The sequence below is a fragment of the Schistocerca serialis genome, chromosome 1 (genome assembly GCF_023864345.2).
Source record: "Schistocerca serialis cubense isolate TAMUIC-IGC-003099 chromosome 1, iqSchSeri2.2, whole genome shotgun sequence".
Taxonomy (NCBI): Eukaryota; Metazoa; Arthropoda; class Insecta; order Orthoptera; family Acrididae; genus Schistocerca; species Schistocerca serialis.
In genome coordinates this window covers 319,057,776-319,201,954 of record NC_064638.1, presented here as the reverse complement: position 1 = coordinate 319,201,954, position 144,179 = coordinate 319,057,776, and the positions used below count along the sequence as shown (strand labels likewise).

General features: G+C 42.4%; 1 long non-coding RNA gene and 1 other non-coding gene across 2 annotated transcripts; both read right to left on the bottom strand.

The window, feature by feature from the left end:
• Positions 1–49,361: 49,361 nt before the first annotated feature.
• Positions 49,362–141,185, bottom strand: LOC126457333 (uncharacterized). Its single transcript, XR_007585457.1, has 3 exons — positions 141,057–141,185; positions 79,548–79,658; positions 49,362–49,651 (listed from the first exon to the last, which is right to left on the bottom strand). It is a non-coding gene; the product is annotated as an uncharacterized LOC126457333 (long non-coding RNA).
• Trnas-cga (transfer RNA serine (anticodon CGA)) lies at positions 114,445–114,526 on the bottom strand. The gene has a single exon. It is a non-coding gene; the product is annotated as a tRNA-Ser (tRNA).
• Positions 141,186–144,179: the final 2,994 nt, after the last annotated feature.

Below are 144,179 nucleotides of genomic sequence, written 5' to 3'. Positions count from 1 at the left end.
GATTGAAATACTGTCTCTGTTTAGGTCGAAGGGAAAAACAACCTTCTATAAGCCTCTGAACAAGTCCTAACGTCTATTATTTTTTCTTCGTGGTCCAGGCACGAAATTTACATTGGCGGCAATATAATCGTTCTGCAGTCATCCACAAATTTCGGTTCTCTAAATTTTCTCAGTTACCTCACGAAAACAACGTCTTCCTTCCAGGGTTTCCCATTTGAGTTCATGAAGCATCTCCATAATACTTACGTGCTAATAGAACCTACCGCTAACAAATGTAGCAACAGATCTGTGAACTGCTTCGATGTCTCCCTTTAATCCGACTTAGTGGGGAACCCATATACTCGAGCAGTACTGAAGAATGGATCGCACTAGTGTTCTATATGCTGCCTCATGTACAGATAAGGTACGCTTTCTTAAAATTCTCCTAATAGACTGAAGTCGAACATTCGCCTCCCTCACTACTGTCCTTATGTGCTCATCCATCATGATAATGCAACCTGTCATCAAGCAGTATCTGTGAGGCAATGTTTTATGAATAATAACGTTCATGAAATGGACTGGACCGGGCGGAATCCCGACCTCAACCCAATGGAATATCTTTGGGGTGACTTAGAACGTCGACATCTCTCCAGTCTCCAGCGTTTAATATAAATACCTTCTGGGATTTCGGTTCCTGAGGAAGAACGGTCAGCCATTCTTACACAGACATCACATTGAAAGTGTCCTCAGCAGATTTCAAACAGTCATAAAGGGAAAGAATGGCCAAAGCCCACATTAATGCCCAGTAGTGGGTTTCAGGTTACTTTTGGCCAGTTAATGTATGACGTGGCACTAATTTACGTTCGTATGTAAATACGTGCGATTGAAGTATACTCGTTCGCAAGGGAAGGTCGAAAGAGGTACCTGTCCCCATCTGGAATCTGAGGTGAAAACATTTTATTTATCAGACAGTTCCCACATGCCTCTGGATATGCCTGTCTCTGATTGTGCTAACCTGTAAATCCAACACACGGAAAATAATGTCCCTTTCCAGAATGTTATTTTCACTCTGCAGCGGAGTCTGAGCTGATATGAAACTTCCTGGTAGATTAAAACTGTGTGCCGGACCGAGATCCGAACTCGGGATCCTTGCAAAAGTCCCGAGTTCGGGTCTCGGTCAGGGACACAGTGTTAATCGACCAGGAAGTTTCATATCAATGTCGCTTTATCGATCACTAGATGGCTTGGATTTGTTTAATTGTGAGGCTGTTCACGGGAAATTTAGATTTTTCGGTGATGTCCTACAGTCAAAGCTGATATGGAATCTGACAGAACACTGGAAAAGTAGAGACCCCAACCACTTTTCTGTCCCTTCCTCGTACAGCCCTTATCGAGCTGCAGAGGACTGCCCGCCCAACACACTCACCTCTTGGATTCCGGCGCTTCTTCCCACCACTAAAAATGTACTGTTAGAAAAAAAAGCGACACGCCATGAAGGAGTCATGCAGATTGGTCGCAAATTGATATTTGTCAGAAAATGTAAAACTGTAAACTCTGACGGTCGATAGCGCAGTTTCACGGTGAAGCAGCTGCCGGCCGGTGTGGCCGTGCGGTTAAAGGCGCTTCAGTCTGGAACCGCGTGACCGCTACGATCGCAGGTTCGAATACTGCCTCGGGCATGGATGTGTGTGATGTCCTTAGGTTAGTTAGGTTTAATTAGTTCTAAGTTCTAGGTGACTGATGACCTCAGAAGTTGAGTCGCATAGTGCTCAGAGCCATTTGAACCCACGGTGAAGCTGGCAAGGATAGAAAACAATAGGTCTTTGTGAATTTCGTACCGTGTAGTCAGTTGGGCAGCAACTATGCCTAGCAGAGAGGCGTGTGAACAGTATATGTAGATTCATCGATTGAGAGAGGACGTGGAGTTGTGCCCAGAGTATCCGGTTGGAGTATTCGGCATGTCGCTTGACATTTGAGCAGGAGCGATGACACTATTAGACGATGTTGACAGGAATGGGTGAACCATGGCCGAAAGCAGCATCAAGAAGGAAGCGGTCGACCTAGAGAGACGACAGAACTTCAGGACCGAGCAGTCGACATAGAGGCCCCGGATTCATCATTATAGCCGATTCGACGTACCACTGGTACTTCAATGATCATAAAGACCATTAATAGGCGGCTCACAGTAAGGAGGGCGAGTTCATGGCGCCCCTTGTGCTGACTACCAATGAATTCTGTACACCAAAAAATGCGTTTGCAGTGGTGTCGGGCGCCTTAGGCCCTGAATCTCTCTGACATGGATAGAGCTGTGTTCAGTGATAAGCCCTACTTCGAACTGAGCCCGGATGACCACTGAGACGTGTCTGGAAACGCCTCGGGCAACAGTGGGATGCCAACCTGGCTGTTGCCCGCCATGCGGCCCGACAAGCAGGAGTGATAGTCTGGGGTGCCATTTCTTATAGTTGTACCCTTTTGGTTGTCATCCGCGGTACTTCCATAGCATAGCGGTACGTCGACGATATTCTATGCCCCGTTTTGTTGTCCTTCATGGCAAGCCACTCTGGGCTTACACTTCAGTAAGATAATCCCCGCCCACACACTGCTTGTCCTCGGTATGACAAACCGTACCTTGGCCAGCAAGGTCGCCGGATCTTTCTCCAGCTGACAAAGTTCGGAGTATTATGAGCAGGGCCCTCCAACCGTCTCTGGATTTTGACGATCAGTTGGACAGAACTTGGCATGGTATCCATCAGGAGAACACCCAACAACGTTATTGATCAATGCCAAGCCGAGTAACTGCTTGCATAAGGCCAGAGAGGGACCAACGCGTTATTGACTTCCTCAATTTTTGAAGCTCTTTCTCTTGAATAAATCATCCAACGGATCTGAAGTTGTAATAAATTATTTGTTTGTACATGTACTTTACATCTACTGATTACCGTCCTGCCGGCCGGAGTGGCCGAGCGGTTAAAGGCGCTACAGTCTGGAACCGCACGACCGCTACGGTCGCAGGTTCGACTCCTGCCTCGGGCATGGATGTGTGTGATGTCCTTAGGTTAGTTAGGTTTAAGTAGTTCTAAGTTCTAGGGGACTTATGACCACAGCAGTTGAGTCCCATAGTACTCAGAGCCATTTGAACCATTTTGATTACCGTCCCATTCGGATACTTCTTTCGTGGTGCGTGTTTTTCTTTTATCTTACAGTGCACACAGCTGCAGTGCATCTGCCCGACATCTGCCACTGATTCTCATAAGAAGAGACTCGGAGGAGTGTACATCTGCACAAGAAGAAGTTGAGACTGCTATCACTCAGCTGAGGAATGTAATAGCTCCTGGTCCCGATTGTAGTCACAATAAAATGGAAGTGCCGTGTCGCTAGGGCCTCCCGCCAGGTAGACCGTTCTCCTGGTGCAAGTCTTTCGAGGTGACGCCACTTAGGCGACTTGCGTGCCGATGGGGATGAATTGATGACGATAAGGACAACAAAGCACCCAATCTCTGAGCGAAGGAAATGTCCGACCCGGGCCGTTAGGTATGACATTCCGTCCGGCTGACCACTCAGCTACCAGAGGCGGACGTACTCACAATGAAACAATGAAAGAATCAAAACCAAAATTATTGTGCCGTTCTTTGCACTTCCCTGTAGTCTGAATGTCTATGTAAGCTGCACTAACTCAAAAGAGCATGGATAGAGACCCGGTGTTTCCTAAGAGCTACAGAACAAACTGTCCTCTGGGCACCTTTGGTAAAGTACAGGAGCGCTTACCGTGCAGCAAACTACGGTCCTACAGATAGGTACACGACCTTCACCAGAGACAATTAGGCTTCAGGAAGGTCAGACCCATAGAACGACGTAATTAGCTGCCGACAACTGTAGTAGCAATTGTGTCGTAGGTATCACTGTTGACATGGCGGGAGCATTTGACGATATGTGTTAGCCTGCAATGTTTACCCGTCTGTGATAAATACGGATCACAAAATACTGCTTGTGGTGGCAGGGTAATCGAGAGACAAGGTGGAAAGACAAGAGTGTGATGTGCCTGCTCAGACGCAAAAGTGGTTCTCAAACAATAAAGTAGAAAGCACAGCAAATAAGATCGCCTAACTCAAAAGCCTAACTCAAAAGGTTGTATACATGGAAGAACCCTGGAGATACTAAAAGATATCAGATAGATTATGTAATGGTAAGACAGAGATTTAGGAACCAGGTTTTAAATTGTAAGACATTTCCAGGGGCAGATGTGGACTCTGACCACAATCTATTGGTTATGACCTGTAGATTAAAACTGAAGAAACTGCAAAAAGGTGGGAATTTAAGGAGATGGGACCTGGATAAACTAAAAAAACCAGAGGTTGTACAGAGATTCAGGGAGAGCATAAGGGAACAATTGACAGGGATGGGGGAAATAAATACAGTAGAAGAAGAATGGGTAGCTTTGAGGGATGAAGTAGTGAAGGCAGCAGAGGATCAAGTAGGTAAGAAGACGAGGGCTAGTAGAAATCCTTGGGTAACAGAAGAAATATTGAATTTACTTGATGAAAGGAGAAAATATAAAAATGCAGTAAGTGAAACAGGCAAAAAGGAATACAAACGTCTCAAAAATGAGATCGACAGGAAGTGCAAAATGGCTAAGCAGGGATGGCTAGAGGACAAATGTAAGGATGTAGAGGCCTATCTCACTAGGGGTAAGATAGATACCGCCTATATAAAAATTAAAGAGACCTTTGGAGATAAGAGAACGACTTGTATGAATATCAAGAGCTCTGATGGAAACCCAGTTCTAAGCAAAGAAGGGAAAGCAGAAAGGTGGAAGGAGTATATAGAGGGTCTATACAAGGGCGATGTACTTGAGGACAATATTATGGAAATGGAAGAGGATGTAGATGAAGATGAAATGGGAGATATGATACTGCGTGAAGAGTTTGACAGAGCACTGAAAGACCTGAGTCGAAACAAGGCCCCCGGAGTAGACAATATTCCATTGGAACTACTGACGGCCGTGGGAGAGCCAGTCCTGACAAAACTCTACCATCTGGTGAGCAAGATGTATGAAACAGGCGAAATACCCTCAGAGTTCAAGAAGAATATAATAATTCCAATCCCAAAGAAAGCAGGTGTTGACAGATGTGAAAATTACCGAACTATCAGCTTAATAAGTCACAGCTGCAAAATACTAACACGAATTCTTTACAGACGAATGGAAAAACTAGTAGAAGCCAACCTCGGGGAAGATCAGTTTGGATTCCGTAGAAACACTGGAACACGTGAGGCAATACTGACCTTACGACTTATCTTAGAAGAAAGATTAAGGAAAGGCAAACCTACGTTTCTAGCATTTGTAGACTTAGAGAAAGCTTTTGACAATGTTGACTGGAATACTCTCTTTCAAATTCTAAAGGTGGCAGGGGTAAAATACAGGGAGCGAAAGGCTATTTACAATTTGTACAGAAGCCAGATGGCAGTTATAAGAGTCGAGGGACATGAAAGGGAAGCAGTGGTTGGGAAGGGAGTAAGACAGGGTTGTAGCCTCTCCCCGATGTTGTTCAATCTGTATATTGAGCAAGCAGTACAGGAAACAAAAGAAAAATTCGGAGTAGGTATTAAAATTCATGGAGAAGAAATAAAAACTTTGAGGTTCGCCGATGACATTGTAATTCTGTCAGAGACAGCAAAGGACTTGGAAGAGCAGTTGAATGGAATGGACAGTGTCTTGAAAGGAGGATATAAGATGAACATCAACAAAAGCAAAACAAGGATAATGGAATGTAGTCTAATTAAGTCGGGTGATGCTGAGGGAATTAGATTAGGAAATGAGACACTTAAAGTAGTAAAGGAGTCTTGCTATTTGGGGAGCAAAATAACTGATGATGGTCGAAGTAGAGTCGATATAAAATGTAGGCTGGCAATGGCAAGGAAAGCGTTTCTGAAGAAGAGAAATTTGTTAACATCCAGTATTAATTTAAGTGTCAGGAAGTCATTTCTGAAAGTATTCGTATGGAGTGTAGCCATGTATGGAAGTGAAACATGGACGATAAATAGTTTGGACAAGAAGAGAATAGAAGCTTTCGAAATGTGGTGCTACAGAAGAATGCTGAAGATTAGATGGGTAGATCACATAACTAATGAGGAAGTATTGAATAGGATTGGGGTGAAGAGAAGTTTGTGGCACAACTTGACCAGAAGAAGGGATCGGTTGGTAGGACATGTTCTGAGGCATCAGGGGATCACCAATTTAGTATTGGTGGGCAGCGTGGAGGGTAAAAATCGTAGAGGGAGACCAAGAGATGAATACACTAAGCAGATTCAGAAGGATGTAGGTTGCAGTAGGTACTGGGAGATGAAAAAGCTTGCACAGGATAGACTAGCATGGAGAGCTGCATCAAACCAGTCTCAGGACTGAAGACCACAACAACAACAACAACTCAAAAGCACTCTCCCCTGTTTGAGAATGCCTAGTTTGAGAATTGGGAATGTTCTGGTGCGACGCAGTGAATATGTATGTATTTAGCCAAACATCTGGATGAGAACTGTACTCTGCACATATCTCTCAGATATGTCAGAAAACTGTTAAAACTATTGACAAATTAGCAGGACTGGGCACCATCGACTTTAAAATCCCAATGTAAATGATTAGACCCGATCATTATGTAATCCTCACGTCTATCGTAAGTTTTGCAACCAGCGTCTGAGCACACAAACTCCGATACAATCATATAACTCAATTCCAAGGCGTACACAGAGGAATTTATTGTTATGGCTCTCTGGAGCCTTTTGGGCAACATCGGCGGGGGTGCTATCTAGGAGTATACCCAACAGATATTACTCTCAGATACAGAGATTCTCTCCGCTACCTTCGCAAGGAGAATCTCCCAAAAGGGAAGGAATTTACGGGTCCGAAAATAACAATCAAACTATAGCTAAAATTATGGAAAGCGCACTAGTGGGAAGCAGACTGAGACATCACAACAACTTGCAGAGTATGTGGTATATTTCCAACCATTAAGTACAGGATGTTTATGAGTCATGTAAATTAATCTAGAGGCACGATTTACCGCCTGACATACCACGGACCATACCCTGAATATTTATACAGGAAAAAGAAACATCCGACAAATATTTGTGGGGGTGGCGACACTGGTATAACACACCACGTCCTACTAGAATACTCAGCCTATGAAGATCTGCGGCCTCAAATAACAGGCATGGATGCACTAAGTGATATTGTTAGAGAAAAAGACAAATGGCACCTGGCGAACGAAGTAGCAAATAAGGTATCTGGGAGGGTATTAAAAAATAAAGTCACTGTAAGTGAGAACCCAGTAATTGTAATCTATATTGTTGAAGTGAATACTGTGAGTGCAGTGAACATCTCCAATGTTCACCGACACCGGAATCAATTCATACTCAGAGTACGATCAGAAGCAGTGGATATGTGACCAACAACGTGGTAGCTAAGGTAGAATCGGCGGAATGCACGGGAACTTATAGGTGATTACGTGGGCCTCCCAACAAGAACAGGTGCGGTGTATAAGTCTCTCTGGTTGACTCCACTGTGAATGCGGGCGACGGCGCTAGCTCACCTGTGGCCCCAGCTCAGGGCTGCCATGGTGGGTTCGGTATTGCTTGCGGTTGGTAAGGGTTTCCTGGAAATCCGGTTCCACAGCTGTTCCCAGCAACTGGGGACTCACTAGCATAGATGTCAGTAATGGTAGCATGCGCCAAGGATGTAGAATTCCGCAACAGAGGCTTCCAGAAGAATGTATATTCCTTAAAGTTGATGATTCCTAGTTGTTAGGCCAGTAAGCCATTAGCTACGATGGTAGTGTAGACGATTAACAAATGCAATACCAAACTTTAAGGGTTCTGGGTGCTTTTTCTTTTCATTTAATATTTTTTTAAATTTTCTATTTCCTTTATAATTAATTCGACTAATTACTGGAAGAGCTTAAATTACAGAACAAATCTTGAAGCGAACGTTAATTACAGTTGTGTACAACTTTTCGTAGCTGTATGAAAAAATGATCTACATTAGATGTAAGGTGGTGGGTGTCGAAATTGTAATCAATAATAAATAAACAAATAAAGAACCATTTTCCGTAGTCAAGTAGGGTCCTTCATAGCTTACGGGGACCACATTGAGTTTTACAATCGCAGAGCCATAGCAGCAGACTCTAAAGGTCATTTCACACCGGCGTAGCGTACCTCGAGCTACGTCTTCGGTAAACGGGTATTTCAGACTGACGTAGCTGGCGTCGCATCCAGCCGTGACACCGTATCTCCAGCTACGCCTGCGCACGTAGCGTCGCTGCGTATCTCGGCTCGCGCGTGCGCACTACACTGCACCACAAACCACGTGCTGTGTGTTGAACAGCTCTACTACTGTGTGTTTGTGTATTTACTGTGCAATATGCCTGCATTAGCGCGGAAGTATCTAGTGCTCTGGAACTAGTCAAATTGGAACACAGAGATGCTAATTTGCGTGACTCAGCGTGGGAAGAAGTTTTACAGGTTTTAAGGAAGCCAAGGAAGTATGAAAATATCTTTTCATACAGTATTTTACGTGAAGTTAAGACGGCAGTACTGAGTCCGTATTACGACTGTACAACTTTCTTTTCTTTGTTATTAAAAATTATTTGGGGTTTTCGTATTCTCCTCAATTTTTATGACTAAAAAAGCTAGTCTCCAAATAATCAGATAGACCTGGCTAATTTGACCGCTGCATGTTCTTCAATACTAAAATAAACAATAAATCTCTAGATATCGATATACTTCTTAATCTACATCTGTTTAATTTCATGAAATTACTGTAACTTAAACTGAAATTGACTAATTAACTAAAATTGTACTCAATACCTAATTCATAAATTTGAAGGAATTTTTATAATAAACTCTACGCCAATGTCCTGGGTAAATGACTGAAAGCAAAATGCCGAATACAGTTCAGTTAATCTCGCGTTTTTCTTTTTATTTTTTTTACCTGAACACGTGTAAACACTTTTTTGGCTAAATTAGGGGGTGTATGGAAGTTGGCTTTAAACTTAGAAGGTGCTATAATGTCCAAGTTGATCGGCCACTAGGTTGGGTGGTGGAACTTGGTAGATCAATGTCAGGATTCTGGAACAGCAGCACTAAAGGCGAGGGTTGCAGTAGAGCGGCGAGTGGGAGCCTGTTAGAAGCCCGATGATACATCGAAGAAACAGCTCGCAAAACCATTCGTGTCGTGTCGTTGCCCACAGAACGTAAACAGCTCACACCCAGTCAAAGAAGGCTCTGTAGCCAGCACACATTGCGCGGCCGTAGCTGGTGGCAGCCGAGGAAGAGTTGGCGTCAGAGCCGCAGACACTGCGAGGCCGCAGACCCAGAGAATGGGGACGCTGCGTCTACTGCACCGACTATAGGGCACTACAGGGGAGTACGGCCAAGTCGTGTATGGCCACACTGGTGACCCCATACAACAGAGGCAACTCACAACAGCAGAGTCTGCCCAGAGCAGAAAGTTTGCCCGTAGGCGATGGCGGACGAGAGGCTGCACTTCCACGGATGGGAAACAGACATACGAGGTGGAAGGCGGCAGCAGTGGAAGTAGTGTCTACAGGTGACCCACCGGATGGATAGTGCTAAGTCCATAGCATCAGACTGGGTGCCAGCAGTAGTGCCATGGTTAGCAGCGACAGAGTCCAAAAAGGGTGAATGGTTGAGCAATGTTAACTGATAGGTTCGTAGACCAACACACACTGCTGGACAGTTGCTAAAGAACACCTGACGTTTGTTAAGAAATAACTGCCAATTGCTACCGAACAACCGACGATTGCTATCGAAAATCCGACCAATGAAAGTAAAATAGAATGTAGCGAAGCCTGTGCATTCGACAGTTCATGCAGTGTAATGTTTGACGAAGCTTGTTGTGGAACCGATTAGTGCGACATTCCGCGTGGGACGGCGACTTGTTTGCAAGACAGCATTTGAGTGCATACAGTCATGGATCCAAGGCTCGAAGCCAGTCAGTGTGTCATTACAGTGGCCACAATAATGGGTGTATCCGGAAGTGGTATTTCGCGATTAAAAGGTGAAAATGCTATGCGAAAGCAGGGCAGTGATCGTAGACAGACTACCACTGCACAAGAAGATCGATATGTAACCCTAGTAATAAAAAGACACACATCTCACTCCTAGGCAGATCGCTGCAGACCTTGCAACCACTACCAGTACACGTGTCTGCCAGAAACATTTCGCAATGGTTAAATCGGCCTGGTTTGTACGCTCGGAAGCCTGTTAAATGTACCCCACTTCAACCACGCCATCGTCGAGAAAGATTTCGTTGGTGCAGGGGACCTGTTGGTTGGAGTCAGCAACAGTGATGTTCTCCGACGAATCCCAATTCACTGTAGCGAGTGATTCTGACCACCAGTTACTATGGAGAAAGAGGGAATCACTTTACACACCACAGATTATTCACGAATGTCATCGCTATGACGTAGGCGTTATGGTGTGGGCAGGCATTATGTACAATGGGCACACACAGCCGCACATCTTTACCGTATAGCAAATGGTTAAAATGGCTCTGAGCACTATGGGACTCAACTGCTGAGGTCATAAGTCCCCTAGAACTTAGAACTACTTAAACCTAACTAACCTAAGGACAACACACACATCCATGCCCGAGGCAGGATTCGAACCTGCGACCGTAGCGGTCGCGCGGTTCCAGACTGTAGCGCCAGAACCGCTCGGCCACCAGCGGCCAGCATACCGTATAGCAGTATCTACATCTACATACACTGTAAATCTACATAGACACCCCGCAAACCACCGTACGGTGCGTGGCGGACGATACCCTGTTCCTCTAGTAGTCATTTCTTTTCCTGTTCCGCTCGCAAACAAAGCAAGGGAAAAGCAACTGTCAATACGCCTCCGTATGAGCCCTAATTTCTCGGTCTTATCTCTGTGGTCCTTAAGCGCAGTGTATGTTAGTGGCAGTACTGCCGGCCGCTGTAGCCGAGCGGTTCTGGCGCTTCAGTCCGGAACCACGCTGCTGCTACGGTCGCAGGTTCGAATCCTGCTCGGGTATGGATTGTGTGATGTCCTTAGGTTAGTTAGGTTTAAGTAGTTCTAAGTTCTAGGGGACTAATGACCTCAGATGTTAAGTCCCATAGTGCTTAGAGCCATTTGAAGTGGCAGTACTCGTTTCACAGTTAGCTTCAAACACCGGTTCTCTAAATTTTCTCAATAGTGTTTCTCGAAAAGAACGTCCCGCTTCCCTGCAGGCATTCTCGCTTGAGTTATCGAAACATCTCCGTAATACCTACGTGTTGTTCGAACCTACCGGTAACTCAAATGGTTCAAATGGCTCTAAGCACTGTGGGACTTAACAACTGAGGTCATCAGTCCCCTAGTCTTAGAACTACTTAAACCTAACTAATCTAAGGACTTCACACACATCCATGCCCGAGGCAGGATTCGAACCTGCGACCGTAGCAGCCGCGTGGTTCCGGACTGAAGCGCCTAGAACCGTTCGGCCACCGCGGCCGACTCTACCGGTAGCAAATCTAGCAATCCGCCTCTGGATTGCTTCGATGTCTTCCTTCAATCCGACCTGGTACGGATCCCAAAAACTCATACACTACTCAAGAGCAGGTCACACCAGCTTCCTATACGGATTCTCCTTTACAAGTGAAACACTCTCTCCTAAAATTCTCCTAGTAAACCGAAGTCGGCCATTCGCCATCCCTACCACAGTTCTCACATCCTCATTCCGTCTCATGTCGCTTTGCAACGTTACGCCCAGATATTTAAACGACTTGACTGTGTCAAGTAGGACACTAATAATACTGTATCCGAACATTACAGGTTTGATCTTCCTACTCATCCGCATTAACTTATATTTTTTCACGTTTAGGACTAGCTGCCATTCATCACATCAACTGGAAATTTTGTCTAAGTCGTCTAGTACACTTGAGAGGCACCCACATGCCTTGCTCGTACTGTGGCATCAAGTAGTCAGGCCTGCAAGATGAGTGGTCTGCCAAGCGAGTGGATTTATTCTTATTTATCGCAAAACATCAATGACTGATTATGAGCTCTAGTACTCACAATTAAGCTACAAATTATTCTCATGCTTGAACATTACGCAACGGAAACGGAAAACGCAAACTGACTATTAGTAATTTACACAACTCTGACCGTTCACTACGCACTGGCAATGCCACATTTTCTTTCTTACCCAACGGCTTTGATCAACACGTGGCCATCGCACTGAATATGAATGGCGCACACATTATAAATTCTGGATATCATGACAACATACTGTTCGAAGGAAAAGGCCACCAATCTTTTTCTTTTCACTATCTTTTTTATACCGATAAATTCTATAACCTAAACACACCATTACATTTTCTACAACAATTACCCATGAGAAACTCCGCCCAGTGGGCATGGTTTTACATTGGTGATTCTCTATATTATGGTCTCGTAATTATCTGATGGTGGATCTTTTGCTATATCTCACACCCATCATCACGAAAATTTCCTCCAGACCGAGCGGTACAAAAGGAACATGCATAACCCACTACCTCTGAACCTATCTTGCTACTCTCCCATGCAAACCACACATACTTAAATTACATGAAATACATCACACTGGCAACATGGAATACGACACAAGGAATAATCACAACGTTATAATCACACCACTTTCAGCTTTCCCACTTCAATTAGTATTCATCCCAGTTCCACACGACACTGCCCCACTTCGTAGCTTTTCTTTCCTACTATGAACTCTGAAGGATATATGCACGTCTTCCTGAGCAATGCAAGCCAAGTGGCGTTGCTGGATAGACGGCTGACTCACCTTGCTTCACTCTCAGAGTATTATAGTTTGAATCAAGCATCACACGGAAACATAACACGCAAAGTAATATTAAGAACATATTCGTCACACACGCGAGTCTTCAACTGATACCATGGACGAGTACTTCTCTTTATGTTTTGTCTCATCCACAGATTGAGACTCACACAGTACTCACCACGTGGAAGTACTCATCTCTAATTTCAAGTCCTGCACACGCCATATCTTAAATATTTCCAACTTATACACTCCTGGAAATTGAAATAAGAACACCGTGAATTCATTGTCCCAGGAAGGGGAAACTTTATTGACACATTCCTGGGGTCAGATACATCACATGATCACACTGACAGAACCACAGGCACATGGACACAGGCAACAGAGCATGCACAATGTCGGCACTAGTACAGTGTATATCCACCTTTCGCAGCAATGCAGGCTGCTATTCTCCCATGGAGACGATCGTAGAGATGCTGGATGTAGTCCTGTGGAACGGCTTGCCATGCCATTTCCACCTGGCGCCTCAGTTGGACCAGCGTTCGTGCTGGACGTGCAGACCGCGTGAGACGACGTTTCATCCAGTCCCAAACATGCTCAATGGGGGACAGATCCGGAGATCTTGCTGGCCAGGGTAGTTGACTTACACCTTCTAGAGCACGTTGGGTGGCACGGGATACATGCGGACGTGCATTGTCCTGTTGGAACAGCAAGTTCCCTTGCCGGTCTAGGAATGGTAGAACGATGGATTCGATGACGGTTTTGTTGTACCGTGCACTATTCAGTGTCCCCTCGACGATCACCAGTGGTGTACGGCCAGTGGAGGAGATCGCTCCCCACACCATGATGCCGGGTGTTGGCCCTGTGTGCCTCGGTCGTATGCAGTCCTGATTGTGGCGCTCACCTGCACGGCGCCAAACACGCATACGACCATCATTGGCACCAAGGCAGAAGCGACTCTCATCGCTGAAGACGACACGTCTCCATTCGTCCCTCCATTCACACCTGTCGCGACACCACTGGAGGCGGGCTGCACGATGTTGGGGCGTGAGCGGAAGACGGCCTAACGGTGTGCGGGACCGTAGCCCAGCTTCATGGAGACGGTTGCGAATGGTCCTCGCCGATACCCCAGGAGCAACAGTGTCCCTAATTTGCTGGGAAGTGGCGGTGCGGTCCCCTACGGCACTGCGTAGGATCCTACGGTCTTGGCGTGCATCCGTGCGTCGCTACGGTCCGGTCCCAGGTCGACGGGCACGAGCACCTTCCGCCGACCACTGGCGACAACATCGATGTACTGTGGAGACCTCACGCCCCACGTGTTGAGCAATTCGGCGGTACGTCCACCCGGCCTCCCGCATGCCCACTATACGCCCTCGCTCAAAGTCCGTCAGCTGCACATACGGTTCACGTCCACGCTGTCGCGGCATGCTACCAGTGTTAAAGACTGCGATGGAGCTCCGTATGCCACGGCAAACTGGCTGACACTGACGGCGGCGGTGCACAAATGCTGCGCAGCTAGCGCCATTCGACGGCCAACACCGCGGTTCCTGGTGTGTCCGCTGTGCCGTGCGTGTGATCATTGCTTGTACAGCCCTCTCGCAGTGTCCGGAGCAAGTATGGTGGGTCTGACACACCGGTGTCAATGTGTTCTTTTTTCCATTTCCAGGAGTGTAGTACACACGTCAGTAATTCTGCTTAACTTATGCACTCGGAAGTATTTCAACTTATTGCTACACGTGGTTTCATTGTGACCGTTGGTCGCTTCCGAAGATTACTACAATCCCATTAATATTACCTGCCTGACACTTAATTCTCCCCACAAAAGTTCCTGAAATGGAGAAATTATTATTCCAAACTACTCTTAAGTATTCCACATGCATACCATTCTCTCCACTCTTTTGTCTTTATGGAGCATGCCTAAGACAGGTCTTACCAACACAAGATCCACCGCCAGAGTGCTGAAACATGGCCGTTCTTCAGGTCATCTCGCACCTCTGCCGAAATGGGGGAGCACCTTGCTACCGTATTGGTCAGCCACATTTCAGGTGCTCAAAGCTCAAGTAAATTTCATCTCTTTGGTTCCACCAAAGGTGACCAAAGGACCGTCTCAAAGATGATCATATATAGCACATTCACTATCTGTGGTTAGCAGACGATCATACATTCATTCATTTTGCAGATCTCACCAAATTGGATGTAGGGATTTATTTTGTGGGAGTGCACATGTGATCAATTAAATAAATAAATTGTCATTCTTTCCTACATTGGTATCCGGCTTAGGTGTATTAAGTGAAATTGAGTTATTATTACCAAAAATATGTTGTTATGACAAGAATAACGAAGAATGTTGAACCTATTTTCAATGTCGGGCGGTACTGTACCCTTTCACCCTAAGTCAACTTCGACACTTTACCGTACACATCATCAACAAACAACCGGAGATTGCTGCCCACCCTGTCCGTCAAATCATTTATGTGTTGTATACGGAGAACAACCGCGGTCCTGTCACACTTCCCCGGGGCTCTCCTGACGATACCCTCGTCTCTGATGAACACTCGCCGTCAAGGACAACATACTGGGTTCAATTATTTAAGAAGTCTTCGAACCACTCACATATCTGTGAACTTATTCCATATGCTCGTATCTGCAATGGGGCACCGTGTCAAACGCTTTCCGAAAATCTACAAGTTTGGGATCTGCCTGTTGTCCTTCACCCATATTTCGCAGTATATCACGTGAGAAAAGGGAAAGCTGAGTTCCACACGAGCGATGATTTCTAAGACCGCACTGATTCGTGGACACAAGCTTCTCTCAATAAAGTTTATTATACTCGAACTAAGAATATGCTCAAGTAGTCTGCAGCAAACAGAAGTTAGGTACATTGGTCTACAATCTTGTGGGTCCTTTCTTTTACCTTCCTTATGTACTGGAGTCACCTGCGGCTTTTTCCAGTCGCTTGGCACTTTGTGCTGGGCGAGAGATACAAGATAAATGCAAGCTAGGTAAGAAGCCAATGCCGTAAAGTACTCTTTGTAAAATTGAACTGGGATTCCATCCGGACCTGATGATTTATTTGCTTTTAAATCTTTCAATTGTTTCTCTACGCCAGGGATGCTTATTACTACGTCGTCCACAAGGAAGTCTTTACGATGGTCAAATGATGGCATGTTTGTACGACTCTCCTGTGTGAAAGATTTCTTGAACACGAAGTTTAAGACTTCGGCTTTTGTTTTGCTATCTTCAACTTCCACACCATTCTGGTCAATTAAGGACTGAACAGAAGCCTTAGACCCGCTTAGCGGTTTTACGTAAGACCAGGATTTTCTCGGATTCTCTGCCAGATCTTATGCTAAGGTGTGACGGTGGCAGTAGTTGTATGCTTCGTCCACAGATCTTTTCACAGACGCACGAATCTCTACTAACCTCCCCTCGTCCTCATTTGTGCGTTCCCTTTTGAACCGAGAGTGCAAAGCATCTGATTCCTCAACATCCTCCGAATTACGTTATTGAATCACGGTGCGTCTTTTCCGTCCTTTATCCACTTACTAGGCACATAACTCTCCAAACCACGATTTAAAGTCTGCTTAAACTTTGCCCACAGTTCCTCTACATCCATCGGTCTGTAATTAAGTGATGCCACTTCACTGTCTAATTGAGATACTAATAACCACTTATCTACTCTATCCGGCAGAAACACTGTCCTAACCTTCTTGACTGATTTATTGACTTACGTAATCATAGCTGCTGTAAAGACATCATGATCGCTAATCCTGGTTTCTATACTGACACTGCCGATGAGGTCCGGCCTATTTGTAGCTACACCATCTAAGATATTTCCACTGTATTTGGGCTGCCGAGCTAGCCGTTCAAGATAGTTCTCAGAAAACGTGTTCAAAAGTATTTCGCGTGACTGCCTGTCTGTACCCCCCACAATGAATCAGTAGACATCCCTGTTTGTACTCGGTAGGTTGAAGTCGCGTCCTACTAGCATTGCATGATCTGGGTATTTACGTGCTGTTGACCGTAGACATTTTTTGCAGGGAGATTATTCTGGATCATGTCTGTCGGTTTCTTTAGGGCTAGGTTTGGTCCCAACTTTACGTTTACGGACCACTTCCGCCCACACAGGACCGCTACGGTGACGCACATACTGGAAACTTGAAGGTATTGAATGTGTGGAATGGCCTGCATACACTCCGTATCTAAGCCCTCTACAGCATGCTTGCAATGTTCTTGGCAGATGAGTTTCTCAATGAACAGTCCCTCTCCGAACAGTACAAGAACTGGCAGCAGCCTTAAGATAGAAGTGAGACAACATCCCCCAAGTAGTCTTCAAGAGCCTGGTAGCCAGCATAAATAACAGGTGCAAAATGTACTTTAGTGGCCGAGAACGGAATATTCCTGACTGAGTCCCAATCGACGTTTAAGTTGGGGATCTGTACAATGCACACTTGAACGTTTCTCATGTCTGCTACCCCGTTTTCCCATGTGGTAAAATCTGTACCATTTTTGGTGATAAGTATACCACTCCACCACTATTATGTATTTACTATGTATCATGTCATCCATCAATGCCTGTGATTATTCTTGTCAAGCAGTGTCTGTCCCTCATCTAGACTGGTGGCCGGCAGACTACGATACACTTGATTAAAAATGAGGTTATTCATACTGACCTGGTGTGTACTTGTTTTGCTACTGCATGGGTTCTGGTCACGTAAGCCACAAAGTCAAAGCTTGGATGTGAAGTAACTGGACCATCGATGCTGCAATGGCTCTGCCTTTCTGCTGCGTCACTGATATTCCAACTCCGGCTGTACCTTGCATTGTAGAGCAGTTATTGTTGTATCAGGAAGCAGCTCATGATACAATAACGATCATCTCTGGTCTGAACCTCTTATGCGGCCCTTACTTTTGCTGAAAGTGACATCTTAAGTTTTTCCCAGCCATGCAAAGTACGTTATTTTGTTGCGCAACAGTGCATCTTGGTGTTGCGGTCTTCGGTCCGAAGAGAAGTTTGTTACTGCTTCCCACGACAGTCTATCCTTTTTATCTCTGCCTAACTACCGCAACCTATATCCAACACAGCTTGCTTATTGTATTTCAAACCCTTGTGTCTGTCTCCAATTTTTACCCCTCACGCTTCCTTCGACTAACAAACTGACAAGTCCTTCATGCCTCAGGATGTGTCCATCAATCCATCCCTTCTTTGAATCAAATTGTGCCATAAATTTTCTTTTGCCCAATTCGTTCAGTACCTCCCCATATATTATTAGTCCATCTACCCATCTAATCTTTAGCATTTTTCTGTAACACCATATTTCAAAAGCTTCTATTCTCTTCTTATGTGAACTTGTTCTTCTTGCTATTGCCGGTTTGCATTTTATATCCTCTATGTTTTGGCCACTAGCAGTTATTTGACTGCCAATTCAGGAAAAATCATCTTTACTTTCTCAATTCCTAATCTAATCTAATCAACGTCGCCTAATTTAAATCGATTACTCTCCGCTTCAATCTTTTTCTTTTGTTAATATTCGTCTTATCTTTTCAAAACACTAGCCATTCCGTTCATCTGTTCTTCCAAATCCTTGGCGCCTCTGACACTATTACAATGTTATAAGCTTTTTTTTCCTTCTCTATTGCCCGACGTACAGATTGAGTAACATCAGGGATATGAAATAACCTGGTCTCAATCCCTTTTCAACTACGGCTTCCCATTCATATTACTCGATTCTTACAAATGCAGTCTGGTTTCTCCACAAGCTGAAATTAAGTTTTCGTTTCCTGTATTTTGTTCCTAGTACCTTCAGAATTTCAAAGAGAGTAGTCCATTCAGCATTGTGATAATCTTTCTCTAAATATACAAGCGCTGTTAAGGTAGGTTTACTTTTCTTCAACCTATCTTCTAGGATAAATCGAGGGGGTCAGCATTGGATCGCGTGTTCGTACCTTTCTCCAGAACCCAGAGTTTGGATGCTACCAGTTTTTTCCAATCTTCTTTAAATAATTTGTGTCAATATTTTGCCACCACGACTTACTGAACTGATAGCTGGGTAGTATTCACACCTGTCCGCACCTGCATTCTTCGTTAATGGTGTTAGTACATTATTCTTTAAGTGTGAGGGTGGTTTGCCTGACTTATAAACCTCGCACACTGTCTGGGGTGGGATAAACGAGTTTTCTTTTCAATCACAATACTATGAAAATTTGAACAGTTATTTTAGTTTCCTGTATACCTGATTGAAAACTCGTTACTTAAATCGCATTTTAACACCTCAAATTTTCTCTGTGTTAACCTTAATAGTATCTAAATTATAATATGCATATAGAATAAACAATTTTTTCGTGTGTGCTAGCTCAAAAATATATTCAGCTTGAGAATGAGATTTTCACTCTGTAGCGGAGTGTACGGTGATATGAAACTTGCTAGCAGATTAAAACTGTGTGACAGACCGAAACTCGAACTCGGGACGTTCGCCTTTCACGACAAGTGCTCTACCAACTTTCTTTTAACTATCTTCATTTTGTTCGGTATTGTTCGTTGCGCTTGGTCTGGGCGGTCGTCACATGACATCCGTTCAAGCTGATCGATGATTCCTTAACTCAGCTTTTTTATTACAGAGGGCGGCAACCAGCCCTCTGACCGAACACGCTGAGCTACCCAAGCACGACTCACGACCTCTCGGCACAGCTTCAATTCTGCCAGTGCCTAGTCTACTAACTTCCAAACTTCCAGAAGCTCTTCAGCGAACACTGAAGAACTAGCACTCCTGGAAGAACACGCTCTGTTGCAGAGTGAAAATCTCATTCTGGAAACATCCCCCAGGCTGTGGCTAAGCCATATCTCCGCAATATTGTTTCTTCCAGGAGGTCCAGGAGGTTCGCAGAAGAGCTTCTGTGAATTTTGGAAGCTAGGAGACTAGGTACTGGCAGAACTGAAGCTGCGAGAAGGGTAGCTCAGATGGTGCCGGCACGGTAGCTCAGCGTGTTCGGTCAGAGAGGCGCTGGCCCTCTGTAATAATAATAAAAAAAAATGAGTCAAGGAATCAACCACCAACTTGAACGGATGTCCTATGACGTCCGCCCAGACCAGAGGCAACGAACATTACCTAACGTTCCGTAAAAGGCAAAGGTTCCGAGTTCGAGTCTCGGTCTGGCACACAGTTTTAATCTGCCAGGAAGTTTTATATTCAGCTTTTTTAGAAGTAGTTGAAAATTTCTCATGGAGTCCATAAACTGTGAGAGTCGCAAGTTAAGCATTCTTATATAATAGGAGTATTTTGCTCTTCAAATCGTCACAGGTTTAAGCTATTTTTAGCGCCACTGTTGCTGGGTACGAGTTCTGTAAGAATCACAGTAACTTGTTTTGTGTGTGTGTGTGTGTGTGTGTGTGTGTGTGTGTGTGTGTGTAGGTGGGTGGGTGGTTGGGTGGGTGGGTGGGTGGGTGGATGGGTGAGTTGGTTGGTCTGTGAGTGTGTGTGTTGGATAGTGAAGCAGATGATACAGATGATAGAGAGAGAGAGAAAGGAGGAGATAATGGAGAAAGGAAGGTGACGCGGAACTTTTTCTCTGCTCGCTGTAGTCCACAGTGCCGGCTGCAGCGTTAATAACTCGACTACACACATCGTTTAGCAGCACCAGCTGTTCCGTTAGGTCGTTGCCCGCAGGCGACTTTGGGATCCCCCTGAAGGGACCGGAGGCGCGGCGCTCGCACCTCGTGGCGGCGGCGGTGGCGGCTGCGCGGCGTTAGCACTGCCCGACAACAGGTTCTGAGCCGAGGCCACCAGCTGAGAGGGGGGACAGCGCCTCGCTTATCGCCCTGCCTGCTACCCTCCCAGCCCAAGTGGCCAACGACCTGAGGCGCTGGACGGCCTGTGCTGCATTATGCATCCCACTAACATTCTGACGGCGGCTACGGCCTCCGTTGCTAGGCTCACACTCGCGAAAACCTGACTATTGCTTCAGTGATCGGGAGCCAAGACGTTATCCGTGGTATGCTGACATGGAGCTTTAAAACTACGCTTTTTCTATCTTTCACAAAACCAGATAGGTTATGGTGACATAAACTCAAGCAGATAAATTCAACAGAAAATTATAACTTTATACGACACCTGAGGCTGCATTTTGTATGTGCAGTGAAAAGTGGAAAATACTGTCACGATTCCTACTTTTTCGACCTTCCCAGTCACAATGAACAGTCTGTCTTTCATGACTTACACATAAAAACCTATTAAACAATGCAGGCTTCAGTTCAATACATATAATTACCATTTTTATAATATTAATTTAAAGATGCAGGATCTAACGATCTAACGTCTTTTCTGCAGTATCTTCTTTTCGTATTCAGGACATAAATGGAATAATTTATCTCTTGTTTTTAGTACAAAAGCCCCTGAAAATGCTGAAACATACTGTTCAACTAAAAAAATATTTAGGTAAGTAATTGAAATACTTACTTCCCAATTTGGCAATAACTCACTAACTAGCCCTGCACCACCAGTCACACTATGTTTGTATAGAGACGATCGACTTATTATGTAGACACTAATTTTCGGTATTGTGACACTGAAAAAAGCCTGTGTTTATTTTAACCGTGCCTCCACTATCAGATACCCAAATCCGCAGCTTATAGGGATGTACTTACCTCAATGGATCCGTTTAAATCAGAATTACAGGTCCCAGGCTTTCTCTATAATGTGAGTGGATATGTAGGTTTAATTAACAAATAAAAACTTTACAAAATATTTTTTCACTATCAGCATCCACCACAGATAAAAACATGTAAATGACATACTCCAATATGGCTGCCATCAGTGATGCCAACAATTGCCAACTTTCAGGTGAAGCGGCTTCTTTTATAGCGCCCTTCCTATTGCGACAGCGTAATTACAAAATATGTGATGTGGTGAAGTCCGCAGAACGAGGTAGTGGCAAAGCTGGTGCCTCGCGATGGAACCAGAAATATGTATAGTCATTGCGAGGGGCAATGCTGACTGAGAGATGTCGGCATAGTCACTTCCTCAAGAGCTCCATACGCCAACCGCTGCAGCACGATTGCTCACGTCTCAGCAGAGCGCCGCTTATCCATAATCTGTAATTATCGCCAAAAGACGACAACGTCATCTCGCTACACAACGAGCAGACAGAGAGTTGTATTAGACAGAAAGTTTATAGTCAGTTGCTCTCTGACCGGAGAGACTATTATCTTGTGCTGTATCAAGTGATGCGTTAGTGTTCAGTGACAGTAACAAGTATGCATGACATTCCTGTGGACACGGATTGTTTCAAAGTTAAGAATTTCATCTTCTTCAAGTTACAATAGTCCTCTAATATTTTGAGTGTGTTGTAATATCAAATCGGCGTCCCCCACAAGTAAATCGAAAATTCCAGCACTGTGCCGACGAGTGTTATTTCGTCTGGCGCAACATCTTGCATGGGGGCTTAATTAAAAGAATTAATGAATAAATGCAATAATTTTAGTAGCTCGCGAAGAATGCAGTGTAATAAATGTCAATGGTATTTCATGTCGTCAGTTTCCTTTCTATTATAATGAATTTATACAGCTTCCATAAAATCTCCAGTTCATGTGACTTCAATGAAGTTCCTTGTAACCATGTAGTTCGTAGAATTATAGCAGTTCATTTTCTTGTCTTAAAATGTAAAGCACTGAAGGTAAGCCAAACATGCAATCGCGAGTAAATATACCAGTAGAGAACAGAATGTCAAAAAGTGGATGAAGCACAATCCCTACAACGAGGCTGTGCCAAGCGAACAATCTATAATTAATACAATAGTGTAACCTAAACTCTATGCTCGTACACAGTATATAAGTATTTCTATACACTAAATTAAAGAGTAGTTATGACAACAAAATAGAAATGTGTATGGATTGCAGAAAAGCAGCAAATATATGTTCTTGTTATGTCTTCAGCCCTGAGACTGGTTTGATGCAGCTCTCCATGCTAGTCTATCCTGTGCAAGCTTCTTCATCTCCCAGTACCTACTGCAATCTACATCCTTCTGAATCTGCTTAGTGTATTCATCTCTTGGTCTCCCTCTACGATTTTTACCCTCCACGCTGCCCTCCAATGCTAAATTGGTGATCCCTTGATGCCTCAGAACATGTCCTACCAACCGATCCCTTCTTCTGGTCAAGTTGTGCCACAAACTTCTCTTCTCCCCAATCCTATTCAATACTTCCTCATTAGTTATGTGGTCTACCCATCTAATCTTCAGCATTCTTCTGTAGCACCACATTTCGAAAGCTTCTATTCTCTTTTTCTCCAAACTATTTATCGTCCATGTTTCACTTCCATACATGGCTACACTCCATACAAATACTTTCAGAAACGACTTCCTGACACTTAAACCTATACTCGATGTTAACAAATTTCTCTTCTTCAGAAACGCTTTCCTTGCCATTGCCAGTCTACATTTTATATCCTCTCTACTTCGACCATCCTCAGTTATTTTGCTCCCCAAATAGCAAAACTCCATTACTACTTTAAGTGTCTCATTTCCTAATCCAATTCCCTCAGCATCACCCTACTTAATTAGACTACATTCCATTATCCTCGTTTGCTTTTGTTGATGTTCATCTTATACCCTCCTTTCAAGACACTGTCCATTCCGTTCAACTGCTCTTCCAAGTCCTTTGCTGTCTCTGACAGAATTAGAATGTCATCGGCGAACCTCAAAGTTTTTATTTCTTCTCCATGGATTTTAATACCTACTCCGAATTTTTCTTTTGTTTCCTTTACTGTTTGCTCAATATACAAATTGAACAACGTCGGGGACAGGCTACAACCCTGTCTCACTCCCTTCCCAACCACTGCTTCCCTTTCATGTCCCTCGACTCTTATTTCTGTACAAATTGTAAATAATCTTTCGCTCCCTGTATTTTACCCCTGCCACCTTCAGAATTTGAAAGAGAGTATTCCAGTCAACATTGTCAAAAGCTTTCTCTAAGTCTACAAATGCTAGAAACGTAGGTTTGCCTTTCCATAATCTATTTTCTAAGATACGTCGTAGGGTCAGTATTGCCTCACGTGTTCCAACATTTCTGCGGAATCCAAACTGATCCTCGGCTTCTACCAGTTTTTCCATTCGTCTGTAAAGAATTCGCGTTAGTATTTTGCAGCTGTGACTTATTAAACTGATAGTTCGGTAATTTTCACATCTGTCAACACCTGCTTTCTTTGGGATGGGAGCCGGCCGAAGTGGCCGTGCGGTTAAAGGCGCTGCAGTCTGGAACCGCAAGACCGCTACGGTCGCAGGTTCGAATCCTGCCTCGGGCATGGATGTGTGTGATATCCTTAGGTTAGTTAGGTTTAACTAGTTCTAAGTTCTAGGGGACTAATGACCTCAGCAGTTGAGTCCCATAGTGCTCAGAGCCATTTGAACCATTTTGGGATGGGAATTATTATATTCTTCTTGAAGTCTGAGGTTATTTCCCCTGTCTCATACATCTTGCTTACCAGATGGTAGAGTTTTGTCAGGACTGGCCCTCCCAAGGCCGTCAGTAGTTCCAATGGAATGTTGTCTTCTCCCGGGGCCTTGTTTCGACTCAGGTCTTTCAGTGCTCTGTCAAACTCTTCACGCAGTATCATATCTCCCATTTCATCTTCATCTACGTCCTCTTCCATTTCCATTATATTGTCCTCAAGTACATCGCCCTTGTATAGACCCTCTATATACTCCTTCCACCTTTCTGCTTTCCCTTCTTTGCTTAGAACTGGGTTTCCATCTGAGCTCTTGATACTCATACAAGTGGCTCTCTTTTCTCCAAAGGTCTCTTTAATTTTCCTGTAGGCAATGTCTATCTTACCCCTAGTGAGATAAGCCTCTACATCCTTACATTTGTCCTCTAGCCATCCCTCCTTAGCCATTTTGCACTTCCTGTCGATCTCATTTTTGAGACGTTTGTATTCCTTTTTGCCTGCTTCATTTACTGCATTTTTAAGCAAATATATATCTTACATAATAAATAGGTCATTAGCATCATATCAGCATAAGCAAATAAATGTTCATATGTTATCTTAATAAGTAAACATGAAGGCGCAAGCAGATAAATCACAAAGTATAACTTACATACATAGCCATATCAGCACAACTAATCAGGTGACAAATATAAAAATGGTTCAAATGGCCCTGAGCACTATGCGACTCAACTTCTGAGGTCATCAGTCGCCTAGAACTTAGAACTAATTAAACCTAACTAACCTAAGGACATCACACACATCCATGCCCGAGGCAGGATTCGAACCTGCGGCCGTAGCGGTCTCTCGGCTCCAGACTGTAGCGCCCAGAACCCCACGGCCACTCTGGCCGGCGACAAATATAGTTTAAATAAATAGGCACATCAGTAAAAAAACATAGCAACCAAGCGATGCGTAATATACACAAGTAACAACCCTGTTCATTAATAAAACATTGTCAAAATCAGCAAATGTACTCAAGCATGTCGCTTCACAACTGAATTCATAGAGCATAAAATTTAACACAAAGTATAAATCATGTAATCGCCAGCAGCAAATTACGTATAAAGTACGACCTAAGTAGAAATATGTTACCTGAAAAATAAACTCAATTAATAATTTCCTTTTTGGTTTATTACTTTCTTCCTCAAATTTCTCGATAGCAAGTCTTCTTAACGTCGGACACGCAGAGAATTTACCTGAAGTTCTTAAATATTTTATACAACTGTATCCTGGAAAAACTGAACGTTAATAACATAAGTTATCAAGTCACTATAGCTTTATACTGAATTTAATCGGAGAAATTAGAGTGTGTGTTTGTCTACGGCTGTCAGTGCATTCGCACTGAGCGCTCGATCAGCTGTAGGCGCGTGACGTAGGAAGTAATTGTTTGCGGTCAACGGCTGCCTTGTGCGGCGCGCGGACTGACTGTCGCTTTGTGTATGTGCTGCCGCTAGAACACGGCGAGGTATCCCTGCATTCTCTGCGTGTTTACGTGTAACTGTTAATTTCTCAAAAGTATGTTATTCCACAAAAATTTTAACGTTCGATATATGATGTAGTCCCTTAGAGCGCCGTGATTTAAGAGTTTCTACTTCAACAGCGTTATCATGAACTCTATATGGACCATTATAAAGCAGAAAAAATTTGCGACACAGGCCTTTTCCTTTGTGAGACAAACGATGACACTTAATTAACACCTTCTGATCAACTGACAAAGTTTTTAAACGACCAGGACGTTTAGCTGATTTCTCTCTTCTAGCAGCCACAGATGCAATATTTTGTAGAGCCAGGTTGACAACTTCAGAATGCCGCTGTTTCCGTGTAGGTGGAAAAGGAACGATTTCAGAAATACGATTCGTCGGTGCTTTATATTTTAATATCGATATAGGCGCTAGAGAAGTTGAATCATTAGGGAGTTCATTCAGAATGTTTTGAAAAATATGAAGATACTGATCCCACGTTCTGTGATTATGATGACAATAAAGACGACACAATTTATTGATTTCCTTCATCCATCTCTCTGACGCGTTAGATTGAGGGTGAAAAAGTGAAATGAAAATTGGTTTAATCTTACGACGCCGTAGAGTACGAAGCCAAATTTTAGACCGAAACTGTGATCCATTATCTGATATAACTGTATCAACATGACCCACTTCTTTTAGAAAATGTTTGATGTAAGCCTTAGATACTGAACGAGCTGTTGCTTTGCGTAAAGGTGTAGAACACATATTTTGATGTCAGTTCCACTACTACCATAATGTACGCAAAACCATTAGTAGAACGAACCACTGGACCGAACAAATCGACTGCAGCCATCTCCTTTAATCTCGCTGGAATGATAGGAAACAACGGTGCTCTGTGAGAAATAGTTGGCGGCTTAGCCTTTTGACATAATTTGCATTTAGCAAGAACAAATCGAATACGTTTTTCCATATTACTGAAGTAGCAATTTACTCGTAATTTATTAAAGCATTTTCTGGGACCAAAGTGTGCATGGCTGAAATGTGTATACCAAATCAATTTATTAACCCACTCATCAGGAATGCAAACTAACCAAACAGAGTTGTCAACCGATTTTCGTTTAAAAAGAATATCATTGCGAACTAAATAATACTGTCTAATCGCTACGCTTTCCTTTCTCCTCCACTTCTCCTTAATCTCCTTCCAGATTGGATCCTTGTTTTGCTTCTTAGCGATGTCCTGGAGCGAAGACGAAATAAAATTCTCGAACGCAACACCTTGAATATACATCAAACAATAATTGTCTTCTTTGCAGTCTTCCTCTGTCATAAGGCTGGTATCTATTGTCCTGTCTGTTTCGTCCGTCATTTTCAAAATTACCGCTATAACGTCCGTTCCGATCATTATCCCTTTTCTCTGAAATTCTATTGTGATTACCGTTACTGAAAAAATTACAAGTAGTTCCATCGTCGTTGTCATACTCAAGTTCTTGTAGCAAAGTTTTAAAAGTTTCATTGTCGTCTTTACATCTTCCGAATAGAGCAATGTATCTTATCGATTGTGGCAGCTTAGTTAAACAAATACGAATTAATTCAGTCCGGCTATAAGGATTGGAAAGGAATTGATTCTTTCGAATCATGTCCTCAAAGTATTCTACCGGCGTGCGGAGCTCAGACTGTTTAAATTTACGCTGCATAATAAGACTATGTTTGACTCTGTCTTGCGTGTTTTCGGACCAATATGCCGATGGAAATGCATGATAAAAAATCATTTAAATTATTACAATCTGTGCGTGCATGCGCGTCGCCGGTTCGTTTTCTAAATATCCACACATAAATTCCAATTTGTGACTTAGCGGCCAATTTGGCGGAAGTGCGTACATAAATTGATCTAACCATGAGCATGGATGCATGTCATTATTAGAATTGCGAAAGATCTTAAATTTCCGAACAGTTAAAAAGTGTTTAAACTCAAAGTTCTCGCCTCGTGGCGACAAAGACCTACCGCGTCTGTCCCAGTCCGAATGTCGATTATTGTCAAGTTCGCGCGCCTGGCGCTCTCTTGTTGCATCTCGTAAATGAAATAAATTGCTTTCTTCAAAACCCCCCGCTATTGGTGATTCTAAATTTCTTCTGCTGTCTTTTCCTACGATTTCGCTTTCAATTTGTTTAACTTGCTTTCGTAAAGCCTCAAATTCCCTTTTAACGCGTTCATTAAATTTTCCCGGATTTTCAACATGTTTATTTATATTCTGGTACTCTTCTGTTTCTGCAAATGGCAATGGAGCTGTATCATCTGAATCTCTGTCCCCATTTAAACTAAGACTTGTCAATTTATCTGAAATCTCCTCAACTCTTTCCGATAAGTCACCTATATGTTCTTTCTGTTTATTCACGTCTTCCGTAAGTGTACGACTCGGGTTTCAGTATTGACACATTTAGTAGTTAACTGTTCATATTGTTGCGTTAGGGTATTTATTCTGTCATTTGGTACGGATTCCTCGATTCTTTCAAATATTTCTTCCTTATCGTGTGCACGTTGTAAATTTAACTCTAAAAATTTTTGTGCTATCACGCGATCTCTTTCTTCCTATTCTCTATCCTGTTCCTTTTGTCTAATTTCTATTGAAGTTAATCTATTATTGTGAGCATTCAAAATCGGTTGTACGTCTTCTCTAATCTCTTTCTTTAATTCATTTTTCATGTTTTCAAAACATATCCCTATTCGTGAGTCTAACCGTGTTTCCATCGTCCCATTTGTGATCCCAAATTTAATATTGCACTCATCAACTGCTCCATATTAACTGGTCCGAAATTCTTTTCGCCCCTAACATTTCCCGTGAAACTAACTTCCTTCGTCATAGCCGTAAAACTATCTGTGTTCAATTACATTCCAGAATCTTCTATCGTTAATCTCGTATTCTGAAAATTTTTCAATCGGGAAAAATTTTGAACTGGTTCCGGACTATTTTCCCGGCTTATTAAATTGTTTTCTTACTTCATTTTTCATCACACTGTTCTCCTGTTTTGGCGAGTTCGCCATGTTAACAATTTCTTTATTCTGACTATCCATCATTCTTGCCTTTTTCATCGATCGCGTAATCATTTACAAAACACAAAACTCGTCACTATACGAAAATTACACACAATATAACACAAACACGATTAACGAACAATTAAAACCTTCACAATTGCACAAAATTGTCAAACCCGTATATGACACATCAAAAATTAAATTCTACAAAAATACCATCAGAAGAATGACAAGACAACTACATATGTTCACTTACAAAATCTACACTTGCACTACAATCACTAAACTACAAATTATTACAACAATACTACTGTCTACTATTTTTGCTATCAAAAGAATTCCAAGGGACGATCCGAAGCAGCGGTCGCCACGTGTATGGGGGCTTATTTAAAAGGGAAAGACTATAAATGCAATAATTTTAGTAGCTGTGTGACCGGTTACGAAGTCTCGTAACCAGTTGACCCTGACCAGTATTAGCACGCAATCTGACTGCATAAAATAAAAAAATAAAGAATGACAAGGAATTTCCATTAACACAATTGATTAATTAAGTCCCCTGCAACTACAAAAGCTACGAAACAACAAAGCACAAGTGTAACTGTTCTGTGTGTGCTAGTGTGACTCAACGTACATGTATCTGGCGCGATTCTTTCTCAATACGACAAAATATTTTAAACACCATTTACAATGAACTAATTGAAAAACCAGAAATATTATAATTGCACGTAGAAACCAGAATTACAAGTCTAATAAATGAACACGAGCCAGATGCTTTGTTGACTGAACCTGTGAGCAAGAGGCATTGTCATTAAAGAAAACTGTAATACCTTTTTACCTCATTATATATTGACGAAAATTTTCCAGTACACCAGCATCATAAATCAAAAGCCCATCTCCTCAAATACACTCTGACAATTGCAACTTCTTCCATCAATACATTACACCAACCGAACAGCATCTACTCTCTCGCCCAACAGAACAACAACTGCCCTCGACATCCTCTGAACTACTACTGCACCAGTGGAGGCGGCGGAATAATGATCTTTGACGCAGTCTCTGGCGCTGTGACTCAATGTAGCCACCTTTCAATCTGTCAATGGAAATTACCTTCTCTACAATTTATAATTACACAGAACGCCAATTTTATAAAAGATTCAGACCTTTAAACCAAACTCGAAGTCCCTCACAGACTGCTCGTTCTGGCCGTATTCAGATCATGTTTATAACGCACTGATGTGACAAACTCAAAGGATTCCTCCTAATATCGTGTCAGACCTGCTTTTGTCCTGCGTAGTGTAGCAACTCGACGTGACACGGAGTCAATAAATCGCTGGAAGTCCTCTGCAGAAATACGGAGCCATGCTGTCCTCTATAACCGAGCATAACTGCGAAGGTGTTGCTGTTGCAGGATTTTATGCATGAACTGGCCTCTTGATTGAGTATCATAAACGTTGGATGGAATTCATGTCGGGCGATCTGGGTGGCCAAATCAATCGCTCGTATTGTCCAGAATGTTCTTCAACCAATCACGAACAGTTTTGTCCCGGTGACACGATGCAGTATCATTCATAAAATCCCATCGTTGTTTGGCTGCATACAGTCTCCCAGTTGCCGAACGTAGCCATTATCAGTCAACGGTCGGTTCAACTGGACCAGAGGACCCAGTCCATTCCATGCAAACACAGCCCACATCATTGTGGAGCCACCTCCAGCTTGCATAGTTCCATGTTGACAACTTGTGTCCATGGTTTCGTGGGGTCCGCGACACACTGGAATCCTATTGTCAACTCTTACCAACTGAAACTGGTACTCATCTGACGAGGCCACAGTTTTCCAGTCGTGAAGGATTCAAACCGATTTCGTCGCGAGTCCAGGAGAGGCGCTGCAGGTAATACCGTGCCGTTAGCAAAGGCAAGCGCGTCGTGTTTCTACTGCCATGTACCACTAACGTCTTATTTCGCCGCACTGTCCTAACGGGCAAATTCTACGTACGTTCCACATTGATTTCTGCGGTTATTTCACGCATTGTTGCTTGTCTTTTAGCGCTGACAACTCTAGTCAAACGCCGCTGCTCTGTCGTTTAGTGAAGGCGGTCGGCCACTCCGTTGCCCGAGGAGAGAGGTAATGCCTGAGATTTGGTATTCTCGGCGCACTCTTAACACTGTGGATCTGAATTACCTAACGATTTCAGAAATGGAATGTCCCAAGTGTCTAGCTCCAGTTACCATTCTGAGTTCAAAATATATTAATTCCCGTCTTGCGGCCATAATAAAGCTAGAAACCTTTTCACATGAATCACCTAAGTAGAAATGACAGCTCTGCAAATGCACTGTCCTTACACACCGCCATCTGCAAATCGCTGTTCCATGACTTTGATCACCTCACTGTTTAATTTGTACACTGTCTCTCAAACGGTTTAGTATACAGCAGCATGTCATCAACAAAGCGTAAGGTTATTGAAGCGCGAAAAGCTATTCAACGGAAATTACGACTGTTAAAATTAAGGCAGTTGCAACGAGATCAGTCTCTATCGGAATCATTTAAACCGATACCTGAATGTCTGAAAAGGCTATCACACACCATAGATGGAGGCAGAAAAGGAGGAAGGAAAACACGAGAGTTTGTGTCCTATCACCGATTTCATTAACTATCACAGTGGTGCTGACTCTAACAGAACATTCACGATCATCAGGGAAAAGCCATTTATGTTAGGTAATCACCCAATATGTTTAACTGAGAAAGCAATATAATTTGGGAACGAGAAATTTGAAAAACACATGGTTTATTAGAGCTAATGTTCTTAAAAACTCTGAATGTCAATAAGGAAATTCCGAAAGAGATAAAGAAGGATGGTGAAATATTACCTATTACTAATGCGCGTAGGAAAGACAATACCTCAAAAGGACGACTGGAAGCCTCAACAAGTGACAAATGCAAGAACATAATTAAGTCCACGTTAGCGGCTACACACAGTGCAGTTACAGGCGCGGAAGTTCCGTACAGAGCACTGAACAAATTACCTCTGGATATACGTATTACAATGACCCGAATAAATACAATGAAGCTCCAAAGAAATTGGTATAAGCATGCGTATTCAAATACGGAGATATATAAACTGGCAGAAAACGGCACTGCGGTCGGCAACGCCTATACAGGGTGTTACAAAAAGGTACGCCAAACTTTCAGGAAACATTCCTTACACACAAAGATAGAAAATATGTTGTGTGGACATGTGTCCGGAAACACTTACTTTCCATGTTAGAGCTCATTTTATTAGTTCTCTTCAAATCACATTAATCATGGAATGGAAACAAACAGCAACAGAACGTACCAGCGTCACTTCAAACACTTTGTTACGGGAAATGTTCAAAATGTCCTCCGTTAGCGAGGATAGATGCATCCACCCTCCGTCGCATGGAATCCCTGATGCGCTGATGCAGCCCTGGAGAATGGCGTATTGTATCACAGCCGTCCACAATACGAGCACGAAGAGTCTCTACATTTGGTACCGGGGTTGCGTAGACAAGAGCTTTCAAATGCCCCCATAAATGAAAGTCAAGAGAGTTGAGGTCAGGAGAGCGTGGAGGCCATGGAATTGGTCCGCCTCTACCAATCCATCGGTCACCGAATCTGTTGTTGAGAAGCATACGAACACTTCGACTGAAATGTGCAGGAGCTCTAGCGTGCATGAACCACATGTTGTGTCGTACTTGTAAAGGCACATGTTCTAGCAGCACAGGTAGAGTATCCCGCATGAAATCGTGATAACGTGCTCCATTGAGCGTAAGTGAAGGAACATGGGGTCCAATCAAGACATCACCAACAATGCCTGCCCAAACGTTCACAGAAAATCTGTGTTGATGACGTGATTGCACAATTGCGTGCCGATTCTCGTCAGCCCACACATGTTGATTGTGAAAATTTACAATTGATCACGTTGGAATGAAGCCTCATCCGTAAAGAGAACATTTGCACTGAAATGAGGATTGATACATTGTTGGATGAACCATTCGCAGAAGTGTACCCGTGGAGGCCAATCAGCTTCTGATAGTGCCTGCACACGCTGTACATGGTACGGAAACAACTGGTTCTCCAGTAGCACTCTCCATACAGTGACGTTGCCAACGTTACCTTGTACAGCAGCAATTTCCCTGACGCTCACATTAGGGTTATCGCCAACTGCACGAAGAATTGCCTCGTCCATTGCAGGTGTCCTCGTCGTTCTAGGTCTTCCCCAGTCGCGAGCCATAGGCTGAAATGTTCCGTGCTCCCTAAAACGCCGATTAATTGCTTCGAACGTCTTCCTGTCGGGACACCTTCGTTCTGGAAATCTGTCTCGATACAAACGTACCGCGCCACGGCTATTGCCCCGTGCTAATCCGTACATCAAATGGGCATCTGCCAACTCCGCATTTGTAAACATTGCACTGACTGCAAAACCACGTTCGTGATGAACACTAACCTGTTGATGCTACGTACAGATGTGCTTGATGCTAGTACTGTAGAGCAATGAGTCGCATGTCAACACATGCACCGAAGTCAACATTACCTTCCTTCATTTGGGCCAACTGGCGGTGAATAGAGGAAGTACAGTACATACTGACGAAACTAAAATGAGCTCTAACATGGAAATTAAGCGTTTCCGGACACAAACCCACATAACATCTTTTCTTTATTTGTGTGTGAGGAATGTTTCCTGAAAGTTTGGCCGTACCTTTTTGTAACACCCTGTATAAGACAACAAATGTCTGGCGCAGTTGTTGGAGCGGTTACTGCTGCTACAATGGCAGGTTGTCGAGATTTAAGTAACTCTGAACCTAGTGTTATAGTCGGTGCACGAGCGATGGGACACAGTATCTCCGAGGTAGCAATGAAGTGGGGACTTTCCCGTACGACCATTTCACGAGCGTACCGTGAAAATCAGAAATCCCGTAAAACATCAAATCTCCATCATCGCTGCGACCGGAAAAAGATCACGCAAAAATGGGACCAACGGCGACTGGAGAGAATATTTCGACATGACAGGAACGCAACCCTTCTACAGATTGCTGCAGATTTCAATGTTGGGCCATCAGCAAGTGTCAGCGTGCGAACCATTCAACAAAACATCATCGACACGGGCTTTCGGAGCCGAAGGCCCACTTGTGTACCTTTGATGACTGCACGACACAACGCTTTACGCATCGCCTGAGCTCGTCGACACCGACATTTGACAGTTGATGACTGAGAACATGTTGCCTGGTCGGACGAGCCTCGTCTCAAATTGTTTCGAGCGGATGAACGTGTACAGGTATGGAGACAAGCTCATGAATCCATGGACTCTGCATGTCAGCAGGGGACTGTTCAAGTTGGTGGAGGTTCTGTAATAGTGTGGGGCGTGTGCAGTTGGAGAGATATGGGACCCCTGATGCGTCTAGATACGAGTCTGACAGGTGACACGTACGTAAGCCTCCTGCCTGATCACCTTCATGTCCATTGTGCATTCCGACGGACTTGGGCAATTTCAGGACAATGCGACACCCCACACGTCCAGAACTGTTGCAGAGTGGCTCCGCGAACACTCCTCTGAGTTTAAGCATTTCCGATGGCCATCAGACTCACCAGACATGAATATGATTGAGCATATCTGGGATGCCTTGCAACTTGCTGCTCAGAAGAGATCTCCATCCGCTCGCACGCTTACGGGTTTATGGGCAGCCCGGCAGAATTCGTGGTGTCAATTCCTTCCATTACTACTTCAGACGTAGTCGAGTCCATAATGTCAAATCGTGTTGCGGCAGTTCAGCGTGCTCGTGGGGGCCCTCCGCGGTATCAGGCAGGTGTACCACTTTCTTTGGCTCTTGAGTGTAATATAGTGGTTACGACTACACACAGCATCATCTGCCGCAAGGAATACAGTTAACTTGAACGAAATCATATCAGTCATCGCACAACTTCGAGAAAGAGGTGCGTGCCATCAAATAACTAAATATGGATATTTGTAGTTCATGAGCTCCATAGGCCGGCACACAAAACATTTCGCGCGCAGGCATGTGATAATATGAGGATTGGATGGTTTATGGAAGGCTGCTTTCATAGATATACGAGAATATTTACAATCGAATAAAGATTTCAAGTACATTTAAATGGTCAGTGTGGAGCAGTCTTCCACTCTTTCTATTCTGTGTTCTTTTGCTTAGATAGATCTTCCACTGTCCTATCTACGTAGTTAAGTCATAGAACGGCACTGAAACTACCACGTACTATTCCAGAGGCTTACTCTAGTTCTCCCCCCATGAACCATGGACCTTGCCGTTGGTGGGGAGGCTTGCGTGCCTCAGCGATACAGATAGCCGTACCGTAGGTGCAACCACAACGGAAGGGTATCTGTTGAGAGGCCAGACAAACGTGTGGTTCCTGAAGAGGGGCAGCAGCCTTTTCAGTAGTTGCAAGGGCAACAGTCTGGATGATTGACTGATCTGGCCTTGTAACAATAACCAAAACGGCCTTGCTGTGCTGGTACTGCGAACGGCTGAAAGCAAGGGGAAACTACAGCCGTAATTTTTCCCGAGGGCATGCAGCTTTACTGTATGATTACATGATGATGGCGTCCTCTTGGGTAAAATATTCCGGAGGTAAAATGGTCCCCCATTCGGATCTCCGGGCGGGGACTACTCAAGAGGATGTCGTTATCAGGAGAAAGAAAACTGGCGTTCTACGGATCGGAGCGTGGAATGTCAGATCCCTTAATCGGGCAGGTAGGTTAGAAAATTTAAAAAGGGAAATCGATAGGTTGAAGTTAGATATAGTGGGAATTAGTGAAGTTCGGTGGCAGGAGGAACAAGACTTCTGGTCAGGTGACTACAGGGTTATAAACACAAAATCAAATAGGGGTAATGCAGGAGTAGGTTTAGTAATGAATAGGAAAATAGGAATGCGGGTAAGCTACTACAAACAGCATAGTGAACGCATTATTGTGGCCAAGATAGATACGAAGCCCACACCTACTACAGTAGTACAAGTTTATATGCCAACTAGCTCTGCAGATGATGAAGAAATTGAAGAAATGTATGATGAAATAAAAGAAATTATTCAGGTAGTGAAGGGAGACGAAAATTTAATAGTCATGGGTGACTGGAATTCGAGTGTAGGAAAATGGAGAGAAGGAAACATAGTAGGTGAATATGGATTGGGGGACAGAAATGAAAGAGGAAGCCGCCTGGTAGAATTTTGCACAGAGCACAACATAATCATAACTAACACTTGGTTTAAGAATCATGAAAGAAGGTTGTATACATGGAAGAACCCTGGAGACACTAAAAGGTATCAGATAGATTATATAATGGTAAGACAGAGATTTAGGAACCAGGTTTTAAATTGTAAGACATTTCCAGGGGCAGATGTGGACTCTGACCACAATCTATTGGTTATGACCTGTAGATTAAAACTGAAGAAACTGCAAAAAGGTGGGAATTTAAGGAGATGGGACCTGGATAAACTAAAAGAACCAGAGGTTGTACAGAGATTCAGGGATAGCATAAGGGAGCAATTGACAGGAATGGGGGAAATAAATACAGTAGAAGAAGAATGGGTAGCTTTGAGGGATGAAGTAGTGAAGGCAGCAGAGGATCAAGTAGGTAAAAAGACGAGGGCTAGTAGAAATCCTTGGGTAACAGAAGAAATATTGAATTTAATTGATGAAAGGAGAAAATATAAAAATGCAGTAAGTGAAACAGGCAAAAAGGAATACAAATGTCTCAAAAATGAGATCGACAGGAAGTGCAAAATGGCTAAGCAGGGATGGCTAGAGGACAAATGTAAGGATGTAGAGGTTATCTCACTAGGGTTAAGATAGATACTGCCTACAGGAAAATTAAAGAGACCTTTGGAGATAAGGGAACGATTTGTATGAATATCAAGAGCTCAGATGGAAACCCAGTTCTAAGCAAAGAAGGGAAAGCAGAAAGGTGGAAGGAGTATATAGAGGGTCTATACAAGGGCGATGTACTTGAGGACAATATAATGGAAATGGAAGAGGATGTAGATGAAGATGAAATGGGAGATACGATACTGCGTGAAGAGTTTGACAGAGCACTGAAAGACCTGAGTCGAAACAAGGCCCCCGGAGTAGACAATATTCCATTGGAACTACTGACGGCCGTGGGAGAGCCAGTCCTGACAAAACTCTACCATCTGGTGAGCAAGATGTATGAAACAGGCGAAATACCCTCAGACTTCAAGAAGAATATAATAATTCCAATCCCAAAGAAAGCAGGTGTTGACAGATGTGAAAATTACCGAACTATCAGCTTAATAAGTCACAGCTGCAAAATACTAACACGAATTCTTTACAGACGAATGGAAAAACTAGTAGAAGCCAACCTCGGGGGAGATCAGTTTGGATTCCGTAGAAACACTGGAACACGTGAGGCAATACTGACCTTACGACTTATCTTAGAAGAAAGATTAAGGAAAGGCAAACCTACGTTTCTAGCATTTGTAGACTTAGAGAAAGCTTTTGACAATGTTGACTGGAATACTCTCTTTCAAATTCTAAAGGTGGCAGGGGTAAAATACAGGGAGCGAAAGGCTATTTACAATTTGTACAGAAACCAGATGGCAGTTATAAGAGTCGAGGGACATGAAAGGGAAGCAGTGGTTGGGAAGGGAGTAAGACAGGGTTGTAGCCTCTCCCCGATGTTGTTCAATCTGTATATTGAGCAAGCAGTAAAGGAAACAAAAGAAAAATTCGGGGTAGGTATTAAAATTCATGGAGAAGAAATAAAAACTTTGAGGTTCGCCGATGACATTGTAATTCTGTCAGAGACAGCAAAGGACTTGGAAGAGCAGTTGAATGGAATGGACAGTGTCTTGAAAGGAGGATATAAGATGAACATCAACAAAAGCAAAACAAGGATAATGGAATGTAGTCTAATTAAGTCGGGTGATGCTGAGGGAATTAGATTAGGAAATGAGGCACTTAAAGTAGTAAAGGAGTTTTACTATTTGGGGAGCAAAATAACTGATGATGGTCGAAGTAGAGAGGATATAAAATGTAGGCTGGCAATGGCAAGGAAAGCGTTTCTGAAGAAGAGAAATTTGTTAACATCCAGTATTGATTTAAGTGTCAGGAAGTCATTTCTGAAAGTATTCGTATGTAGTGTAGCCATGTATGGAAGTGAAACATGGACGATAAATAGTTTGGACAAGAAGAGAATAGAAGCTTTTGAAATGTGGTGCTACAGAAGAATGCTGAAGATTAGATGGGTAGATCACATAACTAATGAGGAAGTATTGAATAGGATTGGGGAGAAGTGAAGTTTGTGGCACAACTTGACCAGAAGAAGGGATCGGTTGGTAGGACATGTTCTGAGGCATCAAGGGATCACCAATTTAGTATTGGAGGGCAGCGTGGAGGGTAAAAATCGTACAGGGAGACCAAGAGATGAATACACTAAGCAGATTCAGAAGGATGTAGGTTGCAGTAGGTACTGGGAGATGAAGAAGTTTGCACAGGATAGAGTAGCATGGAGAGCTGCATCAAACCAGTCTCAGGACTGAAGACCACAACAACAACAACAACAACAACAACAACTCTAGTTCTCTCGTAGGTAAAAGAAATGGCTACGATAATAAAAATGGATCCCATCGCAGCCACGGTATCAGAAGTAGCACATCTTAAATGATCTGTATTCCTTGTGTTTGAAAATAATAAATGTCAGTATGTCAAGTAAACAGTCGATGTGTATGTAGTACATGTGCTTGAGGATAAAATGTAGTTGTAGGATTTAAATGATTCGTATTATGTGTATTTGAAAATAAACGATGTCAAGTAAATAGTCGAAGTGTTTGAGGATAAAATGTAGTTGTAGGATTTAAATGATTTGTATTATGTGTGTTTGAAAATAAACGATGTCAAGTAAATAGTCGAAGTGTATGCCTAACATGTGGCTTTAGCTGCGCATATTATTGGGGAGAGAGAGCTAATGAATTGTTTAACAGATGATGAGCGAAAACAATATAAAAAATTGGAGTTATCTCTGATCAGGGAGCACTCGTGAATAACCAATTTGAGAAAATGCTATAATTACTAATATATTACAGCTCTAAATGTAAAACTGATAAGCTATTAAGTAGCTGTGTCTTATCATATAAAAACTGGAAAACGTTCAGTCACTGGAAACTGCACTTTTGCATGGTTTTTGTTGTGGACAAAATGTGACTGGTTTGATAATAAAGAAAGGTAAACTCTATAATCTAGTATCAAGTAGTTCCTGGTGGACAGTCATTAACAATAAGTGTTTATGGGAAGGTGAAGACTACTTGGAGAAGCAGCGCGTGTTTGCTGAGTCCGGAGGACAATGAAATTCTTAAGTTTTCAGCCTAACTAAAATATTAATTAATTTTCTTACAGATTTATATCGAAAACGTTTTTTATAATATTTTAAGTCGCGATGCAGTGCGATTTCAGTGTTGGTTTCGGAGTGTATTGCGTAGTTGCTTTGTTTTCACTCCAATAAAGGAAAGTGGAAGCACGTTAAGTCATGAGGCGTAATTCTGATAAAAATCATCGCTCTTTAGTGTGAATGTGCGTATAAGTGTGTCTTCGCTTGATTGTAAGGTTATCTCTCGCTGAAATTCTGCAAATTTCTCGCCGTGTCCAATCCACGTGGAGTGTGCTTAGTAGTAACAGTACCGCGCTCTCATAAAATTGTTGAACGAGCCATCAGGTCAATACTATGGCGTTATTAACGCAGTTGTGCAGTTTTTTTGTAAGTAATGTGTTTGGATTTGTTTTCTTCATTAAAATCGTTGTGGAATTACATATTTTCTGTAAATGTACCGCGCCCGGGTTCCCGGGTCGATTCCCGGCGGGGTCAGAGATTTTCTCTGCCTCGTGATGACTGGGTGTTGTGTGATGTCCTTAGGTTAGTTAGGTTTAAGTAGTTCTAAGTTCTAGGGGACCGTAGATGTTAAGTCCCATAGTGCTCAGAGCCATTTGATCCAATTTTTTTTGTAAATGTACTTGTGCACGTGTAATATGAGCTGTAATAACAAAACTAGCCATCAGCTACTCTTTTGCATAATATTTCGCGTATTCAAACTCAATTAATCGCTATCGCGAGCAGTTTTACTATTTCACTATTTCTAGAAAGATTTTTATAGAGCATTTTGGTAATATTGAGGTTATAACGAACCACGTGACGTTTGTCTAAACTTCCAGTACCAGTCTGTAGTTATCCATTGGGAACACGACCACGCTAGTAGCGAAATTTCTTTGCCTAAATTATAGAATGGTTATGGTTCATTTCCTTTTTGTGAACCCTTGAACTATCTTTGTGTGCTTGTTTGAATGTGGTATCCCATCCTGTTTCCTATTCTTTCTGTTTCCTATTCTTTGAAAATCATGTTTGATGCTAACTGAACCACCTCTGAGTAACTACTTACTTACTTTACTTTACGCGATCAGGCCCAATGGACCGCGCGCTGCTTTGAGAGATTGCCTCCACTTCAGCCTGTCTTAGGGTCTTTTCTGCCAACCTTCCAGCACCCCCAGTCTCTAAAGGTCTTTGGATACGCAGTGACTCCCTTGAGTTCTAGATCTTCCTACGGGCCTTCTGCCGCATGTCTTGGTGTTGAGTACAGTTTTTGGCCATCGGTTGTCCTGCATTCGAGCAACATGCCCTGTCCACTGGAGTTGTCGTGTCTTCATTATAGCCACGATGTTCAGCTGTTTGTAAACATCATACAACTCTGTATTGTGACGAATCCTCCGTTTTTCACTCTCATTATTGTAAACTGATGCAAAAATCTGCCGAAGGACTTTCCTTTCAAATACCATTAGACTGTTCAGATCTTGCTTTGTTGTTCTCCAGGTGGCACATCCATATAGTACTAATGACTGTAGTAGTGTTTGTAGATGTTTATTCTGAAATGTCTTGACAAACTTCTGGTTTTGAGGAGAGCATTAAGGCCTTGGTAACAGCGAGTACCTGCCTGTAGTCTTGCCTGTATTTCCATTTTACTGGATGGTTCATCTCTGAATACAGCACCCGGATATTTGAACTCCCTGACATGACGATAAGAACCTTCAGTTGTCTGTAAGGGTGGAAGTGGTTCTTGAGTTTCATTATGCCTACGGTGTATAACCATGTATTCCGTCTTGTCACGATTGATTTGAAGTCCAATTTTCCTCGCTGTTGTTTCCAGAATGTCAGCCATTTCCCCTAATTCTTCTTGCGACCCAGATAGTAGCATTATCTCATCGGCATATCCGAGGTACTTGATGTTCACATCCCCGGTCTGGACTCCTGTGAGTTCATTAGATGACATCTCTTGAATTACCTTCTCTAACGCGAGATTGAAAAGAACAGCTGATAGTCAATCGCCCTGCTGTAGTCCAGTTACTATTTTGAATGTTTCAGTCATCTTATTTCCAATTTTTATCTTGGCTGTAGTATCCATCAGGCAGGTCCTCGTGAGGCTTACTAGTATCTTGGCAAAACCGACCGAACTCTTCCAGACACCTCAGCATACTTTCCCGAAGATGATCTTATAACAAATATTGAGAAGAGTGATACCACGGTAGTTTTCACATGCCATTCTTCTTGTGATGGGACAGATTAGTGCATTCCTCCAGTCTTCTGGAATGTCTTCTAAAATATTGACTGCTAATGGCAACAGTGGGTGGAAATGGAGGTACCCAATGGAGAGCACATCATGAGGCTACAGAGAGCAGTTGAACTGCTTAATCGGCGAGTAACTCACAACAGTGCTGCAGTGTCAGTTGTGTTGATACTAAGCAGAGCAATGGCAACGGTAAACAAAGCAAGCATTGCATTTTAGTGCAACAACAGTTGCCAAAGTTGACGTTTCGTCCGAAAGAAATTCAAGGAATTTCGCAGAGTGAGAGAGAAGTAACACACAAAATATTCACGTTTCTGAAAGATGAGTCAGTGGAATATACGGTGTCGTATATGCTCTACAGTGCGGACGATGTACATGAGGAGTACAATGAAGATGATACATGATTAACAAGTGAAAGTGATACTGAAACAGGTAACAAGCCATGTAGTTCATCATCCTTGTGGGACGGGGAGCCACATATATCATCTCCAGTGAAACTTAGTAAAGAACAATCGTTGTCCAAGGAACAGATACTAAACATAACTACGTACCTTGAATATCATCCCTCTAGCATAGTAAAAAAGTTATGAACCGATTTCGAATAAGTCTGCACCAGTATGATCGTGTAGTGCATAAAAAAACTACGAATAATCAAAGGATGAGAAGACGCACTTGTTAAAAAAACTGGCTAAAGCTTCACTTCTAATGTTCAAATGTGTGTGAAATCTTATAGGACTTAACTGCTAAGGTCATCGGTCCCTAAGCTTACACACTACTTAACCTAAATTATCCTAAGGACAAACACACACACCCATGCCCGAGGGAGGACTCGAAACTCCGCCGGGACCAGCCGCACAGTCCATGAGTGCAGCGCCCTAGACCGCTCGTCTAATCCCGCGCGGCGCTTCACTACTCAAATGGAAGAACAAACACTGGCACTTACTGTACGCAGGGCCATATAAGACAGTAAACACGTCACATGAAGGACATTATGTCATCGCAAATCCAGATACAATGAAGGTAAAAGGACTTTACCCTAATGCTGACACAAAGCGATTTGTAGTTTAAAAATCAACATTTCACTGTGATCCATGTACACAGTGATTAGTAGTTACTCTCTTGTTGTTAGTTCGTAATTTTTACGTTTATTATGTACATAGTAGGTGTAAGCTCAAGTGCAAATGAACACTCTTCAAGTGTGCAAAACTTTGTGTACTAGAAACATTCATCAGAATCTTTAAAGAACCTTTATTAAATGAATAATTTTGCCTTTGATAAAACCACATTCGCTTCATGAACTGAATATGTAACTTTTATTTGTATGTAACTATGTCACCCTTTTATTTTTTGTGTATATGTATGATGATTTGAATGTGTTTTGTAAGAAACCCAGCTGGCCGGAGTGGCCATGCGGTTCTAGGCGCTACAGTCTGGAACTGCGCGACCGCTACGGTCGCAGGTTCGAATCCTGCCTCGGGCATGGATGTGTGTGATGTCCTTAAATTAGTTTGGTTTAATTAGTTCTAAGTTCTAGGCGACTGATGACCTCAGAAGTTATGTCGCATAGTGCTCAGAACCATTTGAACCCTTTTTTTTTTTTTTTTTTTTTTTTTTTTTGAAGAAACCCAGTAACTGTATATCTGACGAAAGTATACTGAATTTTATGAATATGAGTACCATGTAGGCTAGGCGCGTGTGCCGTAGACTTGGGGGTACCGATCGATGTTTAAGCACTTGGTAGAGACTCAATTCGGAACGATTTTTGTCCGCTTATTGCTTTGAGTCGCGTTTAAACTGGTTTAAGATCGGGTGTTTTACGTTTTTTGTTCGCGTTTGGGCTTCCTGTTAGGAAACAAACACATCCATACGGGTCCTCTTTTTGTCATGTCAAAGGCTGAGGCCGAAGGTATGAATCTGTATGAATCAAAAACAACATTGTAGAACATACTAGACACTTATAGTCCAGTGAGATAAAGTGGTCTGCTGAGGACACTTTTCTTTGATGTAAATTAGAATTGTGACAGTAATGTAAGAATGCATCAATTGTATTTGACAAGATGTATTCCAATCGCAAACTAAATGTGATTAATGAAGCTAGACACAGACTGTACTAACGTCTGACAGTGCCTGCGTTAAAGTACGGAAAAAAGGAGAGTGCTTACTTGGTTTATGCTAAACGTGAACTGCGTATGAACGATGTTTACAGCGCAAATCTGTAAGTGGACTGACAAAACGTTTCGTATAAATGTGATCAGTGACGAAAAGAAACGCTCTGTGAGTGCCTTCTAAGCTCTTTAGGTGAATGAAAAGACATTCATTTATTAAATAACTACAGAACTAAGTAGAATAACAACCAAAACTGATGTAGGAATAAAGGAGGAGGAGGAGGAGATTAGTGTTTAACGTCCCGTCGACAACGAGGTCATTAGAGACGGAGCGCAAGCTCGGGTGAGGGAAGGATTGGGAAGGAAATCGGCCGTGCCCTTTCAAAGGAACCATCCCGGCAGGAATAAAGTTGCATAGGAAAGCGTCTGCAATGTTAAACCTTATGGCACGAACTGTATCAGTGCAGCACACAACAATCAATGTTTTGAAACCGTCGCGCCGTAATATGTAATGGAATGTTGACGTACTGAGATGCAATCACGTGCATCGCCTGTGGACAAGATAAAAAAATGGTTCAAATGGCTCTGTGCACTAAGGGACTCAACATCTATGGTCATCAGTCCCCTAGAACTTAAAACTACTTAAACCCAACTAACCTAAGGACATCAAACAACACCCAGTCATCACGAGGCAGAGAAAATCCCTGACCCCGCCGGGAATCGAACCCGGGAACCCGGGCGTGGGAAGTGAGAGGACAAGATAAATAGTGGACTGTGGTGCAGTGTGCGTTGTCAATTCAGTACTTCTGCCGGAATTAAGCTGGACTACCTTCTGATAACACAGACACACACAAACATTAACACACTAAAAACTACGAGCGAGTGAGGTATGAATCGGAGCAAACACTAATTCCCTTCCTTGCAGACTAGCAAAGTATTAGCTGTGTGAACTGATTTACGCTTGTTCGTTGATTTATGGGGTTTGATAGTACGAGCTCCAGAGGAAGCTTCTGTTGAACTTCACAGCGTGGAGAACGACGCGGGTTCCTGCCTTCCTTTCTCGCAGCCGGATCACAGCTGCATCAGCGGACGGCGCGTTCCAGATCGGCGTGCGGTGTGAACTTTCTACCATCGACACCGCGTAATAATGTAAAGCAAGAGTGAAGACCGTAAATACCATCTTGACATTTATTTTCAAACTGCGAGATTATCCAGAACACTATGAGCAAACCTGAACAGATTCTTACCCACAAGTATACTATTTTCCAAATTTATGACAAGTTTTACGCAAAATCTTGGATTGAATTGATATCTTCAATGAATTTTGTAAACTTCTTTAACGAACTGATGTTTTTCAATTAATTCTCGTAAATTACAAACAATCCTATATAAATGTTCACAACTTATTGACGTTTGAGAATGAATACAGCTACAGAGAAATTTAGTTTGCTCAACAGATGTCAGGTGAGGTAGTCGGAAATCTCCGGGAAGGTTTTAATCCTGGGTTTTCTACAGTCACGTAACGCAAATGGAGGCGCAAAGACAAAATAGTCCCGGGAAGTCCAAAAGTGTTTTCCGAACTACAACCACCTAAACGACAAATCATAGCAAAAAATACACCACTAGTAAACATACCAATAATATATTTTCTGCAATGACCAAAGAGTTGTTTCACACTAAAAGAAATACAAATTTTATGTAACCTTGTAACCTCAAGTAATGTAAAACCTGTAACTGCAAATCATGTACGAAACCAGATGCCGCTATACGTAATATACGAAATGAACTTGTGCCAGTTTGACGTATGTGGCCTGTTAAGCTAAAACACATCATGTAAATCTCTTAAACAGTCCAGGGGGCTATGTGCCGTCACCTGGAATATTTTTCTCTATGATTATGCTTGAGAAAGGACTTTAAATTTTTCTGTAATATGTGGAAAATATTGACGTTTTCTTCACGTGAAGAGCATCGGGTGAAAAGGACAAAGGCAATAAGTACGATTTGTTATCTGTGTAGGCAATGATTAAAGAAGACAATATATAATCAATTAATTTTCATTTGTCCGATAAAAGAGAAAGTACTGTACCATTTTCGAGTATTTCCGCTAACCTAGCAAGATGCACTCTTTCTATGTTCCATATTAAGAGGTCTGTAATAAGTGTAATACCTGTTAATTTATCTAAATCGTTTTCAGAATGGAATATGCTATTTGTTTCTATTGAAACAATATTTAATTTATAGGAAAACTGTGTCCTTTCCTGTTGTTATTGAAATTTTTAACAGTTATGATCTTATCCCATTGTTGTCCGCCACTACGGTCGTTACAACTATTTTTGGCAATTACGGCTCTTCTAGCCCAGATATTTTTGAGAATACTTATTCATTTTATGCCTTTATGAAAGAAGTAAAGCATTTCCGACATTAGTTTCAATTTCTGATGCAAATTTTGCCGTACCGGGCCACTAATGTCGAGTACGTTATTTTTCACGTAGGTGCCATTACGGAGGAAGATGTAATGAAATATGCTTTATGCAACTGAAATCAACAAACCAGTGTGTTACAAATAAATACACGTATAGAATTCTAAAGTTACAGACCCTGAAACCAAAGATATCATATTCATATGTTGTTTCTGCTTTGGTGTGCAATAACGTATCAGTACGTTAACGTAACTCCAATAAAAGGAAATAACTATAATCACTTATTTATCACACCAAAGTGTTGGGCGTAAAAAGTCTGTGTTAATATTTTTACAGTTTAAAAGATTGTAAGAAGACCTGTGATAAAAATAATTAACCAGTATCTGTTTAAAAGATTGTTTCATACAACATATTACAATTATGCTACACACATATCATTCATTCACATTTACATACACAGACTATATAGTGGACTGTGGTGCAGTGTGCGTTGTCAATTCAGTACTTCTGCCGGAATTAAGCTGGACTACCTTCTGATAACACAGACACACACAAACATTAACACATACGATTCATTATCGTTTGTGATCTGGCAACAGTAGTAGGGAATATTTACGTCACAGGAAGCAAGAGTGGGAAAATGAGCGTAAGAGAACTACAACTGTTGTATGAGCACTCCTTTTGGCCGACAGCTGGTCAAAATAAGTTGCTTTTGTTTTATTCCTGGTTTGCCTACTCCTTCAGAACCAACCAACCCTCCCGGAAAGTGTATGACATTGCAATTCATACCGCCTAGAACAACTGGACAAATTGAGTCTTTGGAAGTTTGTATTTTCCATGCATATAAAACATATTACTGCACTATCTGCAGCTGTGACTTAAAGGATAGCCACTTTCATGATAAGCTCCACGACAGACTTTTTCGCATTCGGTTGCATGCCATCATATTTCATCAGGTCTCATCACTCCATTACACCAACATGAATCTATACCCATTCGTTAAAAGTGGAGACCTAGCTGAACGTCCTGCATGGTTTGAAGCTCCCAAAGAGTTTCCTTGATATTTATTGTGTGAACCTTTGTGATTTCTGCGACGCACCATTTTTCACTCGGTGTTCATGGTGCAAGTTAACGGTTTGTTTTAAACATTCCTTGAATGTCACTGATGTCCGTTTTGTGAAGTGTAATACATACATCTATTAGAAGATCAATGCCTGCACATCCCTAATACTTATTTTCTGTCGCACATGGTGAGTCATTATCAGCTAATATTTTTAATGTCTTAATTGGTAACAGAACACTTTTAAATGACCTTACTAAAGACTGAACTTGCAACCTTGCACTCAAGGGGTTCATTGTTAGTATGATGTATCTCTGCATATATGGGATGAATCATTTAAATCTAGCACATCAAATATTGGAAAGTGATATTGGTGTGTGATTTTCACACAATAGATTTGTAATTAGAGGCTCGTGTTGTTCACCACTTAACGATAATAACACTTGGATGGCGGGTTTTTCTGTACAAACATACATTTTTTTAAAAAAATACAACAACATCTACTGACATTAACAAACTTAAAGTCGGTTAAATTAGGATCTCAGCGGTCATAAGCTTGTGGTCTAGTGGCTAGCGTTGTTACCTCTGAATGACGGGGTCCCGGTTTCGATTCCTAGCTGGCTTGGAGATTTTCTCTGTCCAGGGACTGGGTGTTTGTGTTGTTCTCACCATTCCATCACCGTTCGTGAAAGTGTCTAGATTGGACTGTGTACAGGTTACTCCACAGAAAAATGTCTACAGGCGTCAAACCCATGGAATGGGCCAACCAAGGTACAGGTCCTCTGCATCCAATCAAAAGATTTGTAAAAAGTTCGTGAAGACATGTTGTAGTACTTCGTGCGCTGTGGGCTGAACAGCCATCATATTGGAACCACAGGTTCCTCCTAGTCTGTAGAGGAACGTCTTCTAGCATCCGTGGTAGATGGTCTGTTAGAAGATTGCAATACCTTTCCAGGTTCATTGTTCCATCTAAGAAAAACGGGCTTATGAGCTGATGGTTCACTACCCCACACCACACGTTTAAACTCCACGGACGCTGACATTTCACCTGATGAAGCCAGCAGGGATTGTCAAAAGACCTATAGTGAGTGCTTCGGCGGTTTACCTGGCTGTGACTGGTAAATGTGGCTTCATTACTAAACAAGATACATGACACATCTGGAGTATCCTGTCTTGATGCCCATATACAGAAATCAACACGATTCTCATAATCGTTTCCATGCAGATGTTGATGGAGAGGGTTGTGATAGGGATGGAATCTATGTTGATGGAGAATTGGTGGGACGCTTCCCTGACTAATGCCACTTCCTCGTGCAGTTGGACAGAACTAACGTGCAGATCAACTGCAACAGCAGTAAGTACATTAATTTCCCCCTCTTCTGTCATTACTTGTTTCCTTCTGTTGCGTTGTCTAGGTATTGCGCTACCACTTTCATATAATGGGTGGAGGAGGTTGATAAAATAGTTAAAATGGCCCTAAGCACTATGGGACTTAACATCTGAGGTCATAAATCCCGTAGACTTAGAACTACTTAAACCTAACTGACCTAAGGACATCACACACATCTATTCCCGAGGCAGGAATCGAACCTGCGACCGTAGCAGCAGCGCTGTTCCGGACTGAAGCGCCTAGAACCGCTCGGCCACAGCTGCCGTCGAGGTTAATAAATAATTGCCTAATTGACTGACGTCTGTTGGTATATCCTGCCATATACACCATACAAGAATGAACTGCATTCTTCCTACACTCTCCACATACGATGAGCTTGTCATCTTTTTGTGATTGGAAAATGCCATCGTTCACTCACGACCTATTACTTGGACTGTCACACTAACTGACTAGCAAGTCGCGATGCACTCAAGGAACATTAAAGCATGCTGTAAACAAACATAACAACATCGTACCTACCATTTACACAGGTTGAATGGCAGAAAACAAGTGTCAGTGTAGAACTTTTCAAAATGCAGTATATCATAAACGACTAGCATTTTTACTATCAGCAGACACTGTTCCATTTAAAAAGTGTATGTTTACAAAAAAAAATCTACGAATTGTTACAAAATTTTTATTGGCTAACAATTGAACCCCTGACTACCAGTCCATTATGTGAAAACCGCACAGCAACAGCGCTTTCCGTTTCCTCATTATTTGCGTTGGTAATTCACTCTGTATAAAATCTCTTTTTTTAAATAAAATATTGTTACTGGTAATAAACTGTAAGTGAATTTGTTATATCAGTGCTATTATTTAGAAAAGATCTTCATCATTTAACTTATTGTGGAGTAGAAGCAAAAGGGAACAATTTTTTATGAGTGTTTTTATTTATCTGTAGAAGTATATATACAGAATCAATCACTCCGTTTTACAGAAGTGCCCAAATAATTATTTTCTTTATGCCTTGAATTCGGCCTGAATCATATTGAGGCGTGTAAGTGCATTTACATATATAGGCATTCTTTCAGTAAACTTAGCCTGCACAGATTTTACAGTTACAAGATCAACAATGGTGTTTTTTGAAGCTGGTTGAATACAAGCATTAATATACTGTTCTAATTGCTTTACATGCATTGGTTCAGGGGCTGCTGTAGCTGTACTATTGCATACCTGAACAACAAGTCGCGAAGACTGCTGCTGTGGTACAGACGTAGTTCAACCAGCACCAGAGTAGGATCTGTAACAGTGACGATAAAAACCAATGTGTAAACAGAGAACGTCAGGACATTATCAGAAACAATGTAACATTAGCTGGTAGGTTTTGCTAATAATAATCAAATACTTTCCTCTTGTCTTCTTCTTCCCAAATGATCGCTGCTGCTAGTGGCAGAACTTCATGCTGTACAACAGATTATGGTGCACACACAATCACATCACAAAAATTGCTTGAAGAGTTGCAGGTTCAAATTGCAGGCGATTAGCTGAGTCGGGACTTGGTGGTAGGGGTGTTGGAGGTGGGTGACCAGAGACAGGGGGGCGTGGATTTGGGGTGTCCCTCACAGGGCAATGACGCGATGATGTCGGGACTCTGGTAATGGGTTTGGCGCAAAGGCCAGAGGTGATGATGGGAGAATTCCTGGAATGACCTGGATGTTGAGAAAGTGTTGAGCTTTTCTGGCCATAAAACGCAGTGACACCCTACTTATGGATCTAGATTTGGGAGTCTTATTGCAATGAAAGAGGATGTGGGTTATGTAGATAAAGAGTTTGGAGGGATGTATGGAGTAGCGACCCGTATGCGTAGGAAAAATGTGCCATTCACTATGGACAGAGAGGGATGGAAAGCTGATGAAGTGATAAAGAATTCATACATAGTAGGGTAAATGGATACGAAAAACGAAGTGCAGAGCGTTCGAGGATTAAGGGATTAATACAAATTTGGTGTAGCGAAAATAGTCAACATTGACAGGGCAGATGAGAGATTTAATCAAGGCTTCATAGGTATGTAGGATGGTGAAGTACTTTTAGTTGGTTGACGGATTTCTGTTGGATAGTTGACAGAGGGTGTTTCACGTTAATTTACAATTGAGCGTTAGTCCAAATTAATTTAGCGTGTTAATTAGTTGAAATGTACATTTGTAAAGGGATGTAGAAGCCACAGGGAAGGGGACCACATGTGATTCATCCATTATTACTGCCTGGACCTTGGAAGTGCCATGCAGCAGGAGGAAAAATGGTTGAAATGTTGCTGGAGGGATCTTCAGAATTTTGATATGGTGGGTTGAAGGTGGTAGGAAAGAGGTGTCACCAAAATGGAGGAGGTTGAAAGGAGAAGATTGATTAGCTACATCAACACTGTAAAGGATATTTTGGAATAAAAAGAGGACAAACCTTCGGAAAACATCTCGCGTGTGTTGAAAGACGCGGGAATTGGCGTTGTTAATGGCTGTATATGGTGGGAATTAATAAAAAGGACGCAAAAAGGCTACAACTGGAGCTTAACAAAGAGATGGGAAAGCCACGCACTGTCATAGACTTTTCCAGATGAAAATATGGATAATTTACGCTTAGTCCCCTATTTTTACGGGAGAGATGCGAGGAATAGAAGGTGGCTGTCGAGGTTGAAAGGAGAAGATTGATTAGATACATCAACACTGTAAAGGATATTTTGGAATAAAAAGAGGACAAACCTTCGGAAAACATCTCGCGTGTGTTGAAAGACGCGGGAATTGGCGTTGTTAATGGCTGTATATGGTGGGAATTAATAAAAAGGACGCAAAAAGGCTAAAACTGGAGCTTAACAAAGAGATGGGAAAGCCACGCACTGTCATAGACTTTTCCAGATGAAAATATGGATAATTTACTCTTAGTCCCCTATTTTTACGGGAGAGATGCGAGGAATAGAAGGTGGCTGTCGAGGTTGAAAGGAGAAGATTGATTAGATACATCAACACTGTAAAGGATATTTTGGAATAAAAAGAGGACAAACCTTCGGAAAACATCTCGCGTGTGTTGAAAGACGCGGGAATTGGCGTTGTTAATGGCTGTATATGGTGGGAATTAATAAAAAGGACGCAAAAAGGCTAAAACTGGAGCTTAACAAAGAGATGGGAAAGCCACGCACTGTCATAGACTTTTCCAGATGAAAATATGGATAATTTACGCTTAGTCCCATATTTTTACGGGAGAGATGCGAGGAATAGAAGGTGGCTGTCGAGAAAGAAGTTGGGACAGAAGCAACGTTGATAAACAAGAAAAGCATTTGTTTGTTTTGATATAATACTTGTCAAGGACATAGGTAAGGCTCACTGACCTGTAGAAGAAATTGAGAAGCTTTCTTCATGTTGAGAAAAAGATCTGTTTTGGAGGTTTTCGTAGCCTATAGAAATTAACTATATGAAGGACTGAAATTCTGTCCGTGATATGTTTTCTAGGTATTGGGAGCGAGGAGCAAAAGGTGCTGCGTTAGCATATTTATCGTTGTGTACTGAGTGGTATATGGAGTATTCAAAAATGTCCGCCGTCAGCAACAGTAGAAGTTTCACAGAATTTGTTGTCAAAAATTTGTTTTACTAAGGTTGTCATGCCTAAAATGATATTTTCTTGGGATAGATAGAATTCAGCATTCCAAAACTGTTCCTCTTAGGAAGATCCTAACGCGGTTCTTCCTTTTAATAGTCGACGAACATCGAAATGACGGGTTATGAAACGAATCGTGTTAGAAAGTTCATCAGTAAATACTCGTTGCCTGTAAAATGCGCTCTTCCAAGAATGAATAGTGGTAGTGTTGTTGGGACACCAGTAACGCATCCAAGAATAAGTTACGACCTTTAGTTCCTTATCAGAAAACACTCAATGCAGAATTATTTATCATCTGTGTAACTTTGGTGTCCAGTCCCACAGTATCTGTTGTGCTGCACCAATGTTTTCACTCACTTCGGAAGAGAATTTCACTGTTTGTAGGAAGTTCAGAGTGACGCTTGGGAATTCAACAGTGCCTGAAGACCACATTACTGAGGATAAATAATAAACTTAAACTCTATATCAGTATACGCTATAATAAAGCTGTAAGAGAAATTACAACGAAAATTAGGACCAGGGCTTGAACAAAGGCGCTTGTCTTTCATAATACGCCTCACAGACCAACTGAAGCTTTGAATTTGGCATTAATATGTCTCCATACCAAAAGTTCACTATGCTAAGAACTTGCAACCTCAGTAACACCCCAGTTACAGCGGGGGATCCGTATTTTGGGAGAGTCTCTTAGGAGAAGAAACGGAATGAAGTGTCAAGTTGAAGCCTCGAGCGAGTCCGTGAAGAGTATTCGAATACCCCAGTTTTATCGGTAGCACTCTGGCACCGAACTGCAGAGATCGTTGTTCGAGTAGTGGTTGGACATTCATTTTTAACATCTCACACAAGATTCCTTTTAAAGAAAATTTCATGTAAGCAGAACTCTCCAACAACCATCAGTCAGTTAAAGCCTGGATATCTTGCTCGGTAACATTGCTATGCTTTTTCCTTAAATAAATTTAACCGTTTACATCTTCTTCCCTGTCTAGTTAGGTGTAACTATGGCACGGTTATAGCTGTTCTACAGCTCCTATATTTTTGAATGTTGCATATGCAATCATAAAGCTCTGATATAATTTCAAATGTGTACCGGAAACTGCAGTCCTGCATGAAGTTTGTGCAAAGCCTTTTCAGTGACTTGCCTTGCAATATCTTTGCGTATTAATTCGTTCCCTTTGCCAGCTGGCTTCTGCGAGCTGACATGACCCCGTTTCAGACCATTCCACAGCAGAAAAATGCAAAACATTCGCCCCCCCATGTGATACACTACGTACTGAAGAGAGTCGCTGAACAACTTAAATTGCCCGGAATATTCAATATATCATTATTTTTGCCTCCAAGACTGGAGAGGGAAGAATTTTTCAGTTGTGTATAGGATATCTGTGATTCTACAGACACGAATTATGTTAACACAACAACCAATGGCGAAAGGGGAGCGTTCCGTCTATACATCATCCTCGGAGAAGAATCGAGCTCTCGAGTCGAGCACCAATACATCAGTAGCAGAATGAGTCGCTACATTTGAGGAGAAGTATATTGTATACTCAAGGAGACATGACTGTGGCTTATTTTCTTGCTAGTATGTGACGAAATAAAGTTATGACGTTTGTTAGCAACGTTTTGTAGCACACTGCTTCTGTCTGTAGCGACAGCACTGTCGAAATATGCTCGTAATAAATTAGACTGATTCAAATAAATTTTAACTCGACGCATTTATTGTCGGAAAGAGGAGACCCCAAGTCTAACTATGAATTTGGGATTTAATTGAACTGACGACGAGGTCTGTTTGGAATGAATTTGACTGATTTTTATTGGCGCCTGGGACTATCGCAGAGCTTCTGAGTTTACAATACGTTTTAACAACTTTAATTACAATTATTTCATAATTTACCTTGATTATCAGCTGTAACTTGGCGACTGCATCGGATTTACAACACTATAACAAGGGATTCTTCTGTTGAATCTTCAATGGGCAATTTCACCATCAAGACTGGAAAAATAAAGTTCCTGCTATTTATTTACATATGACTTCTGCTTTCACCTCGCTAGGTTGTCGTCTGGAAACTGCTGATTCTCGTTTCTAAAGGTTATCGTTAGCTGTCTGTGCGTTTCGTGTACCACACTCTAGTGTTACAATATTCAACCTTTCGCTTGGACAAAGTTGTACGCCTACATATTGACAAGAACAGCTACGTTAGTTCTGTCCTGCAAATAGATCCAAAATAACCTTTCATAGTAAAACAACAAGAACATAGATGGTTCATCGTATATGTGTGCAATATACCATACGAAGAAATAAGTGTAGATTTATTAACCACTATATGAGGATGGCTAGTTCGAACTTAGTACACCTTCTACAACTTTTTAGCTCCTATAAATAAGTCATTTATACTTTAGAGATACTACTACACTTAGCATTATTTGCAGCATTTAATCACACAAGAGGGACACATGTCAGAAACAGTCATTAACAGCGGTCCATGAAACAGTAAATCACTTAATCTGATTTCTGGTGTTTTCTAGACTCAAGTAAAGAACCCGTAGCCCCGGAATGGATAGCGTAAAATGAACCAAATCTGTAAGTGTAGATTAATAGACTGTTTTATTTGTTTACAAACTGAGTAGTCCTGGACAATAATGTAACACGCTTTCAGGCTGGAGATCAGATGTGTAAAGAAAATCTTCAAATTTTCGAACACCAGGAGAAACTCAAAATTTGATTTTAACGATGGTCAGGAATGGCTAGTACGGGGAACAGTAGAGATTTGTAGTTTATTTCTCGTGCTAAACAACATCCTAATAATTCGTGCATTACACATAATAATTTAGCCCCATGTACTAAAATCTCTTAACGATAAATGATTTAAGACCGTAATTCATTCACCTTTCTTCTTACGTAGCTTTCTCTTATTACCGTTTCGTTTGACAGAAACGCAAAAAACGTATTTCCTCATAAACTGAAACTTAGCTGTTCTGTATAAAACAGTCGGAAACAGAATAGGCCTAACTCAAGATACGCCCAGTAAATTACAAGCTGGTTAAAACAACTGAGAAAGTAATTACTGTATTCCTCCAGGAAAATATATCTGAATACCTCAGACTTGGTCATAATAGTTTGCTGTTCCTTTTTATCCGAATACAGACATTGTTCTTTTTGAATAGGACGGCGGAGAAAATTCCGTAATCATTTAAATGGAATTTTCTCATTCTTTGACTTGTAATGATTTAGGTAAACTACGAAAATCTCACATATGGACGATCCGGTTCGCTGACCCGTTGCCCTTCCGTAATGTCTTAGGAAACCAAGGACTTGAGTAAATAGTGCGTCTGGTGTATCTAGACCTTGGACTATATACGCGATCGAAATCTGCCATAGAAACTATGGTTGGTGTTTCTAGATTAGCGAATGAAATGAGAACATCTTGATAGACCGAACGCAGCCCTTTATCCTTTACGAAGCGTTATCCAAACGCAGATGTAATTTTGAGAACGTCCCAGTCGCGTGTGATGGAGCAACTGATGTTCACGTTACATGTTTATGACTTACAGTACAGCACTGTATAATGTAATCCGTCTTGAGCTACGCAACAGAAATATGGTTGTGAGAGAATATACAAAAATGTTGGGAAAAGGCAGACCTCCCAGTTCACCAAAACGTCCAGGATTCCGGGGTAAACTACTTCGCTCAAGCTGCCTTCCTCTGCGTAGTTGTACATCTACGGAGAGATAGTCTTATCATAAAAACACAAGCAACGAGTGGTAGTACCCTCACACTTCTCCTCAGTGCCAGCTCATTGCGTTCATCTCTGTGACTCCCCTAGGGCTTCCAGGTTTCTTCGGTCCCACATGATTTACTCGGAAGGCTGAAGTAAAATTTGTTTATGGTAGGGCTGCACCTGTCGCGGCGCACTTACGCAAAACAGCTTTGCGCCACTTATCGGTGGAACGAAGACGTCGAGTCTGACTCACGTCAAGTCGCGTGCCGGAACGTGAAGCTTTAACGTCCTTACACGGAGCGGAAGCCGCTTTGAAGAGTATTCCAGGAAAATAGCACGTGAGGCCGCGCTCTCACGTTGCGGTAATAAGGCGTTGAGCAAACGTGCTATAGGAAATGCTAAAATGGAACAACAGTATTTGCTGCTTCTTGTTCAAACCAGTATGAAGTTTGAAACGCACAGTAGTCAAAGAGCGATGTATTATTTTGTGCATCACATGTGTAGATCGAGTCATCAAATTACGCCTCCTTGCCACCAGTGCAAAGTCAGCAGAGCAGTAGCACAGAAGAGTCAGAAAGATAGAAATGGAGTGGTGATCGCTATTTAGATAGGTTGAGACTCAAACTTTCAGACACAAAAAAGAGCAAAAGCTACTAATTTTGATGCATCTTCTGTTTGTGTTAATGATAACAAGCTATAGACTGTTTCGTTGTTGACTTCAGTGAAAAGACTGTCTTTATGCAGCCCTCCACGCCATTCTGCCCTGTGCAAGTTTTTTTTTTCATTTCTGCATTACTACTGCAATCTGCATCCCTTTAAACCTTAACAATGTACTCGAGCATTTGTCTCACTCTAAAGTGTTTACTCCCGCACTCCCTTCATTACCAATGCAAGTATTCCTTGATGCGTCAAGTTGCGCCACGAATTTGAGTGCTCCCCAAATCGATTCAAGAACTTTTCATTAATTACATAATCCACCCTGCTAATCTTCAGCATTCTTCTGTTGCACCACATTTCTAAATCTTCTATTCTCTTCTTGTCTGAACTGCTTATCGTTCACATTTCATTCCCGTACAAGGCTACACTCCAGACAAATGCCTCTAGAAAAGGCTTTTTAACAATTAAATTTATATTCTATGTTGAAAAATTGTTCTTTCTTAGGAAAATGCTTTTCTTGCTAATGCCGCCGGCCGGAGTGGCCGTGCGTTTCTAGGCGCTACAGTCTGGAACCGGGCGACTGCTACGGTCGCTGGTTCGAATCCTGCCTCGGGCATGGATGTGTGTGATGTCCTTAGGTTAGTTAGGTTTAAATAGTTCTAAGTTCTAGGCGACTGATGACCTCAAAAGTTAAGTCGCATAGTGCTCAGAGCCATTTGAACCATTTTGCTAATGCCAGTCGGGTTTTATATCCTCTCTGGTTCAGCTATCGTCAGATGTTTCGCTTGCCAAATAGTAAAACTCATCTAGCATTTTTAGTACCTCATTTTCTAATCTGACTCCCTCAATATCGCCTGAGTTAATTTGGTAATACTCCTTTAACTTTTTTCTTACTTTAGTTGATGCTCATCTTATAACCTCTTATCAGATTTATCTATTCCGTTCAATTGATCTTCCAAATTCTACAACAGCATCGATCAAACTCGAACTTCTTACTTTTTATCAGTAGTTTAATTCCCTTTCCAAATTTCTCTTTGGTTTCCTTTACTGCTTGCTCCTTACACAGACTGCCTAACATCGGGGATAGGCTACCCTGTCTCACTCCCTTCTCAACTACTGCATCCCCTTCTTCTCCTTAAACTCGTCAACTGCACTCTGGTTTCCGTACAAATTGTAGACCATCTTTCGTTCCCTGATACCGTCAGTATTCCAAAGTGTGTAGTCCAGTCAACATTGTCAAAAGTTTTCTCTAAATCTACGACTTCTATAAATGCAGATTTGCGTTTCTTCAGTCCATCTTCTAATATTAGTCATAAGGTCAGTGTTTCCTCTAGAAACCAAACTCATCTCCCCCGATTATGTACGACGTTAATAGCCTATGACATTACATTATTTTAGCACTTAAGTCGAACGCTTGCTCACATTGGGCGTACTAACATTTTTCCTTTCAGAGAGATCTGTAAACTGGTCTGTTCTCTCTGTTCTGTATACAGTACTACATCGATGGTTGGTCAGACACACTGGCATCTGTGTCGAACGAGAGAGGTGATGGAATACAACGATATGAAGTAGCTTAGTCTGGTAAAAAGAGTACAGGACTATAGTTCGCAAACACCTTCAAATAGACGGTTCATTAAGCTCCGTGGAGATTCAACACCGGTGTGCAAATCTAGCACAATATCACGTCGCCTCCAACCAAATTCCGATAAGAAACTAGTATCTACATTGTGATCCAGATCAGTTGCATCTGGGCGAAGCTGACATGCGTCATCACCATGTAGAGACTCCTGAAGGCAGATCAGTGGCAATACATTTACTAGCATAATTCTCTGAGTTTAATCTTCGAATTTAATTGCCTCGGCGGCATACAAGACGGCGCGAAAGTAGGAATTTTAAAACAAGCAAGGCGAAAGATTAGCCGCAAATGGTCTTGGTCCCTCCCCCCCCCCCCCCCCCCCTCCACCAATACATCACTGTCGTATTGAAAAAAGGGCTAGTATGTAGTTGTTCAAGTAGAGCATCAGTTAGAATCCCTGATGACGTACTATATGGAGACCCTACGTACGTACAAGCTAAGTCTGATGGAGAAGATTATGTCACACCAGACACTCGTCTGACATTTGAGGTACTGATGTACAAAATGCGAAAAACGTTAGCATCAGTGATTTATGAAAACAGCCCAGACTGACTGTAACAAGTATTTCACTTACGCATAAGCAAAAGCACCCAGTGGGAACAAATGTGAGAGAAGTACTATATCACCCATTTTCAGAGCCTGGCGAGGGTTGGTCTGTAAACGCGTGGGTTTAGATCAGCTGTATGTACCATGAATGTGCACGTCGATATTTGCGAACATACGATGCCACACTATGGAGTGTACAAGTTGGAAGAGTTCTTGATTGTGTGTCAGTTGCACAGCGATTCATTGTTTCAGTGCTTCTGCCAAATGGATTTTATCGCATAAGGTTCACGACCTAACAATATAGAGTCATGTCATGTTTCTCCAGCATATACGGGCGAATATTTTATACAATGTTTACATTTAAAAAATCTGCAGTGTTAACGATAATGGTCAGAATACTTTTTTTCATTTAATGTTAACTTATAGCACCTTTTGATTGAGTTCGTGACTTACAAGCGTTTCTCCAACATCAGAGAAACACGTATAACTGAGATCACCTGTCCATAGTGTGCATGTACCCTTTGTTAGCTCTCATATGTAACAGAAGCCTTCAGAGAATGCACCAGAGGTCAGACACCATTGTTATTCCTGAAGTGAAAAGAAGTTTCAGCTTACACAATCCTACAGGGTGGTCAGGAACAGTCTGAAAAGCTCGTAAGGGTGTTGCAGGGGAAGTTGTGCTGAGAAATAACTGTTAAGAAAAAATTCGATAAGTTGCACGTTTCGAGTCATTTAGCATTGAAGTTAGCGAATCAGGTCGCCGCAGACAGAAATTCAAGCAGCCTGCCCGAGGCGGTGTTACCAAACGTGTTCTTCGTTTGGCTTCCTTAAGCTGAACAAGAAACCAATACAAAAATTAAACAATTGACAGTAGAAGGGATTGAACCTGAACCAGGAGTCTCGCGCGCTACCATCTACGCTATGAGAAAATCTTCCATTACTGGTATCAGCTTGCGTAGCAGACTTTTGACTGCTAGTTATTCGATCATGTTTGGCAATAATACTGACGCAGTAGATCGTTGTTGAAGGTGTACGTTTAGCTGCGAATGTACTCGAAAGTGAAAGTAGTGCTACCATGCCGCTTCATCGGTAATCCTTCGTCAAATACGTCGATATTCATTTAGGATACGGCGCTGTGAATCAAAATGCACTGGACGTCCACACTGTTCACAACGCAAGATTTCTGAACCTCGTTATTCCATGTGTGAATACATTTGCAGCGGATGACAGACGATTAAGGGAGACAGGAAGTTTTGTTGTGAAAAAAGTTGACACTGGGTGACAACGCTATGTGCGGGCCGTTCAATTTGAAGGAAACGTTCTTGATATGGTTGTTGCAAACCCTACTATCAGCTCGAGAACCATAGGTAATTTGTCTGGAGTAAACGTAATTTTATGTTCTTCAATTATGCCTGAAAACTAAACATAATGAAATACATACGTTAGTTTGTAACTACAGGTTCCGCATGCTGTAGTATTGGAAGTCTTCCACGACGAAAATTTGTTTTCGTACAACCTCTCGGAATCAGTATGCCCTATAGTACTTAAATAAACGCATAGAAGTTCCAGATTTCTGGAGTAGGATATTGTGGGAAGATGAGGCATGCTTCATCAGGGATAGACATTCATCTCAACAAACAGTCACATTTGCAACGACGAAAATACGCACAGCACGTATGTGGACTTATAACAATTTATAGTTTGGGGTGAACATTTGGGCAGGTCTCGTAGACGACTGTTGGTTAGATCCCGTCCTACTTCCTCCCCGTTTAAACGGACGGACGTATTTAGCGTTCCGTGTAAACGTCCTTCCGTTCTATTTAAAAGACGTTCCTCTGATAATCCGTCATGTAATGTGGCACCAAAATTATGGCGCACTGCAGCAATTAGTTGTTGCTGTTGGGAGCATTTAGATGCGTTGTATCCGCAAAAGTGGATTGGCCGAGATGGTCCACTTCCCTGGGCAAATCGAACGCCACATATTGATTGCTCCTTTGGATTTTTTCTGTGGGGGATTTGTGATGAAAATTGTCTTTGCGACTCCAATAGACACCGTCGGAGAGTTTCTGAGACAATAATTTTAGTATTTTATGAAATCAGGGAACTTTTGATTCTGTAAAACCTGCAGACTCCTTGGTACAGCGTTGCAGTGTGTGAAATCAGGTTGGAGGAGGAAACTTTGAGCAGCTGTTGTGAATAATTATGGCTATTTTTCGTTCTTGGTTATTTTGTTGTTACATGAACGACTCGAGAAAACGTCATATTTATTGCTTCATCATTATCATTATTTTTCCCTGTTTTTGATATATTTCTGGATGTTGACTAATAACGAGAGGTCCCCAGGCGTAAGGTCCCCGTTTTGAAGCCATCGTAATTTCGCATGATACACTAGTGTGTAGTTTAGTGCCATTCTGCCGTTGCCAGGGCCACAGTGCAGACGTTTACCTGTGTTCCGTGCGCGGGGCAATGCTTGCCTGTGTTTATTGTTTATATCGCCCCTTACACGAACGCCTGCTGCACTGGAGTCACAGACGATGGCGGTCAAATTTGGGCTCGTTCTGCGCACATACGTCACGCTTTGTCCGACAGCCAACGAACGTTCAGTAGCGTCCTGAGTTATCTGCTGTGAATGTCGTACTCATTGTGAGCGTTAAGCGTGACTACAGAGATCTCTTTAGTTATTTCAATTTCGTTTGTTACGAGTTGTCGTGGCTGATGGTGATGGTAAGCGACAAAATGTAGACAAAAAATTGAAGATATAGTCTATAGGATACACACTTACTTCAAGTGCAAAGCACTAGTAAGAGCGTACCACCACTGTCGCTGGGAATCGGCAACAACACAGTCCTCGTCCATTTCTCGACCTGCGAGAACTGCCATCGTTCGTGAATCAGACTACAGCAAGACCGAATGGGAAACCAAATCGTAAAGCAACGCTACGATTTACAATTTGCCCCGACTTCGCAAGACTCAAATAACTCGATGTGGAACGGTTCTTAAGAGGTAAGCTAAAGATACCAATATGGGACATCATAGGCATATACTTTTCCATCGTCAGCAGCACAGTGTACTTGAAGATTATCAGTGACGCTACGTGTGACAAATCTGAGAAGCAAGTCAGGGACTTCGCTTATGCCACACAGATGGCAACGTAGAAACTGTGACCGTCGATCACGCGGATTTGGGTGTCTGAACAATTTAAGAGTTTTTGACCTGCCTTTTAAACTACCTGCTGAAGCTGTGGTAACTACCCTCCACCGCTATGGCACTGTCCTCAATCACATAGCCGAAAATGGGCACACTTCAAGACATACACAGTCTTCGGTGGTGTCTAACAAGGGCGTTTCGATCTCCTTAGCCATGTGCCTTCCTACTTCCGCATAGGGGGCTACAGAGCCATTATCATGTACGATGGCCAACCTCGCATGTTCTCGGGATGTAGAAAAGATGGACGTCTTCCTTCGGAATGTACACAGCGACAGATCGCGCGATTACTGCCTATGAACGTGATATCCGCTGCCAACTGGACTAATCTACCGATGACGTACGAAGTGGCGCTTACAGATGCCACGAGTTCACAAATCCTGCCACTTAGCCACCCCAGCCCGCAACACCCCTTTGAAAGCGATGGTCTGGACGTTGCGATGAGACCAGGAGACAGAGAGACTGCCACACATCAACCTCCTCTCCCCAACACCACGAATAGTGTCGCCACCATGTCCGCACTTGGCTCCCTTGTGATGCCGACAGAAGCTTTCAGATCCAGACAGCAGGACTCGTTGCTGTAATCTGACGCAGAGGGACATGTTCACAAGCAATGTTCACCACAGCTACACAAGCGGAGGCGCGGGTCAATACCAGGAACCGCTGACAATCCCGCGTACGAGAATGATAACGTCACATGTACAGACGAAGCCTACCACTCGATGTCAGCTGGCGGTGACAGTGACAGACAACATTGTACAATGATCACGCCAGTGCCCATCCCTTCTGTGGACTGCATAACCAACAATGTACAGGTGGAGAAATTGTATCCCCGCCAGCATCACACAACGATTCCCTTACTGAGGAAGACTTTATGGGCACTGAACACTCCCTTGCCACAACATCATGGGGAGACAAATGAACGAGATGCATCAGTGATCCACACAATGGTCGACATACCCAATGACTTGCAAGTGTGCCTCCTGCAGTTGGGCGTAGTAGGGTAAGATCACCCATTGACTAAATCCATTTCCTCTTTCAGCGATGGTGGATCAACTTTCAGTGACTCCACTATAGGTGTACAAAGTGGTCACAGTCAGTACCAATATGATTCACAGTATAGTGAAGATGCACTTATTCTGAGACATGATTCGTATGTCAGATGTCGACATTGCCCTATTACAAGTGATGAATACTGTGACGGTTTCGAATATTTAATGATATGACTTGCACCACTTTGTTGGTCATCAGGCTGGGTGTGGGCTGGAGATCTATGTCCGAGAGGAGCTTCGACTCATAGACCTGACCATGCTCCCTTCCGTACAGTGCATGGCCATTAATATGTTCGGAATGTGTATCATCAATCTACATGCTCGGTCAGGCACATACAACCAACGTCAATGTTCTGTTTTTTATTCTGTAGGCATTGTCCCTCTATTCATTGGTCAGTTCGACCACACTATAGTTGGAGGAGACTTTAGTTGCTTATTGTGTCCGAAATACCAACATCCCAGCTACCCACCATGCCTGGACCTTCTTCATACAATGGTGGAAGAACTCCACCTTACTGACACATGGGAAAAGTTCCATGGTGATGCCCCCAGCCACGCACATATTACAAGCTATTCCGCAAGCAGGATATATCGCATCTTTGTCTCCGATACACTCCAGTCCATAGTGCTCGCCTTGGAAAAAAGGCCACTCATATTTTCTGACTGCTGCACACTCATTATCTCCCTCCTACTTCCACTTCATTCGGTCTGGCACAATTGTGGGGTATGGAAGCTTAACAAGTTTCCCCTCCGTGCCAAAATTTTTCGACAGCATGCAGCGATGTGGACTTCCTCTGAACGCTACCTTCCCAGGCACCCTTCTATACTGACGTGGTGGCTCAACTGCGCCAGAGCAATGATCATGAGCGAGTTGGTTCATTTTGGGAAAGAATCGCTTGCGTGGCACCATGACACCATGAATGATTACTACACCATGCTACGAGAACTCGACAATCATCCACCATCACCTAAAACGCACAAGAAATGCCAATTCATGAAGGCCAAGCTCCTTTCGTTTACATGCAATAAGTTGCAGGTTATGGTGTTGAGATCAGACAGACAGGATATCACGCCCAAAGAAATACCATCCTCGCTCCACATCACGTTCGACCATCGTCGTCATCACCAACAGCCTACTGCCGCCCTCCTCAAGCAAGACGGTAGCTGTGTCAGTGCACAGGCGACTATTTTCTCCATCATTGCTGGCCACTGTCATCAATTTTATGATGACAGGATAGCGGACAATGCGACACCTGAGGTTCTCTAACACATCACACGTAATTTCGACGCCACAAAGGCAATATCCTTGGCGCTGGCAATTACTCAGGACGTGGTAGTGAACATCTTCGCCAATGGTACGACGAACAAATTGCCAGGTCCAGACGGCCTTTCAATTGAATTCTATCTGGCGTTCTGAGACCTTATGATCCAGTGGTAGACTGAAATGTTCCAGGGGTTGCTCACTCCCAACTTCCACACTGCCAAAAGCATTTGTGGCCAGCATTTTCATTCCAGTAGATAAATTGTCCCGAGATCTGGAGATCACAAAATTTGACCCACTTACACTTCTCAATGTAGACTATAAGATCTAAGCATATCTGTTGACAATATACATACACACGGTTTTGTCTTGAATTCTTTCACCAGAGCAGATGTTGCACGACCGTGGTGTCAATCTATAAACTGCCACAGGCGAATGTCAGGATCTCATCATGCTCTCCACCTCCTTCCGCCTCTGTGTGGCACTGGTATCAGTCGACTTCGATAGTGCCTTTCACAGGGTCTGACACCAGTTCCTCCTGTCAGTGGCAATGTGTATGTGATTTCCTTCTTCATTCGACGACACTATCAGATGCATGCTTACCTATGCCACATTAAGTATTCAAGTCAAAGGACAACATGCGGGATCGATTCCAAAATTGTGTTCTGTCAGACAGCGCTGCTCATGTTAACTGTGCTGCTCTCCATTGCCTGCCGGCATTTGCTTCAGACGATAAGAGCCCATATCCAACACAACCTCCACTCCAGCCTATGTTGCGCCTAAGTTGGTACATGTTGCCCAAATCTTCCCTCTACCAATGGTTCTAGGACGACAATTTCAGGCGCCCTTTGGGTACTTTGTATCGGCCATCTATAAGGCCCACTAAAACACCCTCATCCTGTAAGGTGGCATGGTCTCATGACCTTCATTTCTTACATATTCTTACCTCACCATAGTATTCTGCATATCAAGACATTTCATTCGAGCCCAGACTCAATAGGCTAGAGTCAATTTTACACATTTCCATTTAATTGATAAATAAATCGCAAGTGCCCACCAAGATTAAAAAGTCGAGGTTGGTGTACACAAACATTCAAGACACGATGGCCACAGGAGTTTTTGTTCGGTGGAGGCAACCAGCCCATTGGAAAGTCTGTAGGAGGGTGAGTTAGCATGCAGCTGCACCGGCCAGCTGACTGCCCAGGGATCAAAACAGTTTTTTGCCAGAGAAAAGGGATAATGGCTTGCGTGTTCACCTTAAAAGCAAAACCCACTGTATTGTTTGGGAGAGCCCCAGCATATGCATTTTTTGACAGACCTAGTGCGCAGTTTCAGAGTTCTCACAGGTGGATAGTAAACGCCTAACGCAGATGCTATATGTTTCCAGATGGGTCAGCTTAAACGGAGCGCCATTCTCCCGTTTTTAAGAGTAACACTGATTGGCGGACTATTTCTGATGCAATGAGCCGGAGGAGTGAGGGAAAGACAGCAGATAATTCACCCTTTCGCTTTTTGCATAGAGAGGGGTCGTTCCAGTGATGCTCTTGAAGCAGGAACACATAGCGGGAGCTAGTGCACTTGAGAATGTACGCAGAGAGCGAGGAACAAAGTCTCTACTAAGAACTGCACTGAGAGAGTACGTCTGTCGCTAGCAAATCGGAGTGATACTCTATATTGAGTCGCTCACGATTAAACATTTGTTCACTGTGTTGGCCGTGACACTTAATGTGCGGTGTGAACACAAACGGAGTATTAGTTAGTGCCTGCGAGCGAACATTGAGTGGCATCGCAGTGGACTGGTTATGTGACCGGTGTACCACGTCAGTTGTTAGACTAGGGGCAGATAGGAGTCCTTGACTTCATCAAGGCATAGTGAGAGTTCGACTGACGAAGGTCAATCCAGATAGAAAGAGATAGTTATGTTATTTTTCAGCTGTGAACGATGTAGGCAATAGTCGTCGCAGCTCACAGTATTGTGCGCTACAGTGTAGGTCAGCCCCATCTTTCTTATATCTTTAAAATAACATATTTCATTCACGTCACTCAATTACATTTCTCACGCGACAGCCTCGACCGTACTTAGAAAAATTCAATTGAATAATTATTCAAGTTGAGTAGGTGAGGTGCTCAGCCATTCTGCCGAGTAAATAACATTCTTAAAGAAAAGGGATAAAAGAGCTTTCCCACACTTTGTATATAAATTTCATTAACAGAATTCCTAGCCATAAGAGGTAACCTCCTATTCCGAAAAGAACCCGGAAATTTGTGAATCAGTTTATAAGTAAAAGTTTCACTTGACTTTCTCAGATTTTGCAATAAATAATATTTTCTGTTCGTTTAATGTTTTTCTTACACTAACTAGCAATACTCCAGTACCCAAATATCCCACTAGCTACGTTACAAAATGTAATATTTTCGTGTCTTTTCCTTACAGCGGTCAACCCCAGAAGATATTTATTGCTGAAAGTTTTTCAGCCATTTCTTTTTGGTACGATAGGAGAGACTGTCTGACTCCTGTAGTAGTGTGGGGTGGAAATTGCATCTTGCAGGAGCCAAAGGGTACTTGTCAGATCAATCCGTTGCGCAACTCGTCAACATAACACCCACACACATATAACCCTTGCCACTTCAGCAACAGGACTCAGCCTCGTTCATGCTAGAGCCAGGATATCTGCTTTATTCTTCATTACTATGACAAACCGTTGGTGCGGCCTTCCACGTCCCTTATGCACAACCTCTTGGAGGTTCTAATGCCAGCCTCCCCTGTCTCGACGGTCAATGTGACCACATTGCCCCAATACTTTCCCACGTATCAATCTACTTTGTTGAACTCAGCTACGAACGTGATGCCTTTCCGACCACTCATGCACCACAAGCGAAAGACTTTTACAGGTTTTTTCACAAGGAAAACCTCTGTACAGGTATCCATTGGACATCAGTGTGGGAGGGCATCCGTGAGTCCTGTGGTACCGTGTCATTAACGGTCAATACTTTGTAAGGCGTTGTGGTCTCCTGGCCTCCCTTGCTTACATATTCCGCCCTCACAATCATATTCCGCACATCAAGACGCTTCATTCGAACCCGAACTCGATAAAATAAAGTTAATTTTGTATGAATTCATGTAAACGATATGCAATTAACAAGTAAGCGCACCGTGGTTGAAATACTCGAGGCTGGCGTACGCATATACATTCGAGACACGACGGTCACAGAAGCTTTTAGTTTAGGAGGGAAACCGCACAACGGGACGCTAGTCCTTTCAGAGGACGACCCAGCCTATGTCGGTCGGTGACCACCCATGTTGCGGACAGCGTGGGCCTGAGTGAAAGGGAGAAACAACCCCGTGTTCAGCTTAAAAGCAAATTTCGCTACATTGTGTGGGAGCGGCCCGCTTACGCATTCTTTACACATAGCACGCAGTTTCAGAGATTTTCACAGGGAAACAGCAAACGCCAAACGCCAATGCTACAGGTTTCCGGATTGGTCGCCTTAAACGAAACGTCATTCTCCCGTTTTAGAAGAGCAATGCTGATTGGCAGACGATATTTCCGACGCCTTGAGCTGAAGGAATAATGGAAGAGACCGAAAGATATACCCCTTCACGTCTGGCGTGGAGAGGCGTCGTTCCGTTGTCGCTCTTGGAGCAAGGAACAAGTCTCTCCTCAGTACTTCATTGGGAGAGCACCTCTATGGAGAGCGAATCGAAGTGCTACTCTATATTGAGTCCTTGCGATTAAGCGTTGTTCACTGTGTTGGCTGACACACTTATTGTGCGGTGTGAACGGACAGAGTTATAGTTAAAGGCCTGCGAGCGAATTTTGAGTGGTATCGTGGTGGACTGGTTATTTGACCGGTGTACCACGCCAATAGTTAGACTAGGGGCGAATAGGAATCCTTGACTTCATCAACGCGTAGGGAGAGTTTGATTGGCGAAGGTCAATCCAGATAGAACGAGAGTTATCTTATTTGTCAGCAGCGAGCGGCGCAGACAGCAGTCATTGCAGCTTACGGTATTGTGCGCTACAGCTATTGCGAGCCCCATATTTCCTCCACAACAGTACACTTCACTGCATTTCACACGCGACAGCCTCGACCGTACCTAGCAACATTCTAAAGGATAATTATTCAAGTTCAGTACACGCGCCTCTCAGCCATTCTGCCAAGTCAACAACCATCTTAAACTTTGTATAGAAATTTCATTAGCGAATCCTATCCGTAAGAGGTAACTTCACATTCCGTAAAGAACCAGGATATAACTTGTTCAATTCATAACTAAAAGTGCCATTGTGATTTCTCAGAATTTTTGCAAAGTAAATAATAACTTTCGTTAGTTTCATGTTTTTCTTACACTAACTAGCACTACTCCAGTACCCAAGTATCCCACTAGTTACGTAAGAAATTTTGTGAATTTTTGTGTCATTTCCTTACAGCGGACGACTCCAGAAGATATTTATTGCTGAAAGTTTTTCAGGCATTTCTCTTCAGAACGTTAGGAGCGTCTGTCTGACTTCTGTAGAAGTGTGGGGGTGGAAATTGCATCTTGCAGGAGCCACAGGGTAAAGGGTATATCTCAGATTAATCTGTTGCGCAGAATAACAGAATAACAGATCAACCCCACACCTCAGACCCTGACAAACCAGGGACTTCACTGTATTTGACTGGCCGAATAACCATTATGTACTCGCTGCCACAGCAAGAATACTGATTAGCATTGCCTCACATGTCCATTGATACATGATGTATGGCAACTCACGCAATGAGTACTTGCTTGTTACCTCCGTGTCATGCCAAGGACTGTGAGCCCGCAGTTCCTTCTCCTTCCAGAAGACACACAGTTTCCACTTACCAAGCAACAACATGGTTCAAGGACCGAACACTGCATACCTCTTCAGCGATGGAGCGTACTGTAAGCTTATCTTTTGGTACTTTAGGTCTCACACCGCACTTGAACTAACGCCACGCTACGCCAACATTTTGCTAATGACTTACACAGAGTAATTTACGACACACCCCTCAGCTGGGGCTTACCCGACATTCGACTTGCCTGACACCTCACGACACTCTTTTTCGGAACGGTACTGTGTAACAGCGTAGTCATGGCCAGGGAGCGAGAGACGAACTCGAAGAAGTGCACGCTACATGTCCCAACACAACGTATTTATTTGCTCCTTTAGTTCTCCTTTTCCTTTCTCTTTCTTGTCATGTCCCCAGTTTTTGCAGGCCTTGAGCCATTGCGGAAGTATGCCCTTACTGAGCACAGCTGGAACAAACAAATTTTATATATTAATAATAAAAATAAAACAAAAAATTATTCTATACATTTCCTAACCCGACTCAGTGGCCGTCACAGGTGATGGCCAGGTCTCGGGTTGCGATCCCTGCTTACTTCGCCCCCTTACCTCCTGAAAACCGTTTTGTCTCAAAAAAAAAAAAAAAGTCAGTGGTAAAGGGTTGTTCTTTATGTGCAGAAGGTGACGGATTGGAATCTCGTGGGGCACTTTGACATTTATTTTTAAAGCTTTATCGAAGTTAGTTTGACGATTTTTTTGATTCAGTTATGTTGCTTAAATCTAGTTTTCTATTTCTATTCCTTTGTCACGTCATTGTAACCATCGTATGAACTGTCTCATTGGCTCTCATTGTTACTTGCTATCATTCTTTTTTTTATTTTCGGTCTTTGCTCATGTGCTTTTTATCATTTTTGCGCATTAATGGCCATTTCATTTCATTACGTTTTCGTCCAAGTTCTTGCATCCATTATTTCTATTCCTCGTTACGGGTAAACTTCGGTTGTACTTCAAACCCGTTCTTTCGCTTTCATTCTAATTTGTGTTATTTTTTCAATAGTACAAAAATTTATGTTCTAAATGTTTACATGATTATTGCCATCTACAACATAGATGTCTTGCATCGAAACATACAATTTATGCCATTATACAGGCGAAATAAATAGATTATTTCGTATTTTGGTTTTTAAACGATACATCGCCATTTACACATGTTTCAGTATTACAAAAAACGAATAAAAATAATCCAAATCACTTACACAAATATTGTCATATGTAAAACAATAGCCGGCCGCGGTGGTCTCGCGGTTCTAGGCGCTCAGTCCGGAGCCGCGCGACTGCTACGGTCGCAGGTTCGAATCCTGCTTCGGGCATGGATGTGTGTGATGTCCTTAGGTTAGTTAGGTTTAAGTAGTTCTAAGCTCTAGGGGACTGATGACCACAGACGTTAAGTCCCATAGTGCTCAGAGCCATTTGAACCATTTTTTAAAACAATAACAGAAAGAAAAAAAATGAAGGCAATTGAAACGTTATTACGACGGTTAAAAATATCAATACAAAGAAGTAGAAATAAAAAACTTACATTTAAAGCAATGAATTGCAGCTAAATATTGATCAGTGTCATTTCGATAACGAATTACTAATAAAAATTTAAATCACCTGACGAGATTCGAAGCCACAACCTTCTTAACCGTTACCCTACGCCACCACTCTACGTACTGCTTTTAGTGTTCTAGGGTATTCCAAGATTTTTTTCGTCGATTACTCGCAAACGAGGGCCCACCAGGATGAATGACTGTGGGATAGATCCTCACTGCTGTCCAATGATTTCTCGTAATTTATTTGTTCTGTTTCAGGTAACCAAATGGAGAACACGTTCGGCAACAACGCCTCTGGCAATGTGCTTGAATTAGTGCGAGTGAGGACCTGATCAGCTTACTTCAACGCTAAATAGCTCGTAGCCTTCAATCTTTCTTAACAATTTCTTAGCACAAATACCCCTGAAACACCTTACAAGCTTTTCAGACTGTTTCTGATCACTTTCTAAGGTGTAACATCGATAATAATTAATTTTACAAGAATATTATTTTAGCTCAGTGCGCCCCTCATTATAATAATCATTATTATACAGTAGTGACTTCAGAAAGTAAGTTACACATTTTGTCCCATGCTATGTCCGTTGTACAAGGCTGTCGTATTGTCAGAAGAGCGTACATGTTCCGTGTCCCCTGAAGACAGCGTTCTGTTCCGGTATGGATAATAGATGCTTCACAGTGTGCGATTGAAATCGCGAAACAACTGGAATCATACTACCAAGCTGAATTACATGGACAGTACCATTCTTGTGGGCGAAACATCTAAACTGCACACATACCCACAGTGGTATTAAGGCAGTATACGGACAAAATACAGAGTTGCGTCCAGCTGTAGTGAAATGGTGCCAACAATTTGGTCAAGAGCGCACAAACATGGCTGATGCTGATCGCGAAGAAAGGCCATCGACATGGACCACGGACGATAATACCAAGACGGTCGAGGAACTGCTTACAAGGGAACCCCCCCATCGCACCCGCCTCAGATTTAGTTATAAGTTGGCACTGCGGATAGGCCTTGAAAAACTGAACACAGATCAATCGAGAAAACGGGAAGAAGTTGTGTGGAACTATGAAAAAATAAGCAAAATATACAAACTGAGTAGTCCATGCGCAAGATAGGCAACATGAAAGATAATGTGCGGTCAGGAGCGCCGTGGTCCCGTGGTTAGCGTGAGCAGCTGCGGAATGAGGGGTCCTTGGTTCAAGTCTTCCCTCGAGTGGAAAGTTTCCTTTTTTATACAATCAACTTCGCTCTCCAAAATTCCAGGACATGTTCAGATTTGCTTGGACATATGCAGGATTTGACGGTCTACACTCGGAAAAATTTGAAAACGTTAAAAATAAATGTTTTGACAGAGCACAGGGAAAACTGTGCGACTGTGAAACTGTTGCATTCATTTGTTGTAGTTTATGTGACAAACTTTTATGTTTTCATCACTTTTTTTGGAGTGATTATCACATCCACAAGAAAATCTAAATCGGGCAAGGTAGAAGAATCTTTTTACTCATTCGCCAAGAGTACAAGTTAGTTGGGTTGACAACATATTCCTGTCATGTGACGCACGTGCCGTCACCAGTGTCGTATAGAATATATCAGACTTGTTTTCCTGTGGAGGAATCGGTTGATCTATGATGCGATCAAATATTTTCGGTTCCCATTATAGAGGCACGTCCTTTCGTCTACTGATCGCACGGTTTTGCGTTGCGGTCGCAAAAGACAGACACTAAACTTATTACAGTGAACATAGACGTCAATGAACGAACGGACAGATCATAACTTTGCGAAAATAAAGAAGGTCAACCTTTCACTCGTGGGAAGACTCGTTTCGCAGCTTCTCAGGCTAACCACGGGACCACGGCGCTCCTTAGCTGCCACTAACCTCGATGTTGCCTATCTTGCACATAGACTACTCAGTTTGTATATTTTGCTTATTTTTTTCATAGATCCACACAACTTCTTCCTGTTTTCTCGATTGATCTGTGTTCAGTTTTTCAAGGCCTATCCACTGTGCCAACTTATAACTAAATCTGACTGGGGTGCGATTGGGAAGTTCCCTTGTTAGCAGCAATTGCAGATCTTCCGATGGTGAGGACGCTCACAAAGCGGCTCTCAAATGGGTCCATGGTCAGGGAGTGAATTTCTATCTTCGAGAACTGAACAATTGGTAGAACGTTCCGACCATTGCGTAACAGAGACTTGGTGACTCTGCTGAAATGTAGCATCATGTATCTGTCTCACTTTGAAGTTTAGTGCAGTATTAAACAAAAGTTAACTAGCCTTACTTTTTGAAGTCCCCTCGATTATTATTATTATTATTATTGTTGTTGTTTCGTTTGGGCCTTGAAAGGACACACTGAACCATTAGTTAGTGTTTTGTTATTCTTATCTTCCCGTAATTTCTTCGAACTCCCTTAATGGATCAGTCGTGTTTCTAGTACATCCAGTTCGTCTGGCACACATCACTCAAATTATTAAAAACAATGAGGGGGATAATTTATGTGAATTTAATGGTGAAGACCATATAATAAAGCCTAGTTATAAGTTATTTTTGGTGTGGTTCATCAAAACCCAGCTTCCACGAAACAACACGTTGTATATGTTTGTGCGAGCCAGTAGTCACTCTGAGTTATTCAGTTATTCTTCACCCACCGAACAACTTAGAGCCCATACTGGGTTGTGCTTTAGACTGTTAAAGTTCCCTGTAACGAAAGAAGTACATCTAGGTTGAAGCACAGAAACAGACGAAATGCAACAGCTCTTTGAAGTAAACTGAATACCTGAACACTGAATTAATTAAATCATAGAGTAAAGTAAATATCCCACAGATATTGTTTTAAATGTTATCAGATGATGCATGAACCCAATGGTTGGTTCGAACACAACACTGCTTCAGTAGATATTGTTCTAATTACCCAGGCAGTCATGACGGGATCACGAGATTAATGCGGACTCCGAACCTCGACGTAGCTCCGCATTTGTCACATTAACAAGTATAACCAGAGATAAAGAAATGACAGGGGGACATACAAAATGATAAGACTAACCAGGGACGGCAATAATAAATTAAAAACGTATTCTGGCTTAACATTTTTATCGCTAAATATTATTCACAACACTGAAAGCAGGAGGAAATCTATTCCAAACAAACGAGATATTACTTTTACTGATGCAATCTTATACGTAACTTAAATCCACAACAAAAATGTATTTTCAAATGGACAGTCTAATGATAATTTACTTGTGTTAAACTACTCGTTAACCATTAATTGTGAGATTGCAGCGGAATAAAATTATGTTGCTCAAATGGCAATTTCTTGAGGGGAGAGGGAATTGTGCCAAATTCTGAGTATCCGTTTACCTTCTTTTGCTTGTATAAATCGCGTGTTACTTTTAGTGTAGCTCAATCCACAGTTGTCAAGTTTACCTTTCCACCAACGTTTACTTATTTTTGGTTATTTTACATGATCTGATTAGGATCATCATGCTCTCTCTTACATCGGATCAGGGTTTCACACACACATTACCCTTTTTTGCATCACAGATAGCTAACAAATAACAATTTTAATATGACAAATTGTATACAAATGATTTGACTCTGTACAGAGACAATGTGAGTAAGTAATATTGTATATCATCTAATAAAGTTAATATTGACAGTACTTGTACTACAGCTACTGTCACTTATAGTGAAAATAGTAATGATAATTATAATGACAATAATAACAATAATGATAGTGGCAGGTATAAAAATCATTTATAGTCGCACAATGTTGTTGATTTCTGATATATTAAGTTCTGGAGAAAGGAAATTTAAGGGGACTGCACCAGCTAAGAATACTGGGAAAAGAGGAAGAGCTGTTTGGAAAGAAGGATGTGCAAGGGTAACGGGCGCGCAGGGACAATGGTAATCATTATTGTTGTTTATGTAGATTGTCATTAAGTGTATGCTGAAGCTAGAGATATTATTCAGTTCTCTAATATGCGGCGGGATGTTATTCCTGCCACTGAGAAGGACTTGGAGTAACTGGCTGAGCGATGGTGTGGGACAGAAAAAATTTTGCTATGAAGAGAACTAAGAAGAGAACCGATTGTTTCTGACACGTTGTTGGGATAAGAGCGTTAAGGTCTAGGAGAGATATGAGGAAGTGTTCGTTGACAAGGCAATATGGAAGACAGAGGGTACGGAAATCTCTGCGGTTCTCTACACGCAGCCAGTACAGTTGTGCATATGGTGGTGAAATATAATCAAAGAGTCCAACATCACATATATAACAAACACAGGCGTTCGTAACCAGTACCAGGTGCCGTGAGCTTTCCTGAGAAAGGCCTTGCAGGATAATATCGCTGTAATCAATAACTGGAGGTACAAGTATTTGTACAAGTTTCTTTTTCAGCTCCAGAGGAAAGAACTTTTTATATTTCTGTAGCGAATGGAGAGAATGCCGATCCCTTCTTGCACATTGCAGTTACATACTCAGCCCAATTATTCCTCATGGACCTTTCGCTGAAGGAGAAAAGTTGACATTTGTTCCATTTATGGTTAAAAATGATAAGGATTCCCGATAATTCGGCTAACGATACTATAAAGACCAAGCAGTATCTCTTGGATTTTGGGTGGGCTGTGCTTTAACCCTATATAACCTGCGCCCATTTTGAGAGTGCGTAGTGCACGGCTGATTATGTTAGGTAGCTTGTTAGCTGGTCATGGGCTTCAAATTCTAATACCTTGAACAGGGCAGGAAGAAAGCAAATAGGTCGGTAGTCAGATGATGCTGCAGCAACGTCCTTATTTGGTAGTGGCTTAACTGGCCCCTATTTTCAAGCCTCAGGGGAAAAAAAACTTACGGTTAAAGAGTGTTGAAGAGTCTGTTGTAGTGGATAGTAGTGGAACTTCAGATCGGCTGCATTTGTTCATCCCTTCGAATAGGAAGACGTTGGACGTCATGTCTATGTCGAAGGTTCTACAAATGAAGTGTAACGAAATTACTCTGCATTTTTATCATTTCTTTCTTACGAAAATTTCGATGTGGCTATACCAACTGCAAATGTTTCTAAAATATCTGTATCTCTTGTTTCTTCAGAGACAACAGATTTTTAGTAAAATACGTTGTTATTGTGGATTCGTTGTTTAAAATATTTACTACTGAATGTTTATGAAAATTTCGACATCAAGTAGGACACGATAATCGTCTGGTTAGAATTACTGGGAAAGGGAGTCCAAATACATTAGTGCTGACTAGGACAATCTTTCACGCTGATGTCTTTGGCGGCTCGTAACTACTTATTCGCAATTATCTCGCAAACGGCCCGTGTTCACTGCAGCAGTTTTACCTCAATGAGTATCATCGTTTATTTTCAATCGTCTCAGTTTTCGCTATTAATTATTTTTCGTCCTGTACACAAATTTTGTTGTTGGGGGCCCCGGCGCGCCTTTCAGCTTGGCGCCCCTCGCGGTCGCTTTGGCCTCAAATAGACGCTGAACAGACCGTCTGTCAGTACAAAACCAGCAATTGCAAGAGTGGTGGAGCCCCTGGTGCTCGAAGACTGACGTATCACAATCGAGGCAACAATGGAAAAATTGGAAATCACATATGGATCTGTTTTCTATATCTTGCACGGCAGTGTAAACAGGAGAAGGGATACCTGTAGCCGAATTGGGTGAGTGCTTATGCCCATTGTAAAAGAGCGCCAAACAGCTAGGTCAGTCCAATCCAGATGACTCCCTTAGCCGTCTAATCATCGAGGACGAGTTCTGTGGGGATCACAATGTCTACGAAATACTGGAGCACAGCGTGACTGGACACACACGGAGTCACCACCATCGACAAAAGCAAGAACCAAACCATCGCCGGGCAAGGAACTGCTGAGGGTTTATTGGGACTAGAATGGTGTGATGGGTAACAGATTATGCTCGTAAGGACCAAACTGCCACAGCAGCATACTACGGAAATTTCCTTATGAGGTCAAGGGAGGACGTCAAGACGAAGTCTCGCGGAAAGCTGTCCAAGCGTGTGTTTCTGATCCAGGACAATGTTCCATATCATTCTACATAGGACACAGTCACAGGTGCCACTTGTCTGAGACATTAGAATCTGCCTCCTGGACCTCCCGCCCCCCTATATTCTAATGTATGGCATGCAGTAACATTTTCCTCTTTCCTCGGGCAGGCATTTCCGGAATTACGATTTCGCGAATCTGGGGTGCAACGTTTACTGAACAGCCAAAATGCAGACATATATATTCAAGGTTTCGCCAAGCAATCCATCGTTGGAAAAATCCTGTCGCATTGAGGGATGAACATACACAGAGAGGGCCAACACTATCAGCAATTTTCATGGTCACAGCTTGATTTTCTTCAGGTGATAGGTAGAACTTTATAATCACTACTTCTAGATCAAGCAAATTTTCTGAAAACTGCATAGATAACTTCGAATTCATCTCGTTTTAAACCACTCGGCGCGCTAAAGTTTTACGCTACCTCCACACTGGCCGTCACCTCATGAGACCGGCAAGGTTTCTCGGGAAGAAGATATCGAAGGCTGACGTCATGGTCCACTGTTGATCACGTGACCCCGAAGCCCATTTCCTCTCGATATAGAGCCGTGCGCTCATCCTCCATGATACGTTTCATCGTTATTTTCATGGCAGACATCACTTGTTGGTTGTTATTTTTGTTATTTGTTGAAAACTGTTTTTGTTATTTCTTTTGTTAATATTCATAATTTTATAATGAATCACGTTGAGAATGATTGAAGCAGTGAAGCAGCAGTCTGAATTGTACATTATTCATTGAAAATACTCAAACTGTTAGGAAATAAGCATTGTGGGACAAATAAAGAATGTGTGAGGTCCGATTCCTAAACGTCTTAAATCTCCTCACATTCGTGTTATTTTTATCATGTGCAAGAAATTAGTTTTCAATAGCACTTGTAAAGTACGTGCCTTCAACTACATTTATAAGTAATGTGGTTATATTTACCAGTATGTAATATTTTACTATGAAATTGACTGCAAGACGGCTGACGCTTGATGTGAAGAATACTGTGAGTGGAATCAGATTTATTAGAAATTGAAATGTATTTGTATGTTGCACTTTTTGTTAATTATACATCAAGAAACGTATTAAAACTGTTTGTTTAACTTTGTATTTGTGGCAGGCTTATATGTTGTTAAGTAGCTCTGTGGACTGTTCGAAATAGTGAAATATTTTTGCAAGCATCAGTGATCAACATTTATGTGGTTTTACTAGGTAACGCCAGTACAAATAAGGCACTTGAGCTATTAAAATCAACATACAAAATGGAAGGGAAGTCTGTAAATCTTGAAGAGAAAACTATTGGAGACGTGCGTTTTGCCCACAAATTTCCACTGGACTGGCAACAAAAGCTTAAACAAACCAATTTTTCACGGGGAGTGATAGCAGCTCGTAACATTGTGTTCCTTTCAGTAATTCTGGGTGCAATTTGACGTAACAAATGAAAAAAAAATTGGTGCTGAGATATTCTGAAATATTCATCAAATGCAGTTTCTTCGAGCTGCTTGTAAAAGAGAGTGAAATTTCCCTTATGTACCATGTAATGTCGTCATTTCTCGGATCCACACTATTTTTTGCGTTGTTTCGCACTTCTGTCGTCTGTCCCTGAAGAGACAAACTATCTCTTCAAGCTGCAAACCATTTAGGTACGATAAATGTCATTTTGGTACAAATGGGGACTCCAGCATCCACTTTTGTAAGCGACCGCGTCATGTATGTACGCATTCCGGGGAGAAAACAGTTGAGAATCATCTTGCGAAGACCGAAATTCCCGCGCAAAAACAGTTGAGGACAGTCATGCGACTGTTGTTGATAATTCTTCCGGGTTATATGGCCGTGGTCCATGGAATTCTCTATTCCTAACGTTTCGTCCAATACTACGTTGGACATCCTCAGAGGTATGGCTGGTCCTGGTGAGTCCTGCCGACTGACGAGTCGGGCGTCGGAGAGCGGCCTAAATACCGAGGAAAGTGGGCGTGGTCTAGCTTGCACACAGTAGCAGAGAGAAAACTAGTCAAAGATAAAATGTAACTATCGATAATAGTCCGTCACAGATAAAAATCACTTATCGATTCTGTAACGCCACTGTCCATATCTCGCATAATTTCAAGGCCTCTTCTTTTCTATTAAAATTATCTTCATGTTTATAAATTTCAGTAGCCTCCCTCTACAGTCGTGGATAATAGTTCGTGGTAGCACTTAAAACAGTAGTTTCAGAAAACTTAACTACATGGTCACCTGACTGAAGTGCATGTTCCGCAACCGCCGATTTATCTATTTTTCCCAGTCGGCAAAGACTTTTATGCTCCTTTACCCTCGTACTCACACTTCTTTTCGTAGTACCAATATAGACCTTGCCACAAGTACACGGAATTTTATACACACCGCTAGATGATAATGGTGACCTTCTATCTTTAACAGAACGAAGTACCTGTCCTATTTTTCTGGTAGGTTTGAATACCGGTTTCATTTTATGTTTCAGCAAAATTTTGCCGACTAGATCTGTAACGTAACTAATGTAAGGTAAAGACACCGTGTTCTTCCATTGCTGTGTATCATCCTTGTTCTTTGGCCTGCTGTAATTAGGTGTTAACACTCTATTAATTTCTTTGTTTGAGTACCCATTCTTTTCAAAGGTCTGTTTCAGATGATTCAGTTCCGTATCCAGATGTTCCGGCGTACAAATCCGTTTTGCCCTGTCCACTAAACTTTTGATTACACCTCTCTTTTGTTGTGGGTGATGATTGGAGTTCTTATGTAAGTATCTATACGTATGTGTGCTCTTCCGAAACACTTTATGTTTTAGACTGCCATCGGTCTGTCTCATGACTAACACATCGAGAAACGAAATAGCCTGGTCTTTTACCACTTCAATGGTAAACTGAATTTTAGGGTTTATGCTATTAAGATAATCAAAAAATTCGTGTAAGGCTTGCTCATGCGAGCTGTGATCACGTGGCGCGAGCTGACTTGACGCGACGGACAGTGTGAGTATACCTTGGGGTGTCGGTGCCGTGACGGCCAGTGTGAACTGGCCTTTAAGAGCGTATATGTAGAGAGTGCTTGCTTACCAGCGCATCAGCAGCGAGGCGACTGCCACCGCAGCGTCCCTGCTGACGTCACTGCTGCTGCTGACCTGCGAGGCGCCCTCGCGCCCATCTTGCAGCGACTCGTCCACCGCCCTGTGGCACAGCGAGCACCAGCACGTCACACACTGCAGCAGCCAGCCTGCACTCCGTGGCAAGGACTTGGAATGCACAAATTCTCGACAGATTCAGAAGACGAACTGTCCAATAATTAGAAAAAAAAACATAGTCCCACCTTCATCTCTAAAGCTGACGGGTCCGCAGCTCGTGGTCTAATGGCTAATTTGGGACTTCGTACGGGCGCTGATGACCGCGCTGTTGAGCGCCCCACAAACCAAACATCATCATCATCATCTAAAGCCGTCGGCACATGGCATGAGCTAGCTAACGCTGCGTTACGCTCAGCGAGTTATGTGACGTCACTTCCTGCTGTTTCACGTTGTAGAATTTTGGAACACGTATTGTTGTTGTTGTGGTCTTCAGTCCTGAGACTGGTTTGATGCAGCTCTCCCTGCTACTCTATCCTGTGCAAGCTTCTTCATCTCCCAGTACCTACTGCATCCTACATCCTTTTGATTCTGCTTAGTGTATCATCTCTTGGTCTCCCTCTACGATTTTTACCCTCCACGCTGCCCTCTAATGCTAAATTTGTGATCTCTCGATGTCTCAGAACATGTGCTACCAACCGAACCCTCCTTCTAGTCAAGTTGTGCCACAAGCTCCTCTGCTCCCCGATACTATTCAATACCTCCTCGTTAGTTATGTGATCTACCCATCTAATCTTCAGCATTCTTCTGTAGTACCACATTTCGAAAGCTTCTATTCTAAACTATTTATCGTCCACGTTTCGCTTCCATACATGGCTACACTCCATACAAATACTTTCAGAAACGACTTCCTGACATTTAAATCTATACTCGATGTTAACAAATTTTTCTTCTTCAGCAACGCTTTCCTTGCCATTGCCAGTCTACTACTGAGCAAGCAATAAAGGAAACAAAATAAAAGTTCGGAGTAGGTTGGGTTGGGTTGTTTGGGGAAGGAGACCAGACTGCGAGGTCATCGGTCTCATCGGATTAGGGAAGGAAGTCGGCCGTGTCCTTTCTGAGAAACCATCCCGGCATTTGCCTGGAGCGATCTAGGGAAATCATGGGAAACCTAAATGAGGACGGCCGGACGTGGGATTGAACCGTCGTCCTCCCGAATGCAAGTCCAGTGTCTAACAACTGCGCCACCTCGCTCAGTTCGGAGCAGGTATTAAAATCCATGGAGAAGAAATAAAAACTTTGAGGTTCGCCGATGACATTGTAATTCTGTCAGAGACAAGGACTTGGAAGAGCAGTTGAACGGAATGGACAGTGTCTTGAAAGGAGGGTATAAGATAAACATCAACAAAAGCAAAACGAGGATAATGGAATGTAGTCGAATTAAGTCGGGTGATGCTGACGGAATTAGATTAGGAAATAAGGCACTTAAAGTAGTAAAGGAGTTTTGCTATTTGGGGAGCAAATAACTGATGATTATGTTCGAGTATAATGACTTTTCTGGAGACTAGAAATCTACTCTGTAGGAAACAGCATGGGTTTCGAAAAAGACGATCGTGTGAAACCCAGCTCGCGCTATTCGTCCACGAGACTCAGGGGGCCATAGACACGGGTTCCCAGGTAGATGCCGTGTTTCTTGACTTCCGCAAGGCGTTCGATACAGTTCCCCACAGTCGCTTAATGAACAAAGTAAGAGCATATGGACTATCAGACCAATTGTGTGATTGGACTGAAGAGTTCCTAGATAACAGAACGCAGCAAGTCATTCTCTTCCGAAGTAAGAGTGATTTCAGGCGTGCCGCAGGGGACTGTCGTAGGACCGTTGCTATTCACAATATACATAAATGACCTTGTGGATGACATCGGAAGTTCACTGAGGCTTTTTGCAGATGATGCTGTGGTATATCGAGGGGTTGTAACAATGGAAAATTGTACTGAAATGCAGGAGGATCTGCAGCGAATTGACGCATGGTGCAGGGAATGGCAATTGAATCTCAATGTAGACAAGTGTAATGTGCTGCGAATACACAGAAAGAAAGATCCCTTATCATTTAGCTACAATATTTAGCTACAATATAGCAGGTCAGCAACTGGAAGCAGTTAATTCCATAAATTATCTGGGAGTACGCATTAGGAGTGATTTAAAATGGAATGATCATATAAAGTTGATCGTCGGTAAAGCAGATGCCACACTGAGATTCATTGGAAGAATCTTAAGGAAATGCAAACCCAAAACAAAGGAAGTAGGTTACAGTACACTTGTCCGCCCACTGCTTGAATACTGCTCAGATGTGTGGGATTCGTACCAGATAGGGTTGATACAAGAGATAGAGAAGATCCAACGGAGAGCAGCGCGCTTCGTTACAGGATCATTTAGCAATCGCGAAAGCGTTACGGAGATGACAGATAAACTCCAGTGGAAGACTCTGCAGGAGAAACGCTCAGTAGCTCGGTACGGGCTTTTGTTAAAGTTTCGAGAACATACCTTCACCGAAGAGTCAGGCAGTATATTGCTCCCTCCTACGTATATCTCGCGAAGAGACCATGAGGATAAAATCAGAGAGATTAGAGCCCACACAGAAGCATAGCGACAATCCTTCTTTCTACGAACAATACGAGACTGGAATAGAAGGGAGAACCGATAGAGGTACTCAAGGTACCATCCGCCACACACCGTCAGGTGGCTTGCGGAGTATGGATGTAGATGTAGATGTAGACGAGCCATTCCCTCATGTCAAATACATACAAGTGTTGTCAGTGCTAACAGACAAGCAACACTGCGTGAAATAACCGCAGAAATCAGTGTGAGACGTACGACAAACGCATCCATTAGGACAGTGCGGCGTTAATAAGCTATGGCAACAGAAGACCGAACCGAGCGCCTTTGCTGACAGCACGACATCGACTGCAGTGCCTCTCCTCGGCTCGTGACCATATTGGTTGGACCCTAGACGACTGGAAAACAGTGGCGCCGTCAGATGAGTCCCGATTTCAGTTGGTAACATCTGATAGTGGATTTTAAGTATGGCACAGATTCCACGAAGCCAAGAGCCCATTTTGTCAACAAGGTACTGTACAAGCTGATGGTGACTCCATAATGGTTTGGGCTGTGTTTACACGGAACGACCTGTGTTCTCTGGACCAACTGAACCGATCATTGACTACAAATGCTTATGTTCGGCTACTTGGGAACCATTTGCAGCCATTCACGGAATCACCTTCCCAAACAACGATGCGCCATGTCATTGGGCCCAATTGCTCGCCATTGCTTGACAGTTCGAGCGAATGATTTGGCCACCCAGATCACCCGGCATGAATCCCATCGAACATTAATGGTACATAATCGAGAGGTAAGTTCGTGCTCAATCTGCTGCACTGGGACCACCTTCGCAACTATGGACAGTTAGAGAAGCAGCATCACTCAACATTTCTGCAGAGAACTTCCTACAACTTGTTGAGTCCATGCCACGTGGAGCTGCAGCACTACTTCGGGGAAAATGAGATCCGACACGGTATTAGGAGGTATCACTTCACTTTTGTCACGTAGCCGGCCGCTGTGACCGTGCGGTTCTAGGCGCTTCAGTCTGGAACCGCGCGATCGCTACGGTCGCAGGTTCGAATCCTGCCTCGGGCATGGATGTGTGTGATGTCCTTAGGTTAGTTAGGTTTAAGTAGTTCTAAGTTCTAGGGGAGTGATGACCTTAGAAGTTAAGTCCCATAGTGCACAAGAGCCAACAAGCAGTCTGTGAGGGACTTCGATTTTTGTTTTGATGGTCCGAATCTTTTATAAAATTGGTCTTCTGTGTGATTATAAATTGTACAGAAAGTAATTTCCATTGACGCATGTTGTGCCGGACGAAATAACACTAGTCGGTACAGTGGTGGAATTTTAGATTTATATGTGGAAGACCCGAGTTGATATTACAGCACACGCAGAATATTAGAGGATTATTGTAACTTGAAAAAGATGAAATACTTAACTTCGAAACAATCTATGTCCACAGGAATGTTTTCTATCAGGAGTGAGATCTTCTTACTGACTGGACATGTATCTTTCGTTTTTGTCTTATTATATGTTCTCTGATATAGAAGTTTTTATTTATTTGCACCACAGACAGAACAACATGAAAAACATATGAACAAGGGAGGAAATTAATAAAGCTAATGTAGGAAATTTTATGTGCCTCAATTTTCGTGAACAATCTGTATTGCTCATCGCCCAAATAAAGCCGACAGCTTCCGCTGGAGAGGGCTGAGAGCGCAAAATCAGTTAACCAGACCGCTCTATGTGCCGATTGCGTTGTATCTCGTGTTTCTGGATATCCTAATTGCGATCACGTCAGCGTTAGCTGCCTCTTTCCGTGCGCCGATGGCTTAAGGCTTTTAAACCACTTTCAGATGCACTCGAAATGAGCCCACACGCCCAGTCTCTAGCCTCATTCTCGCCTGATGTTCTCGAGTAGAAACTTACTTACTATCCTAGTCTCTTAGCTGTTCAAGATGATGATGATGATTATGATATTTGCCTTGTGGAGCACTCAACTGCGCAGTTATCAGCGGCCGTACGAATTCCCTACCTTAAAACAGTCCAGTCACGCCACTTTTTCCGAATGATGATGAAATGATGAGGACAACGCAAACACCTAGTACCGGGCGGGGAAAATCCCTGACCTGGCCGGGAATAGAACTCGGCACCCCGTGATCCATAGACAGCAACGCCAGCCAATACGCCATGATCAGCCGACATAAGTTGTTCATATCACCTTCAGACAGAATTGTCGGGGGAACATGGCGCTATTAAAACGGCCGCTGATCAAAGACGAATATCGCCTCTCCGCGCGTATCTATAGTCTGATTTGACAGCGAGCGAGCTGGAATTCTCCCGCCAGCAATGCACCAATGGAAGCCTGGCATTGCGAGTCCCACTGTGTTGCCACTTCCGCAGCGCACAACATAGTGACTTCCATTTCTCAAGTAAGAAACTTCTCCGAACTCAGAAATAACGCTTATTTCAGGACAAAAACCTAACTTTGGCATTAATTACAATTACGTACAGGGATTTTACTTCTTTTGAGACCTTATAGAGATCCATGCTGTTGTTGTTGTGCTCTTCAGTTCGAGGACTGGTTTGATGCAGGTTTCCATGCTGCTGTATCCTGTGCAAGCCTATTGATATCCGAATAACAACTGTAACTTACGTTCTTCTGAATTTGCTTACTGTGTTCATCTTGTGGTCTGCCTCTACAATTTTTTTACACCAGACACTTCTCTCCAGTATTAATTTGTGATCACTCGAAATCTCACAATGTGTACTATCAGACGATCACTTCTTCTGGTCAGGTTGTGTCACAAATTTCTTGTCCCTCCAATTCCATTCAATAATTCCTCACTAATTGTGTGATGTATCCATCTAACATGCAGCATTCTTCTGTAGCACCATATTTCAGAAGGTTCTATTCTCTTCTCGACTAAAATGTGTATAGTCCATGTTTCACTTCCATACATGGTTGCACTCCATACAAATAGAACCACAAAAGGGGGGTAGGTAGTCAAACGGGCCGATTTAAAGCAGGAGAGGCACCACAGGATATTTTATTTTCTACTGTCTATACTTTTACAAATAAATTCATAAAACTTTGTCAGCATGACCAGGAAGGATTCAGTATTCACACTCATAGCAGTGGAAATTCAAAACCATAACAAAATAATTTTTTTTAAATATGAAATTTCATCATTTTTTCACTTACTGTTGGCTGCATTTGTTGCTATAGCTACATTTTTCTTCACAAGTAAGAGAGATTCTTTGATCAATTTTGCACAGCATACAAACCATACTTATGGGTGTATGGAACTCTAGAATTTTCCAAATCTATTAAAAACTGTGGTAAAATTTGAGATAATTAACTACAAAATTTGATTTTTTTCTAAACTTGAAGTTTAAACCGTAACAGCTCATTCATTTTTTCATAAATTAAATACATTCTAGAGTATCATACACCTGTAAGTATGGTTTGTATGCTGTGCAAAATTCATCGAACAGTCTCTCTTATTTATGAAGAAAAGTGTACCTATATCAACAAATGCAGCCAATAGTAAGTGAAAAAATGATGAAATTTCACATGTAAAAAAAAATATTTTGTTATGTTTTTGAACTTCCGCTGCTACGAGTGTTGAAAGGTCTCTGTTGGATTCCTTTCATGTTTAATTTCTTAAATCTGTTGTCATTTACGGCATAAATTCCTCTTCTAAATTTACTGTGGCGTTTCTGACTATCTGGGAGGAGACTGAGTAGTGGAACGTGTTACTTTTACACATAAACAAGAACGATCTGTCACACTACTACACTTTAAAACAAAGTTTATATGTAATTCATGTCACACAGTCTCATACGGAACCTACATCTGCTTTCTTTTATATACTGTATATGATAAGATACTGTCATCCCCCTACCCTTCTGTGTGAGAGGATGAATGAGCAAATGTGTTTCTAGTTGCATGCCTGAGGGTAGCAGACAAGCCTGTCTGCTAGAGAACAGTAGGACCAACGTCGGAACAGGTAGCTACGCTTTCTAAAGGCAGAGAGGTTTCCATCCTTAGTATGGTTCTGTCCGTCCGTTGTCATGTTGGTATAGGAAGCTGCCCCTCTGGCCACTTCCGTTTTGTATTTGGGAAGCACGCTCGGTAGGAGCGCAGAGCAGTCGGTCCGTGGCGAGCGTCTGAAGTGGTAAGATCTCCGGCTAAGCGCGTGTCTGCTAAGTCCGTAGGACAATGGATTTCTTAAGTTCAGCCTAACTGAAAATTTAATCGCCTTTATTTCAGGTTTAGCTCTAAAATATCTAATGTTATCTTAAATTGCAGCGGAGTGTGAAGTTCAGATTATTTTCCGGTAGTTGCTTTGTCACTACTCTGTGAGTAAAGTGGAACCACGTGTTGATCAGTAACTCTAACTAAGATCAATCTTAAATGCGAATGCGTGTGTGATTATAACGTCTCGTCTTGACAATATTTTTCAATATAGCAACTTTTCTTTATGTTCAACCCACGTGGGGTGTACTTTGCGAGACCAGTACCACGTGCTTATATAACTGTTTGACCCGTCAGGTTAACAGTAAGACGTTAGTAACCAGTTCGAGGTTTTTCTTTTGTAAATTGCTTTTCGATCTAATTTATTTTAATTATCAAAATTATTGTGGAGTTACACTCTTTGTGTAAACCTAGTTGACCACGTGAAGCAAGTGGTGTAATCATCAAAGTAGCCCTCAGCTATTCTTTTCGCGAAGATTTCACAAAGAGTTAATATGAATTTAGTATACCAGTGTGTGGTAATTACATGACGGACAGGATTGTGCTACGAACGTAATTTCTTTGGGTGAAAATTTGAATCTGTTGGTAGTGGTTAATTTTCTGTTGCGTATGTTTCAATGTTCTTTGTGTGTTGTTTTATGAATGAATGCAGTGTTGTATGCAGACTCCCAATCTTGGCTCTATATTTGATGTGTTCCGTAAGATTACAAACTCACATTTTCACAGTCCTAAACAAGGCACCAGCTCAGTTACAACTCACGTTTAATATGCTGAAATTTCAATGATCAATCTTAAAATAAATTTCCAAATATAAACTGATTTCTTTCTTTTTATTTAAATTCTCTTTATATATATATATATATATATATATATATATATATATATATATATATATATATATATATATATATATTACCGGTTGTTGTATGACTATTAAAAGATTATAATTAATGTTAAGTCTGGTTGGGAATTTGGTAAACCTAGACTAGATACCTGGTGAAACAGTTGCTTAGTAATGCGAGATTAACTTCCCCAGACAGCTCACAGCTTTTAACCCGCTTTTATTGTCCATCAGTACCGCTTTCATCATAGCAAATTAATGTATCAATCTTACAGTGTGAATCCTGAATCCTTCCTGGTCATGGTGACAAAGTTTTATGAATCTACTTGTAAAAGTATAGACAGTGGAAATTAAAATGTCCTGTGGTGCCTCTCCTGCTCCAAGTCGGTCCGTTTGACGCTCTACCCCCGTTAAGTCTATATTCGATGTTAAAATATTTCTGTCTTTAGAAACGCTTTCTTGCCGTTGCTAGTCTACATTTTACACCCTCTCTACCCTGACCATCATCAGTTATTTTGTTGCCCACAAAACAAAACTCATTAACTACTTTAATTGTCTCGTTTCTCAATGTAATTCCCTCTACTGCACCTGATTTAATTCGGCTACATTATCGTTTTCTTGCTTCTCCTTATATCCTCCTTTCAACGCACTGTCCATTCCGTTCAACTGCTCTTCCAACTACTTTCCTGACTTTGACAGAATTGCAGTTCCATCGACAAATCTCAAAGTTTTTAATTCTTCCCTTGAACTTTAATTCCTACTCCATATTTTTTTAGTTTCCTTTAGTGCTCGCTCAATGTACAGATTGAATATCATATAAAGATCCACACCATAACGAATTTCAACAATTTTCGTTATATTTGTAGGAGACATAGGGTTTAAACTTTGTACACTACTGGCCATTAAAATTGCTACACCACGAAGGTGACGTGCTACAGGCGCGAAATTTAACCGACAGGAAATGGATGCTGTGATACGCAAATGATTAGCTTTTCAGTGCATTCACACAAGGCAGGCGCCGGTGCCGACACCTACAACGTGCTGACATGAGGAAAGTTTCCAACCGATTTCTCATACACAAACAGCAGTTGACAGACGTTGCCTGGTGAAAGGTTGTTGTGATGCCTCGTGTAAGGAGGAGAAATGCATACCAACACGTTTCCGACTTTGATAAAGGTCAGGTTGTAGCCTATCGCGATTGCGGTTTATCGTATCGCGACATTGCTGCTCACGTTGGTCGAGATCCAATGACTGGTCGCAGAATATGTAATCGGTGGGTTCAGGAGGGTAATACGGAACGCCGTGCTGGATCCCAACGACCTCGTATCACTAGCAGTCGAGATGACAGGCATCTTATCCGCATGGCTGTAACGGATCGTGCAGCCACGTCTCGATCCCTGAGTCAACAGATGGGGACGTTTGCAAGACAACAACCATCTGCACGAACAGTTCGGCGACGTTTGCAGCAGCATGGACCATCAGCTCGGAGACCATGGCTGCGGTTACCCTTGACGCTGCATCACAGAAAGGAGCGCCTGCTATGGTGTACTCAACGACGACCCTGGGTGCACGAATGGCAAAACGTCATTTTATGGGATGAATCCAGGTTCTGTTTACAGCATCATGATGGTCGCATCCGTGTTTGGCAACATCGCGGTGAACACACATTGGAAGAGTGTATTCATCATTGCCATGCTGGCGTATCACCTGGCGTGATGGTATATGATGCAATTCGTTACACGTCTCGGTCACCTCTTGTTCGCATTGACTGCACTTTGAACAGTGGACGTTACATTTCAGATGTGTTACGACCCGTGGCTCTACCCTTCATTCGATCCCTGTGAAACCCTACATTTCAGCAGGATAATGCACGACCGCATGTTGCAGGTCCTGTACAGGCCATTCTAGATGCAGAAAATGTTAGACTGCTGCCCTGGCCAGCACGTTCTCCAGATCTCTCACCAATTGAAAACGTCTGGTCAATGGTGGCCGAGCAACTGGCTCGTCACAATACGCCAGTCACTACTCTTGATGAACTGTGGTATCGTGTTGAAGCTGCATGGGCAGCTGTACCTGTACACGCCATCCAAGCTCTGTTTGACTCAATGCCCAGGCGTATCAAGGTCGGTATTACGGCCAGAGATGGTTGTTCTGGGTACTGATTTCTCATGATCTATGCACCTAAATTGCGTGAAAATGTAATCACATGTCAGTTCTAGTACAATATATTTGTCCAATGAATACCCGTTTATCATTTGCATTTCTTCTTGGTGTAGCAATTTTAATGGCCAGTAGTGTACTTCATACGGGTAAAAAATTGACAAACACAATGCGACAGGCAACTTCGCAGAAATCTGTTGCCAAGCGAGGCAATTTGGTAATCAACGAGAAAAATCGTATTTTATTGAAGTACATAGTGTTTTTTTTTTTAAGATATAACGCGATATGCTTGAGCGAGTATCGTTGACCGGTGGTTCCAGCCACTCAGAAAAATTACTTAAGTGTGACACTAAATAAAAATAAGAAAATTTTTTGACATGCTTTGAGACACTATGCGGATCTATACCATATATGAACAATTTTCTATCGCCGCAGAGAAAGGAGAGAAAGGTGCGCGGCGGTGGCTGCTTTCAGCCAGTGCTTCTAGCAACTTTGCAATTTTGGACCTTTAACGTCAGATGCCAACAATTTTAAATCAGAGTACCTATCTGTATTCCACGAACGACCTTGAGACGGGTATAACGAGGGGTACTTTGCGTTCCACAATCGTTTCTTTCCTCTAATGCTCCATTCGTGAGTGGTGCCGGGAGAAACGAGTATCGGAAATCCTCTGTATGAGGCGGATTTTTGCTAATATTCCCACCAGGTTCAGTTAGGTAAAAGTGTGCTGCAGGATGCGAAAACCGAGATACGATGCTGAAACTCCTTAATTCTCCATTTAAACAGTCATCACCTTAACATGACCGTTTTAGATCGTCTACTACTTTGCTTTCTTTTCATAAATAGAATCTGCATCGGTATCTGGAAACACTCGGGCAGTGAAGGAACGAGTGCGCCCCCAAAGCCATAAGCACCTATTTTAAGCTCATATTTTTAAAACTCGTAAACCACTTATTCCATTAGACAATGATGATGAGTCTAATTAGAGGCGCATTTAGCAATCGTTTTTACCTTGATGACGAGGGCGACAAATCGAGGCATGAACTTCACAAGACAAATAAAGCTTTAGGAGCCATTCTTATTCATGGTGGCTCAAACGCCGCTCACTGCTCGGGAAGAGTCCAAGCTGGCCACATATCGCCTAATCACGTCCCATGTGTGATCAAAAGGAGTTAAGTGGGTTGTCCTGGCGGACCATAAGAAAAAAAAAGGGTGGACATTATTAGGTAGTAGGTCCCTGCACCATGTGACAATGACAACCGATGCCACAGAATTAGGGACCCAATTTCACCCCACGTAAACATACCCCACAGCAGAGTACTCCCACCATCAGCTAAACAGAGACCACTTGAAGCAAACACCATCTACAATCGGTCGGCAAGCCGCCGTATTTTTGAACTATTGCGATGTACAGATTCCCGACAACATAGCCAACACTCTATTCTCCGCCATGGGTAGTATTCACGTTCGCCACTACATCGCGTATGTAATAAAATTTAAATTTTGGAAATTCAAACTATTCGCGATGAAGCGACAAAAACACCACCTATGTTCAGCGTTGGCTAAAAGACACCCTGCTGAAGTTGTCCAATATTCAAAAATCACCATATAATTTCGGTAAAGTAAAAAGTACCTCTTCAAAAAATTGTTTCTGTTTTTGATGACTAGCAGTTGTATTCGGAATGTATAAAAAAAAACTGCGAGCAACACTTAGGTGATTTTCCTTCTTTGTGTTCTCTTTTGCGAAGAGACAATGCTCATTTAATGAAGTGATTGAGCCTTTTTCACACTGAGCAGAGATGTCAAGTGAAATGTATCTGTAAAAGCAGCATCTATTTTAATACGATGTGTTTCATTACAAAATGACTCTTTTAATATCCCAAAGCGTTTAAATTTGCAAAGCGTTCAGTAACATACACCAGACATTTAACATATCGATTATTAGTCCCAATATAATTAAATAATTTCTAAATTCGTGACATGCACCTAACGATGAGAACTGCACTATCCTACGAAATGTCGGCGGTAAGTGTTCTGTAACTGATATTTCATTCTGCATCTTTACTCTACATATCTTATAATGTGTGTTGGAGGGTTCTTCGTATACCACTTTCTCTCCCATCCCCCTCCCTCCCTCTTGTCCTGTTTCTCTCACGAATGCTGCGCGGGATGAACGATGGCTCATAAGCCTCCGTATGAACTAGGAACTCTTCCCGGTCTTTTCAGGACATATAAGGAAGAAGAAATATATTTACTTGTTTTGGAACCCTTGGTCTTGGAATTTTAACAGTACACCACACCGTGATGCACAACTCCTCTTTTGTGGCACCTGCCACTGGAGTTGACTGAACATCTCTGCGATACTTTCGCTCTTACTATACGATCTGTAACGAAAGCGCGCTGTTATTCTTTGGCTCTTCTCTATTTACTCTATCAATCCTATCAGGTAAGGGCCACAGATTCACTAAACATGCTTAGGTTGGGTCAAACGAGGGATTTGGGGATGGATTACATTTCTTCCAATGAATCTATCTAACATCTGCCTTCCGGCGATCCGTATTTTATGGACTAAAAGACGCACTTTTTTCGAAAAATTGTCGTCATTAATATAAAAATGTCAAGTGTGTGATTTAAAATTCCCGCCAGTTTTAAAAATCACCGTATATTCGATGCCGTGGGAACCCTATCTCTATCTGACAACACTGGATTCAACTGACAGCAGCAGTGCATCAAATGGCCCTGAGCACTATGGGACTCAACTGCTGAGGTCATTAGTCCCCTAGAACTTAGAACTAGTTAAACCTAACTAACCTAAGGACATCACAAACATCCATGCCCGAGGCAGGATTCGAACCTGCGACCGTAGCGGTCTTGCGGTTCCAGACTGCAGCGCCTTTAACCGCACGGCCACTTCGGCCGGCCAGCAGTGCATCGATGCGACAAACATGAGTTGTGAGGATTCAGCCAGCTGGCAAACACTGTCTCCCTTCCACTTCGTGCATCACAAACCTAGAACACTGTGCGGCCTATGATGCATCATTGCAGTCTACAATGCCAGTGAACTTGAACTGAAAGTGATTTGTATTACAGGTAACAGCACAATACTTTTGTCAGTAGTTAGTTTCGCAACGGAAAAAATAAATGGTATTCGTATGATGCGGGCTATAATTGACAGTAAAAGCACATGCGCCCACACGGCTACCCGTGTGGTTAACGCGCTGCTTCCCGAGCGGGAAGGCGTGCTGGTCCTCGGCAAGAATCCGCACAGCGGATCAGTGTCGAGATCCGGTGCGCCAGTCTGCCTGTGGATGGTTTTTAAGGCGGTTTTACATCTACATCAGATAATGCTGGCTGATTCCCTTTATTCCGCCTCAGTTACACTACGTCGGGGATAGCTGCCAAACACTGTCTCCACGTATGCGTGCACCATAATTACTCTACCACGCAAACATTGGTGTTACACTAATTTGATATGAGACGTTTCCAGGAGGTAGGTCTACTGGAGGGCCGAACCATACAATAACCCTGGGTTCAGTGTGGGGTGACGCTGGGGTGCATGGAATGCTTTGACCTGTTGTGGTGTTGTGAACCACTGAGGGCTAAGGTGGGTCGGAGCCTCTCCATCGTTTCTAGGTCCGAAAGCATATGCAGTGGAACATCGAAACATAGCAGCTGAGCAGAATTTCGGCCCACCAACAACAGAAAAAAATGTTCACAATTGGCAGGCTAGCTAAGAGGAATTGAAAAAAAAGTGGAAGACTGAATGAGCAAATAGAGGACTGAATACAAAATGGCCATGGTAAAAGGTTTTTTTTACAACTGCATGGAAATTAAGGTGAGCCTTATAACCCATAGCATTTTATAGTCTGTAAAATATGGAACTTTTATTTAGTCATTTGACTTCCACCATTCCATAGGGTAGACAGGTCCTAGTTGGCATAGAGTTTGACTTTAGACTATTCTTTTTTTTTTTCAATACTTGGAGATATTCTGGTGAATGTGGCGGTTAACTTAACTATTTGGTCACAAAATCATAAATATGTATTTAGGTAAAAGCTTCTAACTTTGTCAACTACCCCAGGGTTGCATGTTAGCTGGCATACCCCTAGGGTTGAATTGGCATAACATTATATGGGTAGGGATCCTTAGGTTGAACACAGCAATTTTTGAGGAAAAATATTTTATTTTGCAAAAACCTTCAAAGAATAAAGTCTGCAAGAAATAAGACAACTGATGCTATCCATGCAACTTTCCTGAAAATGGTTGTAAGGCATCCAGATTTTTTGGACCTTACATGAGCTTGATCCATAAAGACAGTATGATACATTATGACATCTTCAGAAAATAATAATTACATTATATCAACAAAAAGCAATTGCAGTAATCTCATGTACCGAAAACTACCAAAACAATATCTACCAATATAAGGACAGGGGCATACATAAGAAATTTAAAGTGAAACGCATTTTGAAGATGAACCAAGCAGGAGATTATTGGCATTGGAAAACCCTACTTAACAAGAGAATGGCGAGTTGCAGTGCAGAAAGGGATAAGGCCATACAATACATTATTCCTTTTAACATAAATGTGGCCGGGACCGAGGGTAAGTGGCTGGATGGCTTTACAGGGCTAGGCGGCAGCCTGGCAAGAAAAATAAAATTCACCCCTAACGAGATGGCGATTGGCTGAAGCCATACTGGGTGACGCATAAGTGACACGGTGGGGAGAACCCCATTATATAAAAGAACTTTGAGAACTAAAACTTCTAAGAAATCTCTCTCGTCTCGCAGGGGACCGAATAAGTGTGTGGAAAATAGCGAGGGCGTTAAGAGCTTTGCTTCTGCGAAGTGTGGACAATATGCTTCACATATTTTGGCGACAGATGGCATAGAGGTAGTTAATTTTTCATGTGGGAATTTTTGTGGGCACAGAAATTGTGCACGTCGCTCCAACCCTTAGCGATTATGAAGTAGCCATTATTTTGACTAGGGAAACATTAATGTTCTACAGAACGCAGGAAAGTTGAAGGCCAGAGCAGGGAATTAGCGTTTCAGATCCAGCATGGAGCAAACGCCGTTGCATATCCTGCTTGGTAAATTACAATCGCGCATGAGGCCACAGTAAATGTTGAGTCGAGATATTGCTCACTCCAACTTGCGTACACTTTGACTACTGAATATCAAAATCTAGGATACTAACCCAAACTCACATTGAGTACATGAGAGCTTTTCATTGGTTTAAAAAAGTAAAATTATTCTCCATCAACTCAGTGCATTGACCAGCTATGCCATCATAGATGTAAGTTATCTGATGAAGATTTTTAATCATTCTTGTCTGTGATAAAAATTTTCATATGTAGAGATAACGAGTTCAATAATCGCCAATTCAATATGTCCAAGAGTTAAATAGTTTGTTACTGAGTGCTGGAAGTAATTGAACATGATTGTTGTGTACCACGTGACCCCTGAAAGCACAGTGATAAATTGTATGTAGAATGAAAAAGAGAATAGCTGTTTTGTCTTTCTGGAATAGATCCCAACCTTTTTCTTTTATTAATTTATGCATTTTAGTTATGTGACAGCAGCATTTCTAATTGCATATAATATTAGCTGCATTACAGGGCCAGGTTCATATTTATCTAGAATGTCTGTTTAACACCCTGGGCTTGAGAAGACAGTTCAGATGTTTTGTCCATTTGCGCCCCTCACAAATGGCGATGCCCGCCAGGATTCGAAATTACAGCATTCTGATAGAAAGAGGGTTTGCTTTTGATAGGTACAAAACACATAATCTTCCCAAACAATAAGCTGATGCAGAGTGGAGAAAAAGAATGTAAATGTGACTCAACTGTGCAGTAGGTGTAGATAGAAATGTATTCAGGTATTTCTTATTTGCTGGTGCAGCACATCATTGAATTGGGTTGTGTTGATTTCTGACTCAACTCCAGTTATATGTGCGCATATGAAATCTAACTTATGTTTCAATGGCCATTGTGTCGGTATTCCTGCTTTAAATTGCTCAACAAATGTGCGAGGATGGAGAATATTTGCATCTTACTTATAGTGCTGGTATTTCTGCACTGTAAGAAAGTGGTTCAGGAAACATTCCTCACACACAAAGAAAGAAAATATGTTATGTGGACATGTGTCCGGAAACGCTTACTTTCCATGTTAGAGCTCATTTTATTACTTCTCTTCAAATCACATTAATCATGGAATGGAAACACACAGCAACAGAACGTACCAGCGTCACTTCAAACACTTTGTTACAGGAAATGTTCAAAATGTCCTCCGTTAGCGAGGATACATACATCCACCCTCCGCCGCATGGAATCCCTGATGCGCTGATGCAGCCCTGGAGAATGGCGTACTGTATCACAGCCGTCCACAATACGAGCACGAAGAGCCTCTACATTTGGTACCGGGGTTGCGTAGACAAGAGCTTTCAAATGCCCTCATAAATGAAAGTCAAGAGGGTTGAGGTCAGGAGAGCGTGGAGGCCATGGAATTGGTCCGCCTCTACCAATCCATCGGTCACCGAATGTGTTGTTGAGAAGCGTACGAACACTTCGACTGAAATGTGCAGGAGCTCCATCGTGCATGAACCACATGTTGTGTCGTACTTGTAAAGGCACATGTTCTAGCAGCACAGGAAGAGTATCCCGTATGAAATCGTGATAACGTGCTCCATTGAGCGTAGGGGGAAGAACATGGGGCCCAATCAAGACATCACCAACAATGCCTCCCCAAACGTTCACAGAAAATCTGTGTTGATGACGTGATTGCACAATTGCGTGCAGATTCTCGTCAGCCCAACTGGCGGTGAATCGAGGAAGTACAGTACATACTGACGAAACTAAAATGAGCTCTAACATGGAAATTAAACGTTTCCGGACACATGTCCACACAACATGTTTTCTTTATTTGTGTGTGAGGAATGTTTCCTGAAAGTTTAGCCGTACCTTTTTGTAACACCCTATGAGCCTTTTTAAGGAAATCTCTTGTGAATATACACACAAGTGGGTAGCTAAGTTCTTCACGAAAGCTTCTGAAGAGACAAAGCCTCCCGTTAGATTACTACTCAAGATACGTAGTTTGGTTGCAGGTTCTGGCCTTGGTATGATTGGCAGCCATAACGTAGGTGCGGTAGAAGTTATATACATTCCTTGTTCAATTTACACTTCAAAACATGGCATCACATCAAACTGTTAGAAAGGTCATAATTATTTTCATCTCTCCGAGAGTATCACCTAACCTCACCAATTACTGGTGTCTGTAGTAAAAGCTAAGATACGGAAACATTACATCTACGTCTACATCTACATGGATACTCTGCAAATCACATTTAAGTGCCTGGCAGACGGTTCATCGAACCACCTTCACAATTCTCTATTATTCCAATCTCGTATAGTGCGCAGAAACAATGAACACCTATATCTTTCCCTATGAGTTCTGATTTCCCTTATTTTAGTGTGGTGATCGTTCCGCCCTATGTAGGTCGGTGTCAACAAAATATTTTCGCATTCGGAGGAGAAAGTTGGTGATTGGAATTTCGTGAGAAGATTCCGTCCCAACGAAAAATGCTTTCTTTAAATGATTGCCAGCCCAAATTCTGTATCATTTCTCTGTGACACTCTCTCCCATATTTCGCGATAATACAAAACGTGCTGCCTTTCTTTGAACTTTTCGATGTACTCCGTCAGTCCTACCTGGTAAGGATCCCACACCGCGCAGCACTATTCTAAAACAGGACGGACTAGCGTAGTGTAGGCAGTCTCCTTAGTAGATCTGTCACATTTTCTAAGTGTCCTGCCAATAAAACGCAGTCTTTGGTTAGCCTTCCCCACAACATTTTCTATGTGTTCTTTCCAATTTAATTTGTTCGTAATTGTAATACCTAGGTATTTAGTTGAATTTACAGCTTTTAGATTAGACTGATTTATCGTGTAACCGAAGTTTAACGAGTTCCTTTTGGCAATCATGTGGATGACCTCACACTTTTCGTTATTTAGGGTGAACTGCCACTTTTCGCACCATTCAGATATTTTTTTCTAAATCGTTTTGCAGTTTGTTTTGATCTTCGGATGACTTTATTAGTCGATAAACGACAGCGTCATCTGCAAACAACCGAAGACGGCTTCTCATATTGTCTCCCAAATCGTTTATATAGATAAGGAACAGCAAAGGGCCTATAACACAACCTTGGGGAACGCCTGAAATCACTTCTGTTTTACTCGATGACTTCCCGTCAATTACTACGAACTGTGACCTCTCTGACACGAAATCGCAAATCTAGTCACATAACTGAGACGATATTCCATAACCACGCATTTTTACTATGAGCTGCTTGTGTGGTACAGTGTCAAAAGCCTTCCGGAAATCCAGGAGTACGGAATCGATCTGCAATCCCTTGTCAATAGCACTCAGCACTTCATGTGAATAAAAGGCTAGTTGTGTTTCACAGGAACGATTTTTTCTAAACCCATGTCGACCGTGTGTCAATAGACCGTTTCGTTCTAGGTAATTCATAATGTTCGAACACAATATATGTTCTACAATCCTGCTGCATATCGATGTTAATGATATGGGCCTATAATTTAGTGGATTACTCCTACTGCCTTTCTTGAATATTGGTGTGAGCTGTGCAACTGTCCACTCTTTGGGTACGGATCTTTCGTCTAGCGAACGTTTGTATATGAATGTTAAGTATGGAGCTAATGCATCAGCATACTCCGAAAGAAACCTAACTGGTATGCAGTCTGGATCAGAAGACTTGCTTTCATTAAGTGATTTAAGTTGCTTCACTACACCGAGGATATTTACTTCTACGTTATTCATATTGGCAGCTGTCCTCGATTCGAATTCTGGAATATTTACTTCGTCTTCTTTTGTGAAGGCATTTCGGAAGGCTCTGTTTAGTAAATCTGCTTTGGCAGCACTGTCTTCGATAGTATCTCCATTGTTATCGCGCAGGGAAAGCATTGATAGTTTACTGCCGCTAACATACTTCACGTACGACCAGAATCTCTTTGGAGTTTCTGCAAGGTTTCGAGACAAAGTTCCGTTGTGGAAACTGTTATAAGCATCTCGCATTGAACTCCGCGCTAAATTTCGAACTTCTGTAAAGGATGGCGTCTGTTTAAATTTGGCATGTTTGTTTCGTTGTTTCTGCAACAGTGTTCTAACCCGTTTTGTGTACCAAGGAGGATCAGCTCCGTCGTTTGTTAGTTTATTTGGTATAAACCTCTCAATTGCTGCTGATACTATTTCTTTGAATTTAAGCCACATCTGGTCAACACTTATATTATTAATTCGGAATGCGTGGAGATTGTCTCTCAGGAAGGCGTCAAGTGAATTTTTATCTGCTTTTTTGAATAGGTACATTTTTCACTTATTTTTCGAGGATTTGGGGATTACAATCTTCAATCTCGCTACGACATCCCCGTGTTCACTAATCCATATATCGGTTTTGATGTTGGTTATTAACTCAGGATTATTTGTTGCTAAGAGGTCAAGTGTGTTTTCACAACCGTTTACTATTCGCGTGGGCTCATGAACTAATTTTCAGAGAATGCGTTTAGCACAATTTCGGATGATATTTTATGCGTACCTCCGGAATTAAACATGTATTTTCGCCAACATATCGAGGATAAATTAAAGTCACCAACAACTATTATCGTATGAGTCGGGTACGTCTTTGAAATCAAACTCAAGCTTTCTTTGAACCTTTCAGCAACTGTACCATCTGAACTGGGAGATCGGTAATCATTATTTTATTCCGGTTGCCAACAATGACTTCTGCCCATTCTAACTCACAGGAAGTATCTACTTCAATTTCCCGACAAGTTAAACTACTTCTAACAGCAACAAACACGCCACCGCCAACCGTGTTTCCTATCTTTTCGGAACACCGTCAGGTTCTTCGCAAAAATTTCGGCTGAGCTTATATCCGGCTTTAGCCAGCTTTCAGTGCCTATAAGGATTTGAGCATCAGTGCTTTCTATTAGCGCTTGGAGCTCTGGTACTTTCCCAACACAGCTACGACAATTCACAACTGTTATACCAACGGTTCCCGTATCTACGTTCTTCCAGTGTTCAGCCAGCACCCTTTGTGACTGAAGCCCTTCTTGTGTTTTCCTGAGACCCTCTAACCTAAAAAACCGCCCAGTCCACGCCAAACAGCCCCTGCTACCCGTGTAGCCGCCTCCTGCGTATAGTGGACACCTGACCTATTCAGACGAACCCGAAACCCAACCATCCTTTGGCGCAAGTCGAGGAATCTGCAGCCTACACGGTCGCAGAACCGTCTGAGCCTCTGATTCAGACCCTCCACTCGGCTCCGTACCAGAGGTCTGCAATCGGTCCTGTTACATAATGGCAGAGGAAATTAAGTGATTACGTGATTTTCTTTTTTTACGACACAATCACATTATAATTTCACGATGCCACAGCCGGTTTCGGACAGCCAGTGGTCGTCTTTATGTTGTCAGTAGGTAGAATGGAGATATGTTGATTATAGCGCCTATAAAAAGATCAATCAAATAATTATCTTCTTACTTTACTTCTTGGCTTCTAAGGGACTCAAGCCTCCCTTGCGGATCTCACATACTCCCTCCAAACTCTTGTATCTTGTTGTCTCTGCCAATTATACGAGGGGCGTTCAGAAAGTAAGCTCCGATCGGTCGCGAAATGGAAACGACTATGAAAATCCGATAAAGCTTTGCACAGATGTGTTGGGTAGTGTCTCTAGTATAACCCCAGTTAGCATCACGTCGCTCTCTCATTTCTGAGCTCGCAGTGAGTGCGTAAAGATGTCTAGAAAATAGTGTCTGCCGCCAAGTACGAGGGCCTGGTGAGAAATTTCGCCTGAAGCTATGCAGCTAACATTACATAACTGTCGTGCTGTTTCTTCTTCAAGACAATTCTCAGCCGCATTCTGCAGGGGCAATGAAGATGCTCCTGCATCGTTTTCAAATGGAAATGTGAGATTACCCACAATACAGTCCGCAATTGTCTCCCCCTGAGTTTCATCTCTGGTCACATGAACCGCTGTCTTTGAAGACAACATTTTGACACAGACAACGAGGTGTAGGCCAGCGTGGAGAATTGGCGGAAAGCACTGGCGGCTGCCTTCTATGATGAGGCTATTGAAAAGTTGGTACAACGCTATGACAAAAGTCTAAGTCAGAACGGCGACTACGTAGAGAAGTAGCTGAAAGGTGTAGCTAATTGTTACAAGTAAAACATTTCTGATGTTCACTGTGGTTTCAATTTGGCAATCAATCGGAGCTTACTTTCTGAACCGGCCTCGTATATGCCTATCCTATTGCATATTGTTTACATTTCGTTTACCCATGTACTTCTGGATCACTCCCTTGGTCTCTTACCCAATGCATTCTCGGTGAATATTCTTGAAACCACTTGGTCCTCTTTCATTCTCATCAGATGGCGTGCCCACTGAAGTCTTTTGGAATTCATAGTGTTCGTTATCGTTGCTTGTCATGATATGTGGATTTCTGTGTTGCATCCTCTCTTTGTAAAGGCACAGGCTAGAAGCGGTTTCCATCGCAATGGTAACAACACTGGAGTCAACTGTAGGTAGATTTTCAAGTTTTAAAAATGTTAACACTTTTTTACATTACGCCGCGGCTGGAGAGACGGGGTGGTGAGGTGGAAGGAGTGGTTTACAGGCGGTTGATGAGATGGATACATAAAGCAAGGAGAATCATGACGTTGGCTCTATTCAAAGAATAGTTAAAGATCACGCATCTAAAGGAAAAAGATAGATACTTCGTCGTTTTAGAGGAATGGAGTTCTGTTTCGGAGAAGGAAGAAGGGGAAATCGAGGTTTGCATTCCAAGAGGGAAGTAACCTGATAAACTTCTGACCGAACGGAACGAGTTCTTTGCCGATACCTGTTTCAGCACCTACGACGAACCGCTCGCTTGGCTTTCACTGCGCGGCCTTCCTGCCATTCCGCTGTGTGCATTTCCCGGCGCCCAGCTGCAGTATCAGACTTCTGTGTGCCGTCCTACTATGAGGACGTCCCAGGCCGGTAATGCAGCTGCACCTAGACGCCAGTGTGTAGCTGATATTAATTTTTACTAACGAACGTTAATGTAACTGTTGTGACCTGGCAAGACAGCCAAGCCACTAGGAGGTGAAGCCGAAAGGCACGTGTTTAAGCTCATGCAGGCTGGCGTGAGGTCTGGAACAGGACAAAGTAATGAATATAGCCAATAACGTACGTAGCTGCTGGAATACTTAACTTTAATCCATAATTGGTGAACATCGGTCTGACGGTACATGCATCACAAGATAAATAGCAAATGATAATGGCGCCTTGCTAGGTCGTAGCAAATGACGTAGCTGAGGGCTATGCTAACTATCGTCTCGGCAAATGAGAGCGTAATTTGTCAGTGAACCATCGCTAGCAAAGTTGGCTGTACAACTGGGGCGAGTGCTAGGAAGTCTCTCTAGACCTGCCGTGTGGCGGCGCTCGGTCTGCAATCACTGACAGTGGCGACACGCGGGTCCGACGTATACTAACGGACCGCGGCCGATTTAAAGGATACCACATAGCAAGTGTGGTGTCTGAGGTGACACCACAATAACTAATTATTTTTCCTACTCCTCTACACTACTTTGGTACACCGGTTGTACAAAAGTATCTGTCAGAGACTTCAGGGATTTATTCATGGCATCAAAGCATTAGAAAAAGTTCATATGGAAATATGCCCGAAAATCCTTCGTTAGGGATGGCTGGCACAAAAATTTACCGAACACATTTACCTTTACAAAAACATTCCATAGTTTGCCGGACGCTGTAGCCGGCCGCTGTGGCCGAGCGGTTCTAGGCGCTTTAGCGCGGAACCGCGCTGCTGCTGCGGTCGCAGGTTCGAATCCTGCCTCGGGCATGGATGTGTGTGATGTCCTTAGGTTAGTTAGATTGAATTAGTTGTAAGTCTAGGGGACTGATGACCTCAGATGGTAAGTCCTATAGTGCTTAGAGCCATTTGAACCAGTTTATTTGAACCAGACGTTGTGGAAAACTGCTGGTCTGATTCCTATTTGGTCAAATCCATTTTGGACACGCTCACTCAGACCATCGACACTGGGTATGGGAGTTGAATATGCCAAGCATTTTAAATGTCCCCGACGAAAAAAAAGAATCCATTGGATTCAAATCTAGCGATGGTGCGAGCCACATAATGGCTTGCCGTCGACTAATCCACCTGTCAGGAGTATGGTTATAGAGATACTCACTAACTATCCGTTAGTCTGAGCTGGAGCACCTTCGTTGGACAACTTCTATCGATACATCCACTACTAAGTGAAGCAAGTCATGTCTGAGAAACTGTAGATACGTTTGTTCGGTGAGACGGCGAGAAAGGCGTAGCGGCAAATCTATCTTGTCGCACTCCATGCGGGTTTTCATGAGACCAGACGTGACTGTTATGATAACTGAAGATACTATCTCGTGAAAATCCAGCGCCATCGATGAATAAGGTACACGCTAAAAACTACACAGACACAGCACGTTGTCCTAATATGCAATGACAGATTGTTATTTTTGGCTGAAAGTGTGCTTCATTTAACCCTTACACCCGTTGAAGGTGATTAGGATACAAAAGATTTTCATGGAGAATATCCCTGGTCGTCATGTGATGATCGCCTTCCCTTCTCGCAGTTCTCCCTGTTCTAGTTGATGGAATTTCATCTACAGTACGAAGGACCCGTTCTTCAAGTTCAGGCGTTCTTACAATGCGTAGTCTCCCATCGCCCGCAGCTCTCTTCCCAAACGAACCATTCTCTCGCAAGCGTTGGTGGAGTGCAAACAAACGATCTCCTACAAGGTAACTGCCCTACAGAGTAAAGTTCGGCATGAGGCTGACATTCTGCGACGGCATACCCTCTGCCAGGCCGTACATGTAGTGAATATCTATCATTTCAGACACCGAATCGATCGTTGTCATGAGATATCATGGAAGTTACTATAAACCAGAACAAACGATAATCAGACAAAACAAAAAATTCCGTGACCAAATGTAAACAAGAAAACGAATTAAAATGCAAATATGGGATGCATTATACAACAACAAGTCGCTACAGGGAATTCCTTTCACGCTTCCCTAATCATGGATTTCCGGACCAATGTTACACAATTGGCCATTGAAATTGCTACACCACGAACATGACGTGCTACAGGTGCGAAATTTAACCGACAGGATGAAGATGCTGTGATATGCAAATGATTAACTTTTCAGAGCATTCACACAAGGTTGGCGCCGGTGGCGACACCTACAACATGCTGACATGAGAAAAGTTTCCAACCGATTTCTCGTACACAAACAGCAGTTGACTGGCGTTGCCTGGTGAAACGGTGTTGTGATGCCTCGTGTAAGGAGGAGAAATGCGTACCATCACGTTTCCGACTTTGATAAAGGTCGGATTGTAGCCTATCGCGATTGCGGTTTTTCGTATCTCGACACTGCTGTTCGCGTTGGTCGACATCCAATGACTGTTAGCAGAATATGTAATCGGTGGGTTCAGGAGGGTAATACGGAGCGCCGTGCTGGATCCCAACGGCCTCATTTCACTAGCAGTCGAGATGACATGCAGCTTATCCGCATGGCTGTAACGGATCGTGCAGCCACGTCTCGATCCCTGAGTCAAGAGATGGAGACGTTTGCAAGACAACAACCATCTGCACAAACAGTTCGGCGACGTTTGCATCATGATGGTCGCATCCGTGTTTGGTGACATCGCAGTGAACGCAGATCGGAAGCGTGTATTCGTCATCGCCGTACCGGCGTATCAGCCGGCGTGATGGTATGGGGTGCCATTGGTTACACGTCTCGGTCATCTCTTATTCGCACTGACGGCACTTTGAATAGTGGACGTTATATTTTAGATGTGTTACGACCCGTGGCTCTACCCTTCATTCGATCCATGCGAAACCCTACATTTCATCAGGATAATGCACGACCGCATGTTGCAGGTCCTGTACGGGCCTTTCTGGATACAGAAAATGTTCGACTGATGCCCTGGCCAGCACATTCTCCAGATCTCTCACCAATTGAAAACGTCTGGTCAATGGTGGCCGAGCAACTGGCTCGTCACAATACGCCAGTCACTACTCTTGATGAACTGTGGTATCGTGTTGAAGCTGCATGGGCAGCTGTACCTGTACACGCCATCCAAGCTAGAGGTGGGTTGTCTGGGTACTGATTTCTCAGGCTCTATGCACCCAAACTGCTTGAAAATGTAATCACGTGTCAGTTCTAGTACAATATATTTCTCCAATGAATACCCGTTTATCATCTGCATTTCTTCTTGGTGTAGCAATTTTAATGGCCAGTAGTGTAATAAGAGCTTCTGCAATGTTTTCATGTCAAGAATAAATCTCTAAAGTTTCTGACACGTTTGTACTTAATTATTAATGCTACTCAATAATTTTCTTGTTTGATGTATCCAAATTATCATGTGCCTATAAGCCAGTCCTCCCTCGCCCCACAATCCCTTCTCTCTCCTCGTTAGAGACCCTGAAATTTATGAAGTGTTTTACATTGTTTAACAATCATATCATATCTCTCTAATGAATCTTACTACAGATTCCTGCAACACTTCGACTTACATCTACTGTTTCCTCCAGTATTTCTGACAAAGCAAGCCTTTGGCACTATATTATTATTTTTTAATTAGTACATAGTTACTTGGCAGGTTTTAAAGGTTTTGTAGTAGTTCTGTATCTCCTTTTTTATCTACTGATAATCTAAGCATGACCACTGGCTCGTTGAAACTGGTTACGAAATTGTGAAATAATCATATGCTTTTGTCACAAAAAAAAAGGTAAAAAATAAAAGAATAAAACGAAAGTTGTCGTTTCCTAGTGCTAGGAGATGGTTCATAGTTGAAGTGATAGGTCAGTACGGAGGTTACTAAAGTACAGATATTCGTATTTTTGTTGCTGGGAGGTCAAAGTAAAGTTTACCGCAGATGCATAACGCAGACATACTTATATGAGAAGGCAGAGTTTTGAAAACTACAGTCAGGAAATCGCTCAGCACACTATACCTCAGCGATACACTTTGTGAGCGAGCGTGGCTAGAGTGAATGAGTGGAGATAATAGAGGTAATGTTTTGTTTAGGAGTTTATTCTGTAATGGCAAGACATTGGTCAGTTTAGCAAGTGAGTCACAGCGCCAACGAGCCAGTGCTACTACCGTCACGGGCTGAAGTTAAATGAAGCATGAGTGGCTGGTTATTATCTTCATAGCGTCTGGACAGTCAGTCTCATGTCTCTTGTGCCAAGCAGACGCACAAGAGAATAAGAAATACGGAAGGGAGCGACGTTACACTACAAGTCAGAAAATTCATACGGCACATAGTTGGGGACAGCTTAAGTGAAACTCTTTAGAACGAGATGTGTGGATTTAAGATATAAGAAGACTGTACTTAAGAGTATGTGGCACAGGACGAATACCTATTAGCTTGCAACAGCAGTGAGCTTCAATGTGTGTGAACTACGAATCTTTGTATTCCTATCTGAAATAAATGGGTTAACGTAATTTTCAGTGCGATGAATTTTTTGAAAGATTTCGTGATGCCTTCAGTTGCCATTCACTTTCTTTCGTGTACGATTGTACAATTTCGGCCTTAGGCCATTTTCCAGTATTTTATGGATGATTATTTAATAGTAACTTATGCCATGTATGTCGTTGCTCATAAAATAAATAAAATAAATCCGAGATTTTTTCACTATTTTAGGAGCACGTTACTTTCGAGCAGTTGTTTCAAGCCTATGGGCGAAATTGTAGAATCTTACATTAAATAAAGAGAATGGTAGCTGAACCCATCACTAAATCTTTCAATAAATGGGTTAACTCGTAAACGAACGTCCAAACATTGTTTAAATATGTATTGCAAGCAGAATCATTGCATCAAGATGAAAAAGTTTCAAGGGTCGAAACTTAAACCACATTTTGCTGGTCCGAAAATTGTTGAAATAATGTCTCTGAGCCGCGCGGGATTAGCCGCAATGAAAGTCATGGACTGTGCGGCTGGTCCCGGCGGAGGTTCGAGTCCTCCCTCGGGCATGGGTGTGTGTGTTTGTCCGAGGATAATTTAGGTTAAGTAGTGTGTAAGCTTAGCGACTGATGACCTTAACAGTTAAGTCCCATAAGATTTCATACACATTAGAACATTTGAACAATGTCTCTGAAAAATGGATGTGTGAAGCAATGTAACAACATAGTCTGCAGATCAGTTGCATATACGAATAAAAAAATCTAACAGTTCTTGGAATACTGTCAGAACACAAGTAGAATAACAATAAATCGGAGCATTCTTGATGAGTGCTAAGGTACTCTGTGGCAAACGAGAGAGCGCTCTCGTTACGGATTATCTTTCGTATCAATGCCAAGTAACGGAGCCTTATGTAACCGACGAGTGCGTACCACGGGAAGAAACCGGCTTCGTAACTTACAACACTGTCAAGGACACTACAGTACCAATAACGCATACTGCAGCATGTTAGTACCAACCCACAGTCGAGGTAGAAGTATCATATCAATAGTCGGTGATTGCGCAAAGTCGGTCGATGGAATACTCAACAAAGAGGTGATAGAACATTTATGTAAAGCTTCTAAATATCTCTATGCTTCAGAAATTCGTTATTTTCATCTTTTCAAAAATCTCACCTAAAATAACGTAGATGAAAGTACTGGATATTTGTAGGCTGACATCGTGTGAAAATAGCGTGGTTAGGCTTAGGGTATTAACTGGAAAAGGTCTGCAAGGAAAATTTCTGATGCTGTAGCGCAAATTCGAGTCAGTTGCCTCTCAGAGCGAGTGCGAGGTGCGAGTAGAAACAAACTACACCGTTTTTCTCCTGCTGCACGAATAATGTGCGAATGCCACCTGCCGTGCTACATTGATGGAAAAAAACCGCAAACCAAAAAATAATTAATGTAGAGTGATGAAATTTCTGGATATACTTATCTAGGTGAGTAGGTTAGAAGCATAACTCACATGCTCCAAATGACTAAAAAGGTGTTTTACATGCGTCGTGCGCATGTCCCACATATTGACATCAGTATGTGCAAGAACAATGGCTGTAAATCACTATGTATATTTCAGATAATGTTTGTTTGGTGAGAAATTAAAATTATTCAAGGTTATATTATGGACCAAGTTAGTTTTGTTAATGAGCTATGGAACATGTAAGTTTTGACAATCCCCATTTTGGATCTTGTGAGTTTTGGTACTGAGCTGTTTGGACGATGTTGGTTTCGCGGGAACTATCGTGTTCCGACTCGATATGCAACACTTTTTGGTTCCGACTGCAAGCCACTTTCTCTTCTACAGTGTATATATAATATTACATTCCGATGTTAATCGTGATAAATACCTATTAATCATCTTTTATGGACTTTGCTTGTGTTAGTTTACAAAAGATATTCTCTAGTTTGGAATACCGTTTGCAATTTCATAAAAGAAATGTCTACCGTGCACAGTTCTTCAGTTTAATGATCAAAGAAATTTACAAATTTTCCATTCCTCTTTCTCCAACGCGTGAAACGTTTTCTTCCATGACTTGTGCCTCAAATTAGTTTTATTCCAACCACTATATTGAATTACATTCTCCAAAATAACTGAATAGAACAGAAAACACACTCCACTGGCATCAATATTTACTACTACACAAGAAAATGGCGCCGAGTGAGCTAATCGACGATTGGCCAAGATGAGGTACGGGACAAAACTCACAAGATCCCGCGGATCATGAAACTTTTGAAACTAACCATGAAGTTTAACACCGGTTTTCTCAAGGATTTTGTGCCAAATGTTAATAACTGTTTCGTGAATTATGTTCTATGTATAAAGCTATATGAGAATATTTCGGCATCTCAATTTTCATTATTTTGGAGCATGTGAGTTATGACTCTAACCTGACGGAAAAAAATCGCATACAAAAAAATAATTAATGTAGAGTTCCAGAATTCTGGAAACATCCCCCAGGCTGTGGCTAAGCCATGTCTCCGCTATATCCTTTCTTTCAGGAGTGCTAGTTCTGCAAGGTTCGCAGGAGAGCTTCTGTAAAGTATGGAAGGTAGGAGACGAGATACTGGCAGAAGTAAAGCTGTGAGTACCGGGCGTGAGTCGTGCTTCGGTAGCTCAGATGGTAGAGCACTTGCCCGCGAAAGGCAAAGGTCCCGAGTTCGAGTCTCGGTCGGGCACACAGTTTTAATCTGCCAGGAAGTTTCATATCACCGCACACTCCGCTGCAGAGTGAAAATCTCATTCTGAAATAAAAGCTATTTGTTCTTATGTAGCGAGCCGCGCGGGATTAGCCGAGCGGGCTAAGGCGCTGCAGTCATGGACTGTGCGGCTGGTCCCGGCGGAGGTTCGAGTCCTCCTTCGGGCGTGGCTGTGTGTGTTTGTCCTTAGGATAATTTAGGTTAAGTAGTGTGTAAGCTTAGGGACTGATGACCTTGGCGGTTAAGTCCCATAATATTTCACACATTTTTCTTATGTAGCGACATAAGTAATCATCGAGCAGCATTTCATAAATTACGTAATCAGCAGATTGACGTGTCAGTTTCGCTGTAAAAGTAATTGATTTTACGCAGAATACATCACTCTTTAATATTACATAATAAGCGTGATAGGCGTCCTACGAACCTTTGTAAATTACGGTTTCTTCCCAGTATCTACACAGTCTTTGCTGATCGCACCTTTTTAAATATGAGCTTGGTAACAACTGAAATTCGCATTTAACATGTATCCTACTTGCTGTCAGCTGTATGAGCCCGTAGCGAAAAAGTTCACAAGCATAGTATTTTAGACATGGACTGACAGTATAGTTTAATATTCACAAGGAAGTTACTAAAAGTAACAGGTTCGAATCCTGCCTCGGGCATGGATGTTTGTGATGTCCTTAGGTTAGTTAGGTTTAACTAGTTCTAAGTTCTAGGGGACTAATGACCTCAGCAGTTGAGTCCCATAGTGCTCAGAGCCATTTTTGAACTAAAAGTAACAAACAGTTGTGGTGGTCTCTTGACTACGTAACATCTGTCTATTAAGACATTTGAAGGAACTGAATTGTAATTGAGACAGGATGGTTGGCCGTTAGCACTGAACGTCTCCATGACAACAAGGCCATCACAGACAGAGCCCTAGCTCACTTGAATATATAGCTAGCCAAATTACCTAAGCAGTCATCCAAGGAACTATACTGCCATTTGCTTCAGGGAGTTAAAGAAACAAAGAAAAATACTGAACGAGGATGGCTGCCATTGCAATTCGAATTTCTCAACTTCTGAAAACTAGTCCAGTATGCTAGGCTGTTTTGAAAAGATAAAACTTGTTTACTTCAAAGTACCAGCTAGAAACAAAAGATAACGTAGTTTGGACAAGAAGAGAATAGAAGCTTTCGAAATGTGGTGCTACAGAAGAATGCTGAGGATTAGATGGGTAGATCACGTAACTAATGAGGAGGTATTGAATAGAATAGGGGAGAAGAGGAGTTTGTGGCACAACTTGACAATAAGAAGGGATCGGTTGGTAGGGCATGTTCTGAGGCATCAAGGGATCACAAATTTAGCATTGGAGGGCAGCGTGGAGGGTAAAAATCGTAGAGGGAGACCAAGAGATGAATACACTAAGCAGATTCAGAAGGATGTAGCTTGCAGTAAGTACTGGGAGATGAAGAAGCTTGCACAGGATAGAGTAGCATGAAGAGCTGCATAAAACCAGTCTCAGGACTGAAGACCACAACAACAACATGTTTTATCACTTTGGTGAACGTTTTAGTACAAACAGACTCCACGTACTAAAAGACGAAAGGCTGTTTTGAAAAGAGAAAACTTGTTTACTTCAAAATACCAACTAGAAACAAAAGATAACGTAGATGGAATACATCAACAGTTTTTATTAAGAAAAGAAAAACCACCCAGAAGTACTGTAGAACAAAAGATGAAGAAGTGATTGACGCAGAGAACGTACGTGAACAAGTGGTGCGATGGGTTGCGGAATTACAGGACTCTGCGATGACATGCGTTAGTGTAAGGTAGTAAATGTCACCAATCTCAAGGCTTGTGCAAAAATAATGAAGAAAGACTTATGTAGGATTTTGTGGTTTAGCATGATACAGAATCACAATTGCTGGTGAAAAATCAGTAAATATTGAAGAGCTTATTATACAATTCTACGACAATCATCTCTGAAAACTGCCCTTGATCAAGAAAGGATCCAGGAGGCGTACAGCGGGAGTCACTGCCGTGCTACAAGACGAATTAGAGCCGCTCTTTTATGTCTGAAGACCGATTAGGTAGGATCATAAGGAATCTTTAGTACACTCTCAGGAAGCCAAGCTTTTGTCGTGGTTGAAGACATTTATTTTAGGCTACGGCGAAGACAAGTGCCTACGGTTTTGTAAATGTACTTCTTCTGGCTGCTTTCGAGTTGACACTTTCTTCCAGACTATTGCTGATCCACGCCCCAGGGATGTGCGACAAATAGTGGCTGAGAATAAATGACAACTCAATGAATACTTTATGGTAACACACAAAAAATCTTCGTGAAATATTTTTCGTTCTCTTCCAAAATTTTCAATGTCGTTACACTGTAACTGGTATCCGTTCGTATAGTTTTGTATCTGCAATTTTGATAAGTAAAATCGTGTACAAACTTCTGAATCAATGATTTTTTTCTGAATGTACAGTCGTGGATAAAAGCTAGCAATGGGAATGGTCGCACTTCTCAAACGCTGTGGCATTAATACTGGGATCTGAATTACCACGTGATCAGGCAAATGGATTTTATTTGCATTCCTGTAAACGTGTTTTGGATCGAAAGCATAGCTACGATTAATATGCTGATGTATAGACTGCAACTAGAACATGTCGAATAAAGAGTAGGCGGATTCATTTATGCGGCCCTCTTCATCAGTAACTGTCGTAGCCATTTTCGTCACGTAAATCGGTGAAAATGGAACTCTACTAGTCCCACTTTCTTAACCGCCTATCTGTCTACCCAACCCTTACAACCCGTTTACCTCGAGTACAGGTAGACATAAGAAGTGGAAATGTATCGCACTTCCTGTGATATACGGTCCCTTGGTGGTGTTAAAAAGTGAGCTTCTATGTCAACGCAATCTAAAGATACGGCTGTTTATGTAAAATCGTGCTACCGTACCTTGGACGTATTTGCGTGCACCGTCAATCACTTCTGTCAAGGATCCCATACCGCGCAGGAATACTGCAGCAGTCGACGGACAAACGTAGTGTAGGCAGTGTTTTCAGTAGACCTGTTGCGTATTCTTAGTGTGCGGCCAATAAAACTCAGTCTTTCGTTTGCCTTCCCCACAAAAGCATGTTTGCGATCGTTCCAGTTTAATTTTTCTGGGTACTGAGATGATTTTACAATATTTCGACGTGCGTTTTGTCATGTAACCGAAGGTTAATTATTGTTATTGGACGCAGCTTTCGTGTTTAATGTATTCCTCATTCAACAGAGTACACTCCACGTACACCACACGTAACTGTTTCAAAGTATTTAATTGTTACCGATGTTACCAAATTGCAGTGGTCATCTAAACTTGCCGCTTTGAAACAAAGGAAAACATTATAGCGAAATATGGCAACTAAGAAGCGGACTATCCAAATAAACAACAATTTCCGGTTCAAGTCATTGTAGTAGGTCTACTACGGAGTAACGTAAATTAGGAGCAAAGTCCATTAGTAGATCGTTATCAGGAAAACCAGCCCTCATAATGCAAACTGCCACTAAAACAACGAAAGTTTCCAAAAATGTCAATGAGTAGCCGAGGAAAGTGGATGCATTCTGTCTACTGAATCGCAACGCTCGCCACTTACGAGGGGATTCGCCAGGTGTCGTACCCCGAACGTGCTGAAACTTTGCTCAGTGAAAGAGGGGTCAAAATAAGCGAACACGTGTTTCGGCTTATCTGCATACACTCGACCGCTTCTGAGAAAACGACGGTCAAAGTTTTCAATGCGCTGCTGGTATAGTGCAGATACCTTTCAGCGTGGAAGGATTCAATTGAAACGGTGGCTCAGCGGCTACCGTCGCGACTTCAGAACTTCGCGCTGCGAGTTCGAAAGCAGGTTGTTCCTTTTTTTCCCCCCTCACTCTCTGAATTATCTACGAATGTTTATTCCAATTTATGCTGAAACAATGTTGTCGTTATTCGTCAGTTAATTTACTGTGTAATGAAAGAAGTTAAAAAAATAAACGAATGAGAAAATGAAAATCACGTTTACAGGAATGCAAATAAAATCCATTTGCCCATTCACATGGTAATTCAGATCCCAGTATCAATGCCTCAGCGTTTTAGAAGTGCGAGCATTCCCATTGCTAGCTAGCTTAAGAAACACTTCGGCTAATGAACGTTTTCTGGCTGTGACGAGTCTAATGGAGAATTCGAAACATTGTAGAATACGTTTGGCAGCTATGTCGGCGTTTATTTCCTGGGGTGGTGCGGAAATATCCCACTAAATTTACTCGCTGATAACAGTATTTTGTTATTTCGATAAACATCCCGAATGATGGTCACATAAGCGGTGACATAAAGGTAGAAAATTCATGTTTTTGAGTCCACAGAGCTCTATGCAACAGAAACTGCAGATCATTTTGCCATTTTAGTTGCAAAATTGCCAGCTTATTCATGTCTGGGGTAATAATAGAGGGCTGTTTGCCTGGGTTGTCTGCTAGCGTAGTGAAAGGGAGGTCTGGTTTGTTTTCGATTCTAATCTCGATGGAGGCAGGTAGACTATCAGTAAAGCAATTTTAAAAAATTCTCGCGTCCCCAATACGTTTTGTTGCTATCTTTACACTGTACCTGCACACTGTGGATGTCAATATGAAACACTTGTAAAATTTCATACTTGTTAATGCCTACTTTTTCCGCTTCTGTCAATAACTGAATTGTTTATGTGTGGCACTGAATGATTTTTAACTGATTTTCGTTATGAATCTTCACACATTTGCACACTTTCACGGTAGGTCAGCAGCGGTAATCCAGTATGATTGGTCTGAACGTTGACGCAGTCCGTTTCGCGGCCGAATGCGCATAATATTTTGCTAATTCGTATCTATCTGGGGTACTTTGTCTTACTTAAAGAGTTATGTTATCTCAATGAGTTGAAATTCATTTTTATTAGTACAGTTCATACTAAGTAGATTTTCTTCTTTCATTTATATCTTATAGTTACGTGTTGTGTTTAACACACTAATCAGCATTAATATAGTCTTACATATGATTGAAAACATTCTGACAAAGTTTGGATAGTTTTTCAATTTCACGCCTGTGCATAGTATGTTGGTAGCACTTCGTCGCCTTGCCTGCTATGCTGTGTAGCAAACTTTAAAGCTGTGCGGATCAGCATAACGAAAAGGCGAGGGGTCTCGCTCGTTTTGTCGTCGACTGTACATTAAAATGAATCTTAGTGGATTTATTTCGTAGTTAAATGTCTCAACTTCTTTCTTATTTATGTAATCACGTCTAAGAATTTTCTTATATCTAATTCCTGCCACGTATTCGTTGGGTGCGTCCTGATGGAACTGAAATTCAGCTATTCACTTTAATGAATGTCTGTATCATTATAAAATAAATAATTCCATGTTTCCACTACTTTGGGTTGCAATTGAAACTGTAGTTGTCTACACTGGAATAGAGGTGAAAAGATCCAATCTCTCTACAATGGAATATTTCAGGGGTTTACTTTTCTACGTAGTTCAGCTGCCACATGTGACACACGAGTGTCAGAGATACATTTTCCAGCAAAATATGTTCATGTACCGCACCTAAAATTAACTGGCGTACATTTCAGTGACACTCATTTACCAAACCGAACATTTAAGTAGTTCTTTCTGTTTCACCAGAATTTTAGTTTTGTTTCAGTCCGTTTTGGGCTCATGTATGGATTAGAAAGAGGCGTTACAGATAACTTACGTTAAATCTGCAGCGACATTCTGCAAACTTAATTCACTACCACTCATAAAAATATTCGCTGCGGACAGGATTCGAACCTGTGCGGGGAAACCCCATTGGATTTCGAGTCCAACTCCTTAACCACTCGGACACCGCAGCTACACGAGGATCTTGTTAGAAACTTTTGATATCACGACCTGTGACTGAGCTTACTGTAGTGACATTTTAGTAATGTTCTGAGTGTAGCTGGTAGCTTTCATTTGCAACACGTGATAGTTGGCGATCTCACGAGCCTTCTGAGTCTGAAATACAGTTGGTTATCCTCTGGAGCTCCGGTAAGGAGCACATGGGGACACCTTGACCTTCCTCAGCAAACAACGGTTCCCCTAGCGAATTCAAGCAAGGATTGCAGGAAACACTGACTTCATAATTGCGGAAGAGTTTATTTATTTATTGAGATTTGGTTTAATTAACATACAGTCAATCATAATGGCAGTGGAGTAAAGTATCGTAATAACAAATAGCGGAAATGCCACGCATAATGGTTTAACACAGTTTCTTGACTCTTTCGTGGGATGATGCAAACCAGACTTTATGTATTTACATTGCGGGATACTAAACTTGCCAGACGGATGTAACATTATGGTATTTTTGCACATACCGGTCAAGGTACTAGAGCTACAATTCAGGCGACATCGCATTCTGGACAGGAGAATTTTCATGTTTATACAGAAAGCCAGTAAAGGGTACAGCAGTCAGTCCCACGTTATGTTTATTGCATATTTAGATTTCGGTTACTGTATGGCCTTCTTCAGTGCAGTAAATGTAAAATACAACATTAAAACCACTTGTATATCCACACAGTCCCAACTGGACTCTTCATGTCAGAGGTAGATTTCACAACGTGACTACGTGCCTATATCAGTGGGTTTAACGCTTCAACTTAAATTTACTGCACTGAAGAAGGCCATACAGTGACTGAAATCTAGATATTTAGTAAACACCATTTGCGACCGATTGCTGTACCCTTTATTAACTGAAATTAATAAAGTCAGAGCGGTTCTAGGCGCTTCAGTCCGGAACCGCGCGTCTGCTATGGTCGCAAGTTCGGATCCTGCCTCGGGCATGGATGTGTTTGATGTCCTTAGGATAGTTAGGTTTAAGTAGTTCTAAGTTCTAGGGGACCGATGACCTCAGATGTTAAGTCCCATAGTGCTCAGAGCCATTTGAGCCAATAAAGGCACTGGACACAACTGTTTCTCTGTAGAATTAAGTCTGATATACAGAAAAGTTCGATTTCACGCTGTTGCTAAAGTATGAGAAGTATATTATATTGTAAAATGTTACCATAAAACATCTTCTTTCGTTTTTCCGTGTACGAAAATCAGGTATATACCACTGAACAATCGTACCACCTTAACCAAATATCACTGGGGTCAGTATTTAGGTCATGACTCCTTCGACTGGTTTCATGCTGTACTCTGTTTGTTCTAGCTTGCACTAATCTTTTATACTGTATCCACTACATCTTACTTCTATGATCTCTTTTTTTTTACTGTATTCTAGTCTTTCCCCTCTACTTCCGGCGTCAAATTAACTTTTTTTTTTTATGCCGTACCTGATGGGTCATTAATCTATCCATTATTCTGGTAAAAATTGTCCCAAACACTTCTTTTTAGGTCTTCTTTATTTTGGACTTTATCTGTCCATTGAATTTTTAACAATGTTATATAGCACCACATTTCAAATGTCTTCTCTGCTTTACTAATGGTCCACGTTTCACTTCCACACAATTCTGTGGCCTGTACATACACTTTCATTAGCTGCTTCCTTTGTTCCACGTCGACATCTACCATCACCAGAGCTGTGACGCAATGGCAACTCACGGAAGTACTAATTCGTGTGCGTGCTCATGGTCCCCACTGTTACGTCTAGAACACCTCACGTGCCGCAACTCACTTTGTTACGGTCTCATATTCCTGAGTACCACATATTCTAATTCAGTCATGAACTGCTGCAAAGAGTTCCACATCTCATCGGAGAATGTTGACTGGAACCGGATTTCACAACTTCATAGTACGAAGTTGCAAGGCCACACAAAGAACAACTTGTACAGGTGTCGGCCAAGAGTTCTCCACGTCCTGGAGGAATACTTCTCTTGTATGAATCGTTATAAGCCTTAGTGGTCACCAAGTTCTGACCGAACAGTTGTTACAACCAAGATCGTCTTTACAAAACTGTTGGCATCGAAATCTGTCCGTCGCCCAAAAATAGATAATGCTTTACTCATTATTCCTCACATAAACGAACTGACAAGTATCAAACACATGCAAGCTTCTAGCCCAGGAAACCGTTGATTACCTTATCCACCTTCCGCAATATTTCAAAACTATTACTGAATGATATTCGAGAGATGGTCCGTCACTTCATTTAGAAAAATACACAGTTCATTCATTCCTGTACAAGACAAGATCTATAATTATAAATAACAATACAATACGTGGGAAAGAAAATGTGTAAAACTGACTGTTCGAAATTCGTTGGTTTGCACCCTGGTCAGAATACGAAATGAAAATCACATATTAGTTGAGATTAGTATTATTTCCTCTATAAGTAACTGTTGACTTTCGTGAAGAAAGCATCATAAAATTAACTTACTGGCATATTTCCATTTACTCATATCATACTGAGCCCTCTTCTGTCGTAATACCATGTACAGACGCAATGTATTGATCAAAATTCCGTGAGATTACTATTCTAGAAGAGTCAAACCAATATACTGCTATTACACTGTGCGAAATACTGCAACCAGCCACAAGTTTTCTTGAAATGATTTTATCGTACCGTTACTAGTTTCGGGCCTGAGTCCATCGTCAGATGGTAGCGTTGACTTCTTTGCAAGTTTTGCACTTGTCCTAAATTTTGTGATGCATAGTTTACAAAAGGTCTTACATTTTCTTCCCTAAAATTTAACAATTTTTATTACATAGTTTTACACCTTTATATACTCTATACATTGTATTTACTTCCTGAAAAGCCCTCCTTTCCATATTATAGGACAGAGGTTTGATTTACTCTTACAATACACGCTGGCCCGAAACTAGTAACGGTGTAATAAAATCATTTCAAGAAAACTTGTGACTGGCTGCAGTATTTCTCACGGATTTATTCACGTAGACAACCGCGGTGTTCTCCATCCAAAATGGATAAAATAACGGCAATGTACTGCTTCCTCCTACGTATATTTTGCGAAAAGAGTGTGAAGGTAAAATTAGGAAGATTCGAGATGACACGGGTTCTTTCCAGCAACCGTTCTTACCCGCGTACCATTTGCTACCGGGGCTAACAGGAATGGTGGAAGTGATAGTGGTAACAAAGCACCTTCCAGAACACACTGTAAGGTACCTACCAGAGGATATATGGTAATTTATTAGCTGTGGATATAGAAAAATATTTTCTTCTTTCTTTTTCCTCGGCTTTATCCCGTATCTTCACGGGATCAGCATCTTACTCTAGATTTGACAGTGTTAGTGGCCGGATGCCTCGCCTGTCGTGGCCCTTCACCCCTCCCCCTCCACCCCTTCCCCTTCAGGACGGAATTTGTGTACCTCATCTGTCTGCGTCTAGTGTTATCCCTCGTGAATGTATGAGAGTGTTGTCAAAATGTTTGTGAATCGTGTAACTGAGGTCGGGTATGGTAAACCGCCTAAAACCCACAACCAGATTCACTGGCACACGTACCGTGGTCGTTAATCCGCAAGGAGGATTTGATCGAGGGACGGCGCGTGCGCCCCTCCCCCTCTCCCGCAAGCGACGTGCTAACGCGCGCGGCTACTCGACGGGTCAGGTATAGAAGACATGTTGTGGTCTTCAGTCCTGAGACTGGTTTGATGCAGCACTCCATGCTACTCTATCCTGTGCAAGCTTCTTCATCTCCCAGTACCTACTGCAACCTACATCCTTCTGAATCTGCTTAGTGTATTCATCTCTTGGTCTCCCCCTACGATTTTTACCCTCCACGCTGCCCTCCAATACTAAATTGGTGATCCCTTGATGCCTCAGAACATGTCCTACCAACCGATCCCTTCTTCTGGTCAAGTTGTGCCACAAACTTCTCTTCTCCCCAATCCTATTCAATACTTCCTCATTAGTTATGTGATCTACCCATCTAATCTTCAGCATTCTTCTGTAGCACCACATTTCGAAAGCTTCTATTCTCTTCTTGTCCAAACTATTTATCGTCCATGTTTCACTTCCATACATGGCAACACTCCATACGAATACTTTCAGAAATGACTTCCTGATACCTAAATCAATACTGGATGTTAACAAATTTCTCTTCTTCAGAAACGCTTTCCTTGCCATTGCCAGCCTACATTTTATATCCTCTCTACTTCGACCATCATCAGTTATTTTGCTCCCCAAATAGCAAAACTCCTTTACTACTTTAAGTGCCTCATTTCCTAATCTAATTCCCTCAGCATCACCCGACTTAATTAGACTACATTCCATTATCCTTGTTTTGCTTTTGTTGATGTTCATCTTATATCCTCCTTTCAAGACACTGTCCATTCCATTCAACTGCTCTTCCAAGTCCTTTGCTGTCTCTGACAGAATTACAATGTCATCGGCGAACCTCAAAGTTTTTATTTCTTCTCCATGAATTTTAATACCTACTCCGAATTTTTCTTTTGTTTCCTTTACTGCTTGCTCAATATACAGATTGAACAACATCGGGGACAGGCTACAACCCTGTCTTACTCCCTTCCCAACCACTGCTTCCCTTTCATGTCCCTCGACTCTTATAACTGCCATCTGGTTTCTGTACAAATTGTAAATAGCCTTTCGCTCCCTATATTTTACCCCTGCCACCTTTAGAATTTGAAAGAGAGTATTCCAGTCAACATTGTCAAAAGCTTTCTCTAAGTCTACAAATGCTAGAAACGTAGGTTTGCCTTTCCTTAATCTTTCTTCTGAGATAAGTCGTAAGGTCAGTATTGCCTCACGTGTTCCAGTGTTTCTACGGAATCCAAACTGATCTTCCCCGAGGTTGGCGTCTACTAGTTTTTCCATTCGTCTGTAAAGAATTCGCGTTAGTATTTTGCAGCTGTGACTTATTAAGCTGATAGTTCGGTAATTTTCACATCTGTCAACACCTGCTTTCTTTGGGATTGGAATTATTATATTCTTCTTGAAGTCTGAGGGTATTTCGCCTGTTTCATACAACGACATCCTCTTGAGTAGTCCCCGCCCGGAGATCCGAATGGGGGACTATTTTACCTCCGGAATATTTTACCCAAGAGGACGCCATCATCATGTAATCATACAGTAAAGCTGCATGCCCTCGGGAAAAATTACGGCTGTAGTTTCCCCTTGCTTTCAGCCGTTCGCAGTACCAGCACAGCAAGGCCGTTTTGGTTATTGTTACAAGGCCAGATCAGTCAATCATCCAGACTGTTGCCCTTGCAACTACTGAAAAGGCTGCTGCCCCTCTTCAGGAACCACACGTTTGTCTGGCCTCTCAACAGATACCCCTCCGTTGTGGTTGCACCTACGGTACGGCTATCTGTATCGCTGAGGCACGCAAGCCTCCCCACCAATGGCAAGGTCCATGGTTCATGGGGGGGGATAGAAGACATATTTTACAGAAATATTTCTGGTGGCCATCCTGGACTTCGAGTAGGCAACTGTTTCTAAAACTGGGTTTACCAACAACATCCTCATAAAAGATATACTCTATCGTGAACTTCGTTGTGAAGAATGAGGCACAATTTGAAAGTAATAGAAGCACCGATAAATATAACACTAGGAAGAACAACAGCCTCTACTATGTGCGAATTAAGTATATTAATTCTTAAAAAGGAACAAACTACATAGCGAGTTGTTGCATATTTGATTCACAGTATATGCAAAGAAATTAAGCTAAAAATTAAACGTAATAACATCGGCTATACACGAGCCACAGGTGCTTGTGAATATTAAGATCTCGGGTTCGAGCATCAGTCGATTACAGTTTTAATTTAGCACCACGTCTCCACGTTGCAGGTCACGCCCAGTCCGTGACAAACAAGACGAGACACAGGTCCGCCGTTTGGCAGCGTCACCCCAGAAGTGAATCAGTGATAACAAGCACTCGATACACCCCAACCAGGTGACTATCCTCTCTATCAGAACAAAAAATGAGCTGGTATGTCGGAAGACGCTCGCTTGTGACGGTCATCTGACCACGATCAAAGTCCGTGAGTTCCGCGGAGCACCCCATTCCACCCTCTCACGATAACTAATGACTACTGAGGATGCTGATATGGAGTACCTGGCAGTAGGTGGCAGCCAATGCACCTAATATAAAACATATGTTTTGGGGAGTCTCCGAATACTTTTGATCACATAGTGTACCATTAAGAATGATTGCCGGCCGGAGTGGCCGCGCGGTTAAAGGCGCTACAGTCTGGAACCGCACGACCGCTACGGTCGCAGGTTCGAATCCTGCCTCGGGCATGGATGTGTGTGATGTCCTTAGGTTAGTTAGGTTTAAGTTCTAGGGGACTTATGACCACAGCAGTTGAGTCCCATAGTGCTCAGAGCCATTTTAAGAATGTATACGCTAGGATATGTCAGTTGTAAAGTGGCACAAAATTGTGTGTACATAGCTGTTATTTTAAAATTGATGTGCTGGCTTTACCTCACGGTACTAACATCGACATACATTTTATAGCACCACTTTCTGTACTGATGGAAGAGATTTTGTAATGATGTAAACATAAGTATGTTGCTGTTCCATGCATTGTCTATTGTGATCATAATTATGCCTGCTGTTACGTTAGAAGCTGTATCCAGAATTTTCAGTCGCATATTTTGCAGATCCGAAAATGGCAACAGAGAATTGCCCAAACCGGTCATCTACATTAATAAATGATTTTAGCGATCTTGGCAGTTGAGAATTTACTAAATGTTCATAATGCTACAGATTGGCCCTACGCTGTCGATGTCAGAAGTGATCCTTTCCGCTGCCAACCGTATGTATCGTGCGTGAATGGAACAAGTTTCTTTGCAGACGAGATAAAAAACGTATACCGTTGACATTTGCACTGTTGTGCAGATGTTGTTAGTTCAGTATAGATAAAAATAAATGTGGATGAGAAATCAAGCGAAATGAAATTACTTTGTAGTCGGCTACCGTAGACCACCGGTCTCCTATACGAAAATATTCAGAAAATATCCCGGAACTATCTCCGAAATTTTATCGATGAAATTCGAGATCAGCCTGTAAATTATCATCTAGTGGATAACGTTCGAAACTTCGTGAGATTATTCGCGGCCGATGCTGTTCTATATATGAAGGCCGCAAAGTCGGAGGACTTTAGCGAAACGCAGAAAGACATGCATAGAATGAACAATGGGCACAGGGACTGGCAGTTGAACCTGGATGTAAGAGTCACGTGCTATGCATAAATACACGAGGGGATGCACCACTGATGAGCTGAACTTTTGGTGACAAATCCCTGGAGACAACAACTGCCATAAAATACATAAGAGCAACCGACCGGAGCGACTTACAGTGCGATGAACACTTAAAACTAATAGTAGGTAAAGCATTTGCCAGGTTAAGATTCATTGAGAGAATCTTTATTTGATCTCATTTGACGTAGACAGGGACACAAAACAGCAGTGGCCTTAGCCCCCTGTTGCCCACACTGAAATCGAATTATTCTACGGTATTTTTTCCTGCCATTCTACAAAAGCCAATCAGTACCCTTAAGGAGTAGTAAGGGTCCCTCTATTACATCTGTGTTAGTCACAATTCCTTCAGGAATAAATTAATGACCCAATGTATTGTGTCTTTTGACTTCCAGTACTTAAATGTTGTACGGTTTCGCCTCCCTCATCTCATTGTGTACATTTAGACACTTCTTTCTGTGTACCTATCGTGTGTAGGTGTTCCTTAGAGTTCCCATGTCCAGTCACTAATCCTACCATTTTAGATGTGTCTTGTTCAAGCCCAGAATTCAGAGCTTGTCGTGATTTTGTTTTTGGATTTACGCCAATATTTTACATGTTGTCTCCTCATCCAGCTACGTAGTTTAGATTTTACCATCACTTTAGTTATGGTTAGGACAGGTTCCGGTCCAATAAATGGAGTCGCCGCACTTGTCCCGGCCGGGCTATTAGCTTGTTCATTGCCACAGAGTTCTGAATGACCAGGGACCAGCCACATGTTTACCCTATTGCTTTCCCCTAACCTCACAGAGGTTTCATTGGATTCTGCAACGATCTTTCATCTCTTTGTAGGGGCTAACAGACATGGTAGCACCTAAGTTGAATCTCCTCAGCGCAAACCTTGGCAGCAAACATCCCTGCCTGGAATACCACAGCCAGGCTTCCTGGAGAGACTCCACTCTCTACTCTAGACTGTACCCCACGTATACCGGGTCCAGCACCTTCGTCGTTTGCGACGCATCAGTAAATAAGAATATGTCTCTTGAATGGTGTTTGATTCATTATTCCACTGCTCCGTATCTCCCATGGTTGCACAGAAAGTTGTATTGAAGTATCTGGAAGCTGTTGAATGGTCAGCCGGTAGTTCCTCGCCACTCCTATCTTTACCACGTTCATTATACGAGTGTGTGATTCCAGATGTCCTGAAAGTTAATATTTTTTTCTGATTCTTAATCTCTATACCCATTTGCAACCTCAGCTGTAATTCAAAGATATTATAGTGGCACGTTCAGCATAACATCCAATCCAGAAGTGTTAGTGCTACTAATACCACCCGTTATGACTAGACAAGACTATCTCTGCACTTAATTAAGCTCCTTAGCAACCACCTTCTGTTCTACTTTATTACACCATACTGCTGTCTCAAAAGATATCATAGGTCTTATGACAATGGTGTAGATCCAGTACATGCTCTTGAGACTAAGTCCACAGGTTTTCTTTTTTTCAGGCCTTACTGGTGCACATAAGAGTGCCTTTTGCCTTGGAACATCTATTTTTTATGTGAGGGTCCACGTTAGTAATAGGGTAAGAGCAGCAAGAGCCCAATTTTGATAACAAATTCATATGAAAATTAATTAAATTGATCAATTAATTACCCCCTACCCAACCATCAATCATACCATCAGATGTCATTTTTTTTTTTTTTTCCTCAGCAGGCATGTGGGTCCTCACCGCCTCCACCTATCCACCCCAACCTCTCCCCTTCCCCACCTACCCTATTGGCGGCTATTTTGAATTTTGATAGGATTCAAAATTTTGGCGGTAATTTCGAATTTTATTTTGTTAGCAATTTCGACTTTTGGTGCGAATTTCTTTGTCCCAGGGCTGTGATGAGTTTCCACTCCACCCCACTCCCGGGAAATGTCGGGAAATTAAAAAATGATGGTGCCTTTCCCCGGGACTCGAACCTGGCCCTTCTGGGTGCAAAGCATAAGTGCACGCCCTAACACATGGAAGCTGCCCAGATGCAGGAGAGGAAGGTGAGGTTAGTGTACTTTTTTATTTTTGTTGGGAAACTGAAGTAAAGATCGGTCGTAATTATGTAATTAATCACAGAAATTTTTCCCAGTTACACAAGTATACGCATAGCGCTACACAAGGAGCGCCTAAAATCACAATACAGCTCAAAAATTGATGATTCCATACAAGTGATATTACCCTGCTGGGGAAAAGTTTCACAATACCACTCGAAACTAGTGACAGTCGCACTAAAACTCTACACTTCACCTACAAGGTGGTGCGATTAAGGCTGGAGTGGAAGGTACTATCTTTATTTTTTGGAAGGAAATAATTAAAGCTGACGAGATGCTGGTGTTGGACAGAGAGGAGTTTAATAAGTGTATTACCTGTAAGCATACAGCTGAGGACTATATCTATCGCTGTTTGGCGTCAGAGCTCACAAAAGACGCCTCCCCTTGCATTGCTCGACAATGTCTGCAGCCCAGGTAATCGAAGCGAATACATGCTATCGCAACTGGCGGAAAATTCTTCACTCTTCTAATTACGCATCGAAATTGTCATGAAAAAACCAGCACTCATAATCATCGGGTCATAATGCACCACATTTATGGGGGACTAGGGAAAATCGTCATCCCAGAAGATTGCAACAGGAGAGAGGGGTGGCAGTTGAACAGTTGAACGTGTGTTCTCCTCGATGTGCTGTCAGAAACTAGCGAAATTACAGGTACTCTTACCTCCTTTCATCCCTTCCTCTCCCTCTTTCCCTCCACCTATGGTAGTGATACATGGCCAACTGCTACCGCGCTCATCTTAGCACCATACTGGCTCCAGCCTGCAGACAAGAGGGCGCTCGCTAACCGCACCTGGCCCATCTTGGGGCGATGGTGGTTGCACGGTCCAGGCAGGGGTTCTTCGCTAACACAAGAGGCTGTAATGCTTCCTAAACAAAACCAGATAAATGATGCTTGTTTGTCTAAAATGTAACCGCGCTCGAGTCATAGCACAGCTGCGTCGTGCAAAACATACACACACTGGACCGTCCCCCACACACTGCGTAACCACTCGCCATTCTGAGTGTGAAAGCACTTCACTGTGACAATTGAATTTTACATCAACGAACATCCTATAAGCGAGCATCTATTAAAGAAAACGCAAACACAATTGTGACGATAATAAATTTCCTATTTCCATGAAAATAGATGCAGATCATTTTCTTTTAGTTCTATGAGTAAAATAGATATAGCTTTTATCCTCGACTGCAGGTAATACGACGGCTGTCCAGAAAGTAAGTTCCGATCGGTCGCTAAATGGAAACCACAGTGAAAATCCGATGAAGTTTCGCGCAGGTGTGATGGGCAGTGTCTCTAGTATGCCCGTAGATCGCGTTACGTCGTTCTTTTTAGTTCTGAGCATACAGGGAACACAAAAAGATACCTAGAACAATACTGTCTCCCGCCAGGTACGAGGGCCTAGTGAGAAATTTCGCCTGAGCTATGCAGCCGACATTACTTAACTGTCGTGCGTATCACAAGTAGCGTTCCTGTAGCTGTGGGAATCATTAGTTGAAAACGAGTTTAACACCAATGGGTACAGTACTGCTAAATATTGAAAATAATTATCAATCTAAGACTGAGTTCATTCACAAAAAAATGGCTCTCAGCACTATGGGACTTAACTTCTGAGGTCATCAGTCCCCGAGAACTTAGAACTACTTAAACCTAACGAACCTAAGGACATCACACACATCCATGCCCGAGGCAGGATTCGAACCTGCGACTGTAGCGCCTAGAACCGCTTGGCTGATCCGGCCCGCCCGGTTTCTTCTTCAAGACAATTCTCAGCTGCATTCTGCAGGGGCAATGCAGATGTTCCTGCATCGTTTTCAATTGGAAATGTTTGAGTACCCACAAGACAGCCCGTAATTGTCTCCCTCTGAGTTTAATCTCTGCTCACATGAACCGCTGGCTACGAAAACAACATTTTGACACAGACGAGCTGTAGGCCAGAGTAGAGAATTGGCGGAAAGCACTGGCGGCTGCCTTCAACGACGAGGGTATTGGAAAGTTGGTAGAGCGCTACGACAAATGTACAAGTAGGAACGACGACTTTATAGAGAAGTACCTGGAAAGTGTAGTTAACTCTTGGAAATAAAATGTTTCTGATTTTCACTGTGGTTTCCATTTAGCGACCTATCGGAACTTACTTTCTGAACAACTCGCGTAATTCGCATCTCTCTCCCACGCAGCCTCCAATTAATTTGCCACATCCGACTTTCTTTCTTTTCCAGGATTCCTATCTAGCGACCTGCATACAAAGCAGCAGTTTCTTGGGTTCTAGTTTCATAAGAAAATTAATCATCACAGAACAGCATGTTTCATGCAATCTACTCACATGTCGGGAAGAACGCCATCATTTCTAGATCAAAAATGAGCAATAATTCAACTGATGTCTACTTTATAATTAGTGGTTATGAAGTATGAAATAACACAGAACTTGTGGAAACACCTGTTTTTAAACACGCAATCGTGACGATTATAATAAAAACAGTCATAATTCCACGAGAATAGATACAGTCATAATTCCACGAGAACAGACAAAGTCGATTTCTATTCTTTTACAAGCAAAATCGTTTTAGTTTGAGACCATTCAGCATGTTCAAATTACAAATTGTCATGCACGAGGGCGTTTCATTCATTTCAAACATATGAAATACTGATACATATCAGCATCTGTATTATCATTTAGTAGATTTTGTAACATACAGAGTACGTAAAAACTACGAACGATCTACATCCAAACTTTAACCAACTATACCACTGCTTGTAATAGAACCTCCTATAAGATTTTACCTCATCTGTCTTCCGATACATTGAAAAACAAATATTGTCTGCTTGTTGACATCGAGCATAATGCATATACATGTATTGCTCCATTGGAGCAGGTGGCAATTGCTCAGAGTCGCTTGCACAGACCTGTGTAAAGTTTCGTTGCCTGTACCAGAGGAAGACCATATCCAACAGACCATCAGTCACAAGGGAGACTTCCTGTGTTTTTCTTTCATAAGCAGTCTGATACATTGCTTTTCCAGCAGTAACACATCCAAGCTTTGTACATGGCCATACACTTTGCTTTTCTGCCATGACTTTGAGGTCTGTGTCAGCTGATAATCTACAAAAGGACGTTTCAATCCATCGGCTCTCACAGAAAGCTGAACATAGTGTGGTGTAAACACATGAAATAAAACACAGAGACGCTGTTTCTCATCGGCAATAATGTGGAAGTTATCATAACTTATGGAAACTGGAAGAGTTTCCGGCGTAGTAGAACGTTTCTAAACAGCTACGCAAAGGTGATTACCAATATGGTTAATCTCATCTTCCACACTGACGGAGTAGCAGATCACTCGATGTGGAAGTTATCACAACATATGGAAACTGGAAGAGTTTCCAGCATTGTAGAACGTTTCCAAACAGCTATCCAAAGGTGATAACCTATACGGTTAATCTCATCTCCCACACTGACGAAGTAGCAGATGACTCGGTCTTCAGTTTTGAAGGGCATTTTTTTCTCATTTGTCAACCATGTAAATGATCACTGTTCCAGTGTTGACCATCACCGGAAAGTGGTGTTCACAACATGTGTGAGGTAGTAGAAATAAAGAGTTACTCTTATCTTATTGGTGAAAAAAATGTGGAGAGCATCATGGCATGTGGAAAGAGGACAAGTCTGTATCATTGAAGAATGCTTCCAAACAACTGTCTGAAGGTGACGCTCCACAGTGCCAAGTAGTACATATTCTGTGTTCCCCTAGGCTCTCTCCATCTCAACGAAGTGGTGCCAGTCAATCATCATGTGGCAATCAACAGTGTACCCGTGGATGGATGGGATGGGAATGACACCATCGATATGGGACAATATACTGTAATGCGCACCACAATTCATAGCATCATCAATTTCAGCAATTTCAATAGTTGTGCCATAACTAGAACGCCAGCCAATGACACAGCAGAATGCTTCCCAATTTCTGTATCATCGATAAATCACCACTCCACTACTTTGCATGTATGAGCGTAAGTCAATTATTATCAGCAATTAAGTAACATTTTCGTTTATTTTGGAAGTACTGTCGTTTTACGTTGATGACGCTTGCTTTGTTTATTTGCTGTTACATCTCTGCAATTTTCAAGTTGCTAGGTTAGTTTCGTTATCGCTGCCGTGCTATTAATCATGGCAGCTCCGTTGTCTATTTGCACCAAAGAAAAGCAACGGTCAGTGATCCTTTTTTTGTGGTCGGAAGGCTTATCAGGCGCCGAAATTCATCGAAGACTTTCGGTACAGTACGGGAACAGCGTTTTGCCACAAAGGAGTGTCTACAAATGGATTGAAAAATTCCGAAATGGTCGCACAAGTGTAACGCACGATGAAGGAACCGGATGGCCATTTACCACCACAAATGAAGAAACCATTGAGCGTCCACGTGAAATGATTCTCTTAGACAGACGATTAACTTTTGACGAAATGGCACATCGTCTGCAAATTAGTCGCGAATCTGCCTACGAAATCATCCACAACAGACTTAGGTTTCATAAGGTTTGTGAAAGATGGGTCCCAAAACAACTCACACAGTCGTGTAAACAAACGCGCATGGACATCTGCCAAAAAAAAAAAAAAAAAAAAGGTTTGGATGGCAATGGTAACGAAGGGGACAACTTCTTAGACTTAGACAAGATCATTACTGGTGACGAAACAAGGATCCACCATTACGAGCTGGAGAGTACGCGACAGAGTATGTAATGGAAACATCCAAATTCGCCGTGCAAGAAAAAGTTCAAGACCCAACCGTCCGCAGGAAAACTGATCCTTACGGTTTTTTTGGTACGCACAGGGGACCATAACTGCAACATTATGGTGAAAGGGGCACAACAATAAACAGTGTACGTTACAGTGAGATACTTACTGCCAGGCTAAAGCCTGCAATTCCAAGCAAACGCCGAGGATTGCTGTCAAAAGGTGTTGTGTTGTTGCATGACAATGCCCGTCCGCATACTGCTACCCACACTGCTGAAACGCTCCAGAAACTCATATTTGAAGTACTGGATCATCGTCCATATAGTCCCGATCTTGCCGCTTCTAACTATCACTTGTTTGGTCCAATCAAACAGGCATTAGGGGGCCGTCGATTTGTCTCGGACGAAGCAGCGAAAGAAGCAGTGCATTCCTGGCTCGCAGCTCAACCGAGAACCTTCTTTTATGAGGGCACCAGGAAGCTTGTACAACGATGGACCAAGTGCGTTGAAACGCAAGTAGACTATGTCGAAAAATGATGTTCTTGAGAGTTTTCTATTTGATTACAATAAAATTTTATAACTACTTTGAGGACCTCGTACCATATACTAGATTCAGAATGCAGACGGATGACTGTGCAGTACATCCGTTCACTCACCAAAGTATACTTTTATGAGGGCACCAGGAAGCTTGTACAACGATGGACCAAGTGCGTTGAAACGCAAGGAAACTATGTCGAAAAATGATGTTCTTGAGAGTTTTCTATTTGATTACAATAAAATTTTATAACTACTTTGAGGACCTCGTACCATATACTAAATTCAGAATGCAGACGGATGACTGTGCAGTACATCCGTTCACTCACCAAAGTATACTAGACAGCGTATCTACGTATTTCCAGCACATCGATCATAGTGCAGAAATTACGATTATTGCTTGTCATCTTTCCCTGGGCGTCACAGAGTCTTCTCGCATTCGTAGGGGATTGTCAGACTGCGCACACCCACATTGTCCTTGACCAATCCTCCCTGCAACACGGTCATCAGTTTACTCTCCAACTGACCAGAAGTATAAGGATCCCATACCCACTACATTCCACGCCTTGTGAAGGAACAGGCTGAGCTGTGTCCATAACTGTGCTATCAATTCTGAAGCATTATTTCAGTATCTAGCGTCAGTACCATGAATGTACCTGCATGAGAGAAATGAATTGTAGAGCATAAACACACACTCCTATGGCTACACGGTTCTACACCTGAAAATGCTTAATTTGTTAGAGCCATATGGTTTCTGAAGTATCAGTCGTGTGGAATGCAGTGCTCTTAATAGTCTAATGCATGATATATTTGTCCAACATCAGACATACAACTACCCTGCAAGCTTCCTACCCCAATCACTATGGTGACAAACTTTGAAATGATAAAACTACTTCCTTACACTATTCTCAATCCTAGGAAGGCATCGCCAGTGTATATCAGCTGCTCGAGCTGCTTATGCGGTAACTAGAACAAAATCAGGAGACTGCTGTTCTGTCTTTTAGGAAATTAATGGATTTTATATATCTCTTTAAGTTGTAAACGTACATACCCTCAATCACACTTCCCACGTCAGTCGGGCTAATAATTAGTAGTAGCTGTTGTGATGGATGAGACTGTGTGTCACTACTAAAAAGAGTAAGGCAAAAAACGACATGAATATTATCGATAGCTGATACATTGAGTTACCATCCACGTCCTGCTGGACAAAAATGCGCACGAAGAAGCAGGAACTCCTTATGAGGGAGTAAGCACCACGATGAGTAGCCAAAAGAGATGTATTGGTCTTTTGTTGTTTACAGTAGCATCATCACGGCACACAGGAGTCCTGGTCTGATGCTAGGTAGTTTTTGCTGTTGTGTGGGATAATAATGCAATTTAGTCCGGACACCACGTCTCTAGAGTACATCCTAGTCACACTATTAGAGCTGATATATGTGGCATCAGTCCACTCTCCTAAAGAACACTCTAGAGAACTGCTTCTATCTGTTAAAGGCGTTGATTCTTCTCCTTAAAACTTTAGAATTAACATTGCTTGTGAGAACAAATTTTAATTCGGTAATATCTATATTCGACTGCACGTGTGAGTGCACAGTTCTCAATTGGGATACATATATTTCGCCTGCTTTAATATAACGCTTCTCAGCAATATTTATGACGCCTCTGTTGAACTATGTGTTACGAAAACCCACGCAGTTTACAGGAGGACGGAGAGGGTTAAAACTCAATGCAGACAGAGCATAATTTTTAAGGTTTTCTCGGTCATGAGTGTCCTTGTACCCCCAACCAACATGAATTCCCTGCATTTCATGGCACTTTTTCTTTAATTTTATGTAATCTCAGTAAAGTTTCGTAATTTTTGCAAATTTTTCGCGATTTTACATATTTCCATAAATTTTACGTATTTTCCATCCATTTGTCGTAATTATACCTATTTTTCCTCGATTTTTACCTACTTAATGTTATTTTTCACATGTTTTCGATAATTCTTTTCTGTATGTGTATCATCATATTGCTGGCATACCCATGGGTTGTCTGATTTTATACGAGGATGTTTGCATGTCCTACACACCGGCCTACTAAAATATCCTCTGAATTCCCTCTTCTCAATGATCTCCATGGATGCATTTTGGACAGGAAGATCATGAAAAGTGTAGTAACACTCGCCTCGTACCTAGATGAGGCTTAACGAGTGGCGCAGGTTGGAAACTCGAAAACTGGAACCAATTACGGGTTAGCTACGACACATCACAGACTTGTCTGCTACTCATGTAGAGATGCACTTGATCGGAACTCAGTCTGACACAGTTCTACATGTTCATTTGACCTCCAGTCTACTGTGTATGGATATGCAACAGGGAGTTGTCATAAATACAGAGTTGATGTTTGTTGCTACTCTGATATTTGTTTCCTCATGTGTATTTTTGTGCAGCTGGGTGTTGGTGGAAACCCAGTGTATCAGCTATCGAAAATATTCATGTCTTTTTCTTTCCTCGCCCTATTAACTAGTGATGTATAGTTGCATCCATCATAACCGCCCCAATTAATAATATGTGTGACTGACGTGAAAAATGTGATTGAGGGTATGTACGTTTACAACTTAAAGAGATATATAAAATCCATTAATTTCCTAAAAGACAGAACAGCAGTCTCCTGTCTTTGTTCTAGTTGCTTTATAAGCGGCTCGAGCAGCGGATATACACTGGCGATGCCTTCCTAGGATTGAAAATAGTGTAAGGAAGTAGTTTTATCATTTCAAAGTTTGTCACCATAGTGATTGGGGTAGGAAGCTTGCAGGGTAGTTGTATGTCTGATGTTGGACAAATATATCATGCATTAGACTATTAAGAGCATTGCATTCCACACGACTGATACTTCAGAAACCATATGGCTCTAACAAATTAAGCATTTTCAGGTGTGGAAACGTGTAGCCATAGGAGTGTGTGTTTGTGCTCTACAACCATTTCTCTCATGCAGGTACATTCCTGGTACTGAAGCTAGATACTGAAATAATGCTGCACAATTGATAGCACAGTTAATTTACATGAAATGTTTCAAACTCCATCGATCTGCAGCTCCATCATGTATAAACCACAGGTTTTTTCTTAACCATCTGTTATATCAGTGCAACACTCTCATGTCAACTATAAACCGATAATGAGGGCTACCCTCGTCGGCATGCATGCATCTGGAGAGATCTTTTCCACTTGAATGGGGGCCATGGGTAAGACTGGTGCAGAATAGTCTTCACTGAACAACAGTTATGGACACAGCTCACCCTGTGCCTTCACAAGGCATGGAATGTAGTGGGTATGGGGCCCTTATACTTCTGGTCAGTTGGAGAATAAATTGATGACCATGTTGCAGGGAGGACTGGTCAAGGACAATGTGGGTGTGGACGGTCTGTCAATGGTTCAAATGGCTCTGAGCACTATGGGACTTAACTTCTGAGGTCATCAGTCCCCTAGAACTTAGAACTACTTAAACCTAACTAACCTAAGGACATCACACACATCCATGCCCGAGGCAGGATTCGAACCTGCGACCGTAGCGGTCGCGCGGTTCCAGGCTGTAGCGCCTAGAACCGCTCGGCCACCATCGGCCGGCGGTCTGTCAATCTACCACTTTATCCTGTGAATGTGAGAATAATCTGGGATGTCCATCCACAAAGGGAAAGATGGCCAGTCATAATGGCAATCTCTGCACTATGATTTATGTGCTGGAAATATGTAGATAAACCAACTGCATTGGTGTAGGGCACTGTGTACTATACTTTGGTGACTGAACAGACGTACTACACAGTCATCTGTCTGCATTTGGAATCTAATACATGGTACATGCAAAGTAGTGGAGTGGTGGTTTATCGATAATTCAGAAATTGTGAGGCATTCTGCTGTGTCATTGGCTGGTGTTCTAATTATGGAAAGACTGCTGAAATTGATGACGCTATCAACTATTGTGTGAATTAAAATACATTGTCCCATATCGGTGGTGTCATTCCCATCCCATCCATCCACTGGCATGCTGTTGATTGCCACATAATGATTGACTGCTACCACTTCATTGAGATGGACAGAGACTTAATGGAACACAGAATATCCACTACTTGCCACTGTGGAGCATGGGATTAAATTTGGAGACCATCACTTTCAGACAGTTGTTTGGAAGTGTCCTCAATGCTGCAGACTTGTCCTCTTTCCATATGCTATGATGCTTTCCAAATTTTTCACCAATAAGATAAGAGTATCTCTCTTTATTTCTACTACATCACATATATTGTGAACAGCACTTTCTGGTGATGGTTAACACTGGAACAGTAATCATGTACATGGCTGAAAAATGAGAAAACAATACCCTTCAAAACTGAAGACTGAGTCATGTACTACTCCATCAGTGTAGAAGATGAGATTAACATATAGGTTATTGCCTTTGGATACCTGTTTGGAAATGTTCTGCAATGCCACAAGCTCTTCCACTTTCCATATGTTATGATGTCTTCCACATTTTTTTCAATGGGAAACATAGCCTCTGTGTTTTATTTCATGTGTTTACACCATACTATTTTCAGCTGTCTGTGAGAGCTAATGGATTGAAACCTATTTCTGTCGGTTTGGCAACTGACACAGATCTCAAAGTAATGGTAGAATAACAAAGTGTGTGTTCATGTACAAAGCCGTATTCATACACTGCTTGGATGTGTTACAGCTGAAAAAAAAAACAATGTATCAAACTGCTTATGAAGGAGCAACATACTTACCCACTCTTGTGGTCGATAGTCTTTTGGATATGGTCTTCCTCCAGTACAGCCGACAAACTGTACACAGGTCTGTGCAAGAGATTTTGACCAATGGCCACCTGCTCCAGTGGAGCACTACATCTATATGTAATATACTCGATGTCAAAACACAGACACTATTTGTTTTTTCGATAAAATCTTATATGTTCTGTTACAAGGAGTGGTATAGTTGGTTGAAGTTTAGATGTAGATAGCTTGTAGTTTTTTACCTACTCTGGATGTTACAATATAAAGCTGATGAGTGGTCTCAGACATAGTAAATGGTTTTATAGATCCTGATCTGTATCGGTATTTCATACATTTGTGATGAATGTAATGCTCTTGTGCATGGCAGTTAGTATCTATTCTCATGGAATCAATACTGTTTTTATTATTATCGTCATGACTGTGCATTTAAAAATAGATGTTACCGCAAGTCCTGTGTTATTCCATAATTCATAACCTCTAATTATAAGGTGGACACCATTTGAGCTAATGGTCGTTGTGGAACCTAGAAATGGTAGTGTTTATCCTAGTCTGTGAGTATGTTGCATGAAACTTGTTGTTGTGTGATGATAGCTTCCAAAACTAGAACACGAGAATCTGCTGCTACTGTGAAGGACTGTTTGCTGGATGACAGAATCTTCACATACAGGTCACTAGAGGCGAAAGCCAGATGTTGCAAATCAACAGGAGACAGCAGGAGAGAGAGAGGTGAATTTCATCCTTCAGTCGAACGTAAATACTATATTGATTTTGCTTACAAAACTAAAAGAAAATGAATTGCGTCTATTTTCGTGGAAAGAGGACATTTATTATGGTCGAAGTTGTGTTTTCTTTTTTTATATAGATACTCGCTTATAGGAGGTTCGTTGACATTAAATGCAATTGTTACGGTGAAGTGTTTTCACACTCATAATGGCAGGCACTTTCAGGGGCAGTGTTGGGTATGCTCCAGTGTGTGTGTGTGTGTGTGTGTGTGTGTGTGTGTGTGCGCGCGCGTCTGCTTGTGTAGTTGACTGACACAGATGTGCTGTGCTGTGCTGTTCTGTTACATTTTAGACAAACAAGCATCATTTATTTCATCTTGTTTATGGGAGTGTTATAGCTTTTTGGGTTATCGATAATCCCCTGCCTGGACCATGCAACCACTGTCATCCCAAAGCAGGCTGGGAGCGGATGGCAAGTGCCCACTTCCTCGCTAGTGGGTGGCCCATATGCCCAAAGGAGAGCGTGGTGCACAGTAGCAGTTAGCCATTTAAAATAACCTGTATTTTTGCCATAGGTGGAGGGAGAGAGGGAGAGGGAGGAATGAGGGGAGGTAAGAGTGCCTCTAATTTCGCTACTTCTTGATCGGACACTGATGTGAATGCACATTCAGCTGCTGCCCCTCTCTCCTGTTGCAGTCTTTTGGGACACCGATTTTCTCTAGTCCCCCATACATGTGGTGCACTATGACCCATTGATTTTGAGTGCTGATTTTTTTCATGGCAATTTCAATGTGTAATTAGAAGAGTGAAGCATTTTCCATCAGTTGTAATAGCATGTATTCACTTCGATTACATGGGCTGCAGAGTAACTGTTGAGCAATGCAAGGGGAGGCAACTTTTGTGAACTCTGACGTCAAACAGCAATAGACACCGTCTTCAACTGTATGCTTACAGGTAATACTCCTATTAAACTTCTCTCTATCCAACTTCAGCATCTTGTCAGTTGTGCATATTTCCTGCCAAACAATAAAGATAGCACCTTCGACACCAGCCTTTTTCCTGTCAGCTTACAAGTGAAGGATAGAGTTTGAGTACTTCTGCCACTAGTTTCGAGTGGCAAAGTGAAACTTTTTTCCAGCAGGATAACACCAGTTATATGGCCTTATCAATTTTTGAGCTGTATTGCGATTTTATGCGCTCCTTGTGTAGCGCTATGCATATAGTTGTGTAACTGGGACCGACTTTTATGGATTAATTACGTAATTACGACCGATCTTTACTTCAGCTTCCCAACAAAAATAAATAAAGTCTACTGAACTGACCTCACTGTGATCCATGCATCTGTTGCTAGACTTACTCTAACCAATTTGGACAGGGGTCTCATTTCGATTCCACCAAAAACCGAAATATGCTGCACTTCGTTCTTAAGACAACATCGTCAGCCGTACTTACAAGTAGCGTCGTGCGAGTCGTGAACTTCTAAAATCCTGTTGTCGCCTACGACAGGGACACTTCCGTTAGTCCTAGTAACTTAGCAGACGTCACGGCAGAACTCGTAGCAATCGCACAGCCTATTCTCTGAGATTTTATCTTCTAACGCAGTGGCCTGTAATGTGCAATCCTTTACCTAGCAATAAAGATAATTATACTCTATTGAGTGATAGGTTTCACGCTACTAGGTCAGTTGTTTCTTTTTTATCGAAGTCGTCTTATTGCATTTTGTACAGTGGAGCTCGACGGAGATGTATACATCAGCGGTCTTCTTGTACAGTTTTACACACGTTTCACTGTGACAATCTACACAGTTCCTCTTATCTGATTTGGCAACAACTTATATCCTGCAAACAGGTGCAAGCATTCCTCTATACAACATAACGGAGGAATTGACTTTCGCCACGTAACTGGACATTAGAACAAATTCACTCATGACTGTCAAGAACGTTATACCACGTTCCTTTGTCAACGAACAAAACAATATCGAAATTCCCCGCCTCGACAGTTGGGCTTTCGATATACATCACTCCCAATGAGTGAACGACTTCGATAGCCAAGGCTTCTTGGAAATTATTGACTCGTTTACTCGGCTGCAGAGTGTTACAGAGATGCTGAAACTCCAGTGGCAGACATTTCCTGTAAATCGATGTGCATCACATAGAAGTTTACTGTTGAAATGCCGAGAGTGTATGTTATGGTAAGAGTTGAGCAACATACATTATAAGAAAAAAAAGGCGCATCTCGAAGGAGTTATCCGAATGAGACGGAAATCAGTAAATGCGACACACATGTAAAGATAAACAAAAGATTACAATTTCAAAAAAATTGGGTAGGCTACTTAAGAGAATTGTTGTTGTGGTCTTCAGTCCAGAGACTGGTTTGATGCAGCTCTCCATGCTACTCTATCCTGTTCAAGCTTCTTCATCTCCCAATACCTACTGTAACCTACATCCTTCTGAATCTGCTTAGTGCATTCATCTCTTGGTCTCCCCCTACGATTTTTAGCCTCCACGCTGCCCTCCAATACTAAATTGGTGATCCATTGATGCCTCAGAACATGTCCCACCAACCTATCCCTTCTTCTAGTCAAGTTGTGCCACAAACTCCTCCCCAGTTCTATTCAATACCTCCTCATTAGTTATTTGATATACCCATCTAATCTTCAGCATTCTTCTGTAGCACCACATTTCGAAAGCTTCTATTCTCTTCTTGTCTAAACTATTTATCGTCCACGTTTCACTCCCATACATGGCTACACTCAACACAAATTCTTTCAGAAACGACTTCCTGACACTTACTCGATGTTAACAAATTTCTCTTCTTCAGAAACGCTTACCTTGCCATTGCCGGTCTACATTTTATATCCTCTCTACTTCGACCGTCATCAGTTATTTTGCTCCCCAAATAGCAAAACTCATCTACTACTTTAAGCGTATCATTTCCTAATCTAATTCCCTCAGCATCACCCGACTTAATTCGACTACATTCCTTTATATTCGTTTTTCTTTTGTTGATGTTCATCTTATATCCTCCTTTCAAGACACTGCCCATTCCGTTCAACTGGACTTCCAAGTCCTTTGCTGTCTCTGACAGAATTACAATGTCATCGGCGAACCTCAATGTTTTTATTTCTTCTGCATGGATTTTAATACATACTCCGAATTTTTCTTTTGTTCCCTTTACTTCTTGTTCAATATACAGATTGAAAACATCGGAGATAGGCTACAACCCTGTCTCACTCCCTTTCCAACCACTGCTTCCTTTTCATGCCCCTCGACTCTTATAACCGCCATCTGCTTTCTGTACAAATTGTAAATAGCCTTTCACTCCCTGTATTTTACCCCTGCCACCTTCAGAATTTGAAAGAGAGTATTTCAGTCAACATTGTCAAAAGCTTTCTCTAAGTCTACAAATGCTAGAAACGTAGGTTTGCCTTTCCTTAATCTATTTTCTAAGATAAGTCGTAGGGTCAGTATTGCCTCACGTGTTCCAACATTTCTACGGAATCCAAACTGATCTTCCCCGAAGTCGGCTTCTACCAGTTTTTCCATTCGCCTGTAAAGAATTCGTGTTAGTATTTTGCAGACGTGGCTTATTAAACTGACAGTTCGGTAATTTTCACATCTGTCAACACCTGCTTTCTTTGGGATTGGAATTATTATATTCTTCTTGAAGTCTGAGGGTATTCAGAAACTGAGTAAGTCAGTAACGCGTTGGTCCACATCTGGCCTTTACACAAGCAGTTACTCGGCTTGGCATTTATTGACAGAGTTGTTAGAAGTCGTACTGAGGGACGTCGTACCAAATTCCGTCTAATTAGCGTTTTAGATCGTCAAAATCCAGAGATGGTTGTAGCTTTCTCAATTGGTGAGAGAATCGGTGACGTTGCTGGCCAAGGTAGGGTTTGACAAGAACGAAGACAGGCAGTAGAAACTCTCACAATGTGCGAGGGCCATTATCTTGCTGAAATGTCAGCCCAGGAAAGCTTCCCATGAAGGGCAACAAAACGGAGCGTATAATATAGTCGATGTACCGTTCTGTTGTAAGGGTAATTTGGGTGACAACAAAAGGGGTCCTGGTATAAAAAGAAGTGGTTCCCCAGACCATCACTCCTGGTTGGCAGGCCATATGGTGGATGCTGTCCTTGGCGTCTCCAGATGTGTCTTCACTTGTGATCGGTGCTCACTCCGAAGCAAGACTCATCACCGAAGACAACACTTCTACAGGCAATGAAATTGCTGGCCGAGTATGCCTGGTACCACATCAAACGGACTTGTTGGTGTACAGAAGACAGAAGTCAATATTAGTCGGCGCAAGGATTGCCGTGAGCCATCGGCTACTGTATGAATCCTTGGTGGAGCGTCGCTTTTTTAATTTTAATTTTTATTTTTATCGTTTTTCTTAGTGCATTAATTCTTCCCACATTTCTCGAGAGACGACCAAGACGAGCCAATCAGAGAAATTAGATCGAATGCAGAGGTTAACCAACATCGTTGTCCCCGCGTGCCATTCGTGAATGAAAAATGGGTAACTTCCAAGAATGATTGCCTATCGAAGTCGCGGGGTCCAAACGATACATATTATACGTGCGATCGTAAATCGATCATGCGACTCTGGTGGCGGGTGTTGTATGTTTACAGTTGTCATTGCAGCAACGACAAAAGAAGAGCGTTACAAAAATACTAGTAATTGCAAAGGAGACAACTTACCTCACTAGTCGTCGGCGTTGTCGTCATGTGAAAGTCCATTACGATGGTCTGGATGGATAATTTGGAAGAGTCGAACCATGTACTCTTTCTGATAATCGTTCGTTTTCCGCACAGTCCGCAATGAAATTGTAAACGGTATTTCAGCATCGAAACTGTTCTTACGAAGTTTTACACACTTCGCACCACCACAGTCTACACAGTCCCTTCTTTCTTCGTCCGGTAGTACTCCATATTTGCGACAAAAAGTCGAACAATTTTGTACGCTGTATGAACATGGAATTAGGCCGGTTGCACACACGGCGGATTTTTCCGCAGCGGTCAATTGACCGTCGCCGCCGTTCCCACAGTGGTGCACAGGAGTAAGTCAGAGCTTGCACATTAATCGGAAGAAAAAACGAGCGGTAAATCTGACGTCGGCGGTAGCTATGTGACCGCCGGCTGCCACTGGCGCCGACGGCAATTCTACCGGCACGGCCAAAGTAGTGGCGCACTTGACCAAATGCACGTTTTTCTACCGTCGACAGCTGTTTTGATCAGTGTGAATGGAGTCGAGTCGTGGTGTTCACACTTGTTGACTGGTTTCTTCTTTCAGACATGAGTAATCTAGACATAGATAATGAATTCGTCCACTACAATGGACATCAATTTCTAATACTACATTGTGTACTAATGTGTGTCTGTTTATTTAAAGTTTTGGTAATGTAGATATTTTGTATCTTTCTCCGGAATTTTGTCATTAAATACCGTTACTTTAAAACTAGTTTGAAAATGGTTATCTCAAACTTACCTCAGTGTTATTGCCAGCATTTCTACAGGCTGAATAAAATTCCTCATTTTGGTATTTTTCCGCTGAATAGTGTCTTTCAACCGCCCCTGGAGCCTGTCAAAGGTAGACACCGACATTCTGAAATAATTGAAGAATTTCGTGTCATCCTGCCTCAGCTCTTCAAACAACGTGTAGAAAGCTCCAGCCTCCCTTCTTCTTTCATTAATTGGATGCACCGAAACTAATCGATTATATCTTCTCCTTTTCATTCGTCGATGTAATAACAATAAACTTATAATTCACACTCTGTTCATTTCAGACGACACCGTGTGCTTAAAAGCAACAAATACTTCAAATAAAGTAGTAAACTTGTGTGAACTGGTTTGATCATGAACGAGCACTGCCAGTAAAAAACTTCCCGACTCGTTTAGATGCCCAAGCGCACCGCAAAGCGAATAGCCTGCAACACGTGAGCTGCTGACGACGGAGATTTTACCGCCGTGTGTGTAAACGCTAGAATTCTGCGAGTGGCAACGATCAACTGACCGCGGCGGAAAAAATCCGCCGTGTGTGCAACCGGCCTTAGAGTTTTCCATGTGAGAGAATCCGCCGAAGAAACGTCAAGAACACCAGACATCCCACTCACTAACGACATAAATCGTCTGGGTTTCCCTCGCAACACACAAACAATTCGCGGAGGTGTGTAACTTAGAGCATCTAAGGGAACGACGGAAAACAGATAAAAATGACGATCACAAATGATTGATCACAACAGCCGCCACCGAAGTCGCACGATCGATTTACGATCGCACGTTCGATATGTATCGTTTGGACCCAGCGACTTCGATAGGCAATCGTTCTTGGAGATTACCGAAAAATGGAAGAGGGGGAAAAGATAGCGGTGTGAGGAGCACCCTTCGCCGTGGCTCTGGGAGTATAGCGATACCGGCGGCGCTGACCTGGTGGTGAGGTCGTCGGTGAAGGCGAAGGCCTGCCCCCAGACGCTGCGGAAGTAGGGCGGCACGGCGCGCAGCCGCAGCGCCAGGCGGTTCTGCTCGGCGACGCGCAGGCGGCGGCGGATGCGCGACAGCGCCACGGCCAGGCAGGCCGACTGGTCCACCCAGCGCCGGCCCGACTCCCCCAGCTCCTCGGCGCTGAGGCGGCCGCGCCGCGCCATCACCACGTGGTACAGCTCCAGCGCCGCCGGCGACGTCTTGTCCTGCGGCACATCCCCCTCACACACTCTGCAGCTACAGTCGAGTCGCTGCAGGCTGCTCCCTGACAGCCGCAGTGACTTGGCAGCGCCTACCTCAACCAATCACGTAACGCCAATTTGTAAACATCTCTATGGCAACGCCTCAGTGTTGTCATTGCTCTGTAGATGGCTATTGTTTTCAGTTAGTAGTTGAAAGTTGGCAACAGCGCTGCTAGCTGTCAGCGATCATCTTAAGCAGACTCAACTACACTACTGGCCATTAAAATTGCTACACCACGAAGATATGCACATGATAAACGGCTATTCATTGGACAAATATATTATACTAGAACTGACATTTGAATACATTTTCACGCAATTCGGGTGCATAGATCCTGACAAATCAGTACCCAGAACAACCATCTCTGGCCGTAATAACGGCCTTGATACGCCTGGGCATTAAGTCAAACAGAGCTTGGATGACGTGTACAGGTACAGCTGCCCATGCAGCTTCAACACGATACCACAGTTCATCAAGAGTAGTGACTGGCGTATTGTGAGGAGCCAGTTGCTCGGCCACCATTGACCAGACGTTTTCAATTGGTGAGAGATCTGGAGAATTTGTTGGCCAGGGCAGCAGTCGAACATTTTCCGTATCCAGAAAGGCCCGTACAGGACCTGCAACATGCGGTCGTGCATTATCCTGCTGAAATGTAGGGTTTCGCAGGGATCGAATGATGGGTAGAGCCACGGGTCGTAACACATCTGAAATGTAATGTCCACTGTTCAAAGTGCCGTCAATGCGAACAAAAGGTGACCGAGACGTGTAACCAATGGCACCCCATACCATCACGCCTGGTGATACGCCAGAATGGCGATGACAAATACACGAGTCCAATGTGCCTTCACCGCGATGTCGCCAAACACGGATGCGACCATCATGAAGCTTTAAACGGAACCTGGATTCATCTGAACAAATTACGTTTCGCCATTCGTGCACCCAGGTTCGTCGTTGAGTACACCATCGCAGGCGCTCCTGTCTGTGATGCAGCGTCAATGGTAACCGCAGCCATGGTCTCCGAGCTGATAGTCCATGCTGCTGCAAACGTCGTCGAACTTTTCCTGCAGATGGTTGTTGTCTTCCAAACGCCCCCATCTGTTGACTCAGGGATCGAGACGTGGCTGCGCGATCCGTTACAGGCATGCGTATAAGATGCCTCTCATCTCGACTGCTAGTGATACCAGGCCGTTGGGATGCAGCACGGCGTTCCGTTTTACCCTCCTGAACCCACCGATTCCATATTCTGCTAACAGTCATTGGATCTCGACCAACGCGAGCAGCAATGTCGCGATACGATAAACCGCAATCGCGATAGGCTACGATCCGACCTTTATCAAAGTCGGAAACGTGATGGTACGCATTTCTCCTCCTTACACGAGGCATCACAACAACGTTTCACCAGGCAACGCCGATCAACTGCTGTTTGTGTATGAGAAATCGTTGGAAACTTTCCTCATGTCAGCACGTTGTAGGTGTCGCCACCGGCGCCAACCTTGTGTGAATGCTCTGAAAAGCTAATCATTTGCATATCACAGCATCTTCTTCCTGTCGGTTAAATTTCGTGTCTGTAGCACTTCATCTACGTGGTGTAGCAATTTTAATGGCCAGTAGCGTATATGATGCATGCTGGGTGTTCAACGACGAAAGCATCTACACTGAGGTGACAGGTCATGGGATAGCGATATACACATACACAGATGGCTGTAGTATCACGTGCACGAGGTATAAAAGGGCAGTGCATTGGCAGGGCTTCATTTTCACTCAGGTGATCCATTTGAAAAAGTTTCCGACGTGATTATGGCCGCACTACTGTAATTAAGACTGAACGCGGAATGTCAGTTGGACCCAGACGCATGGCACATTCCATTTCGGAAATCGTTAGGAAATTCAATATTCCAACATCCACGGTGTCTACAGTGTGCCGAGAATACTAAATTTCAGGCTTTACCTCTCATCACAGAGAACGTAATGCCCGACGGCCTTTATTTAACGACCGAGAGCAGCGGCATTTGCGTACACTTGTTAGTGCTAACAGGCAAGCCACACTGCTTGAAATAAATATAGAAATCAATGTGGGACGTACGGTGAATGATCTATAAGGACTGTGCGGCGAGATTTGGCGTTAATGGGCTATAGCAGCCCCATTCCCATTGCTAACAGCACGGCATCGCCTGCAGAACCTCTTGTGGGCTGTTGAGCACAACGGTTGGACCCTAGGCGACTGGAAAATCGTGACTTGGTCAAATGAGTCCCGATTTCAGTTCATAAGAACTGATGGTTGGGTTAGAGTGTGGAGCATACCCCATGAAGCCATCGACCCAAGTGAAATGATAATTAAATCAATACGTTAAGCTGTCGACAGGCGCTGATATACATCAACGGAGACAACAGAAAATTTGTGCCCTGACCGGTACTCGAACCCGAGATCTACTGCTTACATGACAGACGCTCTATCCATCTGAACTTCCGAGGGCACAGAGGATAGTGCGACGGCAGGGATTTATCCCTTGCACGCTCCCCGTGAGACCCACATTCCCAACTTAATGTCCACACACTACATTCGTATTGTCCCTGCCCACTACACTCATTACTCGCGGCAGACAATCTTACTGAGTCCTGTAAGAGTTTGGGCAATGTGTGTGCATCCGCACAGGAAAAGAAGGTCAATGTCCGGTTAGGCTTAACTATATATGGAGACGGTATCTGCTGTTTCGGACATGTCCGAAAGAACAGATACCATCTCCAAATATCGCCCCAAGTTGTCACAAGGCAGTGCGCAAGCTGGTTGTGGCTCCATCATGGTGTGGGCTGCATTTACATTGAATG